We start from the raw sequence: 139,041 nt of genomic DNA, 5'->3' as shown, positions 1-139,041 counted from the left end.
CTAACAATGTTGGATGAGCTTTAAAGATTAATCCCCCACCTCTAAGATATGTGCTATTAAGCCTATTATACATTCATAGTGACATTTATTTCTCTTATATATTATGTATGTTATAATATATAATATATACCATTAAATATACACAATATATTCATCATACATAATTTATTTCTCTTATAACATACATAATCTAGCTAGCAATGAAAACCTTGCTAGATTGCATCTTTTTTTTTTTCCCTTCTTTTCTAGATTTTTTTTTATGGTAATGGTATGGGATGGTATGGTTCTAAATGTTATTTAAATTAATATTTTGAATTTTCTTTTTAAATTGGACATATATTTTAATTACATCTTAATATAAATATTGAAATGCATCATAATCTATTGTCTTTTAATTTTTTTTGTTTGTTAATTTCATCATTATTCTAAAAAAAAATCCGAACATGTTCTAAAAAATATTATGAAAATGTGAAAATTCCGATTTTTTATTCGAAAATTTCAAATGTTTATCCGAAAGTTCCGAAAATGTTATATTCCGAAAAATTCCGAAAATTCCGAGAAATCCGAAAATTCCGAATCGGAATGAGATGTTGAAATTCCGATTTTTTGGAATGGAAATTGGAACATAAATTTCATTCCAAAATTTTTTGGATTGGAATTGGAACACTCTATTTCCGATCCGATCCGGCCGAAACACACCCCTAGGTAAAGATGGTTCCCTTGACACAGGAGAAACCGATGACCGAAGTGAAGCCAGAATATCACTTTATCCCATAACATCACCACTCAATCCCCACTGAGTTTCTTAAAAATTAATTCTTTTATTTCTTTCCATCCAAATCACAGGAGATACAGCTAGTTCGCCACACGTCCACAAGACTTTCGCTTTCCTCCCCCGAGAAGCCTTATGTTTTTTTGAAAAAACTAGGCAAATATATATAGTAATGGAATGGGAGGATGTAAGAGAAGAGTCTCCTTCATCACGGCTTTCAAGTAGTGCATTCCAACCAAATCATCCTCACCTCCTTTTGCATTTTGTTCATGACCCTTGGATGCCTTAAAAGCTCAGACATTGCCCACTCTAGGGCTGTATATGTGTTGTCAGTGCCAGCAATAAACATATCCTACAAGAATTAATATTGACTAACCAAGGTTGATTAAATTAATTAATTGAATGTTCTATGTAATATCAGAGAGAGAGAGAGAGAGAGAAACTGTTTGTAATTTAGAGAGGGAGAGAGAGTCAATTACCAAAATGAGAGCCTTTATAGTAACTCTATCAATAGGAAAACCAAGCAAGTTTTCTTTCTGAATCCCAAGTAAAACTTCAACAAAATTCTTTCCATCATCCTCCTCAATATGAACATGACCATGATGATTTTCACTCTCTGAACTAGTATCCATATGCTCCTGAACTACTCTGTCCATAAAGTTGATAGAATTAGAGCATCCAACCAACCCAAAACCAATTGGCAATGGGTGGAGAGGCCCAAGACTTATAAGCACATATGCTAAGCCTTAGTTTTCCGATGTGGGACATTGCTCCACATTACTCTCAACACGCCCCCGCACGTGTGGCGAGATTTTTGAGCCTTACACGTGAACAAATTGTATTGGATGACGTGGGAGCACGTGTGGCCGTTGGGCCTTACACGCGAATAACCAAGCTCTGATACCATGATAGAATTAGAGCATCCAACCCAAAACCAATTGCAATGGGTGGAGAGGCCCAAGACTTATAAGTACATATGCTAAGCCTTAGTTTTCCGATGTGGGACATTGCTCCACATTACTCTCAACACGCCCCCGCACGTGTGGCGAGATTTTGAGCCTTACACGTAAACAAATTATATTGGGTGACGTGGGAGCACGTGTGGCCGTTTGGCCTTACACTCGGATAACCAAGCTCTGATATCATGATAGAATTAGAGCATCCAACCAACCCAAAACCAATTGGCAATGGGTGGAGAGGCCCAAGACTTATAAGCACATATGCTAAACCTTAGTTTTCCGATGTGGGACATTGCTTCACATTACTCTCAACAAAAGTCGTCAAACTTTTTAGCCATCTTGTCTAATCTAGCATTCAAACCGTTGACATGCATGGCTCAACCAAGCAAGCCATGGGATATAGTCCCCAATAACAACAGCTCCCAATAACTCCATAAAATCCCTCAAAAGCTCCAGAAACAATCTACCATCTTCTTCATCACTGTACTTCTTCCCAATTGCCGCTCTACAGACGACATTATTAGTAAACGTCCCCAAATTTTCGCTTAAAGTCACAACTGATGATGATGTTGATGAGGAGGATGAGGAGGAGGAGGAGGATATGCAAGACTGCATTATCTTGTTGATCATGGATTTCGTTTCCTCTTCTCTCACAGCTTGAAAAGACCGAACCCTTTTGTTGCTCAAAAGATTTAGAACACATATACTTCTCAGCTGCCTCCAATACTCACCGTAAGGTGCAGTTGCGACGTCTTTGTAATTGTAGAGAAGCTTCTTAAAGACAGTCATCTTGAGTCTGTCAGAGAATATGAGGAGATCTTGCCCCACCCATGAGTAAATACTTCGTATTAGCCTCATTAGACCGTACATCTTTCTTGGTATATCCAGATAATAGGTAGGAGCATAAACTGAAACATTCTGGAGCTACAAAGATAGTTATTAAATCGTTAGCACCGCATAAAAACATTCCTCCTAGAGTAGCTGTTAATACGAATAACAGAAACTCTGTTATAGCCATTTCTGTACATTCAATGTACTCTACGGATAGAGGAATACATAGAGTTGAACATAGTAAAATAAGGTCATGGGTTTTCATGATCTCGCGGGCAGCCTCAGCCGACGAGACAATGAGGACTGGCAGGCTTCAGAGATGGAGGAGCATGAAAGGGCCATGGCGTTGAGATAAGGCTTGAAGTGAGCGATGAGGGTACAAGCTTAATTGGTGAAGGTTTCCAATGATAGGGAGCTTTGGTGGAGAAGGGGGTGAGTTTGTTGGAGTAGTGGAGGACCATTTGTATACAAGGATGAGGAAAATTGCCACAAGTAGTAGTGTGAAGGGAAAAGGTTGCGACAAGGAGAAGAATTTTTCACTATTCAGCTCCTTCAGCACTTGCAAGCTGAGATTTAACATTCTCCTTCTTCTTCTCTATGTTTTTGTGTATAATATGTGATTATGGTGGTCCATTGGATCATGATCAGAGCCTGCGTACTTTGCCCCTTGCTCAATATTCGGTCACAATAATACATCTGAAAGGACAAAATTTACACGTGGTTTACACATGAAAATTCTATCTAGCATTTGGACAAAATTTTAATTTTAATTAGATTTCATTGTAACAAAATATAAACGATGAGGATTTTAATTTAAAAAATTATAACAACATAGATGAATTTGAAACTAGGATAATATAAGAAAGGTAATACTGAATTCCACATCCGTAATCCATTAGAGAGTTTTAGGGTACTTAAACAAGTCCTAGAAAATTAGAAATGTAAAAGTCAACTTTAGCTAGCTTTCGATGACATCTAGGGCCATAAATCGGCTCGATTCAGCTCAAGTTCGTATTGACTCATATTTGGCTCGTTTAAGCTCAATTGGCTCGTAAAAGAAATAAGTCAAGCCGAGGTTCGCTCGTTTATGAAACAAGCCAAACTTGAGCTTTGGTATATTAATTCAGCTCGAAGAGCTCGTGAGCAGCTCGTATTTAATTACGAGACAGCTCGTATTTAATTGAATTAATATATTATAATTAATGCTTTTAAGAATAAAATGATTGACAAGAATTAATATCTTTGGAGTAGTTGCTAATAAAATGTTTTAGATAAAATTATATAAATTGGCTCGATATAGCTCAGGCTCGGCTTGAGTTTGATTTTTTTTAGCTCGTTTGAGCTCGGCTCGTATAATAAACAAGTCAAGCCAAGCTCAAGCTCAAGCTCAAGCTCGATAAAGTTTAGACAAGCCAAGCTTGAGCATAATGGTATTGTGCTTGGCTCGGCTCGTTTACACCCCTAATGACATCTTAGGCCTACAAATGAAACAAACACCAATTTCACAATAAAACCCCACTTTTCATTACAGTCTTTAACAGACAAGAGAAGGTGCTCAGTATACATAGGGGTGTGTATGGTTTGAAAAATCGAACCATAAAGGTATAACCGTATCCAAACCAACATTTTCGAAATGGCCAATTTGAGAACCAAAACCAAACCAAGTCTAGTCCAAGACGACTGGTTTAATTTACGCATCTTAGGCCTACAAATGAAACAAACACAACCCCACTTTTCGCTACATAGTCTTTAACATACGACAATATTATTTTACGCATCAATATCATCTCCCAACCCATACCCTTTTCATCCAAAAGTCTTTTTCTTTGCAATCTCTCTCTCTCTAATGTTTTATAATGTTTACAAAGCTGGTCAACTAATTACAGCTAATGTGGCAATTTGTTTAGGATTATCTTCCCATTTGGTATAAGCTTTAAATTAATAGTAAAGTAACTGATCATTTTGAATCTAAGTGCACTATGATTAGTAATTAATATGAAACACAATTTTATTAAACTTTCAAAACTACAAGACAAAGCGGACAAGATATCCACACCAATAATAAGACCAAGCATAAACAATACAAACCCTGTCCAAGCTTAATAATAGAACAAAATAAATTACATCAACAAGAAAAATTCAAAAAGAAAATGGAATAGCAACCGCTTTAAGAGGATACTTTCTTTGTATGTTAATACCAGTGGATTCAGTCATGTCCAAATCCTCTGCTTTTGCTCCATCAGGCAATGACCAATTGAACTTGTGCACCATATTTGCTAAGGCAATCTCATCAACAGCCATGGCAAACTGAATTCCTGGGCAGCCCCTCCTGCCAGCCCCAAATGGAATCAATTCGAAGTCATTCCCTTTATAATCTACACTGCTATTCAAGAACCTCTCTGGCTCGAACTCCTCGGGTTTGTTGTATGACTTGGGATCTCTTCCAATTTGCCACATATTCGTCAAAACTTGTGTGTTGGCTTTAATGTCGTAACCATTTACTTTCACATCTTGAGTCGACATTTTGGGAAGTAGTAATGGAAGTGGAGGATGTAAGCGAAGAGTCTCCTTGATCACTGCCTTCAAGTAGTGCATTCCAACCAAATCATCCTCTGTTATGTCCCTTCCGGTTTCAATTAACCCCCTTACCTCATTCTGCAAATTTTTCATGACTCTTGGATGTCTTAAAAGCTCAGACATTGCCCAATCTAGGACCGTGTACGTCGTATCAGTGCCAGCAACAAACATATCCTACAAGAATATTGAATAGCCAAAGTTGATTAAATATTTGGAGGCTGATTGAAGTTTTCTAATAGATATGTGCGGATATCGATTAATCAACCTTAATTGATATATATAGCTGCCCTTGGTTTATTAACATAGCAGTAGAAAACACACTGTTGAAATTTTCTGATAGATAGATAGAGAGCTATAGGGAGACATATGTGTACATATATTTATATATATATATATATATATAGAGAGAGAGAGAGAGAGAGAGAGAGAGAGAATTAATTACCAAGATGAGAGCCTTTATACCAACTCTATCAAGATGAAATCCAAGCAAGTTTTGTTTCTGAATCCCAAGTAAAACGTCCACAAAATCCTTTTGATCATCCTCTTTCTCAATATGAACATGGCCATCATTTCCACTCTCTAAACTATCCATATGCTCTTGAACCACTCTATCTAAAAAGTCATCAAACTGCTTAGCCACCTTGTCTAATCTAGCATCCAAACCACTGACATGGCTCCACCAAGAAAGCCATGGGATATAGTCCCCAATAACGAGACCTCCCAATAAAGCCGTCAATTCCCTGAAAAGCTCCATAAACACCTTCCCACCACCCCCACCACTGTACTTTCTCCCTAAAGCCACTCTACAAATAACATCATTAGTAAGCATCACAAACATTTCACTTAAATTTGAAACTGATGATGATGTGGAGGAGGAGAATATACAGGACTGTTTTATCTTGTTTATCATGGATTTGGTTTCCTCTTCTCTCACAGCTCTAAAAGACCGAACCCTCTTGTTGCTCAAAAGATTTAAAACACATATACTTTTCACCTGCCTCCAGTACTCGCCATAAGGTGCTGTTGCTACGTCTTTTTGATTGTATACAAGCTTCTTAAAGACGGTCAAGCTAGGTCGGCTGGAGAATGCAATGTCATGGGTTTTCACGATCTCACGGGCAGCCTCAGCCGAGGACACAACAAGGACTGGCGCACTTCCGTAATGGAGGAGCATGAGAGGGCCATGGCATTGAGCTAAGGCTTGAAGTGAGCGATGAGCGCAAGAGCCTATCTGGTGAAGGTTTCCAATGATAGGGAGCTTTGGTGGAGAAGGTGGTGAGTTTGTTGGGGTAGTAGTGGAGGACCATTTGAATACAAGGATGAGGAAAATGGGCACAACTAGTAGTGTGAAGGAAAAAGGTTTCAACAAGGAGAAGAATGTTTCGTTAATATTCAGCTCCTGCAGCATTTGCAAGAGATTTAACATCTTCGATCTTCTTCTTCAACTATCTATGTTTGTGTAAATGTGGGTTATAGATGTGATTATGGCGGTCCATTTATAAGATCAAGATCAGAACTTGGGCTTTGGCACTTGCTCAACATTCAACATTAACAATTCAATCATTGCCCATCCAATGATTGACATCCCATTACACCTCACATTTTAGTTTATTGATTGATTCGGAATCATTTTGATGCCAAACCACTAAACCAGACTTCTTCTTTTTTGGAAGGACACTAAACCAGACTTTTTTTTTTTTGGAAAGGACATTAAACCAAACTTGAACATGAAATTTGATTCAGTTTTTTAATAAATGCTACGCCTGCAGCTTCTGTATACTATTAAACGAGTTGTTTTAAGAGTTAATATTATATTTGAAAATTAGAGCAAAAGGTCACGACATTTACACTATTTTGCAGTTGAGGATGCCACTTTTAATTTGTTTCAATTAAGGACTCCACTTTGTTTTAAGGTGCAATCAAAGATTTTTCGTCACTTCCGTCAGTTATATGTGTACATGCTTGATCTGGAGGGGCATTTTTTACTTTTCCTTTATCAAGTTGATTAATTAATAATAAAAATTAATAAAATCTTTTAAAAATAAAAATAAATGGATTAAATACAAAAATAGTCCATAAATTTTACAATGAATCTCTATTTGGTTTACTAACTATAAAAAGTATCAATTTGGTCCACGAACTTTTCAAGTTGTACCAAAACAGTACAAACGTTAACTTCCAAAGAAAAATTTAACTGAAATTGGTCATGTTCACATCAAGTGACAACATTTTCATGGGCATTTCAGTTTGTTCATCACATTTTCATGTAATCAATTTCGTTAATTTTCGGATGAAAGTTAACGTTTGTACTACTTTGGTACAACTTGCAAAATATCAAATTGACATTTTTTATAGTTAGTTGACCAAATTGAGAAATAGTGTAAAATTCGTGGATCATTTTTGTATTTAACCCTAAATAAATTATTAAAAAAAACAAAAAATGAACAAAAAAATACAAAGCAAAAGTAGCTAGCTGCAGATCGAAACCAACCCTTCTTCCCCACCAACCCCTTCTGCACAACGGCCTCCCCCACTCCCTCCTTCTTCTTCCCCACCAACCCCTTTATAGCAACAAAATGGAGATTGACAATCTAAAATTCTTGTTCCCCCCACATTTTCTTAGCAACAAAATAGAGATTTACAGAAATCAAGATCTGAGAAAGAGTGACTAAACAAAAAGACATAACTTCCTTTGATGTCCTTTGATGCAAATGAATCACAACCCACAAAAATAATTCCGGATATCAAACACAGAAGCTGAAACGAGGCCAATGCTCCCATTTTCTCTCAGTTTCCTCAAAGACAAACAGTACCCAGAAGAACTCATCCACCCATCGCTCAGAAAATAGAAATTAAAGCTTTGGGTTATCAGCCGTCACTCATCTCGACCCCCTGTCGCTGGTGGCCCAACGAGACCCACCTCAGGCCGGCCCAACCCACCCAGAATCCGAAAATCCCAGTCAACCGAGACCCCCCTGCCCTCACGTCGGCGAGGATGGAGGCTCGGGTTGGGTTTTGATCCGAGTTTTTTGGTTGTGTTTCTGGGTAGCAGAGAGACACCGGGAGAGAAAGGGAAGAGATGGTATCACTTTGGTTGGTGGTGATGTTGCCGACATTAGTCGCCGGACAGAGGGGGAGTGACCGGGGTGATGTCGCGGGAGGGAGAGAGTGCAGGGGAGAAAAGAGTGAGGTCGGCCGGGGAGATAGAGTGCAGGGGAGAGAGAGAGAGAGACTGAGAGAGTTTTGTTTTTTGTTCATTTTTTGTTTGTTTTTTTAAATAATTTATTTCTATTTTAAAAAGATTTTATTATTAATTAATCCACATGGCAAAGGAAAAATAAAAAATGCCCGACCAAGTATGTGCAAGTCGCGTGACACAATTAATTGACGAATGTGACGGAAAATTTTTAATTGCACCTTAAAATAAAGTAGAGTTTTTAATTGGAATAAATTGAAAGTAGCATTCTCAACTGTAAAATGGTGTAAATGTCAAATCTTTTTGCTCTAATTTTTCCTATTATATTCATTGGATCAACAAACTTGGTTGACATTAATTAACAAAGAAAGCACAATTTGTTATATACCTATGAATTAACAAAGAATGGGACAATTTTTCTAAGATAAAGTGGAGTTTAAGAAATAAAATTTTGGGTTTTGAAGAAATTTCGACGGAAATTTCAATGGAAATTTCGACTGAAATTTCGAAGATTTTTAAATTTTGACAGAAATTAGACGGAAATAACGGAAATTTTGAATGAAACTTTACCATATGTTTATTTAACATATTATCTACTACATTGATAAAAAACATTGAAGAAACTAAATTATATAGTAAATTTCATGTGATATAATATGAATATAATGTACGCTGAAGGCAAATACTATTAAATAAAATTAGTATAATGAATAAATGAAATTAGTATATTCTTTATATTCTATAATTTATACACTAAATCTTATATACTATATATACTAAATCCTATAAACTCTATAATATATACACATTTTATATACTTTATAATGTGTATTCTATATTCTTTAGGATATGGTATAAGATATTAGAGTTTAGGCTCTTTAAGGTATTTTTAATTATTTTTATACATAAATGTATTAGGATTTATAATTTAAAAACAACTAAATGAAACCCCAAATTTTTTTTTTTCTTTCTAATTGCACAAAGACCCCAAACCTCAACCAATCCTAAACCTTTTTTTTCCTTTTTTTTTTCTTTTCTTTCCTTCCTTCCTTTCTTCTTTCTTCCCATGACTTCATCTTTTCCTTCTCTTTCTTCTTCCCACTGCCCAGCCACCAGACCCACTTCTCTTTCTTCTTTCCCACTGCCCAACCACCAGACCCACGCCCAGAGACCTTCTCTCTCCTCCCTCTTTCTCCTCCCTCCTTCTCTTCCTCCTTTTTCCTTATTTTCCTCCTTCCCCGGTCTCCCTCTCTTCCTCATCTCCCTCCCCGATCTCTTCTTCGTCCCCGATCTCTTCTCTCTCTTCGATCTACTGCCTTCAGCAACGACCGACGACAAGGCCAGCTCGCCTCTTCCTCCCGTTTCTCCCTTTGGTCTCCACTTCCCCGAGCCGAAAATTTCACCGAAATTTCAAGAATTTCGAGAAATTTTCGACGAAATTGTCGAAATTAGGACGAAATTTTTTTAGTTTGGTGTTAAAATTTTCATACCCTTAAAAAACGAAATTTTACTCCCTAGTGGAGTTCTTAATTTGAATAAATTAAAAGTAGCATCCTCAACTGTAAAATGGTGTAAATGTCAAGTCCTTTTGCTCTAATTTTTCCTATTATATTCATGGGATCAACAAACTTGGTTGACATTAATTAACAAAGAAAGCACAATTTGTTATATAACTATGAATTAACAAAGAATGGGACAATTTTTCTAAGATAAACTTCTTTGAAATGTGAAACCTAAACAGCATATGTGGCATATATGTTGCTTCAGATGCTTAATTTCACCGTTTGGTATAATATCTAAATAATTAGTAAATGATCATTCTGAATCTAAGTGCACTACGATGAAACGATCGATAAAATTAAATCATTTTTGTCTCTATAGTTTTGTGGTTATTTTAATTTCGTTCATCTTGTTTCAAGTTTTTCAATTAAGTTCTTTTATTTTACATCTATATAATAAAACATAACGGTTTTTGAATCTTAAAATTTATCTTCGGGTATGAATGGCCGAGATTGTTTCGGTTTAAATTCAATGGTCAGTTATCTATTTTCCAAATTTATTTTCTCACCCATGAGAATTGGTTTGCCGCCTCTCTCTTTTTAATTAATTTTCCATTAATACACTCTCCTTAATTAATTTTTCCTTAATTTTACATATTTAATTTTTTTTTTTTTTGGGTCTTTCATTTGGGTTGAACAACTAGGTTTGTTTGTATTTTTTATTTGAGAATAAAAATAGGAGAAGCCTATTAAACGAATTACGTTTGCCAAAATATTAGTGTTTGCGTAATAGAAATAGCTGCTTCACACTCGCAGGAGAGTCTAGTATTGTTATAATTTCAAAGTTTAAAATAAAAATTTCGTCTAAAATTAGACGGTGAAATCTTTATTTTTATCAATATACATGGGAGTTCAATAATATGAATTTTAGGACCGTTTTGCTCCTTAAACCGTAAAGTCTAACATTACACGTAGTTTTCACATGAAAATTTTATTTAACATTTGAACAAAATTTTAATTTTAAACTTGATTGTAACAAAATATAAACTATGAAAATTAATTTAATTTAAAAAATGGAATATGAAATTGAAACAAGGGTAATATACGAAAGGTACTACTGAATTCCACATCGGTCATCCATTAGAGTTTTTTAGAGTGAACTTAAACAAGGCCTGCAAATGTAAAAGTCAACTTTAGCAAGGTTTGGATGCATGCACCTTAGGCCTACAAATGAAACAAACACAACCCCACTTTTCGCTACATAGTCTTTAACAGACAAGAGTATTATTTTACGCATCAATATCATCTCCCAACCCATACCCTTTTCATCCAAAAGTCTTTTTCTCTGCAATCTCTCTCTCTAATGTTTTATAATGTTTACAAAGCTAGTCAACTAATTACAGCTAATGTGGCAATTTGTTTAGGATTCTCTTCCCATTTGGTATAAGCTTTAAATTAATAGTAAAGTAACTAATCATTTTGAATCTAAGTGCACCATGATTAGTAATATGAAGGGATTGAAGATTTAAATTTTTTTATTTAAATTTCATAGTGTACGCAGAGAGTGAAGTCCCTTCAGCAAAAACTAATAAAACGATCTAAAACCCCAAGGCGCATTGGGACCTTCGGCTGCGGTTGAAGTTAGGATATCTTGCACTTTAGCTGCGGTTAAAGTGAAGATGTGCGCGCATTGCAATTTATATTTCAATATACATCGAGTGTTAATTCGTATAATAGGGCATTCGGGGTCACAGTGGTAAAATGCATGGTATGTGACGTGCAGGCCTATTTGTTCTATTATATGGATAAACTCTTTATCTATATTATAAGGCTAAAATCGAGGAAGTGTAGCACAACATTCATGCATTAATAAGATTATTATATTATATATTATATGCTCCATGTTGTATATTTTCATTGAGCTTCAGTATAATTAATTTTGCATAGATAATGTTGATTGTCCCTACTAAACCATTGGCTAGAGCTTACCCCCTCATAGACTTTGTAGATACTGTAGCGAAAGACAATGCAAAATCAACCGGAAGTAATTAAGGTGATTAAGCATAAACAAAGTCGGAGTTGGTTTTAATTTTGAAACTGAGAAGGATGTAATGTACATAAGTACGACTTATTTTGTAAATTAAGCTTGAATTTAGTAGTGGCACAAGAATAGTACAAAGTTTATCTCCATTTATTTTATTTTCTCCATCACATGCATTCTGGATATAGAAGTTCATTCTATAATTAGAGTGTGATTCACACCTTAATCCGTGATTAATTCCTAATCCCGGATTGGGGTGTGACAACTCGAGCGTCAAATTTTCAAAAATTTAAAAAAGAGGTTAAAAGTCTTTAATTAACTTTAATTTGAGTTAAATTTTCAAATTTCTCTTTATACATACATATGAAACAAAAACTGGTCTATTATTTAAGATAATTAAACTTCTTTGAAATGTGAAACGTAAACAGCATATGTGGAAGAATATTGCTCCAGATGCTTTCCCATTTGGTTTCATATTTAAATAATTAGTAGTGGTTCATTCTAAACCTAAGTGCTCTATGATGAGTCAATGATCATAATCTATTTGGCCTAGTGAATAACACTCAATCTCCCCATAAAATGGGGGGATGTTCAAAGTTCAAATCTTATAAACGTTGATTAAATAAAATAAAAAAGTGCTCTATGATGACCGTAATGGCACACACCTTTTTTTTTTCTTTTTTTGAGGAAACTGCTTCATTCATTGCAAACTAAGTTGGGATTACATCAGAAAAGAGGGTGGGAAGCAGCCAACTCGATCGGCTCCTCCTCAACCCAGGAAACAAACTCATTACAAGTTAGAGAAAACTTGGCAACTGCATGAGCTGCCTTCCATGGGGTTGAGGAAGAACTCCTTCAAGAAGCCAAAGCTTTAAATGGCACACACCTTAAGCGCACACACACACACAAAAAAAAAAAAAAAAAAAAAAAAAAAAAAGAGATGAAACTACAAAATCTTTTCTCTGATGATAGCAAAATTTATTTTCAAAGGTAAATTATGTAAACTAATGAACTGACAAAATGATTTCTTTATTATTAATCTCAATGAATCGTACAAGTCTTAAAAACACCAGAGAATTAAACTAATACAAATTTGACTAATTTAGTTATCCATTAACTAATTAATACAGGTGAGAGTAGCATTCCTCTACAGAAAGTCCATCAAGTATCAGGTGGTCTATCATATATGCATGCCCCCTCAGCATAAAGAGCTCTTGCAGTTACTACTGAAGCTTACAAAAATCAGGCAGATTATGTGTTATTTGCAGAGATGGATCATATGATTCACATCTTGAAGACGCAATAAGGGTGCTGTCACATTTTAATTAGTTTATTGATTGATTTGGAATCATTTTGATGCAAACCAATAAGTTAAACAAGAAGTTATATTAAATTTTAAAAAAATGCTTTGCCTGCAGCTACTGTACTAATTTTGTTATTAGCCTTTTTGTTTTAATAGTTAGTATTGTAATCATGGGATCAACAAACTTAGTTGACATTAACAAAAAAAGCACCCTATGAAAAGTTCATCGCATGAAATTTGTTAATACATACATATGGAACAAAAATGGGACTTTTTTTATGATAAACTTCTTTGAAATGTGAATATGTGGCAGATTGCTTAAGATCTTTTCCCCGTCTGGTATAAGATTTAAATAATTAGTATATGAATGATGATGATTACTATTATTATTAAGCCTAGAGGGACAAAATCTTTCCTTATAGCAGATAGCTGAGTGTAAACTCAAGAGGCTAACACTAAGCTGCAGACACAGAATAACATCAATTAAGTAGCAGGTAGCCACTCATCTCCCATCTCAAAATTAGGAACTAAGCTATTTGCATAACCAAAAAATAATTAATTTAACATTGGTGTATCAGTGTTGACAGTGTCTTTGGATTGATAAAAGATGCACACAAGCATATTGTAGCATGTTTTACACTAGCTCGATCGAGATGTAATGCTACATGTAACACATTCACATTTACTAACGAAACGCATATGGAAGTATCTGGTTTCCATCATCTGCAGTTAGGTCTAATGACTCAATCCAAACATTTCCCAACATGACTGCAGATCAATGTATTCCCTCCTGCCAGCCCCAAATGGAAAACTCTCCCCAGTTGGTATAAGCTTTAAATAGTAAAGTAACTGATCAATCATTTTGAATCTAAGTGCACTATGATTAGTAATATGAAACACAATTTTATTAACTTTCAAAACTACAAGACAAAGCGGACAAGATATCCACACCAATAATAAGGCCAAGCATAAACAATACAAACCCTGTCCAAGCTTAATAATAGAACAAAATAAATTACATCAACAAGAAAAATTCAAAAAGAAAATGGAATAGCAACCGCTTTAAGAGGATACTTTCTTTGTACGGAAATACCAGTGGATTCAGTCATGTCCAAATCCTCTGCTTTTGCTCCATCAGGCAATGACCAATTGAACTTGTGCACCATATTTGCTAAGGCAATCTCATCAACAGCCATGGCAAACTGAATTCCTGGGCAGCCCCTCCTGCCAGCCCCAAATGGAATCAATTCGAAGTCATTCCCTTTATAATCTACACTGCTATTCAAGAACCTCTCTGGCTCGAACTCCTCGGGTTTGTTGTATGACTTGGGATCTCTTCCAATTTGCCACATATTCGTCAAAACTTGTGTGTTGGCTTTAATGTCGTAACCATTTACTTTCACATCTTGAGTCGACATCTTGGGAAATAGTAATGGAAGTGGAGGATGTAAGCGAAGAGTCTCCTTCATCACTGCCTTCAAGTAGTGCATTCCAACCAAATCATCCTCTGTTATGTCCCTTCCGGTTTCAATTAACCCCCTTACCTCGTTCTGCAAATTTTTCATGACTCTTGGATGTCTTAAAAGCTCAGACATTGCCCAATCTAGGACCGTGTACGTCGTATCAGTGCCAGCAGCAAACATATCCTACAAGAATATTGAATAGCCAAAGTTGATTAAATATTTGGAGGCTGATTGAAGTTTTCTAATAGATATGTGCTGATATCGATTAATCAACCTTAATTGATATATATAGCTGCCCTTGGTTTATTAACATAGCAGTAGAAAACACACTGTTGAAGTTTTCTGATAGATAGATAGAGAGATATAGGGAGACATGTGTATATATATATATTTATATATATATATATAGAGAGAGAGAGAGAGAGAGAGAGAGAGAGAGAGAGAGAGAGAGAGAGAGAGAGAGAGAGAGAGAGAGAGAGAGAGAGAGAGAGAATTAATTACCAAGATGACAGCCTTTATACCAACTCTATCAAGAGGAAATCCAAGCAAGTTTTGTTTCTGAATCCCAAGTAAAACGTCCACAAAATCCTTTTGATCATCCTCTTTCTCAATATGAACATGGCCATCATTTCCACTCTCTAAACTATCCATATGCTCTTGAACCACTCTATCTAAAAAGTCATCAAACTGCTTAGCCACCTTGTCTAATCTAGCATCCAAACCACTGACATGGCTCCACCAAGAAAGCCATGGGATATAGTCCCCAATAACGATACCTCCCAATAAAGCCGTAAATTCCCTAAAAAGCTCCATAAACTCCTTCCCACCACCCCCACCACTGTACTTTCTCCCTAAAGCCACTCTACAAATAACATCATTAGTAAGCATCACAAACATTTCACTTAAATTTGAAACTGATGATGATGCGGAGGAGGAGGATATACAGGACTGTTTTATCTTGTTTATCATGGATTTGGTTTCCTCTTCTCTCACAGCACGAAAAGACCGAACCCTTTTGTTGCTCAACAGATTCAAAACACATATACTTTTCACCTGCCTCCAGTACTCGCCATAAGGTGCTGTTGCTACGTCTTTGTAATTGTAGACAAGCTTCTTAAAGACAGTAGACCTAGGTCGGCCGGAGAATGCGTGGTCATGGATTTTCATGATCTCTCGTGCAGCCTCAGCTGATGAAACAACGAGGACTGGTGCACTTCCGAAATGGAGGAGCATGAGGGGGCCATGGCGTTGAGATAAGGCTTGAAGGGAGCGATGAGGGTGCAAGCCTAATTGGTGAAGGTTGCCAATGATAGGGAGCTTTGATGGAGAAGGTGGTGCATTTGTTGGAGTAGTGGAGGACCATTTGTATACAAGGATGAGGAAAATGGGCACAACTAGTAGTGTGAAATAAAAAGGTTGCAACAAGGAGAAGAATGTTTCATAAATATTTAGCTCCTGCAGTATTTGCAAGAGATTTAACATCATCTTCTTCTTCTCTGTGTTTATGTGCATAATGTGTGCTATAAATGTCATTATTGTGGTCCATTTATAAGATCAAGATGAGACCTTGGGCTTTGGCACTTGCTCAACATTCAACATTGCAGCTCAACGTACTGAAAACAACAGCAATCCAATCAGGAGATGCGGAGATGGATCACATCTTAATTGAAGACGCTATAAGGGTGCTGTCACATTTTAGTTTATTGATTGATTTGGAATCATTTTGATGTCAAACCAATAACTTAAACAAGAAGTTATATTAAATTTTTTAAAAATGCTACGCAACTAATTTTTTTTTATTAGCCTATTTGTTCTAATAGTTAGTATTGTAATCATTGGATCAACAAACTTAGTTGACATTAACAAAGAAAGCACCCCATGAAATACATCGCATGAAATTTGTTAATATATACATATGGAACAAAAAATGGGACAATTTTTTTAAGATAAACTTCTTTGAAATGTGAATATGTGGCAGATTGCTTAAGATCCTGTCCCCGTTTGGTATAAGATATAAATAATTATTATTTGAATCTAAGTGCAGTACTACTATATATATATATGACGACTGGAATGCCGCACCTAAAGCACACTAAATCATATATATAATGATGATGATGATGTTTACTATTATTATTAAGCCTAGAGGGACAAAGTCTTTCCTTAGCAGATATTTTAGTGTAACTCAAGAGGCTAACACTAAGCTGCAGACACAGAATAACATCAATTAATTAGTAGCAGGTAGATCTCCCCTCACAGAATTTGGAACTAAGCTATTTGCATAACCAAAAAATAATTAATTTAACATTGGTGTATCAGTGTTGACAGTGTCCTTGGATTGATAAAAGATGCACACAAGCATATTGTAGCATGTTTTCCACTAGCTCGAGATGTAATGCTACATGTAACACATTCACATTTACTAACGATACCCAAATGGAAGAATCTGGTTTCCATCATCTGCAGTCAGGTCTAATGCCTCAATCCAAACATTTCCCAACATGACTGCAGATTAATTAATGTATTCCCTCTTTCTATATTTCAACAAGAACTATAGAAAGAGGGAATAGCAACCACGCTAAGAGGATATTTTCTATGTGTGGCTATACCAGTGGATTCAGTCATGTCTAAATCCTCCAATCTTGCTCCACCAGGCAATGCCCAATTGAAATTGTGCACTATACTTGCTAAAGCAATCTCATCAACAACCATGGAAAACTGAATTCCTGGGCAGCCCCTCCTGCCAGCCCCAAATGGAATGAATTCGAAGTCGTTCCCTCTATAATCTATACGACTATTCATGAATCTCTCTGGCTTGAACTCCTCTGGCTTGTCATATGACTTGGGATCTCTTTGAATTTGCCATGCATTTGTCAAAACTTGTGTGTTGGCTTTAATGTTGTAACCATGTATTTTCACATCTTGGGTTGACGTCCTGGGAAATAGTAATGCATTTGTTCAGTTTGATTCAAAATTGTAAGTTGATGCTTCAAAAGAACTAGAAATCTGCTATTAACCATGTCTATGTTGAGAGTAATGTGAAGTAATGTCCCACATCGGAAAACTAAAGCTTAGCATATGTACTTATAAATCTTGGGCCTCTCCACCACCCATTGCCAATTGGTTTTGGGTTGGATGCTCTAATTCTATCATGGTATCAGAGCTTGGTTATCCGCGTGTAAGGCCCAACGGCCACACGTGCTCCCACGTCACCCAATACAATTTGTTCACGTGTAAGGCTCAAAAATCTCGCCACACGTGCGGGGCGTGTTGAGAGTAATGTGGAGCAATGTCCCACATCGGAAAACTAAAACTTAGCATGTGTGCTTATAAGTCTTGGGCCTCTCCACCCATTGCCAATTAGTTTTGGGTTGAATGCTCTAATTCTATCAGTCTATAGGGCAGGAATTCTGGCATCCACACATGGGTCGTTCACATCTAGTCTGAATGGAATCCTATAAGGGAATCTTTTAAATCTTATACAAAAAACTTGTCCAAACGGAATCCTATATAGGAGTCTGAGATCCTATATGGGATTCCGAGATCCTACATGAAAATCTGAGATCCTATATGGGATTCCGAGATCCTACATGAAAATCTGAGATCCTATATGTGAATAGTGTATCAGTGTTCTTAATTTCTTAATGTTGACAGTGCCATTGGATTGATAACAGATGCACATAAGCATATTGTGGCATGTTTACCACTAGCTCGAGATGTAATGCTACATGTATCACATTCACATTTACACCCAACTGGAAGAATCTGGTTTCCATCATCTGCAGTCAGATCTAATGATTTAATCCAAAGATTTCCCAACATGACTGCAGATCAATGTATTTCCTCTTTCTATATTTCAGCAAGAAAATGGAATAGCAACCGCTTTAAGAGGATATTTTCTATGTGCAGTTATACCAGTTGATTCAGTCATGTCTAAATCCTCCAATCTTGCTCCACCAGGCAATGCCCAATTGAACTTGTGCACTATACTTGCTAAAGCAAGCTCATTAACAGCCATGGCAAACTGAATTCCTGGGCAGCCCCTCCTGCCAGCCCCAAATGGAATCAGTTCAAAGTTATTCCCTTTGTAATCTACACTAGTATTCAAAAACCTTTCTGGCTCGTACTCCTCTGGCTTCTTGTATGACTTGGGATCTCTTTGAATTTGCCATACATTTGTCAAAACTTGTGTGCTGGCTTTAATGTTGTAACCATGTATTTTCACATCTTGGGTCGACTTCCTTGGAAATAGTAATGCAAGTGGGGGATGTAAGCGAAGAGTCTCCTTCATCACTGCCTTCAAGTAGTGCATTCCAACCAAATCATCCTCTGTTATGTCTCTGCCGGTTTCAACTATCCCCCTAACCTCATTCTGCAATTTGTTCATGACCCTTGGATGCCTTAAAAGCTCAGACATTGCCCAGTCTAGGACTGTATATGTGGTATCAGTGCCAGCAGCAAACATATCCTACAAGAATAAGGTTGATTAAATTAATTGTATGTGTTACTTAATGTCACATGTATATATATATATATAGAGAGAGAGAGAGAGAGAGAGAGTTAATTACCAAGATGATAGCCTTTATAGTAACTCTATCAATAGGAAAACCAAACGAGTTTTCTTTTTGAACCCCAAGTAAAACATCCACTAAATCCTTTTGATCATCCTCATTTTCAATATGAACATAACCATCATTTCCACTCTTTGAACTAGTATCCATATGCTCTTGAACCACTTTATCTAAAAAGTCATCAAACTTCTTAGCCGCCTTCTCTAATTTTGCATCTAAACCATTGACACGGCTCAACCAAGCAAGCCATGGTATATAGTCCCCAATAACAGGAGCTCCTAATAACTCTCCATACTCCCCCAAAAGCTCCTTAAGCACACTCTCACCTTCTCCACCACTGTACTTCCTCCCCAGAGCCACTCTACAAACGACATCATTTGTAGTGTGATAAACATCTCGCTTAAATTCATCACAACCGATGAGGACTGCTTTATGTTTCTGATCATGGACTTTGTTTCCTCTTCTCTCACAGCACGAAAGGACCGAACCCTTTTGTTGCTCAACAGATTCAAAACACATATACTTTTCACCTGCCTCCAATACTCACCATAAGGTGCCGTTGCTACGTCTTTGTAATTGCATAGAAGCTTCTTAAAGACGGTCAACTTGGGTCTGTCGGAGAATGCAAGGTCATGCGTTTTCATGATCTCGCGGGCAGCCTCAGCCGAGGAGACCACAAGGACTGGCACGCTCCCAAAATGGAGGAGCATGAGGGGGCCATGGCGTTGAGATAAGGCTTGAAGGGAGCGATAAGGGTGCAAGCCTAATTGGTGAAGGTTGCCAATGATAGGGAGCTTTGGTGGAGAAGGTGGTGCATTTGTTGGAGTAGTGGAGGACCATTTGTATAAAAGGATGAGGAAAATGGCCACAAGTAGTAGTGTGAAGGAAAAAGGTTGAAATTTTGAGAAGAATGTTTCACTATTCAACCCTTGCAGCATTTGCAACGTTATGTGTAAGTATGTATATGTTATCTTCTTGTTCTATGTGTTTATGTGTAAGTATGTATATGTTATATATGTGGTTATGGTGGTCTATTTATAAGATCAAGATCAGAGCTTGGGGTTTAGCACTTATGCTCAACATTCAACGTTAACAATTCTACATACAACCCCAATATCGACGGCATGAACAAGAACAAGAACAAGAACATTTCTATGGTGGTATGGAAATGATTGTTCTAATAATTCCCATGAAAACAATAGCAATCCAATCAGGAATTACGACATCTTGAAGATGTAACATGGCTTCTGTCACATTTTAGTTTAATGATTAAATTTGGAATCATCTTGATGTTGTCAAACCACAAAACAAGAGTTAAACAATAAAACATGAAGTACATGCATGCAATTTTTTACTGCTAGGCCTGCAGCTCTAGGATAAGATATCCATGTATATTACTTTCCCACTGGGGGTGTCGGTTTTCTACCAGTTTTACCGAACCGACCAAAAATGGAGAAATTATTGTGTGCACTGATGGCATGTGGTAAGGTGTTATCAATCTACTTAATTATTACACCGTGTACAATTTTTAATACTAAAATCTTAAATAATACAATTTCAGCATACCACATGATGTTACAATCACACAAAGTAAATTTTTCCCAAATCATCAATTTTGAGTTATTTAAAAATAATAAACTCTAACAATAAGGTAGGTCAATTTTATGTGTCATATGCCACCATTTGGGCTTTAAAAGGTACACAAATTTTAGATACCTAATATTATGAACCTTCGGAAAAATTCTTAAATAGAACTGCCTGTCTACGTGCATAGTACGACAATCCCATATTACAATGCCATGTGTACCATTTACATTAGGAAATGTGGTAAATTTTTCTTAAAACATATAGATATGTTAATATATCATTAGAAGTCGTACAAAACATGTGACATCGTCCTGTTAAAAGATTTCTCGAACCTCTGCATTAACCATGTCTACATGGAGTAAATTTATAGTTGCAGATGGGCTGGCTAGTGTGAGTCTGGATTGTAGTTTGGGCCCTCCTGCTCCTGATCCCCACCTCCCTTTATTTCGAGGCTACTGGCTGAACGTCTTTTGTGTGTGATTAGGCCCAGATCCTGATGTAAGCTTTTATTGTTTGGGCCTTGGGCATACTTCTGCGCCCAAAAAAAAAAAAACCAAAGAGTTCTCAAGTCTCAACACAAAGAAAATAAAGGAGTTAACAAAAGAAAAAGAAAAAGAGAGAAAGAGAAAAATTAAAGAGAAAAGAAAAAGAAAAAGAAAAGAGAGAATCAAGGAGTTGCTTACGAAGCTTCCCAAACAGGGAAAAAACTTAGTACATGTTAACAAAGAAGTTGCTGCTTACGAAGCTTCCCAAACAGGGAAAAAGCTTTGTACGTGATACCATGTGGTATATTGTTTAATGTTTTTTTGAGAGATTATTCAATAAGATAATTTTGTTATGTGCATGTGACATTTAATAATATACTGATATATATGCTTATTTCAAATAAATATTACTGTTTTTAAAATAAACGTGATTGATCATATTATAAACATGGTAAAACAGCCTTACTTAAAATTTCTTATATTTTTTTATTTTACTAATTATATACATATTATAATATGAATGAATTAAATTTTGTACAAAAATTCCTCACGAATAAGGAATTTGAGTACTTTCCCGAATCCCAACTGTTTTTCCTTTTTTCATATAACGCAGCGTCAGCGAAGCGAGCCTTACAAGCCAAGCAATTATAAACCTCCCACTTCAGTTACCAGCTGACTCAGCTCTCTCACTTTCACTGTGCGCTATGAGTGTGAGCTTGTGTTCTTCTCAGCCACTCTTCACCAACTGACAGATATATATATCATCCTTAATTCCCATTTGGAAACCCTGCATTGATTTCATTCATTCATACTCTGTGATTCGGAGTTGGGATTTACTGAGCAAAATCCAAAACCTGAACCGACCCATCAACGATAACAACAAGGAAAGCGATATAGCTATGCTGCCTCTGCCTCCCATTGATCTCAAGGAGGTTCAGCAGAAGCTCGCCACCCATTTCAGGCCTTGGCAACGCTCCGTTCAGTTCTGGGCTCGAGCTGTTGATATCTACACTGGCTACAAGGTCCCCCTCGCAGCCCGCTCACTCTTTTTCTCTTAATGTGTGTGTGTGCATGTAAAAATGTTTAAGAATTGGAGTGCCTGGGCTTATTGATTTGATGGGTTTTGTTGGGTGTCGATAGGTGTTTCAGCTTCGAGTGAGTTTGGCGAAGGATGCGAAGAAACAAGAGGAAATGTGGGAAAGGCAACATGAACTTGCGGCTGAGAAGATATATGCTATGTGTTCAGACCTTGGCGGTTTCTTCCTCAAGGTATTTGAGGAATTTACTGTTTGGTTTCATATGGTACTTCACTCTTTGCTGTTGTGCCTCTGAATTTGAATTTAGGCGAGGGAATTGTGAAATTGACATGGGTTTTGGCCCATTAGTTTATATGTGTTGTTTTGTATTGAATACTTGACCAGAAAAAAAGGTTACAGAAACTGGATTTTTGTTTATGAGTTAAGTAAGCTAAAATATGGGATGGTTAATCAAATGGTTTTGTTATTTTCTTTTTCTCTTTCCACTTTATTCTTTAAAATTATGCTTGGCTTTCATTTTAATTTGCTTTCTAATTGGTTTTCTGTTTTAGGGGGCTATAAGAGAACCTATGAGTTTTAAGGACCTTGGAATTCATCATTGGTGGTTTTTGGTTCTGTAATATTTGAGCTTAATACTTAGTTATCTTGGATGTCGTTTCGATTAGGTTGCCCAAATTATCGGGAAGCCAGACTTGGCCCCAGCTCCATGGGTAAAAAGGCTTGTTACATTGTGTGATCATGCTCCTGCAACCCCATTTGATGATGTTCAACTTGTGCTGGAGATGGAGTTGGGTCGAAGTGTTGGTGAAGTGTTTGAAAGATTCGATATGGATCCTCTTGGCTCTGCTTCAATTGCACAGGTACTTCTATTCATGAGTAATTTGAATATGCAAGTTAATATTCTTAGCTAGTATTATTTCAAGTTTCTAATTAAGAGAGACTTACTGAAAGAAGACACGACTTAAGCAAAGAATTCTGATATTAATTGCTTTTCTTTAAGTATGTAATTTGCATCTCAAACATTAATGTTTTATTGATCTATGGAGATTACCATTAAGGAAGAGTTAGGCACACTTCAGAATGCTTCAATGTTTCAATCTATTTAATCTTTTTCGTTCACATTTAATGCTTTTTAGAGTTAGCTATTCTGTATGGAAGGGAACCGTACTGAAAATGGTATTACAGTGCTTATGAAAGCTTATCATTTGTACCTGATATATGTTTTATTCTCAAACTAGGTTCACCGAGCAAGATTGAGAGGTGATAAGAGTGATGTTGTTGTCAAGGTGAGGAAACTTAGAAAATTCTGTGGCTTCTTATATGATTATATCCTGTGAAATTCTAATTTCATGTGGTTTATAATAGGTGCAACATCCTGGAGTTCAGGATCTAATGATGACGGATATCCGTAACTTGCAAGCCTTCGCTTTATGCATACAGAAGACAGATATCAAATTTGATCTATACTCTGTAACTAAGGAAATGGAGACACAGGTGCACATTATTTCTGTATTGGTTTTCTTTGCAGATTAATGGTATCCTTTATTTCCTGTCATTTTTCTAAAACTGAACTTGATTGCATCAATAAAATAGGGGAATATTGCTAATTCTGGTTTTGTAGAGATTTAAGATACGGTTCTTTTGATGAGGAAGAATTTAATTTAAAATACTGACCAAAATCCACCTCAGATATCCTTCATACTTTCAATGTCATCGTTTTATGGTTTTGCACAAAGCATTGTTCTTTTTCTTTTGACACTATTATTTTCAATTAATTGTTGCTTAATCTTCATATCTCTTTGCCTTATATGCGCAAATTATGGAATCTTTCTCATGTTAGATTACTGTCTGAAATATAATCATCAATATCTTGTAATTACTATCTTTCATTTTTGTAATTCAAGATTGGATACGAATTTGACTTCATGAGGGAGGCTAATGCTATGGAAAAAATTCGACGTTTTTTGTATGAGAATAACAAGAGGACTCCTGTTTTGGTGCCACGAGTGATACGGGATATAGTCACTAGGTATGTGATGCCGCACCTTATTTTCATGTGGTTCTTGCAAACCTGGACTATGAACAACACTAAGTTATCAAGATAACTCAGTGTATAATTCATTATTTATCGTATAAAGAAAACCAAGTATATAATTCATTTTAAAAGGATGTTATGCAACACTCCATTTTAAAAGGATTCATTTGCTGATAAAATTTAAAAAAAAATAATAATAATAAAAAATTTAGTTACCTCATTTCTAGGCAGTTATCAAAACTCCTAGTTGTGCAAGAAATTAAAGTTTTGAACTCATGTTTACTAGCTCAATTCCAGTTTCATAATTTTTGCTTTTCTCACTTTCACTACTGACGAAACATGAACTATTCTTCTGCATTTATCTGACTCTAATTTTTTTCTTTTCCTACTGATATGATGTGTTTGATGGTTTTTCCTTGTCAAATCCTTGCACCATTGTGGGTGTTGTAAGTTCATGTGATGGAACTTTCAGTGATCACGTGTTGTTTGTTTGGTTAGGAGAGTGTTAGTTATGGAATATATTGATGGAATCCCAATCCTGAATCTTGGTGATGAAATTGCGAAAAGAGGCATAAATCCTGGTGGTAAGATTGCGGCAGCGGCAAAGCAGTAAGCTTCTAGTCCGCATGCAGTCCTTTTATCTCCATGTGTGCGTCTTATATAAATTGCATTTAATTTCCAAGAAAGTTCTATTTGTTTATTCTTACCTTTAATTATTTAAGTCATTCATAAAAATTGGAGCCATCTAATGAAATATTCAATTTATTATGAAAAAGTGTGTTGTTCGTTTATGTCAACAAACAACCATGTGAGGTGACTTTTTAGTACATCCTTTTTGCTCCCTTGATAGACTATCTCTTTGTTTCCTCTCTTTTTTTTGTCATTCATTTTCTGAAATTTGTTTCTGACTTGAAGATTTTTATATGAAAGGGCATCTTTCCTCAATTCATTACCTATATGTTTTTACCCCTTTCCTTCTTTTTTCCCTTCAAACTGGTTTCATACTGCTTGATATTACATACAGATCTAAAGATAACTTTCTCTATTCTAGCTCATAGCAAATTTTCTCACTATATTTCTTCTCTCATAAGATATGAAGCATGACAGTTACCAATTTTTCCGAAAATGCAGGAAAATCCTCAAAAATTTGACACTAGCATATGGACAAATGATTCTGAAGACTGGTTTCTTCCATGCAGATCCCCATCCGGGAAATATCTTAATCTGTAAAGGTTCAGAGGTAAGTGATCAGCTAATATTTGTCTCCTTTATATCTTTATGGCTTTACTCAGTTGGTTGAAATCTGCTTACTGTTCTCTTTCTAATTAATAGCTTACATTACAGAGTAAAATTTCCTTTCATTTGCATGGTAAATTGACTTAGAATTGGTGTATTCCTCCAAGTTAGGTTGCCTTGCTGGACTATGGCCAAGTGAAAGATCTCCCAGATGAGTTGAGACTTGGTTATGCTAATCTTGTTCTTGCCATAGCAGATGGTGACCCTATAAGAGCATCAGAGAGCTACAGGTAACTAGCTACAATGGGAAGAGAAACTAAGGCTGAGGTGCTTTTGAGGTTGACAACGTATGCATATCTAATTAATCTATTCCTTTTTCCAGGGAGCTTGGCATAGAAACCTTAAGCACATGTGAAAATGAACAACAGGAAATGCTAAAGTTGGCACAGACGATGTTTGACACGACATTACCCCCTGGAGTGACGATGCTGCAGCCTTTTTCTGAGGAATCTTCGATTAAAAAAATTGCAGTTCAGGTATGCTGAAATTCCAAATTTCGCCGACTACTTAATTTCACTTCACTTCATGTTTGCATGCTTATCAACTAGCGAAGATTTCCACAAAAAATAAAAACTAGTAAAGATGGTATTTTGCTTTTCTATTCCTAACATTTTTTTTCCTGATCTCCCTCGTGAGTTGTGATTGACTACATTTTGTTTCCGTATTGTCCCTGACTTTTGTTTTATAGGCTTTTCCAGAGGAATTGTTTTCTGTACTTCGGACAGTGCATCTGCTGAGAGGACTTAGTGTTGGTCTGGGAATCAACTACTCATGCGCAGAACAATGGAGACCCATTGCAGAAGAAGCTTTGTTTCGTGCTGGGAGATTAAAAGGTGACCCTTTCAAACTCCTAAAGTCCTAAGCCATAGAGAATGGGGGCTCATATATTTAGCAGTAAGCACACATGTATGTGTGCGCATGCGCATGCACGTGTGTGCTCCTGATTAGTATGTTCTTGGAATTGCTTTTATTTCAGTTGTATGTTTGAATACTCCTTGAGCTGCAAGTCTTTTCTAATGTCTTCTCTTAACATCCTGACTACCAGGCAGGGATGCCAGGGCCAGAGGTCATGGACGCAGTTTCTTAAGGTTATTCTGGAGAAGCTGATTGTGTTGTGAGAAGGGATAGCTTTTTAACTAATCAGGAACTTTTTCTTGTTCTTTTTCTAAAATTAGTAGCTTGCTGATATAGTGATGAGTCTTTTCCTATTTGTCTGATTAAATTTGTACATGGAGAAGGAAACTTCAATTCATCCATGGTGTATATTCTGTATTTGGCATCATTTTGTTTCGCCACAAGCTCTTCAAGTGCTGTTTTAAGATGTAAAAAATTCTCTATCGGCTTTTTCGAAATGTTCTCTATGGAGAGTGAATGGACAGGCTACAGCTCTTTGGACATTTTTCTTTCTTGAAAATCAGGCTCTGCCTTCCTGTCTACAGATGAAAATCAGAGCCTAACTTACCTTGAAGAAAAGGAAGAAAGTTTGAACTTAAATTTTAATGCACTTACTTTTGTACTTATCATATTCTTCAAATATTGTAATAACCATTTTACTTATTCTATTTTTAAAACAAAATTCCTCTCCTCCCCTTCCCCTCTCCTTTATGTTCATGGCAGGCTGGCCAGGGTTGCCATCCCATGAGACCATGGCCTGACCGGTTTAGAGTGCAAGCTTTCCTAAAATTCCTGTAAGTTATAAGAAATTCTATATATACTAAAACAGGGTTCGGTCGCCACTGTTCACACTGTTCATAGCCTGTTCATCGTGAAAATTCCGTTTTGCCCTTCTAACAGCCTTAATTTACACGTGCTTCGCCTTTTGAGTTTTCCCCTTTTCTTCGGCCCTTTTTTGTAATTTCGTCCCTGTCTGTTTCTAGCCCATGTTGTTTCGAAATTTTTACATTGTCTGCCATTGCTTTATTTCTCTGCGGTTTCTTCTCACACGCTTTTTTTTTTTTGATCTGTTTGCCATTTTGATAATACCACAAATGCGTCTGTGCTTTATGGTCATTCGTGTTCTCTTGCTTTATCTGGGTTCATGGTTAATGTTTCAACCAGATGAACCATCTGCTGTGGGGGCTTTGATCCCACCTTCATGTATTTCTCCGGTTGTGATTCGAACTGGGTCGCACCTTCATTTATTTGTGTGGTTGTGATTCCGAGTGGATCAACAATCTGCCTTGGTTTATTTTGTCGTTTGATGTGTTGGGCTGGTTCAGTATTTCAAACAGATGATGCGATTAATTCATCGCATCGAAGAGGTCAGCCACAAATTTTTTAGGGTTTTTTTTTTTTTCTTTTATCTTTTGTCAAATCTCACTGACAACTTCACTGTTTCAGCTTCATCTGGCTTTTCGATTGCCGTTCGTTTGTGTTTCGGGTGGTGTGATTCAGATCCGTCCTTTCGTTTCTACCTGCTCCTTATCAGATAAGTTCCATCTCTCTCTTATCTCATTTTTTCATATCATTCTGCTTCTGTTTGCTTGGCTTCTCTTCGCTGCGTCTCTGTTTGCATTTTGTGTATCATTGCTCTGGGTGTGTGCTTGCATTTATTGTTATATCTTTAAATATCCATTTTTGTTTATTTTCTATTAGTTTTTTCCTGTGAGTGTTTCATGTCTGCCTCCTGTTTTTTTCTTTCTATTACGCCGTACTCCTGGGTTCTGTTTAGAAATCTTTACCTTGAAAAAAATTTATACACTCCATGAAAATAATTAGTTTATGCAGTTATTTAATTGTTCTCTTAATATAGTTCTTGCATGATCAACTTTTTTCAGCCATAAAATTAATTAACTATCATTTTTATTGGCTATATAGCTGCCTACACAGGTATCAACTTTCATTAGTATGCATTAGATTATGTTACTGCCTTTTTGTTTTTCGACCTTCCCTTTTTTCTCCTCTCTTTCTCTGTCTGAATTTAACTGGTTCCATTGCTTTGGTTTATATTGGCGCACATCAGAGTCTTTGACTCTTATCAAATATTGCTTTCTACATATCTTCTTAATTTTCTCTCATGCTATACATATTCCCATCAACCATTCTTATTTATCTTCCTTAACATTTTTTCTTATTCTAAATCTATTTTTTTTTTTTCATTTGATAGAATAAAAATATTAAGATTTATGCCGCCACTTCAATTCTTTTTGTTTTTTTTCATGTTTGGCTTTCAAATAAATCAATTTCAATTGCCTCCGTTATACTTTTATGTCTGTACTTTTTTAATCTTTTATTTCTCTTATATCTAAATTTTCCTTTATTTTTATGTCATTGCTTGATTTTTAACATTCATGTGTATATTTTCTAGGTACTGCTCTCTTAGTTGTTTGAGCTTCATCTTGAGGCTGCGTTGTTGTGGCATTTGTTCTTGCTGCGCAAAAAGGTTAGCTTCTGCTACCTGTTTTTTAAATATATTCGATATGCATTTGTTACTTATCATCTTAGACATATTCTGCTCATAAATAAATATGATTTTCCATTGATTGGTTGTTATATATATCTTCTTTTCAATTTGTAATCTATTTATATGTCTGTTTTGTTTTCCTCCACCTATTTATTGATTGCTTCAGGCTTTTTCCTTTCAATCTCATCGATAAAAAATCTCTTTTTGTTTTTTTAAATGTTTGGCTTTCAAATCAATCAGTTTTAATTGGCTCCCTTATACATTTATTTGTATACTTTTAAAATCTTTTATTTGTCCTATATCTAAGTTTTCCTTTATTTTTATGTGATTGCTTCACTTCGAACATTCATATGTATGTTTTGTAGGTACTGTTGTATTAGTTGTTTGAGCTTGATCTTCACGCTGCGTTCTTAAGGCATTTGTTGTTGCTGCGCAAAAAGGTCACTTTCTGCTGCCTGTTTTTTAAATGTGTTTCATATGCATCTGTTATTTATCATCTTAGAATTCTTCTGCTCATAGATAAGTATGAATTTCTTTTCATTGGTTGTTATATATATCTTCTATTAAATTTGCAATTTATTTATATGTCTGTCTTTCTTTTCTTCCAGCTATTTATTGATTGCTTCAGGTTTCTTTCTTCGAATGTGATGAATAAAAAGTCTAGGGTTCGTGCTAGATTTCTCATGTTAGATAAAGATGACTGTCCTCATATTTCAACTGGTGTGCAAGTTGCCCCTGAAAATGTCTGTCATGTTCTTTCTACCGCTGCCTCTGAATCAAATCCTCCAACTCATAGGAAAAAACACAAGTCTATTAGGAATACAACTTTAACGCATACTAATCCAATTCAGCCAACTACAGAACAGGTCCCTTTGGAACAATTGGACTCTGATTCTGATGTTCTATCCTCTGATGTAAATGTTTTACATTCTGAACTTCCACCCCTCAACTCCACATTGAATGAAAACACTGCAAATCACACCTATAGGAGCCAATCATTTTATCAGAAGAAAAGACAAAGTATGTTAAATATTTTATTAAAATTTATTTCAGCATTTCTAAATTATTCTCCTATCAATAATAATATGCATTCATACTCTTTCTTTCTTTTACACTTCTTCTTTCCATAGGAATGATTCACAAATATGTAGATTTTGGAGATAAGGATTATAAGTGCATTTACTGTGGTGCACTTTTTTGGCTGAATGAATCCATTGCTAAAAAATCTATAGACAAACAGCCTTTGTTCACTCTCTGTTGTTTGCAAGGAAAAGTTAAACTTCCAATTACCAAACCAACTCCCAACTTTTTAGACAATTTACTTGATCCGAGCAAAGGCCAAAAAAGCTCAATATTTAGAGACAATATTAGGGCATACAATTCTATGTTTGCATTCACTTCAATGGGAGCCAAAATTGATCATTCGATTAACAATAGGCCGGGTCCTTACATTTTTAAGATTAGTGGGCAGGTTCATCATTTAATGGGATCATTGTTACCACCGGAAGGTGAGTCTCCAAAATTTGCCCAGCTCTATATCTATGATACCTATAATGAAGTTATGAATCGCCTTAATGCAGTTAATTGTAAACAAAATAATACAAATCTTGATCCAAAAGTTGTTGAAGGCCTTATTAAAATGTTTGACCAATCAAATGACTTGGTAAAATTCTTTAGAACAGTCAGGGATAAGTTAGAAAGCACTTCTATTAATGATATGAAAGTCAGAATAATGGGAAAACAATTAGATCATGGCAAACAATATGAAAGCCCAACATCTGATGAAATTGCTGGTCTCATAGTGGGAGATATTGGTCTGTTTGACTCAAATAGAGATATTGTCATAGAAAATCAAAGTGGAGAGTTGAAACGAATAACAAAATTAAACCCAAAATTCATGTCTTTACAATATCCTATTCTATTTCCTCATGGTGAAGATGGTTATAGCCCTGATATTAAATGGAATCATGATTTTAAAGGTCATCAGCCAAAAACAGGAAGGGTGCCTATGAGAGCCTTTATAGCCTATCAAATTCAGGAGAGACAATTTGAATTTAGTACACTGTTGAAAGGTGGTAGATTATTTCAACAATTTTTAGTGGATGCCTATGCAACTCTTGAAGAGGATAGATTAGATTTCATTAGAAAAAATCAAAAAAATCTCAGAAGTGAAGTTTATAAAGGCATTTATGATGCAGTTTCAATGGGTCATACAAATGCCACTGATCTAGGACAGCGGATTATATTGCCAACCTCACACATTGGAAGTGCTAGATATATGATTAATAATTACCAAGATGCTATGGCAATTTGTAGGCATTATGGAAATCCAGATCTTTTTATTACCTTTACTTCCAATGTCAAATGGCCTGAAATTATTAGAGAACTTCTTAGAAAACCTGGCTGCAAACCAGAGGATAGGCCTGATATCATTGCTAGAATATTCAAAATCAAACTAAATGACTTGGTTAGTTACATCAAATCAGGACAACCTTTCGGACCACTTGCAGCAGGTGAATTTCATCAAAGATAATTTATTCTTTGTTGATTTTCTACCTTTTTAAATACAAATTTAATTAATCGTGTCCTTTTTTTCATGTCTGTTGCATCAAACAGAAGTTCATACGATTGAATTTCAAAAAAGAGGCTTGCCTCATTGTCACCTCCTCATTTGGTTAGAACACGATTTCAAGTCATTGTCTGCAGCAGATATTGACTCGATAATCTCAGCTGAATTGCCAGACAAAGCTGTGGATCCAACACTTTATCATATTGTAGATCAGTTCATGATCCATGGTCCATGTGGTCATTTAAATCCTAATTCTCCTTGCATGCGAGCAGGAAAGTGCTCTAAATTTTTCCCAAAGCAATACAAAAGTGAAACTGTTTTTGAAACCAGTGGTTTTCCTACGTATAGGCGTCGCGATAATCCTAATAGATTTGTGCTCAAAAATGGAATTAAACTTGATAACAGCTTTATAGTGCCTTACAATTCAGAGTTACTGCTAAGATATAATGCTCATATAAATGTTGAACTGTGTTGTCAATCAATGCTCATAAAATATTTATTCAAATACATCAACAAAGGTTCGGATAGAGCTAGGGTAATAATTGAAAACAAGCCACATGATGAAATATTATCCTATCTTAATTGTAGATATATATCACCATATGAAGCTGCATGGAGATTATTTCAATTTCCCATTCATTCTAGACAACCTGCTGTTGAACGATTGCCTATACATCTGCCTTTAAACCAAAGTGTTATCTTCGCTGAAGATCAATCACTTGATTCAATTCTTAACCGAGCCACAATTCAAGATACGATGTTAACCAGTTGGTTTCAAGCAAATAAAAACTATCCTCAAGCACGAAACTTATCTTATTCAGAATTTCCTTCTAAATTTGTATGGAATTCTCGCGATAAGATTTGGACACCTAGAAAACAAGGGAAATCTATAGGGAGAATAGCCTATGTACACCCTGCAGCTGGAGAATTATATTACTTGAGAATGCTTTTAAATTCCCATAAAGGTGCCTTTGATTTTGATGATATAAAAACTCTTAATGGCATTAAACACCCATCATATCAGTCTGCATGTAGGTCTTTAGGTCTGTTAGGGGATGATAAGGAATGGATTGAGGCCTTAGAAAATGTTGTTGACGCAGCATCATGCTCTGAATTAAGACAATTATTTGTTACAATCATTTTGTTTTGTGATGTAGCAGATCCTGCATTCATTTTCAATGCTCATTGGCAAAATATGTGTGATGACATGTTATATAATCTTAGAAAAACATTTTGTATGCCTAATCTCATTGTGCCACAATCTGAATTACAAAATTCACTTCTGTATGAGCTTGAGCTATTGTTTAATGCATCATCTAGCAGCTTAAAAGATCATAATCTTCCAATTCCTGATGAGCACAGCATGTTACAAATTAGGAACAAATTGTTAAGGGAAGAATTAAATTATGATCTTCATCACTTAGCCAATCAGCATTCTGTTTTAATCACTCAACTCAACAAAGAACAAAGACACGTGTATGATTCTGTTATCACTGCCATAAATGAAAAAAAATCTGGTTTGTTTTTTGTTTATGGCCATGGGGGAACTGGAAAGACTTTTTTGTGGCACACAATCATTAATAAAATTAGATCTCAGGGTCAAATTGTTCTAGCTGTTGCTTCATCAGGTATTGCATCATTGCTCTTACCTGGAGGCAGAACAGCTCATTCTAGGTTTCAAATTCCCCTCAATCTGACTGATTCTTCCACATGTCAAATAAAAAAACACACTCATCTCGCTAAATTGATTGAAAAAGCTGCCTTAGTTGTTTGGGATGAAGCACCAATGAATCATAAAGACTGCTTTGAAGCACTAGATAAATCATTATGCGATATTTTATCGGATTTAGATAGTTCAGGTCAACCTCTCCCATTTGGTGGGAAACCTTTTTTACTGGGGGGTGATTTTAGGCAAATACTGCCAGTTATTCCAGGTGGAACAAGGGAAGAAATAATACATGCCACTCTTAACAGTTCATACTTATGGCCCTCTTTCAAAATTTTTTGTTTGAAAGAGAATATGAGGCTGTTAAGAGAGGGGTTAAACATTCAGGAGAGAACAAAACTTGCAGACTTTGCTGCTTGGATACTCAAAATTGGTGATGGTGAAATCTGTGATATAAATGATCAAACAGATGAAGAGGTCTCTTGGGTAGAAATTCCTGAAGATTTATTGATTGACTCTTACACAAATCCAGTTGAATCAATTTTTTTAGCAGCATACCCAGATTTTCTTACCAACTTTGACAATTATGCTTACTTAAGAGAAAGAGCCATAGTTACACCTAAGAATTCTACTGTCACTGAGATAAATAACTATGCCATCAATTTATTACCTGCAGAAGCCAGAACTTATTTAAGTTCTGATTGTCTATGCTCCTCATCTGGAAATTTAGAAAATCTTACCATGATGTATCCCACAGAATTCCTTAATCAGCTTGAATTCAATGGCTTACCTCCACATACTCTAACTTTAAAAATAGGCATGCCCATAATGTTATTAAGAAACTTAAATCAATCTTCAGGGCTATGTAATGGAACTAGGTTAGTCATAACCCAAATGACTAATAGGGTTATTGAAGCAAAGGTACTAACTGGTAGCAACATAGGCCATAAATTCTTTATACCTAGAATCATCCTCACAGCAACAGAAAAAAAATGGCCTTTCACTTTTAAAAGGCGTCAATTCCCAATTAGACCAAGCTATGCAATGACCATAAATAAGAGCCAAGGACAATCCCTTAAAACAGTTGGTTTATATCTTCCCCAGCCTGTCTTCACCCATGGACAACTATATGTTGCATTGTCTAGGGTTACATCAAGGGAAGGCCTTAAAATAATTATAGACAACAATGGAGAGATGCCAAATAAATACACTAAAAACATTGTCTATAAAGATGTTCTCCAAAATTTAGTTTCAGGTTTCAACTTCTCTCCGTGCATATCTAAACATCTCTATATAATTTATACCTATACTTATTTAGCAGAATATATTTCTTCCTTTACTTGCACAAAATGTCTTTGTTTTTTCAGCCCACTGATGCAATGGATACAAGTCCAATAAGGAGCTTGCAACCTCATCAAGACAAACTCAGAATTAGAGTTCGGATCTGCAGGACCTGGAGGCCAAAAGTCTTTGGATCTGATCACCAATTTGCTGGTTTAGAATGCATATTGGTTGATGCAATGGTAAATAAACTCTCCCCATTACTTATTCAACTAATGTACTTGTTCCTTTAAACAAATCTATTTTTAAAAAACAGATTATTTTTGCCTAAATGTACATCAGACATACTTTCCCAACCCCATTTTTCAATGTAAAAACATCTTGCAAAACTGTTTTCATCCTAAATAATGTAACTTAAATAGCTAACAATATTTTTTTCCAAACTATTACATATGAAAAATCAAATGTTCAAAAACAATACTCCTCACAACCACTTTATACTACTAACATTATCTAAATATCTCAACAAAATTAAGCTAATACTGCCTACCACCATCTTTTTTAATCAAAATTACAACATATAATTAAAGCATCATTTCAACCTTTTAAATAACAAAACTCATATATAATTACTTCAGATCTTCACACCCACAATTATCTGCTGAAAAAACCTTACACAATCCCTCTACAAATTGTCTCCACATGTGAAATATTGAACTACCTACATTTTGTCTTTAATACTAAATACTAGCTTTATTCAATTATCAAAATTGATATGCTCCACACATACCATGAGTAATGTAACTAAGTTTATATAGCACAGGTATAACTTACTATGCTGTCCACATAACTCATACAAACCAATCAATTCTATGCTCCATTTTCTCATATTTCAATATCATCAATCATTTAGTATTTGCACTTTTAAGATTTATGTATTTTCTTCATTGCTGCAATTCTACCATGATTAATTAACCTTATTTTTCTTCTGAAACAAGGGTGACGCAATTCAAGCAACAGTCAAAGAGATTGACTATGATTGTGTCGCTCCAAAGATACAATCAGGAGCTGCCTATGACATAAGCTGCTTTCACACAATCAAAAGCAGATCAGTCTACAAAGTTGTTCCTCATGCTGCTGCTATCATTTTCAACGAAAGAACCATCTTCAAGAGATTGACAGTTGTTCAACCAAAAATTCCAGCACACCGTTTTCATCTCATGGATTACAATCAACTATCCGCACGGATAAATACAACCACCATTCTAACAGGTGCTGATCAGAACACATTTAATCCCATTATTTTCATTCCCTTTTTTTATTCTCTTACACCACTCAAATTTTAATTGCACACTTCTCTTATACACTTTAAACAACTGACTATCATTTTTTCATGCATTGGAAGATGTGATGGGACACATAACTGCAATACAGCGTTTGGAACAAAAGATGATTGAGAAAACAAGGTTGGAGAGCAAATGTGAAGTGTATATAGAAAACATCAGGTACAACCATTAACCAAGACCTTACAAACTTGACGCTTTTATGATCACCATTCAAACATTTTCTCCTGCATTTATTGTTGCAGCCATCAAACAATTAGAATTACACTATGGAGCGATGCAGCAAAGAATTTTGATCATGCTGCTATAGAACAGTTGCCGCCACCAACTTTTATCGTTTTCACAAGCGTCAAAGTGAAAGAATATCAAGGTAACTGATACCTTTTCTCAACTTCCTATTATTTGCATCTCCAATATTCATTAAAAAAACTCTTTAATCTTTCTTTTAACCATGCACAGGAAAACCTGTTCTTAGCAGCACTAACTCAACCTTGTATTTCATCAATCCACCAATACCAGAACTTGAATCCTACAAGATTGCGTAAGATTTTTATAACTTTTTCAATATACGAGTTCTACTTTTTTAATATAACTCTCTAATTCAATCTTTTTTGCAACAACAATTCAGTTTCAAAGATAATGCAGTGGCTATCAAAGTACTTCCACCTTCAGCAATGGTACACCTTCCTTATCAACAATTAAAAGAGAGTCAAAAGGTGCATATAGCGGAATTGAATATACTTGATCCAGATTTGCACAAGGTAATGCACATTCACAACAAAATCTTATAACCATCTACAATTTTTTTCTTCTTTTGATTATCAGCCACAAACTCTCGATAGTTTCACATTTTTAACACGATTATTATACTATACTCTTTCATAATATCATAACTTACACACTTTTACTGGTTTGGCATCTTTACTGATGTTCACATGTCTGCTTGCCTTTCTGAAATATAAAGTCTCTAAATATTTACTCACTGCCTAACTACATTGCTTTACACTGGTTACCAGCGATGCATATCCATTCTAACCAACTAATTAATCACAGGCACTTGCACAATACAAACTTTCTCAAACTGACTGTCCTATACCTGTACCAAATACACCTTGCTAAACAATGCTTACACAGACCTATCTATACCAATTAACTACAAATATTAATATTAACTAACTGCCACCTGACAACTAAAGTCCTTATAAAATAACTATAACTTACACATTAGCAACATGGACATAAAATACTTATAATCATGTATTATATTCCCACAAAATGAAACATTGAATATAACATCCTTATAATTATGGAACATCAATTTTGACATCAAATGATTACAATTTATTTCTAAACCCTGTTTTCCACAATTAACTATAAAATGCTAACAAATATTCAAAAAATGTTTACACTTATTCAATTTGTTTTTAATGTTTTCACTAATACCAAAAACTTTCTACCCATTGTCCACAAACTCAACCATTTCTACACAACTAAAACCATTAACTTTCGCGCTTCATATAATATGTTAAACAAAAGTTTTATTCAAATTATTCTGCATTTAAACCATTTCTAATCCTGCATATCTGTTGCCTAACATAAACCACCAAAAATCAAAATCTCCTCTCAATTAAACCATTATCAAATTGTCTATTTTTTCTTATACACTTCATATAATTTACTTAAACAGCCTATTTTCCTAATTGCATCATCATTGTCATTTATGCACATCTTTATCAAAACAAATAGGTCAAGCCATACATTTTAAATCTTTCATTTCATGTAAAAATGTTCAATACCCTGATTATGTATTTGCAACAACTTATAGGACAAACTGATTATGTGCCGTGCAACCATTACACGGTTCAACACAAATGCTGGATGGTGGTACAGAGCATGTCCAACTTGCCACAAACAAGTCAAGCCTTCACCTCAGAGTGATGAACTCCTTTGTCCAAGACACGGCACCCTCAGCACACTTCCTATTCCTTGGTAACCAATTTTTTTTTCTTTCTTTTTACCTTTACCAAACAATTATAGACTGTATACTTCATACAATATAATCACTTTGTCTGATTATTAGCTGTACATCAAACGCATTCTTACAAAATACCATGCATACTCCACATTTACAAAACCTATATTTGCCATCTATAACACACATCCATAATCACTATTTTCATCAATAACAAATCCCTTAACACACACCTTACATAATTAAAGTATATATAATCACTTTTCTGCATGCACTTCATAATATTACCAAAATACAATGTTCATAACTTTCAGGCTTATAACATTTCCACAACTACAAACAATCAAATAAAAATTAAACGCATCTATATACCACAGAATAAAATATGTTTAACCTTCTTCTACTTTCTTAACTTGCATTCTTCAATTGAACAATGGCTGCTGCCATTGAAAATACAGGTTCAAGGTCAGCTTCATCAATAACAAATCCCTTAACACACACCTTACATAATTAAAGTATATATAATCACTTTTCTGCATGCACTTCATAATATTACCAAAATACAATGTTCATAACTTTCAGACCTAATAACATTTCCACAACCACAAACAATCAAATAAAAATTAAACACATCTATATACCACACAATAAAATATGTTTAACCTTCTTATACTTTCTTAACTTGCATTCTTCAATTGAACAATGGCTGCTGGCATTCAAAATACAGGTTCAAGGTCAGCTTCGCAATTGCAGATGCAACTAACACAACCAGTGTTATCATAATTGGAGACCCCGCTGAACAACTCTTTGGAATATCATGCTTCAGCTTGGTTGTTGAACAGGGCTTTAGTGACCAGAATCAATTCCCAGATCACATCCTTCGACTTAGAGGCCAAACTAAAAATTTCCAGATCAGGTTTGGCAGCATGAAAAATGATTTCAAAAGAAATGACCTTCTCATCCACGCTGTTTTTGATGATGAACCCCAAGTCCTTGAACAACCCTCTCTTCCCACAGATCAACAGATGGTTATACATGAAGCGGAAGAAATGAACCAAAAAAATCTTCTTTCCACCCCATCTCCTACTTTCAAAAAATTCCCCCCAAAAACACCTTCTGGTTCATCAAGGACTTCCACAAAATACCCCACTCTCCCATCACCCAAAAAAGCTGCAGTCAAAAGGGCTCTTTTCACTTCTCTAATGAATGTGAGGAAAAAATTCAAAAGGTACCCAATCTGTAAAACCTCTAACCCCTCATCCTAATACTATTCAACTTATAACACATTTCTCTGAATTCTAACATGCATTATTTTTTTCCCTGTTGTTCCAAAAACCATCTCCAGCAGAGAAGCAGCAATTAAAGAAATCACTGGCGCAGAGACAGCTACAAATCCAATACCCACAGAGGACATTTCAAGCCCAGATGACATTCCTCTCGTGGCCTTCAAAAAAAAAACAGCAAAATCCACAGCCAGGTATAACCCATGCTCAAATGATGACGTACAATACTCTTGATCACCACTGCATACTTACACAATTTTTGGTGCAATATTATTACATTCAAATAAACCCAACCAAAAGCTACACTTCATAGCCATAAATTGCTTGGTTTAGTTACTAATCTTCTTAATCAGCAACCATTGTTTTTTGCTACTTATGATGCCATGCAGAAATTAGGTTATTTCTTTTCCAACCAATGGTAAATAGTTTTCCAATTCACTGCATGGAGAATACTTGAATTTGAAGGAAAATTTTTTTACAGGACATGGGCAAAAAAAAATGAACTTGGGCTATCTATATATAAAATCAAGTATATACTCTGCATCTTATATTCTCATAACCTTTTCATGGTTGAGACTTGAGAGAGAAAAGTAATGAAAATAAACTTTATCGAGTCCTTCACTGACATATCATGATGTATCAATTTGACCAAACATATATTCTTACCTGCATTATTCATTTTGTTTCATCTTATACATATTGCAGTCAACCATCAATTTTAACATTCATTCTTTCATCCTCATCATTTAATAATCATATATTATTTCTTTTACCTCAAAAACAAATCACACAACAAACAAAAAAGACAATTAATATCTGCTCTTCATTCCTTCTTTCTTAACTTTAACCTAACATCTTCCAATTTCTAACACTTTGTATACTCATCAAAAAATGCAGCACAGCAGAAAAAATCCCCTCAACAGAAGCTAACAGAGAAGACAAAAGCCCCACAGCAAAAGAAGGAAAAACACATGATGAGCATCTCCCCTTGCAACCAACCAACCCTCATCAGAAAGCAAGCGAGGACAAGTCACCAAGCACAATTTGAATCCATTCTCAATCACCATAAATGGCTTTTTTGAACAATCAACCACTGTACATCCCTTTATGTTTTGTTTAACATCACACACATTCCTCACATGTATTGTAATATTTTTTGAATCCTGTTTGCACTTTTAAGATATCATCAATATCTTAAAACAACAAACAGCCATGCCTGGGGATCAAAGGCACTTAAACACAGCCTATGAAAGGCACTTATATTTTGAATGATCTGACACGCAACAACTCATCATATATTTACAATGTTCATAACTCTTTTAACATCTCATCACAACCTTAACAAAGCAAACACATCTCTCTTTAAAACGTTTTATCAATTGTTGTTACCCGCAGCAACGCGCGGGCAAAAATTCTAGTTTCCTCTAAAAAAGAGTTTATAGAAATTTAAAATAATCAAGGATAAAATAAGAAAATCAATGGAACTTCTAGGGGGTAGGGTGTGATGAGCGAGCCAAAAATAAGTAGTGTTTCTTTTTATTCTGTAATAAAAGTAGCGTTAATAGAAGCACTTTGACATGATGATGGACCGATTAAAAAAAAACCACAAATTTAGATTATATCTATAAAGTTGTTTCAATAATATATAATTGAAATTTAGATTATAGCTAAAAGTTCAAATCTAAATTTGCGGGTTTTTTCAGGGAGTTTTTAGTCATTTTCTAATAGGTTAAAATTGTCATTAAACATAAAATCCTCGAATGCATAAATGCAGTTGTAGTGGACAACTGGACCTCTAGGTCGGGCCGACATTGGCCCAGCCCAAAGTGAAAGAGTTTCGAGCACGCTTCCCGCGCTTACTTTCAGTCTTTGCCGCGCCATAACTTCCCTCTTTCTATTCTCAAATTGAGGATCACATTATTCATTTCAGATCTCTGTGTCTGTGTCTGTCTGTGTCTGTGTGTGCGAGAGAGAGAGTCAGAATGTTCGGGAAAATAAGAGCTTCGTCGTGTCCGGCGGAGAGCTTGGAGAGACCGCCTTCCAAGATTCTCAAAGACGATTCTCTCTCCATCTACGGTACTCACTCTTCGCTTCCTTCCTCTTATTATTTATTTATTTTTCTCATTTTTCACTGATTTTTCCTCCAAGTTTTGATCTTTACTGAACAAACTGATCTTGAACGCCGCAACGCTCTTATGGGTGTCTATCTGTTAATTGGAGTCAGTTGCTTAAGTAATTCCCTTTTTGTTTGATGCAGAGGCTACGCTTGTGAAGCTTAAATTGGGTTCTAAGCGCAATTTAAGTCCATGCTCTAATGAGGTAGGGGAGATAGATACAGACACTGGCTCTACTTGGAGCTCTCCCGATTCGGACCCAATGAAGATAGAGGTGAACTGTGCTTCCACAGCCACTTCGCCGGGTTGTCTAGAGGTTCCCAGCTCTCCCCGGGAGGAGGTTATGTCGGTTGATATAGATTGTTCTTCACTGAGCTCAACAAGCTCTAGTGATTGTCATTCTATGGGCACCTGCATCTTGAAACAGCAGCGGAGTGCAAACGTTTCGGTTCTCTACCTCTTTTCTAAATTTAAGAGAGCTCAAGATGGTATTAGTTCATGTTCATCCTCTAGGGATGCAATGGCAATGGAGGATGTTCGTATTTCAACAAGTTCTAGCGGTTGTCAATCTCACAACAGCACAGAACCACAATTGGAACAGGAATGTATCAGCTCTTTACCTGTTAGCCACATAAAGATGTCTAAATGGGGTTGTGCCTAATTTGGCACTTGGGATTTGATGTATCATGTATCTTTATTGAAGAAAATTACAAATAAGACAAGATGATCATGCATGAATGATCAGTTGGAACTGCCAATTTGTACTGTAATTTTATCACCCCAATTATGAGGGAATGCATAATGTATGGGGAAAAATATGTCAGTTTTCTTGGGGTAATCCTGTTGTAAATTTGTAATTCATAAGCAATTTCAGTTCAATGCTCTAATTTAGTTTGTCGAGCTACTTTCTTGTTCTATACATCATTAAGCTTGAGGGCCACAAAAGAAAAATATGAATGTATTTCCATGGTAAAGTTAAATGTGAATGTATCTCCACTGGAGAAACTTGTTAAAATCTAAGCAGTCATTTTCATTAATTAACAATTAATACAGAAAAACAATGACAAAGGAATACAAAGAACAAAAATTTCTTGAAGGGCATTTCAAAATCACAGATATAACATGATAATTCATGTGGGGCTGTTGAATTGTCTAATATCACATACATAAACACTAGAGATACAGGCCCTCAGAAAACTCTTTCAAAATTGAGTCCCTCGCTAGCATTGAGCATTCAGTGAAAATCACTCCCTCAACCACGGTACCTGAGCTGCTGTCCACTGACACAGTTCGCCTTCTTTGAACCAGAGAGCTGCAGAGTGCAAATAGTGTATGAGACACAAAAGTGGGAGGGGTTGGAGAAGAGAAATATCCATCAGAAAAGAGATGGGCATCTTTATCAATTCAAGACACCATCATCACAAAATCACAGTTAAGGCAATAACATCATCTTTTTCCCATTTTCATGATCCATTGAATGTGGAAACTAATTATCTGGTGTAAAACAGCTGAGAATATTTATTTTCATTTAAGAAATTCTTGCTCAATTGGATTCTTGATAAAATACCACTATTAAAACTTTGGAACCACCTGGTCCCTCTTTTGCCACTGAAACAAATGATTGAAGAGTTGGTACTTAACTATAACTAGAATCTTTGGATTATGATCTCATATACCACTGAAACTTCAAGAAAGCAACTCACTACAGTATGGTACAACATGTAAAGAATAGAGATCTGGATTCAAACAGAATCACATAAATGTGAAACTAAACCAATCAATTCTGATAACTGAACTAATTTTTTGTCTTCCTATAAGAAGTATAAAATATGTACATTCACATTGTTTGAAAATTGAGAAAGTAAGACAAAATTGTCTTTCCCCCTCTCATGAGATGATGAGAAGTAACCCAACTGCTCACTAAGGCAATTATATGAGAGAGAGAGAGAGAGAGTCATTCTGAAAAAATGCAACCCTACCTAATTCGCGCTTTCCATTTTCAGGGCTGTCACTCCCATGAACAACATTCCTGCCAAGATTTTCATATAGAAGCTTGTTTCATTAGAATTCAATTTCCATCAAGTCAAAATAAAACAATTATCTGCAACCCAGTGTGACTTAATGTACATGTCATTAGTCAAATCCCAAAGGGTAAAGAGCCCAACCTTCCTGTTTGAACAGCAAGATCCCCTCTTATAGTTCCCGGTTCAGCTTGAAGAGGATCTGTAGACCCTATTAACTTACGTGCTGATGCAACAACGCCAACACCCTCCCATGCCTTGATAACATAGCAGCATGATCAGTATTCTTGTAATAAGTTACATAATTACAGATAAAATAACCTTAGATTCATTGATTTCTGTAGGACACACAGAATAGGGGAAAACAAGGATAAATTATACCATACACACAACTGGGCCAGATACAATGTACTCGATCAATTTAGGGAAGAACTTCTTTGCCTTGAGATCCTTATAATGCTCCTGCAACAACAAAAGTTACACATTAGAGTTACAATTCAAATCATATCAAATTTGAACAATGTAAATGAAATCATTAAATTAGTCTACAGATTGATTGCAAAGGATACATAATATACAGTAAATGAAAGATTGAATCTCATAAGCCATTATGGCTACTCCGGTATACAGCTTTAAGATTTTATCTTTTTAATTGAAATTCTTTCCTCCATGGGCTTTTGAGCAGAATGAATGCTGTTTAGTATGAAATGCTCCGCTTGTTTAATTCATCAAATAGTGAATTAAAAAGTGTGACTACACAGAATTACTAGAATTCTCAAAATGTATGTTTGAAAGCTTAAAGTTAACAAAAACTAAAAAGAAAGTAAGAGCACTGCTAGTCGCTACAAGCCTACAATGACAAACCTCTGCCAATTCTCTGGGGCACTGGAAGAGCTTCAAGCCAGTCAGTTTAAATCCCTTCTTCTCAAACCTTGAGATTATCTCTCCAACCTAAAACAATTCAAAACCATATGGATAAAACTATGAATACCAAGATAAATTATATTGATTAAACAACTAATTAAGGTTCTTCTCCAGCTCAGTCAATTAATTGGGATCACTCAAAATCAAGTTGTTGTCTTTTGTGGTCCCCAAAAGATTGAAAATTTCATACATTTTTCAAGTTTCCAGCAGCCAAGCAACAAAATTGACATAAAACTGTTGAAAATTGAACAAAGAAAAATACAGAAATAGAGAACGGCTTACAAGGCCGCGTTGAACACCGTCAGGCTTCACCATTATGTATGTCTCTTCAACTTGTTCCTGAAAACACACACACGGCCATTAAAATGCCAATAATTTCAACTGGGTTTCCACTAAATGAAGCAAAAACAAAAGGGCTTTCAACAATTCTCAAAAAGAGCGAGAGTGAGAGAGGCAAACCATGGAAGCAACCAAGTGGGGAAGGAAGATGCGAGGTTTGGTGAGGGTTTTAGCATGGTGAGGAAGAGATGGGAAATATGAGAAAAGATGGGACTTAGAAGGGAATGCAGCGAATGCTGGTTGTTGGTGGTGATGGGTGCGTAGGTTACGCTTGTGGTGAGCGTAGGATAATCTGCAACTTCTCTGAGCTGGTGAGCGTTGAAGGGATGAGGAAAAACTTGGACTTGCTCCGCCAAACACTGCTACAGTTTCCATTCTGTCCCTCCCTCTCTATCCCTCTTCTTGTTGCACGTGATTATATATTGCATTTACATGAGGAATTACTTTTTTGTTTGTTTCTCTAGTTATTTTTTCCAAGGAATTTCTCTTATGAATATTCCCATCAAATAATGCCAAGCCTCTGTGATACTAATACACTTTTTGGAACCTTTGTTTGTATATTTTGTAATTTTTTACTTTTGTTTAAAATTTGTTTAATATAATTTTTTTTTAATTTCTAAGTATTGTCACTATTCATTTCAACTTTAATATCTTATGGCCCATTAGTCTTGGTTCAAGGGTTGGTATGGCGAGGTGAGTGATAAATCTGAAGTTCGATTTCTGTTGTAACTTGTAACGAAATGCACACCCATATCTGCCAACTTCTTTTTTTCAATTTTTTATTATATCGGAACAAATCGAACTCTAGACCTAACTCAATACTAACATTTATTCTATCCACCATCACCACTTGAACTAACTCTAAAAACTTATATTTTCCAAGCTTCTTAATTTGGTTAAAAAAAATAAAGTTTCTTAACTTTTTTTCTCATTTACCATCCACACTTTACAATCAAAATTTGTTATTCCACATAATTCACTTGCTCTTCGTTATTTTGGCAAGGCATAGTTTCCAAGCATTCTCCTCATAAGTTCAACAATTCAAGCTTGACTTTATATTTTCTTTCTGTTTTGTGAGAGACAATGTGGAACCTTCATATTTGTCACCTTGCAATTACTAAGCTGCAATTTAGGAGTGAACTATGATTGTCAACTTTGGTCATTAAAGAATCAAAGAAATTTTAGGTTAGATATGTACAATTGAAATCCAGCCTAATATGCACACCACACCACCAAGCCTTCCTATTTATTCCATCTGTTTAATCCACCCAAACAGCTCAAATTGAAACTCAAACTCACTTATTCTAACTCCCAAACACAGAGCTTGTTGCAGCCAATGACACAGACACAAAGTCACCCCAGTCTCCATTCCAAGAATACTGAGATAAATTGTTTTATTGGAATTTAGCTGAACTTGTGAGTTGGGATTTTGGGAACCAAAAGGGTCACTGTCAAACTAGCATTTCCAGCAAGAGGCTGCAACAATGGGCTTTGATTTCCAACCAAGAACCAAGCAACCCTTTTCTTCCATAACTGTGTAACCTTCACAAACCTTGATCTTCCCAAGCCACTGCTTGGCCTGAGCCATCATCTTAATGGGTGCACCCTGAAACCCTGCTCGGCTCATCCTCCTGCGCCACTGGTCAACCCTCTCATGCCTCTCCACCCGGGCCGGTCCCTCACAACTGATTATGTTCTTGATCTCCTCAGCAAAGTAGAATTGTTCCATCTTGGCACGCCTAGTGTCATATTTGGGCAGCATAGCATCTAGGGAGTCAAATATTGCAGAGTAATAATGCAGTGCTTCCATAAACCTCCCAAGAAAAAAGGGTCCATTGTGGCTTGAGTCCTGCTCAACAAGAACTAAGATTTTTGGTGAGAGCTCATGAATCATCTGCAGAACTGAATTGAGAGCTCCTCTGCTTTCTTTGACCACACAGTGCAGCTGGAGAATGCTATTGACAACCAAAACTTCACCCTCAAAAAGTTTGATGTCTTCAGGACGCAGATTTTCCAAGTTGCTTTCCACCACAGAAAACTCCAAATTGATTCCCAAGCTGTCAGCATAAGCCTCAAGCTCCTCTCCAATGATTTGCAATCTGTCAACACAAAGGCCAACACCAGTTATTCGAAGGCGGGTTGGTAGTTGGCCCGCACGAGTGGCCAGGCTCTGGATCAGCCCACGCCACTGGTCGCCATGTGGCAGACCAAGGGTCATCCCCAAGTCTACCACATGAACAAAACTCTCTCCCTCAAAGGCTTCCAATATTGATGAATTGGCCACAAAATGACCAAACTGAATGTGGGGGCAAATTTCATAGACAAGGCGCAATGCCTCTTCCTTCTTGTCCAAGGCAAAGTCCTTATTGTTCATTTTGGAGGCAACAAAACCAACTGCCCCAAGTGGTTGAACCAGGGATAGGCGGTTGGCAAGGCCTTGGACAAAGCAAGAAGCCACACGCTGGAAAGACGAGCCAAAGACCAAAGCATTGGCCCTAAGCTCAGACAGTAAAACGGAGGCATGTGACTTGTCGCGACAAGCAACAGCTTCAGCGCAAGCAATGAGAAGCTGAACAAGCCTCATCCCATCAGCAGTTCCATCTTCGGCGGTGGCTCCACTTTCCTCAGCACTGATCATGGCTGCTGCAGCCTCTTCAACAGCCTCAGCTGCAAGGTACCTTTGTGTATAAGTCCATATATGATCCCGGAAATGAAGCCTTGGCAATGTGTTTAAGCTCCTAGTACTGCTGCTGCGGCTGATGCTGCTATTGCTTCCACCACTATAAAGACTATTATTACTTGACATTGATTCCGTGATACTTATAGTTCGTTTCAGCCTCTTGTGATCTCCACTTTCTTCTGAAAATGGGAGGATCAATGCGGAACCATTGCCCTCCAATAAGGGCAGGTAAGGGTAAGGATAGCAAGCCATGGCTGAGTGACTGATCAGATCAAGCACACTCATCCTATTAGTCCTTTCATGATTGATACACTCCTCTGTCATGAAATCACGGCTAGGAGCCATTTCTTGGTGAGTCTATCACTCTATCCTCCCCTCCAGTCTCTTGCTTTCTCAAAATATATTCAACAAAGCTCTGAAAGACCCTATTACCAAGCAACTAGGACTTATATAGACTAATTCCAGCTCTCCTAGCGATAATACCAAGGCCTATGATTAAGCTCGGACAAAATAGAGATGTCTTCCTGGAGAGAAACACACTAAATCTAAGGCATAGAGAATCCAAGGACAAGGCTGTCTATGTCACCCCTCCAAAAATTTTGGAATATTGCACCTCTTCTTAGACCTAGGTGGTAACAATATTTCTTTTTCCTTGGCCTAGGTTAGAACTATATTAAATTCTATTGCTGTAATTAAAAACCTTTTAGGAATATGTCATTTTCTGCATTGTCCTAACCTCTGCAGCCTGATGCCCTTTTTTACCTCAGATAAGTTTTTCAGAGACATTTGGTGTATCAATCCAGATTCCAGAGTGATTCCAAGTGGCAGCTATATAAACCACTCCAAGTACTATTAAGTACTATGATGTGAGGGAATATAATGCTTTCTCACTACCCTTTTCAGTGACACTTGGGAGGTGATTCCTAGAGCCTGATTAAAACCCAAGTTTCCTTTTCATGGATTGTAAATCGCAACTTTCATCATCTTTATATTCACCAATTAGAATGCATGATTCCCTTTGATATGGGTACATTCTGGATCACCAAAAGTGAAAATTTAGACCAATCTATCAACAATTCTGCTTTCAATGAGATATTTTCAGATGACAGCCACATAAGGACAAGGTCTAATTTGTGAAGCGGACAAAGTGGCATAGTGTTCCCCATGTAGGCATATATGTAAATTCAAGTATTAAATTTTGCAGCATGCATTGCAGACCAACACAACGAATTTTACAATATTGGTAGTGATCTGTTGCCGGCATGCATGCAAACAATGAGAAGGTACAAGCACATACAGATGAAAACTGGAGGTCATGATGTGCACAGAGTCATAGAGACGTCATTTAGACCTATACGCTTCTAAATGTATGTATCTGGATCTATATATTATATTCCAGTTATTGAACAATGATGTAGAGGGTTAATTATTTTTCTAAACAAAGCGTGTTGTTCCCACATCGATATGATCATTGTGGCATGCATATTCTACAAAGCCCGCCATTTAAAAAAAAAATTGAAATCTTAATTCCCATGGAGAGGTCCAATTCCTTATTAATTATCCACACAAGGAATATTTACATTGTTCTCTCCTAGTTTAATGCTCCAAATCTGATTTACCATTGAAATGAATGCTCCAATTATAACTTTTTACTAGAATATATCTCCAAATTTGAGGGGGAAAAAAAGAGCAAATGATTGAAGATGACCTTAGACTTAGAGTTCAATCTTATATATGTCTCCCATTATATTATTGTGTCTCCTTTATTTTCCCTATCTAATTTATTGACATTTGTCCCTAAATATAGGAGGGCTGCAGAAGATTTGAACAACGTACCTAACTGACTTAAACTTAAGAAATTATCATATTGACATTTTATTTTCTTTTTCTGTTTTTGGTTATAAGTTACAGAATGAGAGATTGGCCCCCCCATATACTATTACCCAGATTGGTTTATCCATTCACACTTCAACATGTATATTTTTTGGGTGTTTGAAGAAAATTTAAAACTTGGGTACAACGTCTTTTGCAGTAATTGCCTAATCCCTTTCATATTAATCCATTGCGTACAATTACATACTCTTAATTTATATTATAGTACTCACTTGGATATATATGATTTTCAATAATAATTTGGCTGGTGGAAACACACTTTCGTACGACATACTGGTATGTATTTAATGTGTTTATCTTTATTACCATAAAATTTAATATGTAATGAAAGAGATCCAACAAATATTATACTCGATCAATCATTATATGAAAATTTTACTCGGCTAAAAATACATCATTACATTAATTAATTAATTAATCTTATATCCACATGCATCAGAACTCAGAAGGAGCAAACGCATCATCATCAATAGTGCTAGAATTGGCTGCTGGTTCATGTCCAATCACCTTTATATATATTTATGTGTAATAATGATCAGATGGATATATACTAATACTAGCTATTTATATGTGTTCTTTTATCGAGAGATCGAGAATCAAGAATTCAATACAATGAAGATAAATACTACTAAATTAATAGATAATTGTTAGCTATATTTATATTATTATTAATCGTATATATAATTCATAGAGCTAGCTGCGGCTGCCCCATGTGGTATACATGCAGTATATATAGAACACAATCAACACATGCTGCGCTGATCCCTCGCTAAATTAAAGTACTGCGCTAGCTTGTTAATTAAGCTAATTAAGCTTGCTAAACCCTACAAGCTTAATTAGAGGGTGAAATGAAAAAGTTATATATATGAGAAATTTTACCCAATATACATGCATTTGCATGTTAATTAAGAATTTTCATACATGTACATAAATATATAATCAAATTTCCATAGATAAGACTTGGAGATAGAGCTGCAAATACAAGAAAATAAAATTGGTACTGATCATATTAATTATTACAAAAGATATATATATATTAATGAATAAATAGTAATTAAGAGGAGGATTTAAGCCATAAATATTAAGGACAATTAAGTTACTAGGTATGCTGGGAATTCAGTGGCTAATTAAACATAGCTTAATTTATGTGTTTATGTATATATAACTATATATGCATGTAATTTAGTTAATCTATGGATAAGAGGGAGAGCAGACAACGCAAGCAAGCAAGAGAATGGCAGTGGAAGCAGCATCCTCTTCAAGATTGGAGCTGCTCCTCTTGAATTTGCTAGCCTTTCCTTTGTTGCACTGCATTATTTGCTTCTGCTGCTGCTGTTGCTGCTGCTGTTGTTGCTGTTGCCTCCTCACCTTCATTGCTTCTTCTACTTTAGATACCATCTTGATTGGTGATATTATAATTGAGCAATATGAATTAATAGAGTGAGAGATGGGGGGACAGGGTATTTGCTTAGGGAACATGCACTTCTCAATTTATAGGCCTCATTCTCACAGCTACCCAGCCTTCTGTAAATACCAAAATGCCCTTTGCTTTATATATTCTCATTAATTAATTTTATCATGACTACTACGTACACATGTGGGGTGATGAGGCCATTTATGATTTATGTGTTTAAAGGGGCCATTCCCAACATGTTTCAGTATTGTTTCAATATCTCATCTTAATTTTTATGGGTTTAAGAACCACCACAACCAAAGGCACTTCCCTACATTCAATTCACCTTTGTGGGGCATGCAGCTGTCTATATCAGTATTTGAAGCATTAATTTTATCACTTTACTTGTTTAAAAAAAATATGAATTGGTAAACTAGCTGAGTTGTTGAGGTAAATTTTAATGGAAATCTATAACAGACATACAGTACATCATGTTTTAAACTATAAAGATTAAAGAGAAGTTAAAATATATCAAACCACATGGATGAAAGAGCAGTGCTTTATATCCGATTATTTAGTAAGTACTACAACAATTCTTAAGCTAACAATAAACTTATAAGAACCAGACCAAAAAGATTAGAATTATTTTTTTTGCTGATAAAAAATATAATTATATATTATAAATATCATCTATGATGGGGTCAGTAAATATGAGCATATATTATTCTAAGCAAGCTAAATTCAAAACCATTTTATAATGTGTAGAGTCTGTAGACTGCAAGCAGTATTACACTTTAAATTGTAAATCAATGTGTAATACAAAAATCATTAATATTTAAAAGAAAGCAAAAAATAATTAAGTCCACTTCTTTCTCTTGTTCATCATCCTTAGTAATGTTACAGCTACAATTTGGCAATACGGCACATAGGATTCTCAAAAGTTGGAATAATGTTTAATCATGGATGATCAACTTGTGTAATCCTCTCGATATATTAGCTGTATGAACTAAACTGACTTAATTAGAATCTAGAGTAGTCCTTTTATAAGTATAAAAAGGTTAATGCTCTCTTGCTATACAGTTTGGCAATAGATTATTCATTAGTTTAATTAGTTTGAATTACATATTCAATCTAAGTGCTAGCATAATCAATTATTAAAATTTATAACATGACAGGCTATTTGTCTAACGAGACTCATGATCGTTTAAGTGTATATTATGCCTAGCAAAAAAACACACATTAATTTAATCTAGTCTGAACTAAACATTCAATCAAGTATTAACACAATCAATAATTTAAATTTATAATATGGCAATTTAAATATCTTATATGGACTGTCTGACAAGACTAAAAAAAACATTTAAAGGTATAAAAATATACATGTGTGTATGTATAAGTGATAGAATCTACAATCTGCCTTACATTGTACCTGAAGAAGTAGACCTTCCTATTAGCAGTCAAGATCATCACACAAAAACAGCATATAATTAAAAAGAAAATTATAGAAATTGAGAGAATAAAGGACAATGTAATAATAGTCAACTTCTAACAATCTAACCCCTCTTATAGGGCTTTTCCCAAGTTAGTTTTGTCGTGTTCTATTGAGTGGTATAGCTCTTCATGTGCAAGGCCATGTGATCATGTGTCCATGTTCTCGTCCTCTTTCAAGCTCAGTGGCCTCCATAGGCCCCAAAACGTTTTCTTCAATTATCTAGATAGGGGTAGAGATCTCCTGTTCCCAAATGTCCCTCCTTGTCTCCTCTCACAGATTTTGAGGGCTTTTTCATAATTCTTGTTTTACTTCCAAAAAAAAATATTTTTTTTCAAAATATGTGAGAAGAGACAAAGAGGGACAGGAGATTTGGAGATAGAAGATCTCTACCCGCTAGATAGGGCCTTAAATTTTATGACCCACATGTTAACATCTTTTTCACCCAATTATTATGCCTGATTTTTCTCATTAATCACATATATATGGTCTCCTCTCTTAAGATTTTGTCCTACTAAATATAAGTTGATGTATATTTGAATTTATAATACTGATTTATAATTTAACAACATAACATATCAAATATTTGGCAGAAGATCATTTTAATAACTCACATATCTCATGATTAACAATAGATTTTAGACTATCTTACAATCACGAAACTATAGCTTAGTTTTAACCCATATATCTCATTATATATTCAAATAAGATTAGATAAAATAATCCACAATGATTGTATAGTTTATGATGTTTGATTATATATGTACCAACCTAATAAAAGAAGTTATGTATCACATGAGATTTGCTTTAAAAAATATCTTGGTATTGAGCATTTATAAGCTGCATAGTAGGTTAAATCATTGGTCATATGTCATTCTTCATTCATAATATTTTGCCTTCGAACTTTTTTCTTAACCCACTGGAAATTTTCATGGGACAAAATACAGGGTAGTAACTACAAGCATTACATACCATTCATTTAACACAACGGTCCAAGGGACCAAACTGCACAATAACTAGACGTAGATGTTTGTTTTGAATGGACCAGACAAGCAATAAACAAAGAGATGCGTATGATTCATGAACCCAACATTCTGAGCATGCAGAGGACCGTAGGGGCCATATTTTCAGAAAATGGGATGTTGGGCATTCTGAGAACAGTCCATTTTGGTTGGTTTGACGCCCTTCAGTGTACACATTTTGATCATTAATTAGTATGTGTTTAATTTCTTAGAGGGCACCAAAATGAACAAAATACAATTGGGCAATGGCCACCCATTACAGACTGGATTGGATCTTTGTGTTGCTACATACCTAGGACTGTTCCCTGTTTGTATAAACCAAATTCAGTTGCCCTGATGGCTCTATGATTGGCTATTGTTGGGTATATTTATGTCTTAAATCATTTATTTAGAGAGTTGCTATTTGCACACCTTTTTTTTTCTTTTTTTTTTTCACACACTTTTCTCCTACACACCTCCTACCATCTTTTAAAATGTAAAATTTCTTTTTAACACACCCCTCTCATTACCAAAATACCTTCAATATCATTAATCTTATCAAATTTCTCTTATACACCCCACCCAATCTATTCAAACAATACACACTCACTCAACTCTTTTAGACAGTACACACCTCCACCCCCAACCTCATGCCCACCCGATCCTAGCCAAGAACACACCCCTGTATACCAACATCATCATCGGAGCTATCACCACCGCCGTCAACTCAGCCGTCGAGTCACCGTTAACTCACTACTGTCAATCCGATGTTGGTGGTCTCACCATCTTACTACAACATCATAGCCATTGTTGTCAACCCATAGTTATGCCTTAAGCTAAATTATTTTGATTCATATGCAAATCTAGGTTTTTTTATCAAATTTAAATTGGTTAATCAATCTCAAGACCTTTTTTTTTTGTTCGAGATAATTTAGAGTGCGGTTTTTCTGCGTTTCAAGATTGAAATTTCGGGTTTGGATTATAGGGTTTTGCAAGTCGTTCGACACTGGTCTACCGAACATTTCTATTTCGTTCGATAGTAAGCTACTGAACATTTTGGTTTCGTTCGGTAGTAAGCTGTCGAACCTTTCAGTTTCGTTCGACAGCTTACTACCGAACGAAACCGAAATGTTCAGCAGACCAATGCCGAACGACCTGCGAATTCGAAAATGAATAACTAGAAAATTCACTCTTGCACTCTAAAAAACCTCACTCCAAATCATCGTAAACAGACGAAAAAGGTATTGGGATTGATTAACCAATTGAAATTAGATAGGAAAGCATTAGATTTACATTCAAATCCAAAAATTGTAGGTTAAGGTATGCCTCCAACTTCTAATGGCTATGGTGGAGAGATGATGCATGGCGGCGATGAAGGCGGGTTGACGGCAGGAGGTGAGTGTCGGCAATTTTGGGATGGAGGTGGGGTTATGGGTGGGGTTTGTTTTGGTTGTGGTTGGAGGTGTGGTTGAGGATGGGGTGTGTAAGGAGAGGTTTTTTTTTTTTTTTTTTTTTCAAATGATGTGGGTTGTCCTTTAAAGTAATTTTTTTTTGTGTCAATTAAGTAATTCCACAAAATAAGTTGGTGAGAGTGTGCAAAAAAAAAAAAATGTGTGCAAATAGCAGCACTCTTTATTTAACTTTGACGACTGGGTGTATTTGCAATGAGGCCCCCTGGGTTCTGCATATTTTGATGTCTGGATTGCACACAACAAACCAAGTTAAGAGTTGTCTAAACATTTAGATCAACCACCTTTTCCAATGCAAGTTTTGCAGCCTGCCATTTCTGAATGGAATGGGTGATGCTGAGTTTGCCCATTGTACATTAGGATTTTCTGATTTGGACGCATAAACATACATCAACACTGGGAAAAAGAAAAAACATACAAAGAAAGAAAACATTGGGGAAAAAAATAATGAAATAGATGGCTGTGTGAAACTTTTGCAAGCATATATATAATTTTGATCAATAAATCATCCAGGAATTGGGTCATACTACCGCTAGATCAACTGTTAGTTGAAATTTGTAACTAACTACTTCCATACTTCCATTCCAATCTTTCAAAAGATGAAGTTTAATTACAAAAGCCAGTCAAAGAACTACTATGTCCCTGAGAGATAACGTAGGCTAAAGCACCCCCACCAATAGTTGCCGGAACAACCTTGGAAATACAAAAACACTACCTTCATATTCATCCTAAGCATCAGTGTCCTCGTCCTCCATACTGTTCCTGTTATGTTGAATAGGATAAATCACAAACCAATTCCAGATTAAAAAAATGCATGTTCACTAGAGCAGTCTACAACTAATTAATTAAATACTCCAGGATATGTGTAACTATGAATCCCTCCAAATTTGTGATCAACACACACAAGCAGCATGTATGGATGCACCAATTAGAAACCATATATTGTATCAACATAATTTTGATTCCTCTAGTTCAAGTGATTTTCAACTTAGGAAAGTGATTTTAATTTTGCCAATCATATCCACCTAGTTAATTAACAATCGCAATTAAGATCAAATCAAGATTGTTCAATCACAAGTTATTTACTTATTTTAGGAATTTGGACAATCAAAACAATGTTTATTGACCCAATTCAACTAAGTTTTCTTCCCAAGTTCAGGATTACCATTCTAGTTTTCACTTGCTCTCTTCGTTTTCTCTAGGAGTGACTTTTATGGTGACTTATTCAGTTGATCAAATGAAATTAAGATAAGTTAAAATTCAGGCTTTCCCTAACAGATTGTACATTGCACCCAGAGCCAGGTACAATGCTAGATTATTCAATCCTAGATATTTCAATCTCAAGACTAAATTAGTTTGTTGATTGTGTTGGCATTCTCAACATATTACATATAAAATCCAATAAATTCCATGTGACTAGTCTCATTTATATTATTATGCTAATTAAGCCAGTGTGGTCATGCATGTTTTCTCCAACTGATTGGTTGTGCTTTCAGCAAATTACATATCCACAATCGACAACAACAATCACTAAAACATTGCATAACACAAGTGGCATTAATGCACAATTAACAACTTTATTGTTGTATACTTTACAAGCAAGAAGTGAGGCCATGCAAATACGCAATTAATTTGCAGGTTTCGTTTATCATTCAGACAATTACTGATAAAATACATAAATGTAAATAAACCGATGAGGAAGTTAAAGAAAGGACAATATGTATAAATCAGAAAAACTTACAGCACAAAGGCTTGATGCAGCATATAACTATGGGTCACAGCTGATTCATCTTCAGTATGCTCGGGCGTGTATTCAATTCGGTTAGTATTGAGGATTTTGTACTTGGATTCCAATTCACAGCCCGATTCTGGTTTGGTGATTTCATATTAAAATGTTATGAAAAGAAGAATCCCCTTGTCATTATGCTGTGGAAATTCATCGGAAACAACACCATCGAATTCATATTTATCTTTGCTGAAGAATCTGTTTAAAACAAGGCAGAAATTTCGACCACCAACCCCTAGACGGTCAAGACCAAATTGGTATCTTCGGTAAAATTCACGAGGCAAACGAGGCAGCTCCACAGATTTCAAAGTTTGGATAGAGTCAAATTGATGCGACATGAAGAAGACCGATATAGTATTAGGTTTACCACAACCATACTTAAACATTAGGAAACCACCACATGCATCATCATCAAAAACTGTAACAGGGCCTTCAAAGGGAAGGCCAGCTCCCAAAGAATGAATTGCTTTCCAATTTTGTATTTCAGGTTCGAAGCAGAACACTCCACTCACATCCGGATTGGAGAATAAGATTTTTTGGCCGGCAACTACCATAGAGACAAGTTTGTCTCGTTTCGTGGTCATGGTGGGAGGATCCGGCAGAGAAAGCCATTTATTCTGTGTCTGGTCGAATACCTCCATAAAGCCACCTTTAGCGGTACGTTTGAAACCGTTGAGAGCATAGAGTTTGCCTTGCAGCTCCACCAGCAGGGGGCAATATTTTATATGGTTGAAAGTAGGCATAGAAAAGGGCTTGATGCGCAAGTTGGGTTTCAAATTTTCATCAGCCTCAAACACCCAAATTTCTTCATCCCCATCCCTCGCTTCGTCGAACACGCTAATCATGCCCGCGAAAACAATACTAGACTGGAAGAGGCCGCAACGGACATAGCAAGGACCAAAATCTATGAGGGCAGTACAACCCACTCGCCGTAGTAATTTAGAAGAAATGGAGTTAATAGAATAGGAATCGGTGGAGGAAGTGCGGCGGCGGCCATCAATAGCATCGCTCAAGTTGATGGATTTAACAACGAAATACATGCGACCATCATCCATGACCTGAGAGAAAGCTAAGTATAGGGACTTACCCTTCATGCTTCCTTCAATCGCTATGGCTTTCTTCTCCTCCGCATCGGACCCATGTTTTCCTCCAAACTTCGCGGATCTACTTCCTCCAAACTTCTCGATTGTTTCCGCTACACTGGAAATGTTCTTCTCCTCAATCGCCATAGCGAACCTACCTTCAGACCAGAAAAGAGAACAACAAAGAAAAAGCTATCTAGGGTTTCCGATTTCTTAAAGCTTAAGCTTCACACTTTGCATTCGCACCTAGGCTTATACTAGATATATATAGTGGGTCTTTCTCTAGAGTGGACTTTGTTCGTGGGTACCCATTTAGCCTAGGAGAAGGTGTGCCCACTGCCATTTCTCATGGGCTTTGGCTCAACATCCCTGACTACGATACTCCAATCAAGCCTCTTCAGCACAACACCAGGTTACAATATTATTAACCCATTTAATTTATTTAATTAAATCCCATATATTTTATAACAATATTATCAAGCTTTTAATTACTTTTTGGGTACGGCCTATTGGCCTAAAGTAATTAATTGAGGATTGAGTGTTTTTTAGTTCATGTAGGTATGTGGATGCTGCTATGACAATCCCAAAAGGCACCATTTTCTCAATGTGTGGGATGAACCTGACTTTTAACAGGGAGTTTATGGGTGATGGTCAGCCCATTGGTAGATATGAAACATGTGGGCTGCTTGGTGTGCCAAGGTAATCCAATCCCCATCTCATTTTATTCTCTTTATTTTTATTTTGAATATTGTTAGGAATATACCAAATATGTGTACCAATTTTTGAATAACAAAATTATATGACTTTGTTTCATTGATTCATATATAGTTTCACTTGGGAGGTCATTTATTTACAAGTAAATTAAATACTACGGATTCACAGTTTTATATTTGGCCAATTTGGACAATGATATATTTTTCAGGTGATCTGTGACCATTTGGCTCTAGTATGAATGTGACTGGAGCTTCATGCTTCACATAAACCAACCCTAAATTGGAAAATGAACTCTATTGTATGAATGAAAGCTAATTGGAAAAAACATTCATTCCATGAACTGTTGTACATTTTTATTACAACATCAAATATGACCGTATTATATCTTTTTTGGTCGAACCATATTATATCAACTCACAAAGCTCACTACACTACCACCAACAGTTCACAATCACATGCAGTTTAAGATCATTATACCAAACCTCAGTCAAATTAATTCAGTTGCAAAGTTGTGTTATGTGGCAGCATAAGCAAGAAAGATAGACAGTCAGCTAAAACACGGAAGGGGGGGGGGGGAAAAGAACATAAGTCGAAAAAGCTAAGAACAAAACCAGCACCATGGCAAAGTAAAAACTATTTGGGTCAGTCGAAACCAAAAGACAATTGACAATATATTATTATGCCAATTTCGATGTAAAATTAGCATACCAAAGTACATAGAGCGAAAAATAAATTAGCTACATTTGCAATCCCTAAAGTTTGGATGAAATTTCTTTTGATATTTAAAAAGACTAATTATGCAAAAGGAGCCTTATTTTTCTCATTAATCAGATATTTCTCATTAATCAAATATTTGATGTATATTTGAATTTATGATACTGATTCACAATTTAACATATCAAATATTTGGCAAAAGATCATTTTAATAGCTCACATATCTCATGATTAACAATAGATTTTAGACTATCTTACAATCACCAAACTATAGCTTAGTTTTAACCCAAATATATATATCTCATTATATATTCAAATAAGATTAGATACAATAATCCAAGTGATTGTATAGATTATGAAGTTTGATTATATATGTAACAACCTAATAAAAGAAGTTATGTATCACATGAGATTTGCTTTAAAAAATATAGCTTTTATAAGCATATTAGGTTAAATCATTGGTCATATGTCTTAATTTCTTCATTCATAATATTTTGTCTTCGACTTTTTTCTTAACCCACTAGAAATTTTCAAGGGACAAAATACAAGATAGTAACTACAAGCATTACCATTCATTTAACACAATGCATTATTACCTCACGTAATTTTCATCATCTACAGTGTACTACATTTCACTTCATTCCGGTTCAACTGGCCTCCCCTCAATTCTTCTAATACTGGATTTTGGTAATAAAATGTCCCTCTTTCGGCGTTGCAATCATATACCGCTTAGGGTTTAAGTGGCAGGAAAGTATTAGAGAGGTAATAGCTGATTTTACTTGGAGAAAGAATCACAATATTACTTTTGGTAGTCTTGCACTTGAACAAAGTTTGATTAGAGATAACAAAGTGATGTTACCTCCAGTGGAAGACCAAGATCCCCAATTTGATTACTTTAGTCAATTTCGGCTAAATTTCATTATTGCTAAGTTTCAGGGTCAATTATCTTGAGTTTTAGAACTCCGATTTGAATGATCTTTATATAGTTGTAAGACGAGAAGCATAGCTTTAAAACAAGTATATATTTGTTGAATTTAACTAAGATTTGATAGGGTAAAAAGCGGGACAAATTTGAGACAACAAATCTGGACCTTTATTGAACAAATGGAACAATTAGTAGACTAAAATTGAATTTAAAAAAGATCATAGACCAAAATTGAACTAGCTATAAAATAAGTTGACCAAATCTGTAATTATTTCTACATTTTAAATTATAAATCAATGTGTAATACAAAAATCATTAATATTTAAAAGAAAACAAAAAATAAGTCCACTTCTTTTTCTTGTTCATCATCCTTAGTAATGTTACGGCTACAATTTGGCAATACGGCACGTAGGATTCTTGAAAATTGGAATAATGTTTAATCATGGATGATCAACTAGTGTAATTCTCTCGATATATTAGCTGTATGAACTATGAACTAAACTGACTTAATTAGAATCTAGAGTAGTCCTTTTATAAGTATAAAAAGGGTAATGCTTTCTTGCTATACAGTTTGGCAATAGAATATTCATTCAGTTTAATTAGTTTGAATTACATATTCAATATAAGTGCTAGCATATATAATCAATTATTCAAATTTATAACATGACAGGTTATTCGTCTGTCTAACGAGACTCATGATCGTTTAAGTGAATATTATGCCTAGCAAAAAAACACACATTAATTTAATCTAGTCTAAACTAAACATTCAATCAAGTATTAACACAATCAATAATTTAAATTTATAATATGGCAATTTAAATATCTTATATGGACTGTCTGACAAGACTAAAAAAATATTTAAAAGGTATAAAAATATACATGTGTGTATGTATAAGTGATAGAATCTACAATCTGCCTTACATTGTACCTGAAGAAGTAGACCTTCCTATTAGCAGTCAAGATCATCACACAAAAACAGCATATAATTAAAAAGAAAATTATAGAAATTGAAAGAATAAAGGACAATGTAATAATAATCAACTTCTAACAATGTAATTATAGGGCTTTTCCCAAGTTAGTTTTTGTCGTGTTCTATTGAGTGGTATAGCTCTTCATGTGCAAGGCCATGTGTCCATGTTCTCGTCCTCTTCCAGGCTCAGTGGCCTCCATAGGCCCCAAAACGTTTTCTTCAATTATCTATATAGTTAGATAAGAGTAGAAATCTCATGTCCCCAAATGTCATGTCTCTCTCTGTCCCCTCTCACATATTTTGATGACGTTTTCATAATTCTTGTTTTATTTAAAAAAAAAAAATTTCAAAATATATGAGAGGGGACGGGAAGGGACATGAGATCTCTACCCGCTAGATAGGGCCTTAAGTTTTTTGACCCACATGTTAACATCTTTTTCACCCAATTATTATACCTTATTTTTCTCATTAAGCAGATATATATGGTCTACTCTCTTAAGATTTTGTCCTACTAAATATAAGTTGATGTATATTTGAATTTATAATACTGATTCATAATTAACAACATAACATATCAAATATTTGGCCGAAGATCATTTTAATAACTCACATATCTCATGATTAACAATAGATTTTAGATTATCTTACAATCACCAAACTATAGCTTAGTTTTAACCCATATATCTCATTATATATTCAAATAAGAATAGATACAATAATCCACAATGATTGTATAGTTTATGATGTTTGATTATATATGTAACAACCTAATAAAAGAAGTTATGTATCACATGAGATTAGCCTTAAAAAATATCTTGGTATTGAGCATTTATAAGCTGCATATTAGGTTAAATCATTGGTCATATGTCTTAATTTCTTCATTCATAATATTTTGTCTTCCGAATTTTTTCTTAACCCACTGGAAATTTTCATGGGACAAAATACAGGTTAGTAACTACAAGCATTACCGGACCATTCATTTAACACAACGGTCCAAGGGACCAAACTGCACAATAACTAGACGTAGATGTTTGTTTTGGATGAACGTAGCAGACAAGCAATAAACAAAGAGATGGGTATGATTCATGAACCCAACATTCTGAGCATGCAGAGGACTGTAGGGGCCATATTTTCAGAAAATGGGATGTTGGGCATTCTGGGAACAGACCATTTTGGTTGGTTTGACGCCCTTCAATATACACATTTTAATCTTTAATTAGTACGTGTCTAATTTCTTAAAGGGCACCAAAATGAACAAAATACAATTGGGCAATGGCCACCCATTACAGACTGGATTGGATCATTGTTTTGCTACATACCTAGGACTGTTCCCTGTTTGTATAAACCAAATTCAGTTGCCCTGCCGGCTATATGATTGGCTATTGTTTGGTATATTTATGTCTTAATTCATATATTTAACTTTGACGACTGGATGTATTTGCAATGAGGACCCCTGGGTTTTGCATATTTGGATGTCTTGATTGCACACAACAAACCAAGTTCAGAGTTGTCTAGACATTTAGACCAACCACATTTTCCAATGCAAGTTTTGCAGCATGCCCTTTCTGAATGGAATGGGTGATGCTAAGTTTGCCCATTTCACATTAGGATTTTCTGATTTGGACGCATAAACATACATCAGCACTGGGAAAAAAAAAACAAACAAAGACGGAAAACATTGGGAAAAAAATAATGAAATAGATGGTTGTGTGAAAATTTTGCAAGCATATATAATTTTGATCAATAACTCATCCAGGAATTGGGTCATATATATTATATAGTACCACTTGATTAACTGTTAGTTGAAATTTGTAACTAGCTACTTCCAGGGAGTAAAATTTCGTTTTTTAGGGGTATGAAAATTTTAATATCATACCAAAATTATTTTGAAAAATTTCAAAAAATTTCGCCGAAATTTCACCAAAATTTTCCAAAATCCTCGAAATTTTGGCGAAATTTTCGATGTAGAGACCGGAGAGAGAGAGAGGGGAGGCAGAGACCGTCGCCGGAGAGGGAGTTGCAGATCAAGGCGCACCATCGTCGGAGGGAGAGGAGATCCGGGGAGGGAGAAGGAAGAAAGAGATGAGGAAGGGAGGAGGGAGAGGGAAGAGAGATTATGAAGGGAGGAGAAAAAATGGTGAAGGGAGAAGAAAAAAAACAGGAGAAAAAAAAAGAGAAAGGCTGAAGTGCTGAACTAGAAGAAGACGAAGCGCAGGAGAAGAGTGGAAGACCACTGGGGAAGAAGAGGAAAAGTAAAGAAAAAAAAGAGGAAGTCAGGTGGGAAGAAGAGGAAAAGGAAAGAAAAAAAAAAGAAGAGAAAAAAAAAAAAATTTTTTAAGGTAGATTGAGATTTGGAATCTTTAGGCAATTATAAAGAAAAAAAAGGTTTGAGATTTTATTTGGGGTTTGATTTGGTCATTTTGGTATTTCGTTTAGTTGTAAACATAAATTATGAAAAACAAATTTATCCCTTATCATGAAGTTTCATTTCCTTAATGTTTGGTTTTCCAATTACGATAATTTGTAAAATTGAAATTTTAGGTAAACCGTTGTCACCGCTGCTGCCATTGGATTGGTTCTATTTTAACCCAATTCGGCTTAATTTAACTATCAAAGACCATTTCCAAGTCCCTTTGAATAAGTTTGCTACTTTCCGTTGCCACATTGGTGATTTAATCGTGTAATTTTATTATGTAATTATTAAGTAGTGAAGTATTTTTTTAATAGTATTATCTCCGACGCGCATTATATTCATCACATATCACATGAAATCTACTATATTATTTGATTTCTTCAATGTTTTTTATCAATGTAGTAGATAATATGTTAAATAAACATATGGTCAAGTTTCATTCAAAATTTCCATATTTTAATAGCAATTTTCATCGTTTTTGTCCAATTTTATCGAAATCGAAATTTTAATCGAAATTTCCGCAAAAATTTCCATCGAAAATTTCCTCGAAACCGAAATTTTACTCCTTGGCTACTTCCATACTTCCATTCAAATCTTTCAAAAGCTGAAATTTACAACAGCCAAGTCAAAGAACTACTATGTGCCTGAGAGATAACGTAGGCTAAAGCTCCCCCACCAATAGCTGCCGGGAACAACCTTGGAAATACAAAAACGCTACCTTCATTCATCATAAGCATCAGTGTCCTCGTCCTCCATACTGTTCCTGTTATGTTGAATAGGATAAATCACAAACCGATTCCAAATAATAAAAAATACATGTTCACTAGAGCAGTCTAAAACTAATTAATTAAATACTCCAGGATTTGTTTAACTATGAATCAATCCCTTCAAATTTGTGAGCACACAGAAGCAGCATGTATGGATGCACCAATTAGAAACCATATATTGTATCTTTTGATTCCTCCAGTTCAAGTCATTTTCAACTTAGGAAAGTGATTTTAATTTTGCCAATCATATCCACCTAGTTAATTAACAATCGCAATTAAGGCCAAATCAAGATTTTTCAATCACAAGTTATTTTAGGAATTTGGACAATGAAAACAATGTTTACAGACCCTATTCAACTACATTTTCTTCTCAAGGTCAGGATTATCATTCTAGTTTTCACTTGTTTCCTTCGTTTTCTCTACGAGTGAATTTTATGGTGACTTATTCAGTTGATCAAATGAAATTAAGATAAGTTAAAATTCAGGCTTTCCCGATTGTGCATTGCACCCAGAGCCAGGTACAATGCTAGATTATTCAATCCTAGATATTTCAATCTCAAGACTAAAGTAGTTTGTTGATTGTGTTGGGGTTCTCCGTTCTCAACACATTACATATAAAATCCAATAAATTCCATATGAATAGTCTCATTTATATTATTATAAGCCAGTGTGGTCGATCATGCATGTTTTCTCCAACTGATTGGTTGCTTTCAGCGAATTACATATCAACAATCGACAACAACAATCACTAGCTAAGACATTGCATAACACAAGTGGCATTAATGCACAATTACCAACTTTATTGTTGTATACTTTACAAGCAAGAAGTGAGGCCATGCAAATAAGCAACTAACTTGCAGGTTTAGTTTATCATGCAGACAATTACTGATAAAATACATAAATGTAAATAAACCGATGAGGAAGTTAAAGAAAGGACATATATGTATGAATCAGGAAAACTTACAGCACAAAGGCTTGATGCAGACAATAATCCAGGGTGACAGCTGATTCATCTTCAGTATGCTCGGGTGTGTATTCAATTTGGTTGGTATTGAGGATTTTGTACTTGGATTCCAATTTGGAGCCCGATTCTGATTTGGTGGTTTCATATTCAAATGTTATGAAAAGAAGAATCCCCTTGTTATTGTGCTCCGGAAAATCATCGTAAACAACACCATCAAATGTATATTTCTGTTTGCTGAAGAATCTGTTTAAAACAAGGCAGAACTTTCGACCACCAACCCCTACACGGACCAGACCACATTGGTAGGCTTTGAGAAATTCAGGAGGCAAACGAGGCAGGTCCACAGATTTCAAAGTTTGGACAGAGTCAAATTGATGCGACATGAAGAAGACTGATATAGTATCAGGTTGACCAAAACCATAGTTAAACTTAAACATTAGGAAACCACCACATGCATCATCATCAAAAGCTGTAGCAAGGCCTTCAAAGGGAAGGGCAGCTCCCAAAGAATGTACTGCTTTCCAATTTTGTATTTCAGGTTCGAAGCAGAACACTCCTTTCACATCCGGATTGGAGAGTAAGATATTTTGGCCGGCAACTACAATAGACAAATGTTCGTCTCCATTACCGGTCATGAAGGGAGGATCTGGCAGAGAAAGCCATTTACTCAGTGTCTGGTCGAATACCTCCATATAGCAAGCGGTAATGTTGAAACCGTTGAGAGCATAGAGTTTGCCTTGCAGCTCCACCAGCAGGGGGGAAAATTTTATATGGTTGAAATTATGCATTGAAAAGGGCTTGATGCGCGAGTTGGGTTTCAAATTTTCATCAGCCTCAAACACCCAAATTTCATTTTCACCCTCCCAATCCCTGTTGTATTGGTTAAGCAGGCCCCCGAAAACAATACTAGACTGGTAGAGGCCGCAATTGGGAAACAAAGGACCAAAATTCATGGGGGGAGTATAACCCACTCCCCGTAGTAATTTAGAAGAAATGGAGTTAATAGAATAGGAATTGGTGGAGGAGGAGTAGGAATTGGTGGAATACCTACGCCTTTTTCCAAAAGTAGGGCGGCGGCCAGCAATAGCATCGCTCAAATTGATGGATTTAACAACGAAATAAAGGTGACCATCATGCATGGTCTGAGAGAAAGCTAAGTATAGGGACTTACCCTCCATGCTTCCTTCAATCGCAGCATCCGCTACTGATTCTAGGGCTTTCTTCTCCTCCGCATCTGACCCATGTTTTCCTCCAAACTTCGCGACTGTTTCCGCTACACTAGAAATGTTCTTCTCCTCAATCGCCATAGCGAACCTACCTTCAGACCAGACCAGAAAAGAGAACAACAAAGAAAAAGCAATCTAGAGTTTCCGATTTCCTTTTTTATTTGGCCAAATAGGGTTTCCGATTTCGTAAGGCTTAAGCTTCACACTTTGCATTCGCACCTAGGCTTTATAATAGATATATATAGTGGGTCTTTCTCTAGAGTGGACTTTGTTCGTGGGTACCCATTTAGCCTAAGAGAAGGTGTGCCCACTGCCATTTCTCATGGACTTTGGCTCAACATCCCCGACTACTATGCTCCAACTCAGCTGGTCAAGCCTCTTGAGCGCAACATCATGTTACAATATTATTAACCTATTTAATTTATTTAATTGAATCCCATATATTTTATAACAATATTAGCAAGTTTTTAATTACTTTTTGGGTACGGCCTATTGGCCTAAAGTAATTGAGAATTGAGTGTTTTTTAGTTCATGTAGGAATGTGGATGCTGTGATGACAATTCCAAAAGGCACCATTTTCCCAATGTGTGGGATGAACCTGGCTTTGCTTTTAACAGGGAGCTTATAGGCCCAGCCATGTATTTTGGGCTCATTGGTAGATATGATGACATGTGGGCTGCTTGGTGTGCTAAGGTAATCCAATCCCCATATCATTTTATTCTCTTTATTTTTATTTTAAATATTGTTAGGAATGCCAAATATGTGTACCAAGTTTTGAATAACAAAACTATATGACTTTGTTTCATTGATTCAGATATAGTTCCATTTGGGTCATAGTTTTATATTTGGCCAATTTGGACAATGATATATTTTTCAGGTGATCTGTGACCATTTGGGTCTAGGTGTTAAGACAGGGCTGCCAAACATATGGCATAGCAAGGCAAGAAACCCATTTGTGAATCTGAAGAAAGATTACAAAGGCATATACTGGCAAGATGATATCATCTCATTTTTCCTGTCCATTGTGCTCCCAAAAGAGTGCACAAGTGTCTCTGAATGCTACACTGAGCTTGCCAACAAGGTCAAGGAAAAGATTGGCCCTCTTGATCCTTACTTTCACAACCTTGGGGATGCCATGGTTACTTGGATTGAAGCCTGGAATGAGCTAAACCCACCACCACAAACAGCAGCTATATATGGCTCAACCAAATGGTGTTATGCAGTAGACAATTATGAACGGCCTTTTTATGGTTGTGATCAGATATCATTCTCCTGTAGTCTTATTTTTAGTTTCTTTTGGTGTTCTCCTATCACTTTTTGCCTGTATGCTCTTAATCAATGCTTATCAGAGAATTGTTATTTTACCTCAATTGAAATGGTAGTGAATTTCATTGAAGAATAATTTAAGAAGTGGGTACTTGGTTTTCTATAATTATATCCCAATCTTAAAAGACTGCTTTTTGACACCAGATCTAAAAACTTTTCCTTTGGGAACAAGAAACCCGTTGAAATGTGACTACCTTGCATATGAAAAAGTGGGTTGGTGAAGGTGTTTTAGATTGGTCTAAACTTTGGACTCATGTCAAAATTTCTCTCACTTTTTCATCAGAGAAGGAATCTTTGCTTTACTTCTTAGTTAAGAGCAATGACATTCTCTTTAGAATTGCCCAAAATTCTCACACACCATGGAATTTTAGCTTTACATATCATTTCAAAACAAATTGAATCTAACTTCTACTTGGTCTCGATCTATACAAGATGACTATTCATTTTCCTTATAGTCATTAGGATAAAGAGAGTCATTAATTAACTTAGTTGAAAAATATTAACCATCTTTTTTACGATATCTTCATACTAAACCAAATTTCGTACACATTTTTCGAAGTAGGATTTTAAATAAATTTCTAAGTATGTTTATTTGATTTTTGCTGTGTACTTTATTCTCTGATCCAACCCATTTTTCATTAATTAAAAGGCTTAACTCGTCACAAGAAATTTGGAATAGTAATTTCAGAGAATAAACATACTTAGAAATTTATTCAAATAAACATACTAAACCAACAAGGGATTTATCATTTACAGGAAGAATATGGGATGTGAATATGGGATGCAAGTTGGGACAGCCCTAGCCCGCCCGAATCTAATTTGGTGTTTGAACCCGTGTGAGAGGGTTTGAACAAGTCAAATTCCGCCCGAATCCAAATCCAACCTCAATCCAAATTTTTTGGGTTGGGTTTGGATAGAAGTCATGCCCGTTCAAACCGAACCCGAATCCCAGTCCGATTTGTATTAGTATTATTTTATAATTTATATTTTAGTTTAAATTAGTAATATAATATATAGTTCATATATTATTCATTTATATATTGTTACTAAAGAGAAACTTGAGATTATAAATGAGGTCGAAATATGTATCTATCATATATATTTTTATATATTTTAGTGTGGAATAAAACTTAAATTATGGTGTTTGGTAGCAACATGATTGTGATGTTGTTATTATTATTCTTTCTTCATGTTGAAGCCTTGAAGGTATTGCTTTCTTTTATTTGAAATTGGTTGATATTAAAGTTTTGGACTATGGTGCTTAATTAATTGAGGTAATTATATTATACTTTTATTAAGTTTTGTTTTTTCACAGGTTTTGCCCAACCCGTTTCTTAATTGTTTTGGATTCACTTATTTGCAATCTGCCAAAACCCAAATCCAAACTCAAAAAATGAAGCATAAGTTTAGCTTGGATTGACCTTTTAACCCACCCGAGTTGCTCCCCTAGATGTGAGACATCATATATTCCATGGTTGCTCTAAATTAATGTTCATAGAACTCGTTAACTTGGTTTGCCTCAACAATCAGGACATGCAAATATCATTGCAAATACATTTAATCATTAAAGTTAATCAACAACCCCACATTAGCATAATGCAAATATCCATTTGACGATATCAATTACAAATACTGCTCATTGTTGTTAACGCCTGTATTCATTAATAACCACCAGAGCTCAATGATCATTAACAGCTCAACCCCACGTTGGGTTAATGAAAAACATCCATTGCAAATCTATCACTGTGAGCTCAGGGAGATTAATGGAGGAAAAAAAGTAAAATAAAATTGCAAAAAGCATTCGATTGATAGAAACAGATGCATAGTTTCAAACTGCAAAACTACTCAACCAAATACATCCATGGTTCCATTCAAACCATGCCAAAGCTGAAGTTTAGAAGTTTACAATAGTCCAGTCCAAAACTACTCAACCAAATACATAAAGACCTCAGATGAGAAGTTCCAAGCCAACAAAATACACCAACAATTCAAGCAAGATGATGTTACGGCATCACTACAAATCTGCAACAAGAACAAAACAGAAAATCTACTATGTTAGTCAATGCAGAGTCTTTGAGTTCACATCAGTAGTGTCATGAAAACTTTTCCTGTTACTTCCTCAGAAGTATGAATGTGACTGGAGCTTCATGCTTTCACATAAACCAACCCTAAATTGGAAAATGAACTCTATTGTATGAATGAAAGCTAATTGGAAAAACATTCATTCCATGAACTGTTGTACATTTTTATTACAACATCAAATATGACCATATTATATCAACTCACAAACCTCACTACACTACCACCAACAGTTCACAATCACAGTTTAAGATCATTATACCAAACCTCAGTCAAATTCAGTTGCAAAGTTGTGTTATGTGGCAGCATAAGCAAGAAAGATAGACAGTCAGCTAAAACACGGAGGGGGGAAGAACATAAGTCGAAAAAGCTAAGAACAAAACCAGCACCATGGCAAAGTAAAAACTATTTGGGTCAGTCGAAACCAGAAGACAATAATGATAACTGACAATATATTATTATGCCAATTTCGATGTGAAATTAGCATACCAAAGTACATAGAGCGAAAAATAAATTAGCCACATTTCCAATCCCTAAAGTTTGGATGAAATTTCTTTTGATATGTAAAAAGATTAATTATGCAAAAGGAGCCTTATTTTTCATTAATCAGATATGGTCTACTGCTCTAAGATTTTGTCCTACTAAATATAAGTTGATGTATATTTGAATTTATGATACTGATTCACAATTTAACATATCAAATATTTGGCAGAAGATCATTTTAATAGCTCACATATCTCATGATTAACAATAGATTTTAGACTATCTTACAATCACCAAACTATAGCTTAGTTTTAACCCATATATCTCATTATATATTCAAATAAGATTAGATACAATAATCCAAGTGATTGTATAGTTTATGATGTTTGATTATATATGTAACAACCTAATAAAAGAAGTTATGTATCACATGAGATTAGCTTTAAAAAATATGTTGGTATTGAGCTTTTATAAGCTGCATATTAGGTTAAATCATTGGTCATATGTCTTAATTCATAATATTTTGTCTTCGACTTTTTTCTTAACCCACTGGAAATTTTCATAGGACAAAATACAGGATAGTAACTACAAGCATTACCATTCATTTAACACAATGCATTATTAGCTCACGTAATTTTCATCATCTACAGTGTACTACATTTCACTTCATTCTGGTTCAACTGGCCTCCCCTCAATTCTTCTAATACTGGATTTTGGTAATAAAATGCCCCTCTTTCGGCGGTGCAAACATATACCGCTTAGGGTTTAAGTGGCAAGAAAGTATCAAAGAGGTAATAGCTGATGCTACTTGGAGAAAGAATCACAATATTTATTTTGGTAGTCTTGCACTTGAGCAAATTTTGATCAGAGATAACAAAGTGATGTTACCTCCAATGGAAGACCAAGATCTCCATATTGATTACTTTAGCCAATTTCAATTAAATTTCATTGTTGCTAAATTCCGAGGCTGGGAACAAAATACTCTTGAATATAGAGATTTTAGGAGCAAAGTAAGTATTGTAGCTACTATCGAGGATATAGAGCACATTTTCTCACATCCTCTCCTTCTAGAAGGAGAGAATTGCCTTGCCACTTCTAGGTTTATGTAAATTGCATTAGGTTCGGGAAGTTCCATTATATGGAACTACGGTAATGGTGCCATGGGGATTCCAATACAGCCAAATGGCTTATAACTTTCGTCATACGCAAGCTAATGTGATTGGCAACATGTACCAGCAATTTGATGTGCTGCGGCAATTTGAGAATTACGCATTCAGACAAGCACAACCCCTATTGCACAGGGTTTACAGTAATAGTAAAACCAAATATACCAAAAATCCCCTGGGTGAGATCAAATTTGTTTGAAATTACATTACTCACGCTTCTGAAGAATGGACAAACTTGAGAACTAGTCTTCTAGATCAGCTGCAACAAGAGAACACTAACCGGATAGGTCTGTAACAAGACCATCTGATGTTATCACACATTCTTCACATGCAGCAAATGAGAATGCCAATGCGGCAGATAATACACCAGATGGGTCATTTGCTGCTGCATTATCTGCTGCATTGGCATTCTCATCTGTTGCATGTGAAGAATGAGTGATAGCATCAGATGGTCTTGTTCTAGACCCATCCAATTAGTGTTCTCTTGTTGCAGCTAATCTAGAAGACTAGTTCTCAAGTTTGTCCATTCTTCAAAAGCGTGAGTAATGTAATTTCAAACAAACTTGATCTCACCCAGGGGATTTTTAATATATTTGGTTTTACTATTACTGTAAACCATGTGCAATAGGGGATGTGCTTGTTCGAAAGCGTAATTCTCAAATTGCCGCAACACATTAAATTGCTGGTACACGTTGCCAATCGCATTAGCTTGTGTATGACGAAAGTTATAAGCCATTTGGCTGTATTGGGATCCCCATGGCACCATTAACGTAGTTCCATATAATGGAACTTCCCGAACGAAATGCAATTTACATAAACCTAGAAGTGGCAAGGCAATTCTCTCCTTCTAGAAGGAGAGGATGTGAGAAAATGTGCTTCATATCTTCGATAGTAGCTACAATACTTACTTTGCTCCTAAAATCTCTATATTCAAGAGTATTTTGTTCCCAGCCCTAGAATTTAGCAACAATGAAATTTAACTGAAATTGGCTAAAGTAATCAATATGGAGATCCTGGTCTTCCACTGGAAGTAACATCACTTTGTTATCTCTAATCAAAATTTGCTCAAGTGCAAGACTAACAAAATAAATATTGTGAATTTGTGATTCTTTCTCCAAGTAGCATCAGCTATTACCTCTCTGATACTTTCCTGCCACTTAAACCCTAAGCAGTATATGTTTGCACCGTCGACATTGACATTAGCCCATTAAGCAAATCTTCCATCTGTCAATCAGCTCACTGAAAAAAGAACACCACCGTCAATGTCACTGCCCAAAAAGATAACAGTTTACAATGTACTAAAATCGATGAGATATTCACTACAAGAAACACCAAACACAAAGAAAATTATCGATATTGAACAACAATTGGCATTACACACTTTATTGTGTACAACATACAAAACTCATACACAGAAACAATACCCAAAAACAAGGGATTACAATAAAGAATGAACACTCTAATTGGATAAAAACAACTGTCTATATATCCTATGCATAAGCAACTGTGTATTCCATTCTCCAAATTCAATTTACAAAGCCCCAGCAAGCATAAACATCCCTTCATTAAAAAACCCATGCATTAATGGCAGGAAACTTCAAGGCAGCAGGTGAGTGATACAGAATTCCAAAAAGAAGGGGATGGATGTAAGAAAAGTCTCAAGGCCATATAATGGGAATGCAACAGATTTAAGATACACATTTAATGTCAAGTACTAGCACTGATTTAAATGTTAATTAAGCCTAACCTGTCAACACATCAAGAATTTATGTCCCCCAAACAACACTAGACACCACGACATGTGAAAAGGAAAATGATCTTACACATACAGGATTTATACAACCACCTAAATACAAACCAATCCCCAAGGACCCAAACACACATGAAACAGCAAAAGGATAAGTCATAAGTCATAACTAATATAAGACTTCAACTATTTATAACGACATTAAATCAATAAAGCAATCAAGGACATTGATGCAAAAAAATGAGAACAGGTGCTTACAGGATGCCTAAAAGCACAGGTCGGATTAAGACAATTCCCAGATAACCAGTACCAGCAGTCCCTAATGGCAGAGTGTTTGACTGTATATTGGGGTTTGGTGAGATTGGTGAGATTCGTGGTGATGGAGCTCGTGGAGGTGGTCCAGGTGGAGATCGATGGTGGTGGAGTACTGGAGGTGGTGCTGGAGGTCGTACTGGAGGCAGGGACGGATCCATACAAAGGTGGGGGGTCGGGCGACCCCCCGGCGGCCAGCCGAGAAGCCCACAACACCCCATCTCTCTGGACAGCGACCCCCCGAGTGTCTGGACGGCGACCCTTACGGCCTCACTTCTCTCAGCCTGGGGTGGTGATGATTTGGATGCCTGCTGAGTCATGAGAGAGAGTGAGAGCTGAGAGTTGAGGGAGTGAGAGAACAGAGACCAAGAGGCTTTTTTTCCCCTTCACCCGTGACCCCCTTTCTCTTTCTAAACCAATCGCCTTAGCGTCGATCGGCCGTTCTCCGACGAATTAAGGCGGCAGACTACTGGGTTTTCTTCCCCAGGCCACAGTGAGTCCATTAGCGCCCTCAGCTTGTTCATCCGATCAACGACGAGGGAAAATCAAGGGGTTTTCGGCGGCGTTGACTTTTTTCCGGCTGGGTCTCGACCATCAACCACCCCAGACGCCGAGAGAGAGAGAAGGAAGGACGCTGGAGAAAATGAAAATGAGAGAGAGAGGCTGAGGTCGCGAGAAGAAGAAGAAAAAAAAAAGAAAAGGGCTGCTGTTGCGAGAAGAAGAAAAAAAAAGAAAGAGAAAGGGGTTCACGGGTGAAGGGGTGAAGGGGAAAAAAAGTAATAAAAAAATATTTTTTTTTATTTTTTAATCTAAGCCATTCATTAGATCTAACGGCTAAAATTTTACACCCTTATTCATCCGTAAATTTTTCCATCCGCAATAGAGCCGCTCCCATTGTTAATATTACTAAACCCTTACTCCTTAGGTTCGGCTCTAGGTAAATTTTTTTTTTTTTTTTTACACTGATTGACATTGTTAAGAGCATTTAATAAATGACATATAAATATCAATTTAAGAAAAAAAGAAAAAAACAAAATGGCCAAATGGTTGCAACGCCTCACCTGCTCAATATTTTTGAGAATTTTTCCGAGACAAAAAAATCTTCAGAATTTACTAACTTGTGTGTGTATGCAGTGTGCTTCTTACTCATCACTCTCATTCTCTCCCTTAATTAAATTTCCCAAAACCCACACCACACAGATTCAACCCACTAACCTAACCTCCACTACTGAAGCCAGTCACCTGCCCAGTCCTTAAAAAAGAGAAAGGGAAAAGGAGGGGGGTCACGGGTGAGGGGAAAAAAAAAAAAGTAATTTTTTTTTCTTTAATCTATGTCATTCATTATATCTAAATCTCTAATCTAAGTATCTAACTATCTAAGGGCCAAAACTTTACAACCGCATTCATCTTTCATGTGCAAGAGAGCCTGGCCCTCTAAATAACATTAAATAATTATAACCATCCAATATGAAATTCATTCAAATAAATCCCCAAAATGTTTTTAAATAAAAATAATAATAATAATAAATTAAAAAAAAAATCCCAACTCCTAAATAAAATTCAAGGATAATTAAAAAAAATTTCAAGACCCCACAATGATATGATGATACTAAAGACAATGAAAATTTTGAACTTGCTAAAAACTCTATGTAATATTGAATACTTATTTAATTTTCAATTTAATATTGTAATTTAAATAAATTTGAGGTGTTATTTATATAATTACTAATTAGTTATCCATTTTTTTAACAGTATTTACCTCCAACGCGCATTATATTTATCTTATATCACATGAAACCTACTATATAATTTGGTTTCTTCAATATTTTTTATCCATGTAGTAGATAATATGTTAAATAAACATACGGTCAAGTTTCATTCAAAATTTTCGTCGTTTTTGTCTAAGTTTGTCAAAATTGAAATTTTAATCGAAATTTCCGCGAAAATTTCCTCGAAACCGAAATTAAACTTCTTGGTTATCTATATAATAAAACAGAAAAGTTTTGAATCATAAAATTTATCTCCGGGTCCGAATGACTGAGATCGTTTCGGGTTAAACTCAATGACCAGTTATTTATTTCCCAAATTTACTTTCTCGCTCATGAAAATTGGTTTGACGCATCTTTCTCCTTAATTAATTTTTCCAAATTTACTTTATGTTATCTATTAAATTAACTAATTACGCTTACCAAAATATCGTTGTTTGCACAATAGAAAGAGTCGTTTCGCACTCGTAAGAGCGAATGTGGAGAAGCTAGTAACTTTATAAGTTATAACTACAAATTAAAAACCTAAAAACTTCACCCCAAAAAAAAAAAAATCCTAAAAACTTAAATAAAAAAAATATAATTTTATATATTAAATAAGAATAATGCTATACTTACCACATTTCTTATACCACATTCTTATACCATCTCACGTGTCATTACTTTATTGGACAGAGTTTTTCTTTTTCTTTTTGGGTTTTTCTTTTTATTTTTGAGTATCCAATGTATGAATGCCATGTAAGTTGCCACATAAGATGGTATGAAATTATGGTATAAAAATGTGGTATATCTAGCACTACTGATTAAATAATAAACAGGCCGGTCGGTTTCGATACGGGCTGTGGAGGCCCAAAACATAGTAGCAAAAAAATGAATGCCTGGCGCAACACGTGCGTGCTTAAAGCATAACAGCTCCGTCATTCAAATAATCCTTAATTTTCGTTCTATCCGCCAATCTTCCCCTCCACCCTCTTTAAACCTCTCTCCCTCTCACTCTCTCACATCACTTTCTCAGCTACTCCTCGTGAGCTCCCTCCCTCCCTCTCTCTCTCTCTCTCTACAATCTTCTCTCTCTATATCTAACTCCGTCATTTTCTACGAAAATGTTCAAATTTCTACCATTGAAAACCTAGTCTTCACCTTCCGTGTATAAATCAATTATCAATCTATCTATCTATTTGAATATTTATTATTTTATATATAATATATATTTGCACATCTTTGTTTTGTTCATTTTCTATCAGAAATGGCGACCGCGGCGTTCAAATCAACCACCAAGCGGACTCCAATCGGATCATCCACGGCTCCGGCTGACGACTCCGCGTCGTCTAATCGGACTCCGTCTCACCGGCGCTCCCGGAGCCTGAGCTGCTTCTCTCGGCGCCTGTCGGAGCCGCCGGCCGATGAATTCGACTGCAATCCAGCTCCCAGAGGAAGGTTCGTGAACACGGTGAGAGGCTCTGGCTTCCCGGAGATCAGCCTCGACGACCTCGCCATCGATCTCTTTGACTCCGGCGGCGACGGAGGCCGCTCGGCGGCTTTGAAGAGTTCCGAAACTACCCCTGCCGGTGCGTCGCAGAGGCGAGGGAGGTCGGTGTCGAGGCACGGCTCGAGAGTAGGTGGTGGAGGTGATGCCAGGGGCAGTGCTTGTAATAATTCTGGTGGGGGAAGGGTAGTTTCGGAAAGCAAGGGAAATTCGAGACCAAGGCGATCAGTTTCAGTTGCTCGTTATCAGATGAGCGATTCCGAGGTGAGCTATTGTGTCTTTCTCCTTTCGTTGCCTTTTGAATTTTGATTTATTTGATTTAGTTCTCATTAAAAAAAGTACTTACATTACTATTGCATTGTGCGCTTAGTTAGATACTATTGCAAATTTGAATTTAAACTAGTTAATTTGTTCTTTTGCTGTTATTTGATTGATGACATTGATATAATCTGTTTAATCCTGGACTGTAAAATTGAACGTTTCTTGTTAAGCTATATCGGCTTGGATAATTTATCCAACTTATTTATTTGTGGCTTTCTTTATCTTTTGAATGACAGAGTGATCTTGATCATACTCAGAATCGTAGTACTGCTAAGTCGAAGGGCTTCGGTGGTGGAAACAACCAGACCCCCTTGTCCTGTAAGTCAACAGATTCAAATTATAGACAAGGACTGAGAAGATCTCTCAGCCAGAAAGATTTGAAGGTCCATGATGGTTACTCTGTAAGCCTTTCACCATTTGTTGTGGACTATGTTGTTAGATTTTTTGCCTATTATTGTTTATATGGGTAATACTGAGTTGAAATTTGGTACAAAAGAATCTCCCAGACAGACCACTTTGGTGGTTGGATTAGACCCTCAAAATTTGAATACCTTACTTAACTTTTGAATTTTGATATTGCCTTTCGTGTCATTTAAAGTTTTTCCATCAGAACTGTTCGGCGAAGTGAACTATGTTTTGAGATGATTTCTTTGGGTCTTTCAGAGCCAGTCTTCGATCCTGACTGATGATGAAGGGATGGATGCTTACACGTATGAAAATGGGGTTGAGAAGACTATACGAACTGTTTATGCAGAGAAGAAGGTTTACTTGATGTGTAGAGCATCTTATGTTTATGAGAACCACCTCAGTTTAGATCTTTTATCTTACTCATTTCTTTTTTGTTTTCTTGTTACCCTTTAGGCAGAGCACCCCACTGGTAATGATATGAAAAGTGGATTTTATGAAGCAATGCGGAAAGAACTTAGACATGCTGTGGAAGAGATCAAGACAGAACTTGAACTAGTCTGTATCATAGTGTTCCTTAGAGATTTTTGCCAATAATTATATTCTCTGTCTTTTGCTTGTAGAATTTGCTGCTTCTTTCTTTGGCTTCCTAAACTTGGTTCCTTTTAACTTGTTCAGGAAAAGGGGAAAACAAAATCCACTGTTTCTGCAACTGGTGATCGCTTGCAGTCAAACAGTTCAGATGTACTTCAGGCTGTTTCTTCGATCAAGAAGAATTACTCTGCCAAATTGGAACAGGTACCATTTTTACTCTATATTTCTCCTGTAATAATTTCTGATTTTTGAAGATGTTTTTGCACTTGTGCAGAACACCGTGCATCATGTGAAATCTCTTTCATTCCTATAATAGCTGATTTAGGACATTTTGAGTGTTTTTCTTACATATTGCTAGCCTGTGGATTGTCCACCAGTCAGCCTCAACTAGGCTTTTAGGAGGCTGTTCATGAAGAACTCTTAAAATGTTTTTTAATTAAAATTTTGGGAATGAGGGGGGAGGAGGGGCTTATATAGGCTCAGTTTAGTTGAGTCAAGAGATATAGCTTTTGATGTATGGATATTGAGGGCAGATTAGTTGTTGTCTATTTCATTGAAGTTGGTAAACTGAGATTGGCATGTCTATTTTTATGGAGTTAGTTGGGAATGTTCAAAGCAACCCACTATGCATTTGGATATGCCATTTTAAAGAAGTTTGGCTCTTGATGGATCAACTTTTTTTTTTTTTTTATTGACAGTCAGAAAAACGTAAACAAGATTTATTAGCTGAAATAGTACTGGAGGAGCAACATAGTAGGGAGCTCTCTAAGATTGTAAAAGAATTGCTTCCTGAACCAAAGAACATTGCTCGTGCAGACAAACCGTTACGAACTAGAAGGGTACCCATTCTATCTGATACACTCTACAGAATTTGAATTTTACTTGTTTATCTTTGTATTTTTATCTTTCTGAGGAATTGTTAAGAAATTTCTGTGACTTTGTAATTAATGTATGTGTATTTCACTTTGCAGAGGAGTAATGACAAAGGTAGAATGTCTAAGCGACTGACTGAGGAGGCAGAGAGATATATTGAGGACTTCATTTCAAATGTTGAAGACACAGATATATCATCACTTGATGGAGAAAGGAGTGATACAAGTTCGAGTATAGGAGGAATAACAAAGTCCGAAATTTTTCAGGGTCCAGCTGTGTCTACTCCTCTTCCTGTTGAAATGGAGGTTGCACTGCCTTGGTTGCAGTGGGAGACTAGTAATGATGCTACTCCTATAGGATGCAAGAATAAGACTGAGCCGCCAGTGACCCCAAAAACTAATTCCTGGGATATTGTTCGGGTAATATACGGGAGTTCTCCATGCTTGTTCCTATTATACAGTCTAGCATATGGACAGAGTTGACGTGCAATTCTCATCCGTTCAACCTGTTTTGATCTATATAGCAGGGCTTAGCAACATTCATAACCTTACAATTGGCATCGTCATTCCTTTTTTTTTTTTTTCTTTTCTGGATCTCATCCTCATAATTAATTTTCTTAAAATTCTCTCACAGGGATTGACCAGTGCACAAGATCGTAATCAATCTGCTAGCAGCCGCGGCAGTTGGAGCCCTGGAATAATGGATGCTCTGTCAATTAATATCATGGACGATGCAGGAAGTAAACTTAAAGAATCTGATAGTTACCAGTGCCAATCATACTTGGGCGGGTCAAAAGATTTGCAGCGCGTTGACATGGACAAGTATCTCAAGCTTAAAGATAATGAAGATTTTCTCTTTGAAACATTGAGGCAACGGCAGAGAATTAGTTCTGGTGGTCTCCTGCTATGTGATCGAATGTTTATGTAGCCAGAATTTGTTTTTTTTTTAGGTTGTTTTTCACTCCATTGTAAACAAAAGTGATCACTTTGTATAGGTTCTTCATTTTGTTTTATTTAGCTTTGTAGGTAGGTATTGACTAATATCTCAGAGAAGCTCATACCACAGCTAATGTATTTTCCTATTCCTTTTCCAACTTCGTTCAGGTTTGTTGTGTGCTTCTGCTGTAAGAGTGCTACCATGTTAACCAATACGATGTGACAGTTTTTTTCGTACAGTCTTTTATTGTTCCATTTTCCGTAAGGACCCTGATTGATCCCATGTCAATCTGGACTTAAAATTCCCAAATTTTCAGCTCTGGATGCTTAAGGAGCCCTTAATTGATGTATGTGGGTCCCATTATAGGTTTTACATAAATCAATGGTTCACAGTCGCTGGCGCGTGGCTGACGTTCGGATTCTCGGATTCATGACTATCAGTGAGAGGCACACTTGCAACAAACATTGAACTCATGCATCCCATCCTCTAAAACAGTTTCGTTTCCGTTTCCCCTATTCTATGACTTGATCCATTTGGCTCCCTTTTTATTTCCTTGGATTAGAATGATGGGGAGGTTTTTACCTAACATTTTGGTTATGCAAAAAAAAAAAAAAAAGATTAGGTACAAAATTTAAAGAATATTATAGTACACGCACTTTACAGCAGTCCCTAGATCATAAGGATAGAGGTTTTAGAAGGGAATTTCGGTTGTACAATGAGTCCATGAGATTTTCATGGGTTTCAAACTTCCAAGTGTACAAAAAATCTAACTGATTCTGATGAAGAGTTATAGTATGTATATATCTTACTCTAAAAATCAAATGGGAAAAGTCAGAACTTTCCGAAATATTTGATGAATCAGATGGCTAAAATTGATTCAATCTACTAGATAAACTCTTTGATTTATTAGATGGACAAACCTATATAATATCGAATTGTAGTTCAATAATACCACTCTACTCTACTTATCCAACTATTTAACGACTTATATCCGAAAAAGGATCATAATCTGTTATGCTTAATTTGCTGATTACTGAGGACTGACACTGAGCTTTTGAGAGTTGTGAACCGAAAGAAAGATGAAGATGGAGGGTGAAGAAAGTAGTGAACAGCAGAAGATAAAAGATCTGAATGACTGGCTTCCCATCACAAAATCCAGGAATGCAAACTGGTGGTATTCTGCTTTCCACAATGTCACTGCCATGGTTGGTGCTGGTGTGCTCGGTCTCCCCTATGCCATGTCTCAACTTGGATGGTAATTAGCCTTACTTGTAATATAATTTCACTCTATATTTGGTATTCAATTCAAAAACTCTGATTTTTTTTTTTTAAATATGAATTTTCGAAATCAGTTTTTATAATATAAAAATCGAGCTCTTTGGTTCAATAGAAAGAGCCTCTATATAATAGTTTTAATTAACATGATATATGCATTATATACAGACACAATTATATATCATAGTTTGGAGCCGTTTACTGAATATGGGTTTGGTGTATTAGGGGCCCTGGAGTAGCTGTAATAACTCTGTCATGGATTATTACCCTATACACACTATGGCAGATGGTAGAGATGCATGAGCTGGTGCCTGGGAAGAGGTTTGATAGGTACCATGAGTTGGGTCAGCATGCCTTTGGCGAAAAGCTTGGGCTTTGGATTGTGGTGCCCCAACAACTAATGGTTGATTGTGGGGTGGACATAGTGTATATGATTACAGGTGGCAACTCTCTGAAGAAGATCCATGATACTGTGTGCCCAGATTGCAAGCCTATCAAAACCACCTACTTCATCATGATCTTTGCCTCTGTTCACTTTGTTCTCTCTCACCTCCCTAGCTTCAATTCCATAGCTGGTATGTCTCTTGCTGCTGCTGTCATGTCCTTGAGGTATGTATTTCCTAATTTTGTTTTTCTTAATAAGAGATATACCACTGCTTGTGTTTTTTGCTTTTGTTTTTCTTAATGTGCTATAGTTTTATATTTAAAGTGAACATTAATTTCATTAAGGGCTTGTTCACTTGTATTTTATTTATTTAAACCAAATTGCTTCTTGCATATTCGCCTAAGTCTTTTGGGAGTGTTTGTGTTTTGATAAAGTCACTCCCAAACATGCCTTAAGATTGATCAAGCAGAGCTTGTTTAAAGAGTGTAGGAGTATGCAATATTTACAAAAGCTTGTTTAAGTTGGTCAAGCTTGTTTTAATCAATTGTAACTTGTTCCACAGCTACTCTACTATTGCTTGGGTGGCTTCTCTGCACAAAGGGGTTGAGCCAAATGTGCAGTATTGCCCCAGGGCTTCAACCTCTACAGGAAATGTGTTCAACTTCTTCAGTGCTTTGGGGGATGTAGCTTTTGCTTTTGCTGGGCACAATGTGGTTTTGGAGATTCAAGCAACAATTCCTTCCACACCTGAAAAGCCCTCCACCAAACCAATGTGGAAGGGGGTGATGGTTGCTTATATTGTGGTGGCCTTGTGCTATTTCCCAGTTGCTCTCATTGGTTATTGGGTTTTTGGAAACAGTGTGGAGGATAACATTCTCATATCATTGCAGAGGCCTCGTTGGCTTATAGTTGTTGCTAATGCCTTTGTTGTTATTCATGTCATTGGAAGCTATCAGGTACACTACTTTGCTACTTCATTATTATGATCATGATCTGCATAAAATTAAATTTGATGAGATAATCGTTAATTTGAATAAAACTATTTGGATCATCTCAACTGACTATTTTATGTACCATCTCTTTAATGGAAGTTGGACTTACATACGTGGGTTACACCTCTTTTAAAAAGACGACATAAAAGATGAAACAATAGTACTCTTTAAATCTTCTCTTCTTTCCTATGTATAACTAGTTTGGGCTATGTAGGTTTTTGCAATGCCAGTGCTTGACATGATAGAAGCATTTCTAGTGAAAAAGATGAACTTCAACCCATCCAGGTTGCTTCGCTTCATAACGCGAAATGCATATGTTGGTAATTAGCATTTTCTCATCTCTACTTATTCACGTTAACTTTACACATTGCACTCAAGAAATGTTCATCAATGTAGTCGGTATATATGGTATAAATAGCTTTATTCATTTAATATTGACACGTATATGATAACTCGGATGCAGCATTCACCATGTTCGTTGCAATTACATTCCCTTTCTTTGGTGGGCTTCTCAGTTTCTTTGGAGGATTTGCTTTTGCTCCCACATCATACTATGTAAGCAATAGTTTCTCATATTGCAACACATCCTGCAATGCCAATCAAGTAGAACGACTGATTTTTTTTTTTTTTAATCATATTGCAGCTCCCTTGCATCATATGGCTTATCATATACAAACCCAAGAAGTTTGGCATATCTTGGTTCACTAATTGGGTAAGTAAGATTGCAAGAAATTGAAGTTGAAGTACATTAAATAATATGTATTTTTCTTTCATTTTTGAAACTACTAATTTGAGGCTTGTTTCTTGCAATGTTAGATCTGCATCATAGTTGGAGTGACATTGATGGTTTTGGCTCCTATTGGTGCATTGAGGAATATCATACTTCAAGCCAGGGACTTCAAATTCTACTCTTGACAGTTGCAATTGGAGATTGAGAACTTCCATATTGACCTAACAATAACAAATTGTAGTGCTTATTGCTAATGTGATCGTATATAGGCTATAGCCATGACTATCCATTAATTTTTGGTTAATTATTTTCTTTTTTACTTCTCTTTAATAATAGGACCTACTTTGTTTATTCAGCATGTCTTCATAGCTTGTTTGCTGGATATGGCAGAGCAATTCAATCCAAGACTTCTCTTACTATTAATGGGAAAAAAAAAAATTATGGTGATCATTAATGGGAAAATTTTACATAGACCAACTGATATGCATGCAATGCATAATTAGTGTCTTATTTGTTCAAAATTAGTTTCACTTTAAACCTTTTTGTCAAAAAAAAGTTTCACTTCAAACCTTATTTACCTAATAAATTAAACATTGTTATGTAATTAGATTACATGATGAATTATAAATGCCTGCATGAATTAATGATGAAGGGATCCCAAATCCAACACAAAGCTGAGAGATACATAGAAGTTTTATATGTCAGCGAATCAGCAGATAGAAACCCACAGCAATTATTATTTTTAAATAAAAATAAAAAAGAAACTACTTTATCCACTCACTAAATTCAAAAGAGCACACTTTCACTTTGAGCTTCAACTCTCACTCACTCTCACTCTCACAGACTCACAGTAATGCAATGCAAGTCCTCCAAACCCCTCATCAATTCTTCACCTTCCCTAAAACCCTAAACCCTCACTCCAAACCCCATTACAAGCAGCACCAGCACCACCATCTCCAATGGCGTCCCCTCTTCTCCCAAACCCAATCCCCTCCCAACAACAACTCCTTCTTCAAACCCAACAAGGCCTTCAGCTCCGACGAGTTTCCCGTCGACGAGACTTTCCTCGAGAACTTCGGCCCGAAAGACAAAGAAACCGAAGACGAAGCCCGAAAGCGCAACTGGGTCGAGCGCGGGTGGGCCCCCTGGGAAGAGGTCCTCTCTCCCGAGGCCGATTTCGCGCGTAAAAGCTTGAACGAGGGCGAGGAGGTCGCTCTCCAATCCCCGGAGGCCATCGAAGCCTTCAAGATGCTCCGACCCAGTTACCGCAAGAAGAAGATGGAGGAAATGGGTCTGACAGAAGACGACTACTATCGTAAACAGTTCGAGATTAAAGGGGAGATTCCGGAGCCGTTGAAGACGGTTTGGGCTGGGCCGTTGGTGGTGAGACACGTGCCGCCGAGGGATTGGCCGCCGAGGGGGTGGGAGGTTGATAAGGAGGAGCTGGAGTATATAAGAGGAGCTCATAAGTTGCAGGCAGTGAGAGTTGGATTGGAGGAGATGGAGAGAGAAGCGAGGACTGAGACTGATAATATGTGTTTGGATAGGTATAAGGTATTCTTGAAGCAGTATAAGGAGTGGGTCACCGCGAATAAGGATCTTTTGGAAGAGGAATCGTATAAGGTGTGCAAAGATTGAAGCTTTTCTCTCATTGCGTTTATGGGTATTGTTAACTTTTCAAGTTATAGTGTCAAGCAAATTTGACTCTAAAGATTGGAAATTTGGGTAAAAGGGTCATAATTGGATTGGAATTAGTTCATTAAATTCAATGTTTTCTTTAATGGGTTGAATTTGGACATACAGTATGACCAAGATTACCATCCGGGTAGGAGGAAGAGAGGCAAGGACTACGAAGAGGGCATGGTATGATGGATTGTGATTTTTTGTTCTTTCCTCATTTTTTTTATTTAAATTACCCAAATATGTTGACTTTGGTCTCCATTTTTCTATGCAGTACGAACTTCCATTTTATTATCCTGGACAAGTAAGTTCTTATGCTTATTTTTTATACCTTGTTTGTTGTTGTGCTTCTGGAAATGAGCTTTTAAATCTCACCCAAAGAATGCTGAGATTGTCATCCTCACAGAGTCGCAGCATAGTTTATGTTCATTTGAGAGGAACATGCTATGCTGTATAATAAACTGATTTAGTGGGCATGCCGTTGTTAAGTTGTCCATGATTCTTAGATGATTTGAGTGGACCATGACCAATATCAGATCCATTTGTCCCGAATTAGTGAAAGAAAAAACTGTAAATGATGCGTCTTTGGTAGCAAGCAATATAGTGGTTGATGTTACGATGGAAAATGTCTAATTCAGATTTGTGAAGGGAAAGTGACAGCTTTACATCTGTATCAAGGAGCATTTGTGGACATTGGAGGTGTATATGATGGGTAATTATCATTCCCTATGCTTGTATTATTTCTTTAGTGTTACCGAAGGTTTAGTAACTGTCAGTGTTTTGTTCATTGCTGGAATTCTTATCTTCATTTCTGAAGGGGACAAATTGACTGATTTGTAATAGTGCAATATGATACATGTGATCGTGGGTAGGTTCAACTTCAATTAGTAAGCTAATATGCAGTGAGTCGTGACAACAAAAAATCAAGTTTTTCAAGTGTACAGGATTTTGGAACTGACATGTGTATTTTCAATGCAAAATATCCTGCTAGATTCATGTTTATTGATGCCTGTCAGGTTGGTCCCTATAAAGGATAATGATTGGTACTGGATCCGCCATCACATAAAAGTTGGTATGCATGTCCTTGTTGAAATTCTGGTGAGTGCTGTGCTTCAATTCTTTCTTTCATTCTTTTATTTATTGACTTTGTATTATTTTTCTCATGGCATGGTTGCTACTTACTATTCATCGGGCATTTCATGTTTCTTGTGGGTTTATTCTTACTAAATTTTTCTTTTGCAGGCAAAGCGAGATCCTTACCGCTTCCGATTTCCTATTGAAATGCGTTTTGTCTATCCTAATATAGACCACCTGATGTAAGTCTCCCCATACTCACAGACTTACAACTATCCTCCACCCCTTCAATTCAATTTTAGTATAATCTTAGGGTCAAATTCTGTTTACTTTTATTTGCTTCTGAATCTCAAATTTGCATCCACGCTTCCAGTTTTAACAGATTTGACTTTCCGCCAATATTTCATCGTGATGAGGATACTAATCCAGATGAATTACGGGTGTGTGCTTTTCCTTCTTTAGCGTTTCACTTTTTCACCTTTCCCCCGGGTGGTCCTATTATGCCCATCATTAGTTTTTGGTTGCAGCTGGGCAAGTGTAATTTCAGTGACAGCTATAACTTTAATTTCTTACCTTAAGTAATTACAGTTTAGTTCTCTATGAAGCATTTAGTTCTTAATATTTAATATCTGCACATGCTTATGCTTTGGTCTGGTGTGTTTCACTTTTCAGCGTGATTGTGGAAGGCCTCCTGTTCCCAGGAAGGATCCAAAAGACAAACCAGTAGAGGAACCTTTATTGTCAAATCACGCTTACGTTGAGAAGGTAAATCTTTGATATCTGAAATTTCATAATCTTTGGTTTATGTGCATGGAAATACTCTGTTTCTTTTATTCTTGAATTTTATTTGACTTGCACTGTTTGCATTATGATAATGGACTTGCACTGTTGTCTGTTATGCAGTTGTGGCAGATACATGTTGCTGAGCAGATGATTTTGAATGATTTGGACGCTAATCCTGAAAAATACAAAGACAAAAAATTATCAGAGTTAACTGATACTGAAGACTTCAATGAAGAAAACAGCGTTGAATATACAAAAGCCTATTATAAGAAAACCTTACTACCAAAAGTGATTCTGGTGAGTACTTCTCGTGTGACATTGTATTGTGTTCTATGCTGTGGTGTTTACTTTCTGTTTTTCATATTTGTTTGCAGAAAACAAGTGTTAAAGAACTTGACTTGGAGGCTGCCTTTGCTGAGCGTGAGGTCAGTTGTTCCCTTGCCTGTTAGACTTATATTCTTGAGTAGACAAGTTCCCTTGCCTGTTAGATCTTTATGCTTAAGCGCTGTTTCAGATTTTTCTTTTGTCTTGTTTTTTAAAATTTTTTGTTTTTCCAGTTTTTACTTTGGTGGTTCATGCGAAGAACGCACTCTGTTGTGTCTTTTTTGATTAATCATTGCCCTGCTAGTGGGTTATGTCAAACATAACTTCACTTTATTGTTCTAGGCCAAATTTTGGACTTATTCATTTGATGTTTAATTTTTCAAAATGTTCCTTGAGGGTATGAATAATTATAACCTGCAAAGTCTAATAGTCAGGAATCAGAGCATGTCTTCCTTACATTATGGGTTGTACAAGCTGGCAATATGTAGCTCTGCCTTAATCCATCCTGTTGTCATGCACAGTCTTGCTTCGTCTCTCTCTTTCTTTTTGATACCTATGTGACTATGTGTCTTATCCATTTTCCATCTATTAAAACACATGTTTTGTGAATATTGTTTCTTATATGCTATTATTTGATCCAACTTAACATGAAATAACCTGGCTACTAAGCAGCTCCTTTAGTTTCATCACTGTTGATGGGTTAAAAAAAAAATGTGTGGAGGTTTTGGTTTAATAATTTAGTTGGCCGATGTTAAAATGGTTATGGCCAGCCAGAGCAATTTAAGTGCCTCGGATCTACAAGTACAACCTTCCTGTGCATGTATTTGCTCTGACCATAATAAATTTAGCATTTCCCTTTGTTTATTTGTAGTAATTTTTTTTCACGTACAGCTACGTAATACGCTAAAAAGGGAAGCAGAAGAGAGAGGAGAGGAATACAAAGTTACCAATATGAGACGCAATGTTGAAATGGACGAGTATGACTTTTTACATTGGCGTCGATCATTGGAGGAAAGGGAAGCTTTGATCAGAGACATTAGCTGGTACGGCCATCAGTGTTATGTTTTTCACTCTATATAAGAAGTTTTACAATCAGTTCAGTCTATTAATATTTACATCCTTGTAGAAAGAATCTTTATAACCTAACATCTTATGAAAAGTCTTCGTATTTGTAAATTAATATTTCTTCTTTTACATATATTCAGTGATTGGATTCCATTCCCTGTTCTGCCATGGAACACAGTATAATCTCCCAATAAATAGTAGATGGGCTTTGAACTTTTGATTGAAGGTGTTGTCATTTTGGTTTACATTCTGGACCAATGCAATTAGACTGGAAATCTTGCAATGTGGTTTGACATGCATGCACACATTCAAGCTATACCCAATAACTTGTATCATTCTTTTTTCTTTTCTACAGCCGTAAAGCTCTTGGTCTACCACTTGAAGAGCCTGGAAGGTATGTGGAAGCCAGTTACTTTGGGAAGGATCAGTATGACCCCGACAACCCTCTATATCGCTATGACTACTGGGGAGAACCAAAGAACTCAGAGAAGAGCAAGCAAGAGCGGATGACGGATGCTCACAACAAAGCGATTGTGGGAAAGAGTAACGTTTGGTACGAAATGTCATATGATGATTGCATCAAACAACGGATGGAAAGAGAAGCTAAGGGAATAAAACCAAGAGTGATCGAAGAGGAAGATACAAGTGGAGATGAAGATGAAGATTCTGATGACGATGACTTTGATTTCAGCTTCTTAACTGACTCCAACGTAGATTTGTCGAACCAGCCTCATGTCAATGGGACTGAATCCCCTAGAATTTCGGATGAGGGTATGTTTGAGGATTAAGGTCTGAAAGTGGTGCATGGCTCAAGTGAAACAATGTTATATTGTTATCTTATCTGTACAGTAATTGATATAAAAGAGAGGAGCAAAATTGCGAACGGCATAATCCCATTTTTGTTGCTAGGACTAGGAGATATATATAGCATATATAGTTTCTCTTTCATTTGAGGAATTAGGATGGGGTCTTTTTGGACGAACATCCAGATGCTTTCCATTCCTTATAACCCAAATTGTGAAAGTAAATGTAACAAAATAACAGAAATTTTATTTTGTCATGAATTACTAATTTTACTATATTTCCTCTTTCCTTCTAGATAAATTGATGGATTCTTCAGTAATTATATGTCATGTGGATGTGGTTGGATGCAAGCATGTGGATGTACAAATACACATGGAATATCTAACCCCATGGAAGAGGGGTGAGGATAAATACACAGGCTGAGCTGATGTATCATCTGGTTGAAAACCACTATACAAATAATATCTATTAAGTTCTTTTCTCTTAAATCAGTTCATAACTTGTTAGAGATAATATTTTTAACAGCCCTTGTTTAAAAAGAGAAAAAAGAGTAATCTTTCTACTTCTGTATTCAGTTACTGGTCGAAACTAGAAGCTGTCTAGAATGGAATTTAAAGAAAAGCCCGAAGATTTGAAACTCTGTGAAAGATGAAGTTAGTTGGGGTGTGGGACTCAGCCTCTCACATCACCATTCCTCCATCAATGGTCAAGACCTGCAACAGATCAGTAGAAAAACTTGATATCTCAACGACTGAGTGCCACTTTCCTATTTGTAGAAGGAAAAATATTAATTTTCAAACATTTACCTGTCCTGTAATATAACTGGCAGCAGGATTAAGAGCTAAGAATTCCACCAGTCCAGCTACTTCTTCAGGTTGACCATATCGCCCTGAAAGAATTGTAAATTGATAAGTATTTGATCTAATTTATATGTGATGTAGTCTTCAAATTTCAAGGATTTCAGTTCAGGTAAACAAGTGAAAAAGAATTAGGGGAATCAGTCCAATTTCAAACATCTTGAAGGAGCTTGCTACAGAAGTACAATCAGTGAAAAACCGAGCTGAACCCATAATGAAAATGGCCGGCTGATACTGAAATACAATCCGAACAAATGGTACAAATCTACAAAGATTGGACTTTATTTCCATGCAGAAAACAGAACCAGTCCTATGACTCAATAACATTTATATTTCTAATTTAACTAATGAAAATATTTAATTTCTCATAATACTGCACAGCAACTACAATAGGCTTGATAGTAATGCTTAATAGTCAACTGACTGATCTCACCTAAGGGGATGGACCCCAGAATTTTCTTTTCTATGTCTTCTCCAAGCTTGGCAGTCATATCAGATGCAATAAAACCAGGAGCAACAGCATTGACCTATTGAAAAGGAAAGCTTTAGTTAGTTGATTCAGGCCCACCATGTAAGACTGGAAATTTAAAATCTGTCTGCTTGCATAATTAATGTCTTGAAACTTGAACCCCATAACCACTGCTAAGTTTGCTGTGGTGGTATTACTGGTACGGACTTGTTTCTATGCCATAGCTACACTCAAGGCGCTACAATCTTGCCTAGCAGACACCCCCCCCCCCCCCAAAAAAAAAAAAAATTGAAGAAGAAAAAGAACTTGTATCACATATACATACATTAATGTTCCTGCTTGAATATTCCTTTGCAACACTCTTTGTAAAGCCAATTACCCCAGCTTTTGCAGCACTGTAGTTGGCTTGTCCAACATTGCCAACAAGACCAACAACAGATGCTATATTGATTATTCTTCCCTGCAATATGATGAACAGAATAAGAGGATACATTGAAAAACAAATAGAAAAAGATAAAGAAAAGAGATAACTGCGATTACCTTTCTCTGTTTCATCATAATTTTGGCTGCAGCCTGCAAAAGGCACAAATAACCTTGCTCAAAAATCAGACAATTGTAAGCTTGAACAACAACAGTAACTAGATGAGCAAATTCCCCAAAATACACACCTGTGTGCATAGAAACACACCCGTAAGGTTCAAATCAATAACCTCCTGCCATTGGGATTTTTTCATTCTCATCAATAAGCCATCCCGTGTTATTCCTGAAAAAGATTGTAGATAAGTCAGTTGAAATAGAAAGGAATAACAATTAACAAGACAAGACGCCATGATACAACAAGTAATTTGGTGCTGACCTGCATTATTGACCAAGACATCAACTGTTCCCCATGCATCAACCACCTGTAATTGTTTGATAAAATGATGTTCTGCTGAATTTCAACCACAAACAAAGCAGTTAAACAAACAAAGTGCATTTGCTCACCGTTTTAATCATTGCTGCTACATCTTCTTCCTTCGAAACATCACCCCCGAAAGTTAGAGCTTGGCCACCAGATGCCTCAATCTACAGAATAAGACATGCAAGTTTAAAGTTTTCACAATAAAGTGTCCAATTCAAGACCAGCAGAAAAGATGTTAAAAATGCAACATTCAATCAAACATTTCAAGTATGAAGTGGTCAATATATACTCAAAGTCATAAAAAATATGAACACAATTATTAAAAGTCACCTCCTTAGAAACTTGTTCGGCTTCCTTAGATGACTTTGCGTAATTTACGAGCACCTGTAACAGTGAAATTGCAGTATAGGCTCGTCAGAGAATGCGATTGAATCAGAATAGACTCAATAATCATTATGATGATAAGAAACCTTGCAACCAGATTTTCCGAGAGCGAGTGCAACAGCCTTTCCGATTCCTCTAGAAGCTCCGGTGACGATAACCACCGGAGCCTCTAAGCTCCGATTCTGAGCTGTAGCAGAGCTCGATTGCTTAACCGCCGCCACCTGAGCTCTGATGCCTGCTATTTTCATCCCATTTCCCTTTAAACAACACCAAATTGGACGAATACAAGCTTCAATACACAGTAAAATCAAAATGTGATTCATTTTTACCAGAAGAGCCGGGGGAGGAAGATGTGAAGGAGCTCGAATATCGCGTAGGGACGATGTGACGAAGTCGGAGCCCGCCAAGAAGTGGATAGGGGCTCCGAGGGCGAGAGAATTGGAGGGAGAGTCGCGCCGGAGCTCCGACGGTGTTGAAAGCGATCGTGGCTGCCATTGAGAATCTGAGAATGGCCGGGGCCAAAGAAGAAGAAGAGAGAGAGGCGAGTAAAGTCGCCTGAAGAAGGTGAGAGTAGTTTCTCTCTCAGCGGCTTGGCGTTTCAGTGAGTAATGCGAGTGGATGATTTGTAGAGGACGACCACATACGACGTGTCGTTTCTTGTTTAAGTATATAATCATCCTCCTAGTCCTACTGTTTCCAACAAGAACCATACTCCAAACGACACGGAATTCATTTGCAAATCAATTCTCCCTTCACATTCAGCCTTTGGAATTGGATTGGGTCATGATTCTGTTGTTAGATTCCAATTTTAAAAGTTCAATATCAAACCAAATAAATTTCACTCTAATATTCATAATGTTCTAATTAACTGACTTGGTAATTTGAATTGAATGTAGCATTCTTTAGTGTAATTACTATATCAAAATACTTTAGGTTTTCTTATTTCCAAAATAAAATTAAAAAATAATAAATTAAGATTAAAATAAGTTGATAATTCATATGCGAATTGTGCAATCAATCAAGAAGTTAAATCCTTTGTAGGTTAAATCATCAAGTTAAATCCTTTGTAGGTCCCTTGGCCAAAAACGAAAAAAAGAAATCTTTTGTAGGTTAAAACTTTTATGTAATGGTATACAGAATTTTATTTAGGTGCGCGACAACGGTGTGTGAACGCGCCACTGAATGCTCGATAGCATGTTTTTTAGTGGCGCTCAATAGCATTTTTTTACAACGGCCGAGCACTCAGTAATATGTTCACACGGTGCAAAACATTCGCAGTTAAATAGGCCTGACAGTATATATACCCTATATATATTTATCTTTCCCATTATGTGTAAAGTTAAACATAAAGTGTATATTCCTACCAGTACAAAACTTTTAACTTGAAATTATAAAAGATAAGAATTGAAATGCTTAAAGGTTGAGAAATTCATTTGCACTGTGAAATGTAAAACACATGAAGAGAAGGGAAAAAACAATGCAAAACCCCAAACCTCCATCCTTTCTCTAATTTCCAACCTGCCAGTTATCCCTAAAACTCTAATAATGGAAGACATCTTTGTTTCCCTGAGAAAAATGGATAGAATGCCATAATAGTCTGAGGACTGATTTTTTACAATTCTAAGCCGACCACCTGCCTAAAATTAACACATAACTCTATATAAACTTTTCTTTTTACAGACAAAAATTGGATTTTCCTGATTAATACTCTCTTCTTTTTCTTTTCATCAAAAACCCACAGCACATCCTCCATGGGCAAAATTGATTGAATGGCTTTACGTACCAAATTCCAACTCCATATCCCAAATCAAAATCAAAAAATCATTTCAACGAACACAACCCCACACCCAATCCATAACTCATTGTTGCTGACAAAGCTTCTCCTGCTATTCCACCTTTCTCTCTTTTTCAGGCTAACAGCTCAACGTTCAATCAGGAAAGAGATTATATTCTGCTCCACAAAGCCAATAAAAGGATCCCAAGACACTGACCAGTGCACTCAAGCTCATCTTTTTTTTCCATTTTTGCTTCTCAATTGGTACAAGAACATGAAGAAAAAACCAGACCAATCAATCAATTTCTCCTTCTTCAACATCATTTGATGGTTCTGGCACAGTCGGGGAAGGTTCTGGAACAGCCGGAGGAGGTTCAATTTCTTCTTCCTCTATATCATCATCCGTCTTCATGAATAAACCAAGTTGCTCCAAGGGATTACAACTTCCCTGTAGTTTGAAACTACCCAGTTCATTTGGGGAATGCTCTGGGCTGGTCTCCTCAATGAAATTTGGTATATGTTCATCATTAGCCGCCCTAAACATTTCTAGATCTTCCATGAATTGACTATTCTCATTAATATCGACAGTCTTTTCCATCTGCATGAAGCCAGATTTTTATCAGCTGCAGTTCAATCAAGAGAAGGTTGTAGAATGCTTACACTACATAACCATCTATCCACCTTACCATTTGCAATGCCTGACGTGCAGCTTCTCTCTCTAATTCCCTCTGCCTTTTAACTTCAGCTGCAGCTTCTGCTTCAGCTTTCTTTCGAGCCTCTTCTGCAGCTTTGGCCTCAGCTTGTAAACGTGCTTTCTCTAATTACACAAAGTAAAGTTCAATATTCGAAAGAACTACGAAATTGATGACCATTAACTATTAGCACACAAAACTCACATCTCATCTCATATAACTAAAAGTTTAGAAAGCCAAACCTTCTTTTTGACGCCTTTCAAGTTCCTCTCTCTCAAGTCGCAGTTTTTCGGGATCCAATTTTTCACCCTGAACAAAATATCAGATGAGAATTGTCAACATCTAAAATGCATGGTAAGTTGCACAGTGTGATAAGTGGTAACCTACCTTTTCAAGTGCCTTCTCTCGGGCTTTCAGTATTGTGTCAGCAAATCGATTCCTCAATAAAGCTGCACGGTAAAGCTTTTCGGGGGAGACTTGCCTCTCAGATGGAGCACTCTCCCCTAAGATGTTACAGCATGAGTTGTAAGATGATGCCCCAAAATTAAGAGCAGACAATTTTTCTTGATGATTTTTCATGCTTACCCTCTCGGATTCCACCCTCCTCTCGGCGTCCACCCTCCTCAACAGCATATGGTTTAGACCGGTTGTCCTGCTCAACTGGGGCCACCTCATTTACTGAATCTACTCAATATGACAGCAGTTTTATAGGGATAAATTAGCCTGAACTAAACATTCCAATAAAGAAGCACAATCAACATAAATGCTCGACTCACGATTGCCAACTTCTGAATCAACAAGGTCACTCCTTTTTGGATCACCATTTGCTCCAGAACCCAACTTTTCCTGCCAGGGGAAGATGTAAGAACAAGTCTTCACAACTGATAAAACAGAGGGAGAGTGGGGATAAAGGGTGAGGGGAGATATATACACATGAAAATTCTCCAGTGCAGGCCCGTAAAAATGCACTGAGCGTTTGAATGCTCAGCGTTTTTATGTGTCTGCACTTGCAGATAGATAGATAGATGAATGTATGGATGAGAGAGAGAGAGAGAGAGAGAGAGAGAGAGAGAGAGATTCCAACCCGAACAAAAAACAATATCCCTGATCTAACTTTTCAAAACATTACTACATACCTTTCCTGCTCCAAAAGAAGCTGGAGCTTTTACAGCATCTGATTCACTTTCGGAAGAACTGCCAGAGTCGGAATCTGTGAAGAAATAAGTCACATTAGAAACAAACACCATAATTGTTCGAATGGGGATGATTCTCTCAGGAACAAAGAGCAAAAACATTTATGACCACAATTATGCTAACACACGCATCTTATAGTTCAATATGGAACCAAATAGGTATTATCCTGCTCCTTGTCAAAGCAAACCAGCTAGGAAGATCACCAATAACACCTTATATGTTGATTCAGACATTAAAAATGCCAAAAGCCTTGGAAAGCAACTTCATATCTTGTGTTTAGTAGGTTTGAACCTTTAGTGACTGTGTATGCACCCTCATGCAAATGAGTGATAAGTATGTTACATGTGGCCTGGCCCCAAGGCATGCAGGGAAAGATCACCAATAACACATTATATATTGAGTCAGACTTTAGAAATACCATTAACCTTGGAAAGCGACTTCATATATTGTGTTTATTAGGTTCGAACCATGTGACTGTGTATGAACCACCCTCATGCAAATAAGTGATAAGTACGTTAACATGTGGCCTGGCCCCATAGCATGCAGGGAAGACATCAAATTGAAATCACATATCAGAGTCTCTTCGTATGATAACTACAAACATTTATGCATGTTTCATTTTTGTAATATCACGGAATTCCAAGAAATAAACTTATGGAAGAAACTCATAAGAAACCCTGCCACAAATCCTCCCCATCAAATGCCATGAAGCAAGAAATTTATGTTCACAATCATTGTAGAACTAGTCCAAAAAAAAAATCATTATAGAACTTTTAACATAGTGTATATTGCAAAATTTACAGTATTGGCACTCTTATATGGCAAACATAGACATTTCACTTGACATATCTTATGAATTCTTTAAACGGCTCTCTTATACATTTGTACCAACAGTATTTCTGTATTACAGCTTAAAGAAATTGTTGAGTGACATCCACAAAGGCCACTAAGGTCACTAAACGAGGTCAACTGTACACTCAAACAAAGTAGGATACACCTATTTCTTCATCAGCAATATAATGTGTTACCATTTGGCATTTTCTTCATATTATAGCAAGGACTAATAATAATTCCCAACATTCCAACCAATTGGAAAAAGAAACATAACACCAGTATTCTAAATTCAATGGTCCACACTTTGTCCAAACAATAAGTCCACATTATAAGATTAATTGACAAAAATGAGAACGTTTTGTTAAGGAAAAATTTCAATACTAACACTCACTTCAAAATAACAAAAGTGGCTTTGAAATTACACTTACTGCTACATATGTTCAGAATGATTAAAATGCCACCTTTTCATAAGAAAATATCAAGATGCCATCTATTTTCCTCAAAAAGACACACCACCCAACAATGTCCATTCATTGTCCAGAAGCTCAATTACCAGTTCTTCCATGTCCTGCTCATGTTTTTTTCAAGGTGATAAAGTTTTGCAACGAAATATATGAATTGTGTCTTAGGTCCATAATGCACCAGCTAAGCATCAGCAGCCAAAAATATATCACTCATGAATGGAAAAATCATCAAACATCCTAACAAATGATCAAAACCCTCTTTTACAAATTTCTCATACATTCATTGGCCAGTACTTTCACTAAATTTTCTAAGCAATTTATTCTACCACTACCACTCCCATAAAAAGCCAAAAGAAGAATACCCTGACACAGAACCACAGTCACCAAAACCAATACACACAAGAGGCCCAATCAGAGCTAGTCAGCCTGGCACCATACAAGGAAGGTTTCAATACATTAATAACCACCTCATCCAACAAAAATGGGTTCCCAAGGTTCCCACCCTACCTCTACTAAATTCTATTCAAAGTTCTAAGTAGGAGAAAAGAATCTTTTCGTCCTTTTGCGGGGTGGGGGTTCCTACCCTACCTCTACTAAATTCTATTCAAGGTATAAGCAGGAGAAAAGAATTTTGTCTTCCTTTTGTGGGGAGGGGGATGTAAAACTTAGTGGACGGTCAAGGGAGATCAGGGTAACAACATAATTTCAATGTTATTCACACACTGCACTTCACACTCATGATAGAGAGAGAGAGAGAGAGAGAGCATTTAGTAATATAGTTATTTGTCAAGGACAAAATATGTTTTCCCCATTATGTCTCTTAAATGACTTCAGATCTAAAACAAAAATGCATGAAAAGTCTCATCCTTACAAGCTCCAAAATTAAAATGTCGAAAATTGTATTTGAGACAGCCACACATATGAAAAGTATGCAGAAACACAAACCACTGGATGAAGAGCCTGAATCACTACTAGAGCCACTTGAGCTACTGGATTTACTGTTTCTGTGAGCCACGTCTTTCTCTATTTCTACTGGAGGGAAACTTGAAATAGGAGCATCGTTCCCACCAACAATATCCACATCCTCATCAACTGGGTCATTGCCTGGGTACATGCATGTAATGAGATTTCTGTTGTTAGAAATAATCTCCTTACATAACACATTTTGAACAGTTGAATAAAGGAGTATTTGCAGAGCAGTTATTGAGGGAAAAAAAAAACAAAAGAAAAACCTTTACATGGTTGCATTGATGAGTTGCTCAATCCAGACTCATTACGAATCTGCAGCAATAAAGGCAGTACGCCAATAAAAAAACCATTCAAACATTTAGTTGAAAAAATATACAGAACAGATATCACATGCAAACATGAACATACCTCCATTTCACAAGGTTCCGCTTTCGCTTGCCTTTTCTGTTTCTCCAGCAGATAGTCATTTAAAAGCTTCTGTAAAGTGAACAGGGTCTCATCACTGAGAGCATCAATGTCAATCTCAATCTCCTCCTCACTTGTTTGCCCTTCACTAAGACTATGCTCTTTTAAGAAATCAACAATACTTTCAGGCAATTCACCCAGCAAAGCCTCCAATTCCATGCTCAATTTATGCTTCTCCTCATCAGTCATGATTTGTTTACGAGCTTCAGGCTTCACACTACTGTCATTTGGAGTACTTTTCTTCTTTTTTGAGGGTGGCATAGGTGCAGCAGTTTCGGTTTCCATATGATGAGCCACTCTTGAAGGCAAAGGCTGCATATCAGTCGTTACTGGAAGCTTCTTCTCTATGGCTTTCCATCTCTGTTCAAAATACTTACTGAGTGTCTCAGCCATAAAGCGTACATCATTCCCACGTGGGTTGTAAGTCATTGCATTTGAGAAAGTAAGCCGCACATCAGCAGCAAAACCTAAGGGACATGAATATCCGCCAGAAGACATCTTGCTCTTCACAGTGCCCAAATCCATTGGATGCTTAATGACAGTAAAATAGTCCGGTATATTCAACTTCACCACATCGACAGGAGTATTGAAAACCCAACCAAACTGATGAGACATCAAGCGGTTTAGCAACATCTCACACTGTTTCATCAGCATAGAATTTGAAGTGGTTGCTGGTGCTGCTGGTGCCACTGCCTTCACCGACTCGACAGGCCCAGACATGCTTCTTTTTGGGCGGGAACCATTACGCCCAGGAGGGGCTCGTTTCTTACCCTGTGGAACAGATGCCTCGGACGACCTATGATAACTATCAAGTGGAGGTCTCTTTTTCCCATCACTGCAACTCCGGATATCACTAGATGGCGATAAGACAACAGCATGTGAACCCATAGTAGCAATTTTCTTCTGAAGGACCCGGACTTGTTCGAGTTCCAATTTCAGCCTCAATTCCAAATCCTTCATTTCCGACCGTGACATTCGTGACAACGGCAACACTTGCATAGGCACCCCAAAACTATCATAACCATCCACATTCAAACTAATACATTTCCTTTTAGGCGCACATGAATCCTCTGAAGCTGTCATTTCTGTGTCAAGCCGTCCTGAGCTTCCAAACCCCTCCGATTCACCCATGGTCTCGACAGCATGCCTATAATCCGGAACAAAACCAGATAAATGTCCTTTGGAGTACTTGCGCGACTTTCCCATCATCTGTAAAAAACACTTCGTCGATTCTTTCTGTCCAGTGAAGTCTATTGGAAGAGTTGGTGCCATAAGATAAACTCCCACTTACTGCACATATCAACTGTGGCAATTAGGATTAGTCCCTTAACGTTAATTTTAATGAGACCCAGAATACGAAATGGACAAATTTACGCCAACCAGTTCACAAAACCCGAAACCCCAATATGTCCAGCATCACCCAATTGTTGATATGCTACTCTTTTGTTCCAAAATGATCTAAAATATATACTTCATCCCTAGCTCAACACCACCACCTGTTTACTCTCCAAACGTTCGGGTTCAAGGAATACGTTAAAGTGCAAAATTTTCAGTATAGTAAAATCCTTATTTATCGCCAGCAATGCCCAAACTCAAAATTCGCAGTTGTCTAAGTCGCCAATATGCACATCTACAAAAAATTCTGATAATAATTTAAAAGAGGAACAAGAAATGATCAAATTCCTCGACTCAATCTAAGAAATGTGAATCCCTAAACACCAGGATTCAACCACTAACCCTAAAGAAAGTAGCTTTTCGAATTGTTCAATCTCTCAATACCCACCTAGATCGAAAGCTTGTCCAAATTAGACAGCCCAGAAAAATGCGAAGAAGGAAAAAGAATTCAAAAACTTACACGAGCAAAACCTAAACTTGGTCTCTCTCTCTCTCTATATATAAACCCCCGAGTTGAAAACCCTAGATCGCGATGGATAGGCCAAAATCCCAAGCTAAAATTGAATGGCGCGCGCGACACGACCAAGACAATGCGCTTGAGAGAGAAAAGCAAAACCCTAGCATTGCTTCGCAGGAACCCAATTCAAAACCTGGATCTCGTTGTGAGCCGTTGAAACGCGCCTCAGAAACCCTAGGAAGCTCTTTTCGCTTCGTCGAATAGAGAGAGAGAGAGAGAGAGAGAGAGGGGAAGAGAGAGAGAGAGAGAGAGAGAGCGAGAAGCCTATGATGACTATGGGCTTCCCTTCACGCCTCTACTTATAGGCCCGCGAGGCCTCAAAGCCCGCCTCTATAAAGGGAATCTTAGCCGTTCATCTGCGACTTGAAGGATCTAAGGGTTCTAATTCGAACATATTAGCACACGCAAGATTCAGATCTGACGGCTTAGTGCTACCGATTAGATCGTGTTGATTAAATTAAACTTGGAGTCCAGAAGCTCATTATAAAATCGAATTATTGAGAATCCAAGACGACCACACTCTCGCGCGTATAGATAATGTAAACACTCACTTTGGCTTAGCACTACGTGTCCACGCGGCCTTACGCGAAAGCGTGGCCGTGTTAGGGAGCGAGTATTATTTTATCTCGTAGCGTTGAGAAAACTGCTTCCGAGAATTCATTAGTTACTGACGGTGTCAACCACGTGTTGTATTTGACTTTTACCACCACATGACGTGGTAAGTGATCTACTGCGTTCACACGGGGTACATTTGGACCTGCCAGCTCAGCATATCTTTTTTTTTAGCTTTTTCTAGATTACTGCGGTGAATGCAATGATTAATGACTTCCGTAGCGTACGTCTTGGAGTTGGACTCCATTTGGATCGATCTCTAAGATGGGCTACACGCATGCCATTCAGCCCACAATTCTTTTCAGGCCCCTTGACAGTAAATTAATGGTAAGGGTTATAACTCAACGAATGATTTGGGCTGGGCTGATTCAAAGCAAATGGAGTATCTTTATATGGACCACAAAGTATTGAAACAAACTGCTGATGCACTTAGATGGGCCTTTTAGCATGCTTTAGCATATCCGATTTCCTTATTGTGTCTTTAGTAATGGTATAACCGGTAAGCGAAGAGTTCGTTGTCTTGAGGGTATCTCATGTTGGGAATGTAAAATATCGTCTTTCAATCTTGGGCCTTTCAATCTATTGTTAGTTGGTTTTGAGTTTGATATTATAACTTATATATTGCATCAGAGCTGTCAATCAATACGTGTTAGACTCAACAGCTATACATGCTCGTATATCACGCAATATAAATTTGTTCATGTGTTGACATATCTCACATTGAGAACGTAAACATTGGCCTTACTATTGTGGATGAATACCTCGGTTGTCATTGATTGGCAACTCATCCTACATAAGAGATTCGTGCAAGTGAAGCTTTTTAGTAGTAGGTATCCATTTATTTAAATATTTAATCAAATTTAACAAGAAACCAACAATACCATCATACTTTGATATTTTCTTATAAAAAAATGGGTCTTGTTCGTAGTTATCTCCTTTTTCTCAAACCTAATTATCTTTGAAGAATAGAGATAGTATGACGATGTAAGACACAATCATCTACATACAAATAAATGATTTAAGATCATTGATTGGAGTAGCTTTACTAATGAATGGCTCGAAATCGCCCTAGTATGCGTGCGGCCATCACGGCTCTTCTTAGCATTTTGCAAACGTAGATGTTACTCTAAATAGCATAAAGATGGTAAGATTTTCAAAGATGATCATAGTTTCATAGATCTCTTGGTGCCCTAAAGAGGCATGCAATTAATGTATTAGCTCTTTCTTGGATTAGGTAATAAAATTAAGTTCCTGTACCCGAAACATGCATAGCATATATAGCAGATCAGCTCGACCCAAAGACCAAAGCCGTAGCAGTCCTCTGTGGTTGGTACCACATCAAGACGTGTCACAACTCTACACTAGTTTCCGGCATAGGCCATGCCCACATGATTTAGGTCATTGAGAATAGGTCTTTATAAATAGTAGCTTTCAATTTTCACCAATATTTAATTTGTGAAAGTTGTAGGCAGTCGGATTCATGTGTTGAAACCTCATTGGATTATGTTGCTGAAATCATGGCTGCCGGCCAACTAAGCTGTTAATTAACAAGAACTGCATGTGTTTTTGTGTCTTGTTCCCTTTAATTAAATAGAGGGCTAGGGGACATCAATGTCATCAGCAGCCTTATCTGTACATGTATTAGTTTTTAATTGTGGAGGCCAGCCTCATTATCGAAAGGAAACATGACACATGTGCAGTGTGGCAGATTCATACATTTTTCTTCACATTGATGGAATAATACAACAAAATGCATACTTAAACTTCTTTTATGCATTTCATCAAGCATGGATCGCATGGTATCCTTAAGGTATATATTATATTCATAAACTAAATTGTTAAGACAAATTAATTAATGAAATAACTTTTGTGGAGACAATAGATCCAACTCATAGATTTGTGCATTTAAGATTGTCTAAAACCTTTTACTATATTTATGAAAGTACATATATTTTTTCCAATATAAATTTATGTTTAGCGTAACTTTAAATTACAAAAATAACTTTATTTTAAATATAAGCACAATATTCATGTATAAACATGAACATTCTTGTATTTCTAGCTAGTTTACCCCATAACCATCAATTACTTTTTTCAAGTAATTATAAGTAAGCAGTTGTTGGATAACTCAATTAGAATGGTCGTGAAATTGCCCACTCTATATCTAAATTCGATCTCTCCTCTTTCCAACTTAAAAAAAAAAAAAAAGTAATTATAAGTAAGGTTAATAAGAGATAACTTTAATTAATTAACCTGTAGGCATTTACAATAAAAACGATTGGCCTTCAACATATCCAACCAAAAATTATTGATTAACATTTAACAAGACCAAAAGCTTGCCATGCAGGTAGAAAGTAGACTGCAGACATGATCGATTTGTTATTTAATCAATTATACAAAGGCACCATGAATAAAGTCATAGATCCATGTAGTAAATTATGCATAAAATCTCATGACCAGTACACATTGTTTATACTTCATAGCATATATAGCCACTAATCTGTAGATTGCGTGAAGAATTAGATACCGATATTGCCATTTTGAAAGGCCACCTTAATTAAAAGTCCATATATAAGCATTGCCAACATTACCTAACTCTGTGCTAAGTACGCAAGTTTTCTAAAAGAATAGAGACAACAAAAAGATGTCGATCATGACATTAATCGTCTGCTTTGAAAACTGGAACAAGTCATAATCACTTTATTAATTAAATGATCTACCCATAAATTCGATAATCTAGCTAGTCGATCAATATATCATTCTCATAGCTCAATCACCACAAACTAGCTATAGAAATAGGAAAAGATTTACTAATAATATGAATAGAGGCTGACTTTACATCTCATGAGATAGATTTTATCTTAAAATTAAAAAAAAAAAATTTATATAATAAAATATAAGAGCATATATATTATTATGTTACTGGATTAAAATATCAAATTAATCATATTTCTGTTATAGTTATATTACAAGGAAGTTTCTCTCATAAAAATATATAATGACATGCCTTACAAGGAAAATCAACATAACCTAATCAATACACATCCATACGTAATCTTGTGGGGCTTGTAAATTTGTAATTAAGTTTAGTGGTTAAAAATATATATTATCTCTAAATTTAAACTTATGAGTTTAAATCTATTTAATTTTATGTGTTAGTTATATAACCACGTATTATTATGAAAGGAACATTAATTTTTGTTGAGAGAGTAAATAAACTTAAACACTCATGCATGCTAACTAGTATGTTATAAACATCGGTATCATAACCATAATTAACTAAGCACAATGAAATACTTAATTGCCCTTCCATATCTAAAATCACGAAAACTTGAAATATTCAATAATATCTTTATAGCTAGCGGGGAGGAACTGCTATAAGTCATTTTCATCAGATTAATTAATATATAATAAGCTATAGCCGATCTTATTCCTCTTTTTTTCTTTCTCCCTTGCTGCCTAAAAACATATATCCATTAATTATAAACATTAATGTTCTTTTGCTTTTCAAACTATTATATTTGTGTCAATTTGTCCTCAAACTTTTAAATTAAAAAATTAATGACTCTAACTATTTCAATTTTGCCAATTAAGATTATTCCGTCAATTTACACATTTTTCATGCAAATTTCCGTTTGTATAGCACCATACGCAAATCACATAGGGTAATTTTTTAAGGTAAAATGGTCCATTTCATTTAGATCTTACTTTTTTCTCCCTCATGCACCATTTTTTTCTCTTTCATTTTCTGCTAAATTTGGGTTGATCATCCCTCCATAAATGGAGCTTTGGATAAAAAATATAGAAATTAACAGAATAACCTCAATTGACAAAATTAAAAAAATTTAATTTTTAAATTTTTTAAATTAAAAATCTAAAAAATAAATTAATATAAATATAATAATTTGATGAATAAAATGACATTAATTCCTTATTATATGTGCTAATTCAGCACATATAAATGGTTCCCAAGTAAGGGTTTAAATTTCGATTTTGAGGGGGTCCGAAATTTTAACACTGATTCGACAAAAATTCGAAATGTTTCGGCGAAATATTCGAAATTTCGGGCGAAATTTTGAACATCCTAACAGCCCAAATTTTTTGAATTTCGTCGAAATTTAGCGAAATTTCGACACTTGCACAGCAACCCAATAACCCAGCTAACAAACTTACCTCACCTGCACAGTCGAGGGAGAAAGAAGGGGTGGCGGGGGGCGGCAGGGCAGCAGCAGCGACAGGGTAGCGGCAGCGGCAGGGGGGAGATCGAAGGAGAAAGAGGCGATGGCAGGGGGCGACGGCAGGGGGGCGACGGTAGGGGGCTACTGCAGGGGGGCGACGGCGGGGGGGCTACGGCAGGGGGGCGACGGCAGGGGGGATGGCAGGAGGGGGAGGGGGAGAGAGAGAGAGAGAGAGAGAGAGAGAGAGAAAAAAACAAAAAAAAAAACAATGGAGCTGAAGCTGCTGAACTCGGGGGGAGAAGAAAGGAAAGGAAGGAAAAAGAAGAAAAAAAAAAGAGAAAAGGAAGGAAAGAAAAAGAAGAAAAAAAAAAAGAAAAAAAAAGAAAAAAAAAAAGGAAAAAAGGAAAAATAAAATAAAAAAGAGAAAAAAATTAAAATGTTTAGGATTGATTAGGGATTGAGATCTTTGGGCAATTGTAAAGAAAAAAAAATAGTTTGAAGTTTCGTTTGACCATTTTGGAGTTTCATTTAATTGTTTTTAAATCCTAAACTAGTAAACTATAATATATTTCTATATAAAAAATAATTTAAAATACCCTAAATGGCCTAAACTCTAATATCATATACCATATCATAAACAATATAAAATATAGATTATAAAATACATAGGGTTTAGTGTATAGATTATATAGTATAAATAATATACTAATTTTATTTAACAGTATTTGTCTCAAGCGTGCATTATATTCATCTTATATTACATAAAACCTACTATATAATTTGGTTTCTTCAATTTTTTTTATCAATTTAGTAGATAATATGTTAAATAAACATATGGTAAAGTTTCATTCAAAATTTTCATATTTTGATAGCAATTTCTGTCATTTCCGTCTAATTTTTGTCGAAATTTAAAAATCTTCGAAATTTCCGTCGAAATTTCCATCAAAATTTCCTCGAAACCCGAAATTTTATTCCTTGTTCCCAAGCACTCATACATATTATTGAAAATTGATTTGATATTTATAAATGTGATTTGTGTGTAGACATGTTCCCCATCTAGCCTACTCATGACGTTGATATATACACATATACCTCAATTAGGAAATACATCACTATCAATCGATTCAATCTATCATATACTCACACTGTGTGACCTATCGGTCTTCTTTTGGAGACAATATCTATATATCATGAATCATGATCTCATGCATCATATATGCATATGCATGTCCTTCTCTCATTCTCTGATATTTCCCTCTAACTCTTCACACCCTACCAACTAACAGATACTGCCCTAGGGTCCAAGTAATTAAATGTGTCTATGCACCACACAGATCTAGAATTTTTGTAATATAATAATTCATCCATAATACATTGTTCATAATTAATTTATCCGTAATAAAATTTTTGGACATGCATATATATATATATATGTAATGATTGTACTATATATGTGAGAATTAATTAATCATACATTATTCTAGAAATTAAATTATTAGATATCATGATTAGACAAATAAGAAAATGTATATACAGATGATAAATTATTGTGTGTAACTGTAATACCATGTGGCATAATGACATGATATTAATTAACTTAAATTATAACACATATATAATTATTAATTTTTAAAACTCTAAAAGTTGTTTATATCCTTAAAATTGTACACGTGTTATAATTTTAATAAATTAATAACATTACGTCATTATATCATATAATATTAAGGTCAAATATTATATATATATGAAACATGGTGAGTGTTTGTCATCACCTTCCCATAGCTAGGATTGAAGTCTTAATAATTAAACAAGAAAATCATCCAATCGTGTTTTAATTAGAGACTAAATAAGCTAGTAGCTTACACATAATTAGGAATTAATTAAAAGCCATTAAACACAAAATATATGAAAAAGATGGACTTGTAAATATTCTATTTGTGCACGCATAAATGACTGGCACTGGCAAAGGCAAAATTCTTTTAACAAATCATAAAATCTAACCCGCCCGAGAAACTGCTCTATCTCCCAAATCTCACCATTGTATTCAATTCTAAGTTTCTAACTCACAACATTGTGGACCCTACTAATTAACATGCATTTGGATAAGATGAATCAATCATTAACCAATAACCATCATGATATATTATTTTTCAGATAATTTCAATGAGGATAGTGTTAGAGAGATCATATTTTTGCACTAATGATTTTTTTAAACATTTTTCTTTAAATAATGTAAAACTTGCCGAAATTATTGAGCGATTTGTCTCTCTTTGGATCCTTATACTTGAAAGACTCAGTGACCCATATAAGTGACTGATAAGTCTGAGCCAAATCATGAAAGCTGGTTTTGGTTATTTTCATGATTCCAATGGGCCAAGTGTCCCCTACAGCCCTCGGACATGTGGCTTGTTATAAATAGAGGCCTAATTTTGTGCCTATCGATAGTCATAAATAATTGACATGACATGGCCCTAACTATATTTGGTTGGTTGGTCTACAATGAGAATGAGAGGGAATCTTTCTTTCCGAATCTAGCTGGCTTGCCAAGCGCTAAATTGGTCCCAATTCCCCATGCTCCTTGGACATATATGATTTTAATTCTTTCGTTTAAAATTTTGTATCATAGACTTTTCATTTTTGTGAGATAATTTGATTTATTATATTGATAATGTAATCAAAGAATATATAGTTTATAATTTAACAATTTAACGTGTTAAATATTTAATAAGAAATCATTACCTCTATTACATAAGTGCCTTAAAAAAAAAGTTTAAAAGGGTGCCCATATAGTGATTTGGTGGGGATAGATTGCACTTCTAACAAGATTATTAGATTATATATTGCAATTATCGATCAAAGAGAAAGCATTAGTGTTTCCTTTGAATGTTGTGGACCTTTGCTTGGAAAAGCTATATATAGATCAAATATTAGGAACACATGCAAATGCTCTAATGATGCTATGCATACCAATTATATGTGTTTTTTTTTTCTCTTGGAATAGATGATTATTGATATACTAATTGTGTGTTTTCTTCTGCTAAGTGGAAGGTTTATATACTTCACCTTCATCTATGGGTTGCAATTAAGTAATTAAATAAAAATTAAAAGAGAGGCATTATTCGTACCACAAAGTTTTTGTATGGTCTAACTCATAAGAAAAAAGTGGACTTTTATTCTCTTCCTTCTTTAAAACAAACATTAGATAGTGCCATAGTCAGAGTTATAAATCTTTAAACTTTATTAATTATTTATATCTAATACCTACCCAACCTTACTCATGTTCTTCCTTTCATTCATAAAGCAGCAAATGAAAAAATAAGATACGAATTTAGAGTCAACATGTTGTTCATTAGTCATCTCAAGAGTGAATAATATGATGGATAGATTAGTGGTTCACATATGTTTGGGTTAGGTACGATAATTCAGTCAGTCACTAGCAATGCCATCTCATTTGTACAAATCAAATGAGAAATTCCCCATTTTGCCCTTATTTCTCCTGAAAACAACATATGCACTATCATGTTCGATTCTTTCTTATATTTTTCTTGTTGTCTTTGTTAGATTGGTTACTGATCTGATGGATCTCATAAGCTTAAACCAACCCGCAAGTAGCAAACGATAAGGCCTTGTTGCTCTTTCCAAAAACAGCCCGACAAGATCCAAAACATATTCGCATAACACAAGGGTATTTAGGTAAAATCTGAAAAACGTTAGTCCGCTAATAGCCATTAAACCTTATCGTTTCTCCAATCACGGAGACAAATAAGAATAACCATATCGGACGGCTATTGTTCACCCATAGATCGTCGTCCTCATCTGACCGTCCACCTTGCATGCCATGATGCCAATTACGGAAACCCGAAGCGTTTGGCAATCGTGTCCACCTTCTTCTGGAAGCCATATTTCATTCACAAAAACCGTACACAATTCATGAGAGCAACTGAGCCTACGTGTCTTCCTCAGTTCTGCCTTACACGCCTCGCTCTCTTATTGGTCCGCGTATGGGGCCCAATCACGACCCTCCAAGGTCACGTGGGTCCCGCTCGTTCGCTACGCCACGTATCCCATTCCAGCCAATCACGTCCCTGCGCTGTTGCAGCAACTGTTGACACACGTGTCTGCTCCCACACGTGTCGCACTTGCTCTCCGTATAAATCCAAACCCTCTCATCAGCATTTAGCTCCGGAACTGAAACAAACTGAGTCTGTGAACGGATCGAGAGAGAGAGAGAGAGAGAGATGGATGGGAGAGGTGGTTGTTGTATAGCGAGGTACGCACATGGTGATGCGTATGATATGTCCAAGGTGAATATGATAATGCTAAGATTCCGACCGATAGCTCCGAAGCCCGTGAACGGAGGATCGGTCTCCGGTGGATCTATGCCGGAGAATATGACCGAAGTCTTGGTCAGAGGTGGTGGAAGAAGGAAGAGAAGGTATGCGAGAGACAATAATAATAGCGTGAAGCGGTGCAATAACAGAAAGAGAAAGGCTTCGCCGGAGCAAAAGAAACGCGGTGTCTCCAGCGAGACTGTGGTTACTCTGCCTCTGTTGCCGGAGAGTCCCGAACCGAAGGACTCGCCGGACGGAAGAAACCCCGCCACGGGGCTGAGTTTTGAGAATTTCGCTGGGAACAATAATATTGGTGAGTATCACTGTAATGACAAGGTGCGTGAGGTGATGCCACGTGGCAGGACGGTGAGGGTGGTGGGGTCGTGTGTGACGGTGGACTGCGTGACGGACACTTGGGTGGATGGAGACGGGCTGGGGTGTACGGACGTGGAGAGGAGGATGAATCTGGAGAGGGACACGTGTCCGGGGTTCGTATCGGACGGCGTGGGGAGGGTGGTGTGGACGAATGGAGCGTACAGAAACATGGTGGGCCAGGGTGGGGGTGATGAGATGATGGCCGTGTTGTTGGTGATGAAGGAGATGAGGGGGGCGGATCTGGTGCCGGCAGCGTTCACGTGCAGAGTGAGGGTGCAGTACTACAACGCGTGCAGCAGCGGAACGACGTCGTTGAAGTCGAAGGATAGTTGGAGCTCGTTGACGCTGCCGTGTGACGTGTGGAGAATGGAGGGTGGTGGGTTCGCGTGGAGGTTGGACGTGAAGGCCGCTCTTTGTTTGGGTCGGTATGGTACAAAAGCCGTTTGAACGTTCAAGTACTACGAGTGCGCTACTTAATTAACATCCATAGAGCCTTAATTAGACTAATTAATTGCCTTTAGAATTGTTAATATCTTGGTGTTTGATACTGTTAATCTTAAGCCCACGTTGGAGAAGAATTTACTTGCAATAGGAATGTTGTCGTGGCATGCATCTCAACATAAGAGAAGGAGGAGTTGAAACAATAAATTGTAGGATATTTTCTTCTCTCATGTTGAGATATCATGTCACTGTTTCCTTCCGTTAAGTTTTTCTCTGCACGTCGCAATCTACTTTCTTTGCTTAATCGATGTTAATCAAGTCCTTTTTGTCTCTGTGCGAATGTTTTTAATTAGTTATGTATATATATAACACGTGTTGAGATTAATTAAGCGAATTTACATATTTCAATTTCATGTATTGTTTTGTTTGATGTGGAAATGATGGCTATATTTTGGTGGTTTACATGTGATACGGTACCGTATGATTGATTTTATGTATATATTAATTGTTGGGGTTTAGAGCTATTTGGAGACTTGCAGTTCTTATACACAGAATATTGTTTTCTAAAAGATGATGACTGTTCATGCACAGAATATGAAGGGTAAAAAACTAGAAAAAAGGTTTGAGTAATGTTCTAGGAGACTATAAATGATAGTATATGAAAGGAAAGTGAAGGATTTTGGAGTACGTGTTAGAGAGAGAGAGTGGTGTTGGAGCAAATTAAAGCTGTAATTTAAAGGGACAAGTGGGCTGGGGACAGGTGGATGAGTTTGAGTAGGATGTGGTTAAAGATCTGAAAGCTTTGAGCTAGACATATCTTTTCTTTTGGAGTGAAACTTAGCTGCCCCCGGATACCACTAGGCGGTATCCCCATCATCTCTTTTCTCTCTCCTCTCTCCTCTATTTTTTTCTCTCTTTCTTTCTCCCTCCCTAGCGACACCACACAGGTGGCATCCAGGGATAGGTAAGTTTTGTTCTTTCTTTTGTGTTAGGTGAAAGTGCGGGTTCATGTTCATCCTCAGCTCTCTCTCTTCATTGCACCACGTACCTTGCTTCTTTCTCTGCATGCACAGTACAGTACAGCACAGCACACCGGGTTGCTTTTCATATTTTATTTCATAAATATCTAGATATTCCTTATTTCTTCTTTTCCATACTTTTTTTTTGTTTAATTTGTTTATTTTAAGCAAAAAGAAAAGAAATCAAGAAAATATAAGAGAAACATGTTTTAGTCTACCTGGTTGATTTTAATTTATTTTTTATATTGGAAGTAATTGAACCTTAGATCTAGCTAGCCTATGGCCCTATACCATAAAAATAAAAATTGTATAAAAATTAATATTGGACCTAGCCGGCCTGTTATATATTTCTTTTCTATGATGAATATTGTATAAAGGTTAATTAATTATATATTTCACATTATCTCGTACAGTCATACCTTCAAAACTGAACAGAATTTTGACACATCTGCAAGCAAAAAAAGGTGGAAATTAATAAAAAATAATATAATAATAACGTTGAATATTCCATTAATGGCAGGTTACAAAATTACATATACTGTAGCTACTCTTGCAAAGGGGGTGAGGTTCCTCTTTTGGGACCATTGGATTGCATCCACGGTACCCCCAATACAGATCGATCCAACGATCCTCCATTAATAATAACCAAAGTCAAGTTATATATTGGAGAGACACTGTTATTGATTTGGTAATAGTAGAGGTACTAGTGGTAGTAACAGACAGACACTAGTGATTTGAAAAGAAGATGATGCATGCATGTGAATTTAGAGCCTGGATGACCCCTTTGGGTGGTGAATGACGATATGATTATAAGCATCCAGAGTCAGAAAATCATCAAGTGTTTGGGCAGTGCATTGTCTGGTGAAGATCTTGCAAGCTTCCTTATACATTCCCTTCTTGAACTTCTCCTTCCCAACCTCTCTTTCAATCCTACCCATCTCTTCCTCCACAACTCTCCCAAACAGCTCCTTCCCAACTCTAACTCCAAGCCCATCTCCATCCAATTCCACTCCATACTTGATCCACTGCCAGTTCTGAACCCTGCTTATCTCAGCTGTGGCAGCATCTTCCATGAGGTTGTAGAGAGGCACTGACCCTGCACCAGTCAGCCATGCTGCCAAGTACTGAATCCCAACCCGGGTATTCAGCCGGAGACCGTCCATGGTTCGGGCTCCTCTGGGCCTCTGCAAGAGGTCTTCCTCAGTTATGTTGGCTGCATCTTCTCTCCTCATGCTTTGGATTTGGTTGGGGGCATTGCCCATGTTGTTGGTGAAGATTTCCATGCAGGCTGGGATTAGTCCTGGATGTGCTGCCCATGTTCCATCATGTCCTGCTTTCACCTCTCTTAGCTTGTCCTTCCTCACCAAATCCAATGCTGCTTCATTTGCAACTGGGTCATCTCTAATTGGAATCTGAGCTGCCTGTCCTCAAATTCAAAAATTACCCAAATGAATTTCATTTATATTCAACATTGCTACCAATTGCTAGTTCGTCACTACCATATCAGTCAATTATCCGAAAAAAGAACTTGGACCAATATGTGTGCACGAGATGCACATAGCTTGTCCTATGTGACAGAAATTAATGCTTAAATGAACAACAATTACATACCATGCCTCCCATGGCATGCACACCACGCCTATGGCATGTCCTTATAAGGCGTTCAGAGTAACTCTTCATGAAGTGTTGAGCCATGCCAACCTGAACCCGGTCGGGCAATAGGCGGTCCGGGTGAGCCTGGAAGGTTTTGACATAGCTGAAAATGTAATCCCATCTTCCACAGTTCAAGCCAACAGAGTGATCCCTCAGCTCATACAGAATTTCATCCATTTGAAACACAGCTGGAAGTGTTTCAATCAGAACAGTGGCCCTGATGCTTCCTCTTTCTATCCCTGCCATCTTCTCTGCCTTCTCAAACACACAGTTCCATATTTTAGCTTCCCTGCCAAAATACTCTTGCCAATTAATATTCATATTCTTGAAATAGAAAAGATAAGGAGAAAAATAAATTCGAAGGGTACCCTTTTCAAGTTTTCCTCATAGGAAATTCATGAGCGACATCCACAATGTTCAAATTGCATAATGACATGAAATTCGAATACTATATCTGTAAACTATGACACAATTTATTTGGTGACACTACTATTATTGTTGTATTATGTCGTCCCAAAAACGATTAAATATATTGAAGCAAATAACTTTAATTAGCTTGTTTGATCAAAGGTGATTAGTCCTCACCTTGAATGCTCCATTTTAGGGAGATAGAAGAAAGGTCCAAACCCTGCACCTTGGGTTTGGCGGAAAGCTGCATAGTTGTGGTAAAAGTAAAGGCCAAAGTCCACAAGGCAACCAGTTGCAGGCTCACCATCAATGAGAATGTGAGCCTCAGGCAAGTGCCAACCTCTTGGACGCACAAAAAGCTTGGCTCTGTTGTGCTCATTCAGCTTGTAAACCCTCTTCCTGGCCTTGTCATGGAAGGTTATGCTCCCATCAACAGCATCTTTGAGATTCACTTGGCCTCTTATCAGGTTCTCCCAGCTTGGTGACAGTGCATCTTCAAAGTCAGCCTACAAATTCGAAATTAACTTGGTCCCTTAATTACTTTTGTTGGATTTAAACGTACGTGTTACTAACTGTTTAGTACACCGTCCTAGACTGAACTATATATACTTGGTAGACTAAAATTGTACCATATGGAGGCATGAATTTAAGAAATTATATGATGCTTAAGTAGTGGTAAAGACCTCTAAAACCTTCAATCAATAAATACAGTCTAATTCATTACAATTTAACACAATTTAGTGTAGCCCAGTTAATTTAATCTAATTCAACATAACAAAAAGGTAGAAATGTACCACATACATAAAACTCACTCATATTGACAAATAATTACATAAGACTCACTTATATAAATGAATGTTACGTGTTTTATCACATATTTTTAATGTGAACACTATATGTTATACAAATATATTTAAAGCATTTTTACCTAATAGTAAAAAGTGATCCCTTAACATATAATTAACTAATTAAGAGTAAAAAATTACCTGCATGTCTACATTATACAATTTTTCTTTATGACATGTGATGTTGGTAGAATTTTCTTTCAAGAAAGATTTGATCTCTAAATACGATGCAAGTTAGACCCGCTATAATTTATAAAAGCATATGGTAAGTAAATATAGGTGGACATGTTGAAGCAGGTAGGACCCACTATAAAATATATGCAACTATGCAAGTTGCAGATAACCTTAGTGATGAAAGTAGTCAACATACCATGAAAACTTTTGCTCCAGAATTGAGGGCATTGATGACCATCTTCCTCTCCACAGGTCCTATAATCTCCACCTTCCGATCAACCACTGCTTGTGGGACAGGCGCACACACCCAATCCCCTTCCCTTATGAACTTGGTAGCCGGGTCAAACCCAGGCAAACCCCCCTCATTGTACCTCCTCTTAGCCTCCTTCCTACATTCCAAGGCATACTTGACACGGTTCCTAAACTCCCTCTGCAACTCCACCACGAATTGCAAGGCCTCCTTGGTCAAAATCTTTGCAAATTCTTCGTCATACCGTCCCCGAATCTCCATTCCTTGGGGGACATCATAGCCCGCACCAGTACCCTTCACGAGTACTGGTGCGTGGTAACCATTTTGTGTCCCAAGACCCATCATTTTTTTCCTTCTCTCCTAACAAAACTATGCTATGCTTTTGTGGGATTTTGAGGATAAGGAAAGGTATAGCCATAGATATATATATAAGGAAAGGTGTTTGATACTGTTAATCTTAAGTCCACGTTGGAGAAGAATTTACTTGCAATAGGAATGTTGTCGTGGCATGCATCTCAACATAAGAGAAGGAAGAGTTGAAACAATAAATTGTAGGATATTTTCTTCTCTCATGTTGAGATATCATGTCACTATTTCCTTCCGTTAAGTTTTTCTCTGCACGTCGCAATCTACTCTCTTTGCTTAATCGATGTTAATCAAGTCCTTTTTGTCTCTGTGCGAATGTTTTTAATTAGTTATTTATATATATAACACGTGTTGAGAATTAATTAAGCGAATTTATATATTTCAATTTCATGTATTGTTTTGTTTGATGTGGAAATGATGGCTATATTTGGTGGTTTACATGTGATACGGTACCGTATGATTGATTTTATGTATATATTAATTGTTGGGGTTTAGAGCTATCTGGAGACTTGCAGTTCTTATACACAGAATATTGTTTTCTAAAAGATGATGACTGTTCATGCACAGAATATGAAGGGTAAAAAACTAGAAAAAAGGTTTGAGTAATGTTATAGGAGAACTATAAATGATAGTATATGAAAAGAAAGTGAAGGATTTTGGAGTACGTGTTAGAGAGAAAGAGTGGTGTTGGAGCAAATTAAAGCTGTAATTTAAAGGGACATGTGGGCTGGGGACAGGTGGATGAGTTTGAGTAGGATGTGGTTAAAGATCTGAAAGCTTTGAGCTAGACATATCTTTTCTTTTGGAGTGAAACTTAGCTGCCCCCGGATGCCCTAGTGGTATCCCCATCATCTCTTTTCTCTCTCCTCTCTCCTCTCTCCTCTCTCCTTTTTTTTTTTTTTCTCTCTTTCTTTCTCCCTCCCTAGCGACACCACACAGGTGGCATCGCGGGGATAGGTAAGTTTTGTTCTTTCTTTTGTGTTAGGTGAAAGTGCAGGTTCATGTTCATCCTCAGCTCTCTCTCTTCATTGCACCACGTACCTTGCTTCTTTCTCTGCATGCACAGTACAGTACAGCACAGCACACCGGGTTGCTTTTCATATTTTATTTCATAAATATCTAGATATTCCTTATTTCTTCTTTTCCATACTTTTTTTTTGTTTAATTTGTTTATTTTAAGCAAAAAGAAAAGAAATCAAGAAAATATAAGAGAAACATGTTTTAGTCTACCTGGTTCATTTTAATTTATTTTTGAGTAAATTATAATTTAGTACCTCAATTATACATTGATTTTCAACTTAGTACCCCAACTTTCAAAATATGCAAAAAAAACCCTCAACTTTCATTTCGTGTCAAATACATACCTCTGTTACATTGTCCGTCAGTCAGGCCGTTAACCGCCTACGTGTCGCTGACGTGGGCCACGCAGACAGCTACCCTGGCGCAAACGTGGCTGCAAGAGGTTGGTTTTCGCCTAAAATGGCCATGTCAGCCCTGCCACATCTGGTAAAATAATAAAAAAATAATTTAAAACTCAAAATTGATTTGAAAGAAGATGCCGTTGCAGGTCTCTCTGTACCTCTCTTTCTCTATCTTCCTTGAAACCATGTGCCATTATTAAAAGGTTAACCTCCAGATCTAGCTTCTTCACTCCCCAGAAAAAGTGAAGTCAAGATAACCCTTCCTCTTCCTGCTTCATCTTTCTTTGTTTGGTATTAGATTGGTTTTTTTTTTTTTTCCAGTTCTTGCCTCAAATGGACTGGGTATCATGTCGGTGTGGTAATCGAGCTTTACTCTTCACCTCGTGGACGGATTTGAATCCAGGAAGGAGATTCATTCGATGTCCCAGATATGGAGTTAATAGAGCTTTAATTTGATGAAGTATAGTTTTATGCTTTGATGGTTTGTTGTTTGTAAAGTGACCATTTTTTTTTTTACTGGTTGTGCATTTGCAGCAAAGAGGGTGTCAATTCTGGGAGTGGGTAGACCCCCCCATGTGCGAACGTTCGAAGAACATCATACCAGGTCTGTTGAAGAGGATTGAAGTGGCTGAAGATGAATTGAGAAGGGTTCGAAAGAAGGATAAAGTATTTTGGGTTATAATGGTGTTGGGTTGGATTTTTTTTATTGTGTTGTATGCTAAAAGCAAAAATGACTAAGTGGTTAAGGTGTTAAGGGGTTTGGGATGTTCCCTTCGTATGTCTTTGCTTTTTATATTTTATGGCTATTTTGTTAAAGGGTTTATGAGTTAAGGGCTAAGCTTTTTGGCATATGTTGTTCTAAACCTACCGAAGGTTTTATGTGATTTTCCCTGTGTATGATACTCTTTGTGCAATTTGATAATTTTTGTGATTATGTTGCAGCTTTGAAAAAATGTGTGTGCATAATTAAATTGAACATTTTGAAATTTATCATTTTGCATCTGAGTACATAATTAAATTGAGGTAGCCTAAATGTTAGCCTGCAATTAGTGATCCACAAATATGTACAAGGGTTTTGAGCAAAAATATAAAGCATAAATAAGCATTGCCATTAACTAAAATTCTAAAAAGATCCAAGATATGCAATACTGCATAGGTTCAAATTATAATTAAAATCCATAATTCACCACCAATGCCAACTATACCAAAATTGATCAAAACAACAAAATCTGTCCAAAAGCACTGCCATTAACTAAAATTCTAATAAGTTCCAAGATATGCAATACTGCATAGGTTCAAATTACAATTAAAATCCATAATTCACCACCAATGCCAACTATACCAAATTTCACAAAAACAACAAAATCTGCCCACAAAATCCATCCAAAATCTGTCCAAAACCATCCAAAAACTATTCAAAAGACCATTCAAAAACTATTCAAAAGCTGTCCAAACCCATTGATAGACGTATTCAATCACTACTTGGCATTGGTTGACCTCATTCATCACTGTGATGGTTGTGTTGCTGGTGGTGTATTACATGTAGCATCTTGGGAAGATCTAGCCTGATAGGATGATCTGGTGCTAGTAGAAGATCTTCTTGCCTTCATTTTGTCAATAAGAAATTAAGGTTAAACATACTAAAAGTAAAATACTAATTTCTACATGCAACATCTCAAGTAAGACACTAATTTCTACTTGCAAAAATGAAGCTAACGTAGTTTCAACAATGTGAAATTACCCTTGTGTTCACTCTCCTTGCTTGTGGTTCTTGAGATATGCTTGGAGTGGCAGATGTACATGCCTGCAATGGTATTGTTCAACCATAATTAGTATCCCTTAATAGTTAACAATAAAGTTATAAAATTCAAATTTGTAAAATACCTGAGAATTGGATCGCTTTCTTGGCCTTTGAGCTGGTCTCTCCTTAGGCGGCCTATGCCTATGACATGTTCTAACATTATGACCAGTGGCATTGCAGTGACTACACCTTACAGTGGCTTGTTCTTTCCTACCTAGGTTAGTGAGCTCACTTAGTGCTGCTGTTGAAATCACTTCATTCTGTGACTTTCTCCTTTTCATTCGGGGCCTCCCTGGTTGCCTATTGTACTGAGGGGGGGTTAGTTGAGGATTGTCATTTGCATCCCAAAGTTTCATTCCATTCACAGGATTGATTAAGCACTGATATGACTCCAAATATGTGGCCTTCATATAACATTGGTTCACAAAAGCCTCAGGTTTATACTTCATGTAGTTCATTGCAGCCACTGCATGGATGCATGGGATACCAGTTAATTGAAATCTCATACACTTGCATGTATGATTTCCCAAGTCCACAGTATATTGATGGCCACCTCCTGCATCAACTTGGTACTGAGTACCTCCCCCCCCATGTAACCAAACATATCTGAGACCCAACCTTGTTGTCTTCTAGCTTTTTTTTTATTTTAGGGCATATGTCACCACCATCAAAAGCCACCATTTTGTCTCTTCTGACTTGTATCCTTTTCATTAACATTGTTCTTATCATTTCCAACATCGTTATAATGGGCTTGTTCCTTGCTTTCAGAATAACTGAATTGAAGCTTTCACATAGATTATTTAACAACATGTCACATCTAGGAAAGCCACTAAAGTGTGACCTGCTCCAGTGTTGAGCTGGTCTGTCCTTCAACCACCCATATGCACCAGCATCAAGTCTTTTAACATCCTCCATTGCCTTGTTGAAATGAGCAATTGTTGTTGCCTTGTTGAAATGAGCAATTGTTGTTGCTCTTGCACAATTCCACATTGCTCAGAATGAGTTCCTTCGATGATTTTTTTGGCTGCCCTCAAAGCCCTATATGCTTGCGTTTTGGTAACCCTACATCCCCACTCAGATTCAACAGTATGCATGAATGATTCAGCAGGCCATGTTGGATTATTTTTTATCTTCTCAACATATTTCTCAGTGATCCATCTACTGAACACATTCCTATTTTGATGCATCCTATTGCAAGTATGATGTTTGTTGAATTTTTTGATTTGCAATGTAGAGTCTCTATACATCTTTCCGACCCTCATCTTCCAAGGACACCCAGTAGTGCACTTCACATGGAGTTTAAACAACTCATTTCTGGTAAATTTGATTGCGCCCAACCCATGCTTTATACTGTATTCTCTCACTGCTGCCCTAAACATTTCAGCATCCCTGAATAATTGACCAAGAATAAATTTTGGGTCTGCCATATCGGTCTTGGGATTGAACTCAGGCCATCTTCTGTACTGAGGACCCTCATCATCAGAGCCATGCACACTTTGCAATTCATCTGTGTTATAATCTTCAGGATTGTCATCAATCTCACCAACATCTAAATCCCTTTGTACCCTGTCAATATTGGGAGTATATCTGGTACTACTTCTTTGGGTGGACCGCCTTGTATTTTGTTGAACCTCAACACCTTCTGTACTCCCTGCATTTTGCTCAATGTCAACATCTTCAGCTCTAACAATATTTTGTGGAGCATCACTTCTTGTTGGTGCATCTTGTGCTTCACAAGTTTCATCAACAAATCTCCTCATTATTCTGTGATCATCATCTGGCCCATAGTCTACATCAATAAAATCAGTTGGAAGATCAGTGGTTGCATCATTCTCACGTGTAGGTGCTTCCTCATTCTCACATGTAGGTGTTTCATCATTCTCATTTGCAGGTGCTTCATCATTCTCTACTGCAGGTGGTTGTCCAATCTCATCAATTAGTGCCGATTCATGACCAACTTCAAGTGCTATATCAACATATGGGGCTCTGTCACCCACTTCATCCCCTATATCATTTGCATCCTCTTGTTTAGCCTTTTGGTCATCTATACCATCTGATGAATTGTTACTTTTATCATCTTTTGGTGGTGCATCATCATCATCATCATCTAAGATTTCAATCCTAACAGTACTAGGATGTCTGTCTATCTCATCCACATATGTCTTATGCCTTACATATGCCTCATCTGGTGTTAGGTGCTCAAAGTACATGTCTATTATATTAACCTCTTCTGTCACATAACCACACATGGTCACCACATCTCGTTCCCATTCCAGCCACCTTAACCCTTCCTCAAATGATAGCTCTGGTACTTTGTAGTGGTACAACACAAATGTCTCCCTATAACCTAACTTTTCAGCCATATCATCAATCCTTACGAATGACATTAGGTCTACATCACAATGATCAACCCAGATAACTTGTCCCCCTTCATAATTAGTTGGTGTCAATATCCCACCATGATGCAAACGTATAGAAAATCTCTCTGGAATGTCTGCACACCACACATGAACAAAAAAAGCAACACTTTACAGGTTAGAGCACAGTGTAAAGTAACTCACTTTTAACACACACACATGCACACACAAATCACACTTTGTGTTGTAAAATCCCTAGTTTGACCACACACTTGCACTTTAATGTTTTACCTTGCCATTACAACCACTCTTTTATTGTGTTCTCAGGGGGCATATAGGACCACAAGGGAAAAAAGCCATTAAAGTGTTTCTTGGACCACCTACTAGTCAAAACCCATTCTTTATTACTCCAACAACAAGCAGCCAAGCAACTCACACTAAAGTAATACACTACCAGACAAGCTAACATGAGAATATTCAAACTCAAGCACATGACACGCACTCATCCCCACACACAACATTCATACATATATATAAACCTCACAAAACCTTTGTAAATTACAAAAAATGGAAACTCTGCAAGAGTTGCTTACCATATATTGGAATATCATAGTCATTGACTGAGCGAAAAACCCAACGCATATTGCACAATTGGACGTCTTCTTCCTCAGATCGGTACGAAATTTTCACTGTCTGTGAGCAAGAGCCAGCGATTCCTGCGACTATCTGAGGAAATATAAGGTTTCCATTTTAGTTCTTAGATTTTTATGGGCTTCGACTTTTCAAGATTGAGGGATCTCGATGTTAGAAGTCCTGGGTTTTCCAAATCTCTGGATAGGAATGTGTTTGCTTTTTTTAGGAGATAAGGGTCTGAATTCTTGTGCTTTTAATGTTGATTATTTCTTTTCTTTTTTTTATGTTTTTATTTGTTTGTTTAATTATTTTTTTAATTTTTAATTTTGTTTACTCATGGTTTCAATACAGGTGTCGGGACATGGCAGTTCATTTTTTAAGGGTCAGGGCTGACGTGGTCATTTTAGGCGGGAACCAACCTCTTGCAGCCACGTTTGCGCCAGGGTAGCTGTCTGTGTGGCCCACGTCAGCGACACATAGGCGGTTAACGGCCTGACTGACGGGCAATGTAACGGAGGTATGTATTTGACACGAAATGAAAGTTGAGGGTTTTTTTTGCATATTTTGAAAGTTGGGGTACTAAGTTGAAAATCAATGTATAATTGAGGTACTAAATTATAATTTACTCTTTATTTTTTATATTGGAAGTAATTGAACCTTAGATCTAGCTAGCCTATGGCCCTATACCATAAAAATAAAAATTGTATAAAAATTAATATTGGACCTAGCCGGCCTGTTATATATTTCTTTTCTATGATGAATATTGTATAAAGGTTAATTAATTATATATTTCACATTATCTCGTACAGTCATACCTTCAAAACTGAACAGAATTTTGACACATCTGCAAGCAAAAAAAGGTGGAAATTAATAAAAAATAATATAATAATAACGTTGAATATTCCATTAATGGCAGGTTACAAAATTACATATACTGTAGCTACTCTTGCAAAGGGGGTGAGGTTCCTCTTTTGGGACCATTGGATTGCATCCACGGTACCCCCAATACAGATCGATCCAACGATCCTCCATTAATAATAACCAAAGTCCAGTTATATATTGGAGAGACACTGTTATTGATTTGGTAATAGTAGAGGTACTAGTGGTAGTAACAGACAGACACTAGTGATTTGAAAAGAAGATGATGCATGCATGTGAATTTAGAGCCTGGATGACCCCTTTGGGTGGTGAATGACGATATGATTATAAGCATCCAGAGTCAGAAAATCATCAAGTGTTTGGGCAGTGCATTGTCTGGTGAAGATCTTGCAAGCTTCCTTATACATTCCCTTCTTGAACTTCTCCTTCCCAACCTCTCTTTCAATCCTACCCATCTCTTCCTCCACAACTCTCCCAAACAGCTCCTTCCCAACTCTAACTCCAAGCCCATCTCCATCCAATTCCACTCCATACTTGATCCACTGCCAGTTCTGAACCCTGCTTATCTCAGCTGTGGCAGCATCTTCCATGAGGTTGTAGAGAGGCACTGACCCTGCACCAGTCAGCCATGCTGCCAAGTACTGAATCCCAACCCGGGTATTCAGCCGGAGACCGTCCATGGTTCGGGCTCCTCTGGGCCTCTGCAAGAGGTCTTCCTCAGTTATGTTGGCTGCATCTTCTCTCCTCATGCTTTGGATTTGGTTGGGGGCATTGCCCATGTTGTTGGTGAAGATTTCCATGCAGGCTGGGATTAGTCCTGGATGTGCTGCCCATGTTCCATCATGTCCTGCTTTCACCTCTCTTAGCTTGTCCTTCCTCACCAAATCCAATGCTGCTTCATTTGCAACTGGGTCATCTCTAATTGGAATCTGAGCTGCCTGTCCTCAAATTCAAAAATTACCCAAATGAATTTCATTTATATTCAACATTGCTACCAATTGCTAGTTTGTCATTACCATATCAGTCAATTATCCGAAAAAAGAACTTGGACCAATATGTGTGCACGAGATGCACATAGCTTGTCCTATGTGACAGAAATTAATGCTTAAATGAACAACAATTACATACCATGCCTCCCATGGCATGCACACCACGCCTATGGCATGTCCTGATAAGGCGTTCAGAGTAACTCTTCATGAAGTGTTGAGCCATGCCAACCTGAACCCGGTCGGGCAATAGGCGGTCCGGGTGAGCCTGGAAGGTTTTGACATAGCTGAAAATGTAATCCCATCTTCCACAGTTCAAGCCAACAGAGTGATCCCTCAGCTCATACAGAATTTCATCCATTTGAAACACAGCTGGAAGTGTTTCAATCAGAACAGTGGCCCTGATGCTTCCTCTTTCTATCCCTGCCATCTTCTCTGCCTTCTCAAACACACAGTTCCATATTTTAGCTTCCCTGCCAAAATACTCTTGCCAATTAATATTCATATTCTTGAAATAGAAAAGATAAGGAGAAAAATAAATTCGAAGGGTACCCTTTTCAAGTTTTCCTCATAGGAAATTCATGAGCGACATCCACAATGTTCAAATTGCATAATGACATGAAATTCGAATACTATATCTGTAAACTATGACACAATTTATTTGGTGACACTACTATTATTGTTGTATTATGTCGTCCCAAAAACGATTAAATATATTGAAGCAAATAACTTTAATTAGCTTGTTTGATCAAAGGTGATTAGTCCTCACCTTGAATGCTCCATTTTAGGGAGATAGAAGAAAGGTCCAAACCCTGCACCTTGGGTTTGGCGGAAAGCTGCATAGTTGTGGTAAAAGTAAAGGCCAAAGTCCACAAGGCAACCAGTTGCAGGCTCACCATCAATGAGAATGTGAGCCTCAGGCAAGTGCCAACCTCTTGGACGCACAAAAAGCTTGGCTCTGTTGTGCTCATTCAGCTTGTAAACCCTCTTCCTGGCCTTGTCATGGAAGGTTATGCTCCCATCAACAGCATCTTTGAGATTCACTTGGCCTCTTATCAGGTTCTCCCAGCTTGGTGACAGTGCATCTTCAAAGTCAGCCTACAAATTCGAAATTAACTTGGTCCCTTAATTACTTTTGTTGGATTTAAACGTACGTGTTACTAACTGTTTAGTACACCGTCCTAGACTGAACTATATATACTTGGTAGACTAAAATTGTACCATATGGAGGCATGAATTTAAGAAATTATATGATGCTTAAGTAGTGGTAAAGACCTCTAAAACCTTCAATCAATAAATACAGTCTAATTCATTACAATTTAACACAATTTAGTGTAGCCCAGTTAATTTAATCTAATTCAACATAACAAAAAGGTAGAATTGTACCACATACATAAAACTCACTCATACTGACAAATAATTACATGAGACTCACTTATATAAATGAATGTTACCTGTTTTATCACATATCTTTAATGTGAACACTATATATTATACAAATATATTTAATGCATCTTTACCTAATAGTAAAAAGTGGTCCCTTAACATATAATTAACTAATTAAGTAAAGAATTATCTGCATGTCTACATTATACAATTTTTCTTTATGACATGTGATGTTGGTAGAATTTTCTTTCAAGAAAGATTTGATCTCTAAATATGATGCAAGTTGGACCCGCTATAATTTATAAAAGCATATGGTAAGTAAATATAGGTGGACATGTTGAAGCAGGTAGGACCCACTATAAAATATATGCAAGTTGCAGATAACCTTAGTGATGAAAGTAGTCAACATACCATGAAAACTTTTGCTCCAGAATTGAGGGCATTGATGACCATCTTCCTCTCCACAGGTCCTGTAATCTCCACCTTCCGATCAGCCACTGCTTGTGGGACAGGCGCACACACCCAATCCCCTTCCCTTATGAACTTGGTAGCCGGGTCAAACCCAGGCAAACCCCCCTCATTGTACCTCCTCTTAGCCTCCTTCCTACATTCCAAGGCATACTTGACACGGTTCCTAAACTCCCTCTGCAACTCCACCACGAATTGCAAGGCCTCCTTGGTCAAAATCTTTGCAAATTCTTCGTCATACCGTCCCCGAATCTCCATTCCTTCGGGGACATCATAGTTCGCACCAGTACCCTTCACGAATACTGGTGCGTGGTAACCATTTTGTGTCCCAAGACCCATCATTTTTTTCCTTCTCTCCTAACAAAACTATGCTATGCTTTTGTGGGATTTTGAGTATAAGGAAAGGTATAGCCATAGATATATATATACACAGAGAGAGAGGGTAGCCTGAAATGTAAAGGAGTGGATAGGTCCGTAGAGGGTTATCGAGATGGGGTCAAAGGAGACGGTGCATGGCATTATGTGCGTAAGGCGAGCAGGTTATGATGCACAATGCAAGTTATTGATGATGAAGAGGAGGAGGATAAGGAGGGTGGTGCTTTGAATTTTGTGCCTGCCTTGGGGGTAGAGTCGATTAGAATATAGAGGAGGATTGGTGGGACTTGTATGCATAGATGCCACGCTTTTACAATGTCATTTATGCCATCAGCGTTTTGTTTTTTGGGTACAACTGTACAAGTACCAGTGCTATGATGTGTACATGAGCAATTGTATTTGGTATTTCTGGCCCTCTCTGCGCTTCACTCCAACTTGAGCTTAACTCAAATTTGATTGGGTCACTAATTTCTCTATCTAAGTTCAACTTGTGGAATTTCTCCACCTATAAATTATGGTACATGCATAATCATTGAGAATAAGGGTTTCAAGTCATCCACCAATATTAATTGCTTACTCAAATTTTTGAGTAGGTTAAAATTGATTCGGATTCAATTGTTCAAATTACATCAATAAAAATTTAAAATAGTAAGGGCCTGTTTGGATTAAAGATTTGGATTTGGATTTGGATTTCAAATTCATGTATTTCAAATCCTTAGATTTCAAATCCTATTATTTGGATAAAAACAACGAAATATGAGCATTTCAATTTAAGAATTTTTAATTTTTATATATACTGCAAAATATGATGAATATATATTGGCCGGAAAAGTGACCGGAGGAGGTCGCTAGAAAGTGGCCAGAGGGGTCGTCGGAAAAGTTGGCCACCGGGGTCGCCGAAAAAATTGGCCGGCGGTGGTTGCCAGAAAAGTTGGCCGGAGGGGTTGCCGAAAAAGTTTGTCGAAGGGTTGCCTAAAAAGTTGAAATCTATGGACTGGGCCTTTAAATCCGACCATGGATTTGGGCCAAATCCAAATTCATTTCTTAAATTGAATCCAAACATGAAGATTTGAATTTGAGGATTCCAAATCCAAATCCACCCCATGAAATCCAGGTTTCCAAACGGGCCATAAGTATTTTCAATTTTTAGCTTAATTTCATTTATTCCTCATCTTTTCTTTGTCTCTCTTTTTGCTATTGACCTGTATTATCGCTCTTATGTTTGTCTCTCTTCCTTCTCTCTGCTCAGGAAAACATGAACAAAAACCTTATTAAAACAAGGGATTCATATATATCTTCTAGACTTCTACCAATATTTTTTTGGTAGACCTCTACCAATATTTGTGGTATTGATGACCCAATGCTTATGTTTAAAACTACAACACGTACGTTACCCTTGAAAAAATAGACTACACTATTATATATTTTTAATTATGTATAATTGTCTTTTTGATATAAGTCATATATAAATGCTAAATCTTAAATTCTATCTATATTACAAAACAAAACGGTTTTTGAATTATTTTCAAATCCGAATGGCTAAAATTGTTTCGGCTTAAATTCAATGGTCGGTTATCTATTTTCTAAATTTACTTTCCCACTCATGAGAATTAGTTTGCCGCCTCTCTTTTCTTAATTAATTTTTTCAAATTTATTTTCCGTTATCTATTAAACTGATTGCGCTTGCCAACATATCAGTGTTTACACAATAAAAAAAAGTCGTTTTACACTCATGAGAATGAGTGTGGAGAGGCTAATAAAAATATAAAACAACTTGGAGTAGCAAAAACAGGATGAACTAGAATCCTCCTTCTAAATCGGGTTAGTGTATACATTTGGTCACAGAACATGTTATAAATCGTCTTGTAGAAAAGGCCTAAAAAGCCCATATGGGTTTGTTAAAAAATAGGCCCAAAAGTCCATTAAGACTAGGCCTCCATGGCTCGTGTCCATAAGATGTCTAAAGAGGCTTTATTGGACTTTGGACAAACCAAAACCAAAATAGCAAAACTAAAATGGAAGGCAAAATAAAATAGAGGGGGCTATTTAGACCACTCAAAACCATTAAGTTGACCACCTCCACAATTTTTTGCCCATTTTGCCCCTGCATTAAAAAAAAAAAACTCATTTCTCCAATTTTGGTTGGCCATCCCTCCCCGCTGCTGGCGCAACCCTACCCCCTCCCTACTGCCGGTGCGACCCCACCCCTCCCCATCGCCATCGCGACCCACCCACCCGGATCTCCTTTCTCTCTCTGCCTTCTTCCCTCTCTTTCCCCTCTCTTTGCCTCCCTCCCTCACCAGACCACCATGGGTGGCCGGCACAACCCCACCCTTCCCAGCCATCGACGTGACCCCACCCCTCCCATCGCCGGTCAACCCTACCCCTCCCCATCGCCGGCGCGACTCACCTACCCCTGATCTCCCTTCCCTCTCTCTCTGACTTCTGACTTCTGACTTCTTCCTTTTCTCTCCCCTTTCTTTGCCTCCCTCCTTCACCGGACCACCATAGATGGCCGGCGCGACCCCATAGACCTCCAGATTGGTGGTCGCGCCGGCCACCCACCCATGGTGGTCCGGTGAGGGAGGGAGGGAGGCAGAGAGAGGGGAGAGAAAGGGAAGAGAGAGAGAGAATAGAGATCGGGGTGGGTGGGTAGCGTCGGCAATGAGGAGGGGTGGGGTCGACTAGCGAAGGGGAAGGGTGGGGTGAGTTGCGCCGGTGGCGGGGAGGGGTGGCTGGCCAAAATTAGAGAAATGAGTTTTTTTTTTTTAATGTAGGGGCAAAATGGGCAAAAAATTATGGAATGATCAATTTAGTGGTTTTGAGTGGTTGAATAGCCCTACGAGATACACCGCACCACACGTTTCCAAAGCGACACCAAGTTGCTATTTATATTCCAAGCAGAGTCGTCGGCCAGACCTAGCCACCATAACAACGCGTAAAGCGAAGACCAAGAACTTCGAAGCTGCTCGTTTCGATCTTGATCGCTCTAAGCGTTCCTCATCGCTGCGCTCATATTCCAGTCTCTTATCAATCTGTGTTTCTCTTCCCGGTAAGGCCTTCCGATACCTGTGAATTTCTCACGGGTCTCACACAATCGAGGTCTAGGGTTTTGTGCGCGATCTGTCTGTGATATTGTAATTGAATGTTTGATACTCTGTATTGTCTGTATTCTTTGCTGATTGATTCTGGGATTGCAAGAAAAAAAGATTGAATTCTTTGATTTTGGGGTTAGGTTTGGCTAGGGTTTAAAAAACTTAATTAAAAAAAGTCAACGTAACTTGAAATTTTGATTTTGGGGGTTCAGGGTTTTGAAATTTGTTAGGATTGATTGTGGGGGTTTGTGTTTTGTTTATAATTCTTGAGTTTGATCATTGATTAAGAAGAGCTGTGGTTGTTAATCATATGGCGACAGGGCGAGTTGATGTTTTGAGAAGGGATTCTCATAAATACTCTAAAAGAGAATTCGAGTATCATAGGAAGGGGTTTTCTGGTGTTGATGTGAGTCGTGGTTGCGATGATGGTGTCAAACATAGGAATGGGTTTCCTTTCTCATCAGAAGGGCGCAAGTCACGAGGGTGGGAAGGGTTGCCAAATGCCTCTGAATCGTGGTTTAAGAACGGCAAAATCCCAAGTCGTGAAATTGAGGTTCAGTTACCTCCCCAGAAGAAGAGGAAGTATTCTCCTATTATATGGGACAAAGAAGAGAAGGAAGTGAGGATCTCATCAAAGAATAGAGTTGCTCCAGTTATTCCTCTGTCCTCTCCTCCTCCGGCTCTACCAAGATCATCTGGTGAGGTTCCGGATGCTGTTTCCAATGGGGGTGCTTCAAAGTCTCCAGTTTCAGAGATTCAGTCTCAGGGTGTTGAGGTTTCTGAAGTTAAACCATCCATGGCAGATGCGTTGGTGGGGAATTCTCAATTGGAAGCTCCAGCTGGTGTGTATACACCACTGCAGTCTGAGAAGCTTGGGGATGATGACCAGGCACAAAATAAGATGGATGACCAAGAGATTTTCCATGCACCGAACATCTCATTGTCGAGATGGGCATCTGAGAGTGATTCTCCAAGGGATATTTCTGATGACAGGTGCAGCTCGACTCCTGAAAGTGGGGAGATCCTAAGAGTAGCCTCAGTGGGGAGTAGGAGCAGAACTTCTAGCTCTGACGAAGAAGGGTTCTCTGTGAGGCCTGGCAATGGAGATAAATATTATGGAGAAGAGTTTCATGATGGTTATATGGAAGCTGATGAACATGGTGGGCATGCTGTCGTTCACCAGTTATACTCTGATTCAGAGGATGATGTTGATCTTTCACAAATTGAGGATTCTCCAGTGCCTAGGCAAGGAAGTATAAACATGCTTCAGGGTTGCAGAAGTGTGTTTGAGTATGAAAAACTCAACAAAATTAATGAAGGCACTTATGGTGTTGTCTATAGAGCCAAAGATAAAAAAACAGGGGAAATTGTAGCCTTAAAGAAGGTGAAGATGGATGTAGATAAGGGTGGTGATGGTTTCCCTATGACGGCACTGAGAGAAATAAACATTCTTTTGGCTTCTAATCACCCTTCCATTGTCGGTGTTAAGGAAGTTGTCGTGGACGATCTTGATGGTGTTTTTATGGTTATGGAGTATATGGAACATGACCTCAAGGGGCTAATGGAGTCGATGAAGCACCCATTTAGTATAAGCGAAGCTAAATTCTTGATGCTACAACTTTTGGGAGGTGTGAAGTATCTTCATGACAATTGGGTTCTTCACAGAGATCTGAAAACATCAAATCTTCTTTTGAGCAAGGATGGTGAGTTGAAAATATGTGACTTTGGGTTGTCACGCCAGTATGGGAGTCCACTGAAGCCATATACTCCTTTGGTTGTCACTTTGTGGTACAGGTGAGCTGCACTCCATTTAGTGTTTTAATGTTCAACCTAGTATTCTTGTTCCGTTAGTATTTTTTACATAAGAACTACACGTTTGTTGAGAAACTTGAAGTGATTTTGTAATGTTCTACTTTGCAGGGCACCTGAAATTCTATTAGGTACTAAACAGTACTCAACAGCAATTGACATGTGGTCAGTTGGATGCATAATGGCTGAATTGTTGGCCAAGGACGCACTTTTTAAAGGGAAAAGTGAAGTTGATCAGCTTGATAAGGTTAGTTTTGCCTCATATTACTTCAGATATTTAATTTTTAATTTTCCTTGCCCATTTCATGATGTGCATCTCTAAAATGTTTGCAGATTTTCAGAACTCTTGGCACACCAAATGAGACAGGTTGGCCTGGGTTAAGCAAATTGCCAGGCTTCAAAGCTAATTATGTTAAACAACCGTGAGTTTTCCCCCCTTTAATTTATTTACTACGACTGTAGGACTTTTGTTCTCCTTTTTACCAGCTATTATGAAATTATCATTGTAATAGTTTCTGAATCTGTTTCAGGTACAACCTTTTGCGCAAGAAATTTCCTGCCGCATCTTTCACAGGATCCCCAGTGCTCTCTGATTCGGGGTTTGATTTGTTGAGCAAACTCTTAACATATGACCCTGAGAAGGTAAATATTTATTATGTTGGGACTTCTAGTTTTGAATTTAGTTCCATTGTTTTTATTTTTTATTTTTACTTTTCGGCTCATGAGATTTATAAAGGTCTTCTTTTGGTTTTGCAGCGAATAACAGTGGACGCTGCTCTTAGCCATGGCTGGTTTCGTGAGTTCCCTCTACCCAGATTTGATTACAAGCCAACTCCCTCTTCCAGATAGGTACCTCAGCAGCAGGCAGCGTGAGAAAATCTTATAGCCCTTTAGAATAGCTACAGGAAGGGAGAGTCGTTAGGCACTGCTGGTTTATCCTGTGTATATATGTTATCAGGACCAACTCATTATAGGTGATGAAATTTGGTGTACATAATTGGAATTGTATTGTTTTCATTCTCATCTTCTTTATGCGTTTAATTTGAAACCCTCTGTTTCCTCTTTATTCATGTTTATACTTTGTTTGCAAGTGATTTCGTGCCTTAAAAGAAAGGGAGGATGCATTATTGGCATTTCACACTTGGGGCAGGAAGTTTTACAATTGTAAGTTACTTTACTGCACATGATAGTTTTGAGGTGTATTCAATGTATTGTCGGTTCATGTAATGAGGTGGATCCAGTCTTTAATGTTTTGTTAGTTCATGCTGCTCAACCTCCATTTCTAATTTGTGCTGCTATGTTAAGTCATTGTCTTGTTTATACGCCGTGCTAGAAATATTCAATTAACTAAGTCGAAAGATCTTGTTTAACTTCTCTTCAATTTCATGGTCAAAAGAATCATATTAGTTTATTAGCCAAATGCAAGTCTGATTCTAGACCGCTTCCAATAAATAAAGAATAAGACAGGCTTATCTAGTTTATGAATATGTAATTAATGTATTTGACCAGCTGTAGAGGATTTGTTTTTTGACCATTCGAATCCTCCCAATATGAAGTTTGATTCTGTGTGTATTTCCTCACTAGTGCATGGATGCACTATATGTCTAATGTATTATGATACTTTTACAAAATAGTGCTGGTCAATTTCACTTGATTTTTCCTGTCTTTATGGTGTTGTTTTTTCTAGGTGTTCAAGTTCTAATAATACATGCAGTGAAATTCAGTTGTTTTTTTTTTCAGTTCCCCCTTGGGTTTGATTGCTTGTGCATTCTGTGGTTGCTTTTTGTTTCTGAATACCAGTGGCTGCATTGTGAATCTGAATGTATATTATGCTTTTCTGTGTCGTTGATTATTTTTCGTCTTTTCTTCCCTTTCATTTCCTTTTAATTTTTATTTTTGACCTCTTTCTTCCAATGTTCATTCTTGAGGTAGGAATTACCTTGATATGGCAACAAAGAGTTTTGCTTGCCTGCAGATAGACCACTTGGCTGGTAAGGTTGATGGTTTTTGTAATTTTGTTTACTAATTTGTAAATCTAATGGCATATTCCATTTTACTTTTTCAGAGTATTTATAATTTTATAATATTTGTTAGGTATCAGATATGGGTAAGGTATCAATTTGGATATTGTAAGAGCATTCGGGTTTGTCCTCTCTTCAACCTCTTGTAATCCCATAACTTTACCTACATGATTGTTGGATATCACAGCATGTCTCGTTGTGTGATCTTGCGAATGGTTAAAATGTGCATACAGTTTGCCCATTTTCCCCCAGAAAAAAAACTTGTTTTATCTGATTTCTGAAAAGAGAATGCTCGGGTAAAAAATCATAGTGAAAGCTGAAATTGATTCAGGAAAAAAGAAAAGAAAAGAGAGAGATCTGTGATGTAAATCAAGATGTTTTGTGCGCTGTTCATTTCTACCTTTCAATTTTGAAGCCCTCTAGTCAAAAGTTGTATGGGTTGAATCAGACTAACCAGTGCATTATGGATGAGTCTGTATTTTTTTAGTTTTCGCTGTATGAGCTTAATGTTGTATGTTAGTTGTGTAAAATCTGCATGCCAGGCCGCTTCATAGCCAGCATGAACAGCCATGATTTCAAGTTCTTAGATGTGAGGAGGTGGTAAAGACCTCAGATATTACAAAGGTTTCTATCAAGAGAGACCTAGAATCACGTAATGTTGCTTTTTAAAGTGGTGTTTCTTATATTCAGAGGATTCGACATCCAATTTGATTATTCATGTTATCTTTTTCGTCAACTCCTTTGATGCAGGATGCGTATTTAGCCTTTATGCTACAAATTTTGAAAGGAAATCCTCTGTAATTCTCTGCATGTGTGAAGTCACATGAAGATTTTATGGAAGGAAATATGAAAATTCCCCGAATTCCTCATTCCAACAGCTTGGTAGTAAACATCTTGACATACATTTATGTTATCTGTATTTAATATTTAGTAATGATAAAGCATCAGTAACTTGTAGTGTGTCCCAACACTACAATCTTCAAGACCAATATTTAGTCTTGAATATTTGATCAATGAAAATATTTGATTGTGGTTCTTCAATGTTCTCTGGCTTTTTATGCCCCTACTCTTCCCGTTCTCCTTTCCAGTTTTTAGTGGTTGCCGTGATTAAAGCAAAGTGTTTAAGTTGTCCTTCTTGTCCTTGTTGCCCCTGACTACGACAAGCACATTATGTTTTAGAGCATAATGTCAGATCATAATGAACAATGCTTGCCAAGAGCATCTCTCTTTACAAGTTAATCGAGTAGGGATGTTCATATAGTAGGGACCAAAAATAAATGAAATGAGCACTAGTCAAATTGTGATTGTGAAGAATGGTTTCGTACATGTAAGCTGTGTTGGATTTCATGAGCTACTTGGTGTAGTTTTGGCCATGGCCAACACTTCCCATCGTTGCAAAATGAAAAAGAGAACGAATCCTTATGGCCAAAATGACAATTTCATCTGTACATGGTCCTCTTTAACAAGATCTGGACCTTAATGGTTTTAGTAGATATTTGAGCAGATAAGAATGTTTTCTAATGCGGACAGAAATGGAGGATTTATGGATGGGAGTGAGTGTTTGACGCTTGACAATGTGCATATCCAACACGCATAAGAGATGGCCAAAAACAGAAAAACTCTTCATTGAATGCTGAACTCATAGCCTGCAGACAACATGTGGGTAAATGTGTGTTTGATATCATTGATCTGAAGCAAATGAAAACCCCAGGCTTAACCAAAAAGAGAAAAGAAAAAAGAAAACCCCAGTTATGAACGCTATTACAGGTGTATTGCACGTGTTACTCCTGCCCCTAAAATACAGCAGAAGTCGTGAGGTACCCTTAAACCCAATGAGTGTGTCTAAATCATTTAGTGGTGAACGTTATTGTCTTCCCAAGCACAAAGAGAACCAGTGAGAGCTCCACAAAGAAGATAGTATTGATGAGTGCTCGATCAACCGTCCATCCGTATATGGTAGCCCCACCAGGGTTGGACTGCATGTACGTCACTGAAAAAGGCAGGAAACCAACCTTGTAAAACTCAAATCATCCACAAAAGCTAACAATATCAATGCATCATGTATGTGAGTAATCAGAGCATTCCAGTCATATTTGTGCAGATTGGTTGGCCAAGCTCAGCCTTTATCATCATGTGCGTCTCTAAGCAGCCCTAAACCCTAAACCCCATGAAGCTCGGCCTTATTTGCATTGTTATGTGAGGATAAACCATCCTTTATCAAATACAATGTGGGAACTCCCAAAACATATACATAAACCGAAAAACTCAACAATCAGACATTGTTACTATTTGGTTGTTCTTGTTTTGAACATGAGAAGAAGTCCTAGTCAGCAGGATATTGACTATAGGGGTTGCCCATCTGTAAGCTTCTGCTTTGGTTTTGTTGATTGCATAAACCACTCCAACAGGGAACTCAAATTTAGATAAAACAAAATTGATTTATAACTATTTAATAATGAGAATGGAATCAACTTAAAGTCATCGTTCTCTCTCGGTTTCTTTCTGCAATGAGATACCTCTCAATTGCATTAATGCAGGAAGTAGTTAGTGGACATACCAAAAGCTTGTCTTTTGTGATACAAGGACATGTATGAAGCTAATTGTGTATTTGTAGGCACTGGCACATAATCAACGGACTCTAGATCACTTTCTGAGTAGCTTATGGGTATTGAACCAGCTGGATAAGCAGTCTCCACGCTCCCATTATCAATTCCCAGTTCAGAAGCATCATTTGAGCTGCATGTGACCAAAGCATGCCATCTGCTAGTCACTGATGCAAGACCTTGAGCTCTATGTGAAATCTTTGCAGCTGCTTGCAGGCATATAATTATGCCAACTAGCTCAACAATAGAGGAGACCTGCCATAGTCATGATCAAGTAATATAAGTTTAGCTTGAGAATGTTTGAATTGACATGAGACAAGTTTATATGGCCAACAACTAGTTTCTTTATGATTCATGTGAACCATGTTTGAAGAATATTGTTCTGAACTTACAGCAAAATCTCCTCCATTGATGAGATTGATGATTTTGCGGTTACCTGTTGTCTGCAGTAGAGCCACAAACTGGCTAGCTGTGACAACTAAAAGTTCGAGAAGAAGATAGATTCGGAACCTGTGGCTAATCTTGGATAGATAATGTGTTAGACGAATGTGCTCCTCAATATATGCAGAAACATCCAAATCCCTTTCTAAAAGCTTCCCATAGTTCTCAAAGTGTATCACTTGCAAATTGCACACCAAATTGAACAAAGCACTGCCTGATAGGAAAATTATATTTGAATACGTCCATGATACAAGCAAAGCAAATAATACAGCAACAGATTTCCACCATGAATCTTGAGGAATATAAAAAACACGAGTGACTTCACGAGCAGTCTTCAGAAGGAAGCAGGGTAATACCCACACTGCCAGCAAGCGGAAGAAATCCTGAGGAAGTGGGATACACAACATTATGATCCCCTGCTGTATATCTATAATACACAATGGAAACAAGATATTCCCAATAATCAATTTGTGTGAGACAACCAAAAGAATAGACAAATTTTCCTACCAAAGTGATTCATAGCACATCAAGAGAGATGTCAATTCAATTTGTGACAATTCAATTTGTGCCAACTTAGGAATCTTGAAGAATTCTTAAATTGTTTAAGAGCTAAAACTCCACCCAAGTGCAAGATATACAGTTAAAAGGAGAAAAAGACAGTAAATTCTAGTAAAAGTATGTGTTAACTTTAGTTTTAGGTTCTGTTTTCAGCTAAATTCCTAAGCAACTAAACAAACAATCCCCCAATTATATAAGTGTATTAAGGGAAAATTGATTTTTAAATCACATAACTATCCTATACATACAGTATAACCATTTTGTAGCAACACATACTGTTCTTTGTTTTCCCTCCTCCCCTCACTATACCAAATTTGTATTTAGCACCCAACAATACAATAACTTATGCAGCAACAGAACATTCACAAACATAAAACAGAAAAGAAAGAAATTGGTAAGGCAGTTCTGGGTATGGTCAAACTCACCTTGATCTTTTGTATATATTCATCACGGAACTGAACCATGTGACCATGATGCCTATCCACAAACAAGAACCTCCTTACACCATACTTGCGGAGGTTGTAAGAAATGCAGAGAAGAGAAATGGCAGCTGCTACAGATTCAGAAACCAGAATCTCAAGCTCGAAACTTTTGATCTGATACTTTGCACAATTGGGGCAATAAGTGATTTCAATAAGTAGCACTGGAAGTGCTACACCTACAAGAAGGAAAGCCAGCCATGAGAGGCTGAAGCTCAAAAGAGAGTACTGGCAGAAGCCAAAGAGCCTGAGAAAGGCTTCAAGTAGATAGAGTGAGTGGTTGAGTTGGGCATCATCTTGTGGGTGTGTTTGTGTTTGTAATGTGTCGATCAGTGGGGTTTGGGTTGTTTGTGAGTCAGGGACTGCCATAGAGTGAAGGAAAAGTGAGCAACAAACAGTTTCAATGGTGGGTCTGGTTCTATTGCATGAGTTCTGATGTTGGAGTGAATTTGAAGTGGAGGGTTCGGTTCAAATGAGAAGGAGAAATGGAATCTGAATTGGGTTTGTTTTATAATTTCGATGTAAGCATGTAAAAGAGGTTAAAGAGTGTTGAGGTTAAAGACTCTTCCATAATGGGGCATGAACATGGAAGTGTTGAAGTTGCTTTTTGTAGTTACAAGTCAAAGAAAGTCCACAAACAGCAAGACAATGAAGTTAATGTGGGACCCATCTCATGTGAGAGATGCCCATTGAGGCATGCCTCATGCAAGATTTAGCCGTGTTGAGGTTGCCTTTTGTAGCTGCAAGTCACAGAAAGTAGACAAATCAGTGCATCAAAAAATTCTTTAGGCCACTTTACTGATTATGGTAATGGAGATTGGAGACTAGATTTTTTTTATTTTCAACATGGTTTCCAAATATTATGGGACCTCCAAGGGTCAAGGAGCTTCACCAAATTCATATTTCTCCCAAGTTCCTAACCAAGCGTCTCTTTCTCTCACATTAGTTTGTTTTATTAGTATTTTATAGCTTTAAAGGAAATTTAAGTGTATTTTAATGAATGGCCTTCTTAGCCATTTAATTTTCGAGAATTTATAAGATACTTCTATTTTGATGAAAACAATCTAATATTAGTATTTTCTTCTTTATTTGAACTTGGGACTTATAATAAGGAAAACCATATTGTTAACTCAACAATAAATTAGTTATATCATTTTTTTATGTATGACATATAAATTTGTACACGTTAAATCTTTTTGTATTTGTTTACATATCAGTATATCACACCGCCATACTTAAAATTTTGTAATCTGTTACACCTTTTTTTTTTCTTAATCTATTTATATATCACGAACTCAACCAGAAATGCTTCTGAAGGTAGTTGGGAAATGACAATCGACTTGGACTGCATCAATCCACGGACGCTACAAATTGACAGAAACCTGTCGGTCAAATTTAGCATTTGGAGATCAAACCAATTAAGCCACCTTTTCCAGAAAGAGCTACAACTATCTCATCTTTTGGGATCGAATGGCTAAGAATGCATCTTTATAAATCCGTTAAAATTTTGATTTAGTTTAGTTTACAAACCAGCATACAATTTTTTATGTGATACGTCCCACAAAGCTTTTTTAGCCAACTACAATATCTTACCACAACTTTTCATTTCATATCATTTTGTAATCAAATTATACAACTCTGTATGCCTTTAAGAACATTCGATTTCAGTGGGTTAATATAACTTCGAGTGGTTGACTAGTTGGACCGAAGAATCATCAACCAACCTAACGGTCTGTGGAGTTGGGACTTCAAGTCTTAAGCTAATTATTAGCGTGGCCAGAAAGAGAAAGAGGTTCTTTGGTATAGTGTATGTATGATATACAAACAAATCTAATAATAGAGAATCTAGATTTTAGTAGTGAAAATGTAAACTTGTTTATGTTTAAGAATTAAAAGTGTGAGTGGCCAAATAAAAATTAAAAGTGTGACTTTATAACATGTGATGGCTGTATGCAATGATAGAGTTTTCCGAAAGAGAAACACCTTGGAAAGCAAAACAAGACTTGTGTGCATCCTATGCATCGAGTCGGACTTTCACAAAAGTGGTAGTGAGACCCAATTTTTTCAATCAGCTCCATTGTATTATGTCATATCAAGAGATGAATAGCTTGTCTATTCAAACAGAAACAACAGCTAGAGATGGGAGAAAAGAAAGACCTACAAAAAGAGTCTTCAATTATGAATTTCAAAGTATTTCACAGAATAATGTTTGGATATACAATTGCACCAACATGCATATAAAGTTATTTATAAGGCTTACATGCTCGAACTCTGATCAGCAACTCACCAACTGTGACTTCCAAGATCTCATACATGCTGAAGAGCATGAATAAGTTGTTCTGTCTAATTGAATGCCGGTCTCTAGTTCAAGTCCTGGATGGCCCGGAAATACTCAGCAAGCTCTCTTCCTTTGAATAATAAATCATAATTTAGATAAACCACTTGATAGAGAAAGATTAACCAGCTCCCTCCTCAAGATCTTTCCTGCTGCAGATTTTGGAATAGAATTGATAAATGCTACACGTCGAATCTTCTTGTAGGGTGCAACCTGCAATGCGAAATACACCAACTCTCAGTGTCAAGGCCTATAAAATACAACTTTTTAGTTTTGTGGGAGCAGGAAGAAATTTGCTATTCAAATATGCAGTGGAACCATAGATGCATCATAATGTGAATCATTCTCTTTTGTCATATATATGATGCTATGTAAAGACACCTATTGAATGACATGTGAAACATTGTAAAAAACATCAAACATCAATTTCTCATTTCTGTGCACCATAAGGCATATATATGAGAGAATATGATGTAGCGCGTGACCAATAAATTGCAGGCTATGAAGACAACTGGTATATGCATCTTAATTATGGAAATAATGAAATTAGATAATTTCACAAGTATTCAGGAGCGTACTTGTTTTGCGACAAAGTCCATAACTAGAGCCTCAGTGATATTGCTTTCAGGCTTTCTAACCACATAGGCCATGGGAATCTGCCCTGCTTCTTCATCCAGATACCTGCTTCCGAAACACAAATGGGCAGAAATAAGAACTAGTAAAGACCTTTGGGGAAAATAAAACATGAAAACTACTGTAAATTCTTTTGGAAAATGGTGCTTCTCATCTTTTCTTTTTTCAATGATTTGGTAAGTTCTTAAACTTTTTGTTTTTAATAACAACTTAATTTTAAACTCCAAGAAATAGCATTTCAAAAGAAGCAAATAAGAGATTACAGTCAGCAATTGCTAGATTAATGCCATAAAGCATGAAAAGAAACTAGCTCCTCCACAAGCAAAGAATGTCATAGTACTAGATATACATACGGAATCACAGCAGCATCAGCAATGTCAGGATGGGATTGAAGTATATTTTCCAACTCAGCTGGGGGTACCTGCAGTTTGTTCCAGACATAGAGAGACAAACAATAACACATTACTCAAATCATCAAATGAACTGACCAAATGGCATTTACAACCATCATTTGTTATGAGTAAACCCTCAAAGG

General features: G+C 36.7%; 22 protein-coding genes, 1 long non-coding RNA gene and 3 pseudogenes across 31 annotated transcripts in view; 11 read left to right on the top strand and 15 right to left on the bottom strand.

Annotated features, from left to right (window-relative positions):
- Positions 1–924: 924 nt before the first annotated feature.
- LOC147274615 (cytochrome P450 736A117-like) lies at positions 925–3,142 on the bottom strand (annotated as a pseudogene).
- A 1,559-nt stretch (positions 3,143–4,701) lies between these two features.
- LOC147274614 (cytochrome P450 736A117-like) lies at positions 4,702–6,565 on the bottom strand. The gene is made up of 2 exons (XM_086257185.1): positions 5,582–6,565; positions 4,702–5,313 (listed from the first exon to the last, which is right to left on the bottom strand). The coding sequence occupies exons 1-2, from the start codon at positions 6,563–6,565 to the stop codon at positions 4,702–4,704; spliced, it is 1,596 nt and encodes a 531-aa protein (XP_086113311.1).
- A 7,647-nt stretch (positions 6,566–14,212) lies between these two features.
- LOC147274613 (cytochrome P450 736A117-like) lies at positions 14,213–16,126 on the bottom strand. Its single transcript, XM_086255916.1, has 2 exons — positions 15,143–16,126; positions 14,213–14,824 (listed from the first exon to the last, which is right to left on the bottom strand). Exons 1-2 carry the CDS (start codon positions 16,124–16,126, stop codon positions 14,213–14,215), a joined length of 1,596 nt encoding a protein of 531 aa, XP_086112042.1.
- Positions 16,127–18,497: 2,371 nt separating this feature from the next.
- On the bottom strand, positions 18,498–20,454 carry LOC147274612 (cytochrome P450 736A117-like; annotated as a pseudogene).
- Positions 20,455–21,929: 1,475 nt separating this feature from the next.
- LOC147274611 (Protein kinase superfamily protein) lies at positions 21,930–27,240 on the top strand. Of its 3 annotated transcripts, XM_086256969.1 has the most exons (12): positions 21,930–22,306; positions 22,425–22,553; positions 22,987–23,181; positions 23,560–23,607; positions 23,687–23,815; positions 24,226–24,350; positions 24,855–24,965; positions 25,488–25,596; positions 25,764–25,882; positions 25,975–26,128; positions 26,341–26,485; positions 26,698–27,240. In XM_086256969.1, exons 1-12 carry the CDS (start codon positions 22,184–22,186, stop codon positions 26,757–26,759), a joined length of 1,449 nt encoding a protein of 482 aa, XP_086113095.1. In that variant the 5' UTR covers positions 21,930–22,183; the 3' UTR covers positions 26,760–27,240. The 3 variants fall into 3 exon arrangements, 2 of the variants coding, with proteins under 2 accessions (XP_086113095.1, XP_086113096.1); XR_015124224.1 differs by lacking the exons at positions 26,341–26,485; positions 26,698–27,240 and having other exon boundaries at positions 25,760–25,882; positions 25,975–26,112; XM_086256970.1 differs by lacking the exons at positions 25,975–26,128; positions 26,341–26,485; positions 26,698–27,240 and having other exon boundaries at positions 25,764–25,886.
- Positions 27,241–28,274: 1,034 nt separating this feature from the next.
- LOC147274608 (uncharacterized) lies at positions 28,275–40,456 on the top strand. Of its 3 annotated transcripts, none has more exons than XM_086227752.1 (12): positions 28,275–29,034; positions 29,421–29,495; positions 34,658–34,813; positions 35,570–35,843; positions 35,977–36,076; positions 36,160–36,284; positions 36,374–36,455; positions 36,543–36,675; positions 37,740–37,903; positions 38,614–39,114; positions 39,235–39,363; positions 40,067–40,456. In XM_086227752.1, exons 3-12 carry the CDS (start codon positions 34,670–34,672, stop codon positions 40,215–40,217), a joined length of 1,803 nt encoding a protein of 600 aa, XP_086083878.1. In that variant the 5' UTR covers positions 28,275–29,034; positions 29,421–29,495; positions 34,658–34,669; the 3' UTR covers positions 40,218–40,456. The 3 variants fall into 3 exon arrangements, with proteins under 3 accessions (XP_086083878.1, XP_086083876.1, XP_086083877.1); XM_086227750.1 differs by having other exon boundaries at positions 39,232–39,363; XM_086227751.1 differs by lacking the exon at positions 29,421–29,495 and having other exon boundaries at positions 39,232–39,363.
- On the top strand, positions 30,198–31,634 carry LOC147274610 (uncharacterized). The gene has a single exon (XM_086227791.1). The coding sequence runs from the start codon at positions 30,440–30,442 to the stop codon at positions 31,586–31,588; it is 1,149 nt and encodes a 382-aa protein (XP_086083917.1). The 5' UTR covers positions 30,198–30,439; the 3' UTR covers positions 31,589–31,634.
- Positions 31,810–34,159, top strand: LOC147274609 (uncharacterized). Its single transcript, XM_086228349.1, has 2 exons — positions 31,810–34,036; positions 34,150–34,159. Exons 1-2 carry the CDS (start codon positions 31,842–31,844, stop codon positions 34,157–34,159), a joined length of 2,205 nt encoding a protein of 734 aa, XP_086084475.1. The 5' UTR covers positions 31,810–31,841.
- A 695-nt stretch (positions 40,457–41,151) lies between the features above and the next one.
- On the top strand, positions 41,152–42,168 carry LOC147274607 (uncharacterized). Its single transcript, XM_086228122.1, has 2 exons — positions 41,152–41,245; positions 41,427–42,168. The coding sequence occupies exons 1-2, from the start codon at positions 41,152–41,154 to the stop codon at positions 41,942–41,944; spliced, it is 612 nt and encodes a 203-aa protein (XP_086084248.1). The 3' UTR covers positions 41,945–42,168.
- A 187-nt stretch (positions 42,169–42,355) lies between these two features.
- Positions 42,356–44,953, bottom strand: NDPK2 (nucleoside diphosphate kinase 2). Its single transcript, XM_086256572.1, has 7 exons — positions 44,688–44,953; positions 44,511–44,567; positions 44,169–44,255; positions 43,686–43,766; positions 43,449–43,561; positions 43,263–43,312; positions 42,356–42,595 (listed from the first exon to the last, which is right to left on the bottom strand). Exons 1-7 carry the CDS (start codon positions 44,940–44,942, stop codon positions 42,528–42,530), a joined length of 711 nt encoding a protein of 236 aa, XP_086112698.1. The 5' UTR covers positions 44,943–44,953; the 3' UTR covers positions 42,356–42,527.
- A 1,070-nt stretch (positions 44,954–46,023) lies between these two features.
- LOC147274605 (GRAS family protein RAD1-like) lies at positions 46,024–47,592 on the bottom strand. The gene has a single exon (XM_086228128.1). The coding sequence runs from the start codon at positions 47,590–47,592 to the stop codon at positions 46,024–46,026; it is 1,569 nt and encodes a 522-aa protein (XP_086084254.1).
- A 2,496-nt stretch (positions 47,593–50,088) lies between these two features.
- LOC147274604 (uncharacterized) lies at positions 50,089–50,588 on the bottom strand. Its single transcript, XM_086228458.1, has one exon. The coding sequence runs from the start codon at positions 50,536–50,538 to the stop codon at positions 50,332–50,334; it is 207 nt and encodes a 68-aa protein (XP_086084584.1). The 5' UTR covers positions 50,539–50,588; the 3' UTR covers positions 50,089–50,331.
- Positions 50,589–55,116: 4,528 nt separating this feature from the next.
- Positions 55,117–57,571, bottom strand: LOC147274603 (uncharacterized). Its single transcript, XM_086228053.1, has 2 exons — positions 56,234–57,571; positions 55,117–55,254 (listed from the first exon to the last, which is right to left on the bottom strand). Exon 1 carries the CDS (start codon positions 57,505–57,507, stop codon positions 56,380–56,382), a length of 1,128 nt encoding a protein of 375 aa, XP_086084179.1. The 5' UTR covers positions 57,508–57,571; the 3' UTR covers positions 55,117–55,254; positions 56,234–56,379.
- Positions 57,572–64,832: 7,261 nt separating this feature from the next.
- Positions 64,833–75,806, top strand: LOC147274601 (putative UDP-arabinopyranose mutase 2; annotated as a pseudogene).
- On the bottom strand, positions 69,158–73,860 carry LOC147274602 (uncharacterized). Of its 2 annotated transcripts, XR_015119671.1 has the most exons (3): positions 73,113–73,860; positions 70,540–72,346; positions 69,158–69,401 (listed from the first exon to the last, which is right to left on the bottom strand). It is a non-coding gene; the product is annotated as an uncharacterized LOC147274602 (long non-coding RNA). The 2 variants fall into 2 exon arrangements; XR_015119670.1 differs by having other exon boundaries at positions 69,158–72,346.
- A 104-nt stretch (positions 75,807–75,910) lies between the features above and the next one.
- LOC147274600 (uncharacterized) lies at positions 75,911–79,704 on the top strand. Of its 2 annotated transcripts, none has more exons than XM_086228074.1 (9): positions 75,911–75,956; positions 76,177–76,682; positions 76,976–77,140; positions 77,403–77,501; positions 77,601–77,702; positions 77,823–77,942; positions 78,437–78,577; positions 78,710–79,030; positions 79,245–79,704. In XM_086228074.1, the coding sequence occupies exons 2-9, from the start codon at positions 76,179–76,181 to the stop codon at positions 79,536–79,538; spliced, it is 1,746 nt and encodes a 581-aa protein (XP_086084200.1). In that variant the 5' UTR covers positions 75,911–75,956; positions 76,177–76,178; the 3' UTR covers positions 79,539–79,704. The 2 variants fall into 2 exon arrangements, with proteins under 2 accessions (XP_086084200.1, XP_086084201.1); XM_086228075.1 differs by lacking the exon at positions 75,911–75,956 and adding an exon at positions 75,991–76,079.
- A 1,030-nt stretch (positions 79,705–80,734) lies between these two features.
- Positions 80,735–83,114, top strand: LOC147274599 (lysine histidine transporter 1-like). Its single transcript, XM_086228076.1, has 7 exons — positions 80,735–80,802; positions 81,048–81,431; positions 81,770–82,163; positions 82,414–82,519; positions 82,663–82,754; positions 82,843–82,911; positions 83,016–83,114. Exons 1-7 carry the CDS (start codon positions 80,750–80,752, stop codon positions 83,112–83,114), a joined length of 1,197 nt encoding a protein of 398 aa, XP_086084202.1. The 5' UTR covers positions 80,735–80,749.
- A 626-nt stretch (positions 83,115–83,740) lies between these two features.
- On the top strand, positions 83,741–88,746 carry PDE312 (Nucleic acid-binding, OB-fold-like protein). The gene is made up of 12 exons (XM_086227618.1): positions 83,741–84,552; positions 84,733–84,792; positions 84,884–84,913; positions 85,248–85,321; positions 85,626–85,707; positions 85,852–85,925; positions 86,057–86,123; positions 86,356–86,448; positions 86,587–86,763; positions 86,841–86,891; positions 87,682–87,833; positions 88,211–88,746. The coding sequence occupies exons 1-12, from the start codon at positions 83,788–83,790 to the stop codon at positions 88,641–88,643; spliced, it is 2,058 nt and encodes a 685-aa protein (XP_086083744.1). The 5' UTR covers positions 83,741–83,787; the 3' UTR covers positions 88,644–88,746.
- A 353-nt stretch (positions 88,747–89,099) lies between these two features.
- On the bottom strand, positions 89,100–92,099 carry LOC147274597 (3-oxoacyl-[acyl-carrier-protein] reductase 4-like). 2 transcript variants are annotated; one of them, XM_086227619.1, is made up of 11 exons: positions 91,600–92,099; positions 91,357–91,508; positions 91,217–91,270; positions 90,970–91,050; positions 90,842–90,887; positions 90,654–90,748; positions 90,526–90,558; positions 90,311–90,445; positions 89,950–90,043; positions 89,466–89,548; positions 89,100–89,372 (listed from the first exon to the last, which is right to left on the bottom strand). In XM_086227619.1, exons 1-11 carry the CDS (start codon positions 91,763–91,765, stop codon positions 89,340–89,342), a joined length of 972 nt encoding a protein of 323 aa, XP_086083745.1. In that variant the 5' UTR covers positions 91,766–92,099; the 3' UTR covers positions 89,100–89,339. The 2 variants fall into 2 exon arrangements, with proteins under 2 accessions (XP_086083745.1, XP_086083746.1); XM_086227620.1 differs by having other exon boundaries at positions 91,357–91,505; positions 91,600–92,098.
- A 581-nt stretch (positions 92,100–92,680) lies between these two features.
- LOC147274596 (transcription factor GTE10-like) lies at positions 92,681–99,820 on the bottom strand. 2 transcript variants are annotated; one of them, XM_086227615.1, is made up of 10 exons: positions 97,606–99,820; positions 97,461–97,509; positions 97,174–97,332; positions 94,873–94,946; positions 94,513–94,582; positions 94,322–94,420; positions 94,124–94,239; positions 93,979–94,045; positions 93,731–93,861; positions 92,681–93,642 (listed from the first exon to the last, which is right to left on the bottom strand). In XM_086227615.1, the coding sequence occupies exons 1-10, from the start codon at positions 98,932–98,934 to the stop codon at positions 93,340–93,342; spliced, it is 2,397 nt and encodes a 798-aa protein (XP_086083741.1). In that variant the 5' UTR covers positions 98,935–99,820; the 3' UTR covers positions 92,681–93,339. The 2 variants fall into 2 exon arrangements, with proteins under 2 accessions (XP_086083741.1, XP_086083743.1); XM_086227617.1 differs by having other exon boundaries at positions 97,467–97,509; positions 97,606–99,819.
- An 8,782-nt stretch (positions 99,821–108,602) lies between these two features.
- LOC147274595 (uncharacterized) lies at positions 108,603–109,630 on the top strand. Its single transcript, XM_086228099.1, has one exon. It carries the CDS (start codon positions 108,603–108,605, stop codon positions 109,515–109,517), a length of 915 nt encoding a protein of 304 aa, XP_086084225.1. The 3' UTR covers positions 109,518–109,630.
- Positions 109,631–111,294: 1,664 nt separating this feature from the next.
- On the bottom strand, positions 111,295–114,205 carry LOC147274594 (malate synthase, glyoxysomal-like). Its single transcript, XM_086227865.1, has 4 exons — positions 113,807–114,205; positions 112,769–113,097; positions 112,142–112,472; positions 111,295–111,951 (listed from the first exon to the last, which is right to left on the bottom strand). The coding sequence occupies exons 1-4, from the start codon at positions 114,203–114,205 to the stop codon at positions 111,295–111,297; spliced, it is 1,716 nt and encodes a 571-aa protein (XP_086083991.1).
- A 7,393-nt stretch (positions 114,206–121,598) lies between these two features.
- LOC147274593 (malate synthase, glyoxysomal) lies at positions 121,599–124,499 on the bottom strand. The gene is made up of 4 exons (XM_086227863.1): positions 124,101–124,499; positions 123,073–123,401; positions 122,446–122,776; positions 121,599–122,255 (listed from the first exon to the last, which is right to left on the bottom strand). Exons 1-4 carry the CDS (start codon positions 124,497–124,499, stop codon positions 121,599–121,601), a joined length of 1,716 nt encoding a protein of 571 aa, XP_086083989.1.
- Positions 124,500–127,465: 2,966 nt separating this feature from the next.
- On the top strand, positions 127,466–130,502 carry LOC147274592 (cyclin-dependent kinase G-2-like). Its single transcript, XM_086228430.1, is given in 6 exon segments — positions 127,466–129,421; positions 129,548–129,683; positions 129,770–129,858; positions 129,967–130,078; positions 130,193–130,272; positions 130,274–130,502. Coding segments are annotated over 6 exon segments (1,950 nt in total). The 5' UTR covers positions 127,466–127,937; the 3' UTR covers positions 130,323–130,502.
- A 658-nt stretch (positions 130,503–131,160) lies between these two features.
- LOC147274591 (uncharacterized) lies at positions 131,161–137,579 on the bottom strand. The gene is made up of 5 exons (XM_086228432.1): positions 137,522–137,579; positions 135,485–136,278; positions 134,453–134,884; positions 134,015–134,315; positions 131,161–133,447 (listed from the first exon to the last, which is right to left on the bottom strand). Exons 2-5 carry the CDS (start codon positions 135,905–135,907, stop codon positions 133,305–133,307), a joined length of 1,299 nt encoding a protein of 432 aa, XP_086084558.1. The 5' UTR covers positions 135,908–136,278; positions 137,522–137,579; the 3' UTR covers positions 131,161–133,304.
- Positions 137,580–137,678: 99 nt separating this feature from the next.
- The window catches only part of LOC147274590 (AMP-dependent synthetase and ligase family protein), a 3,870-nt gene continuing 2,507 nt past the window's right edge, over positions 137,679–139,041 (bottom strand). Inside the window, exons 4-6 of the mRNA XM_086228431.1 lie at positions 138,860–138,927; positions 138,452–138,554; positions 137,679–138,086 (exon numbers count right to left, since the gene is read on the bottom strand). Of these exons, the coding sequence (XP_086084557.1) occupies positions 137,961–138,086; positions 138,452–138,554; positions 138,860–138,927 (297 nt within the window). The 3' untranslated portion in view covers positions 137,679–137,960. The remainder of the gene's footprint in view (positions 138,087–138,451; positions 138,555–138,859; positions 138,928–139,041) is intronic.

This window comes from Dryas octopetala, chromosome 9, assembly GCF_963921425.1.
Source record: "Dryas octopetala chromosome 9, drDryOcto1.1, whole genome shotgun sequence".
NCBI classification, from domain to species: Eukaryota; Viridiplantae; Streptophyta; class Magnoliopsida; order Rosales; family Rosaceae; genus Dryas; species Dryas octopetala.
The sequence above is the reverse complement of the archived record's forward strand: the minus strand, read 5'-3'. Positions and strand labels throughout refer to the sequence as shown.

Coding starts and splice junctions, on each gene's coding strand:
- LOC147274614 (XM_086257185.1), bottom strand. CDS start 6,565: ATGTTAAATCTCTTGCAAATGCTGCAGGAGCTGAATATTAACGAAACA. Junction 5,314..5,581: donor GTATAAAGGCTCTCATCTTG/GTAATTAATTCT, acceptor ATATTCTTGTAG/GATATGTTTGTTGCTGGCAC.
- LOC147274613 (XM_086255916.1), bottom strand. CDS start 16,126: ATGATGTTAAATCTCTTGCAAATACTGCAGGAGCTAAATATTTATGAA. Junction 14,825..15,142: donor GTATAAAGGCTGTCATCTTG/GTAATTAATTCT, acceptor ATATTCTTGTAG/GATATGTTTGCTGCTGGCAC.
- LOC147274611 (XM_086256969.1), top strand. CDS start 22,184: ATGCTGCCTCTGCCTCCCATTGATCTCAAGGAGGTTCAGCAGAAGCTC. Junction 22,307..22,424: donor ATATCTACACTGGCTACAAG/GTCCCCCTCGCA, acceptor GGGTGTCGATAG/GTGTTTCAGCTTCGAGTGAG. Junction 23,816..24,225: donor CTAAGGAAATGGAGACACAG/GTGCACATTATT, acceptor TTGTAATTCAAG/ATTGGATACGAATTTGACTT.
- LOC147274610 (XM_086227791.1), top strand. CDS start 30,440: ATGTTTGCATTCACTTCAATGGGAGCCAAAATTGATCATTCGATTAAC.
- LOC147274609 (XM_086228349.1), top strand. CDS start 31,842: ATGATCCATGGTCCATGTGGTCATTTAAATCCTAATTCTCCTTGCATG.
- LOC147274608 (XM_086227751.1), top strand. CDS start 34,670: ATGGATACAAGTCCAATAAGGAGCTTGCAACCTCATCAAGACAAACTC. Junction 37,904..38,613: donor AGCACACTTCCTATTCCTTG/GTAACCAATTTT, acceptor TTCAAAATACAG/GTTCAAGGTCAGCTTCGCAA. Junction 39,364..40,066: donor ACAGCAAAATCCACAGCCAG/GTATAACCCATG, acceptor CAAAAAATGCAG/CACAGCAGAAAAAATCCCCT.
- LOC147274607 (XM_086228122.1), top strand. CDS start 41,152: ATGTTCGGGAAAATAAGAGCTTCGTCGTGTCCGGCGGAGAGCTTGGAG. Junction 41,246..41,426: donor CGATTCTCTCTCCATCTACG/GTACTCACTCTT, acceptor TGTTTGATGCAG/AGGCTACGCTTGTGAAGCTT.
- NDPK2 (XM_086256572.1), bottom strand. CDS start 44,942: ATGGAAACTGTAGCAGTGTTTGGCGGAGCAAGTCCAAGTTTTTCCTCA. Junction 44,256..44,510: donor ACGGTGTTCAACGCGGCCTT/GTAAGCCGTTCT, acceptor GAATTGTTTTAG/GTTGGAGAGATAATCTCAAG. Junction 43,562..43,685: donor CTGGCCCAGTTGTGTGTATG/GTATAATTTATC, acceptor TATGTTATCAAG/GCATGGGAGGGTGTTGGCGT.
- LOC147274605 (XM_086228128.1), bottom strand. CDS start 47,592: ATGGCTCCTAGCCGTGATTTCATGACAGAGGAGTGTATCAATCATGAA.
- LOC147274604 (XM_086228458.1), bottom strand. CDS start 50,538: ATGGTATCTAAAGTAGAAGAAGCAATGAAGGTGAGGAGGCAACAGCAA.
- LOC147274603 (XM_086228053.1), bottom strand. CDS start 57,507: ATGGCGATTGAGGAGAAGAACATTTCCAGTGTAGCGGAAACAATCGAG.
- LOC147274600 (XM_086228074.1), top strand. CDS start 76,179: ATGGCGACCGCGGCGTTCAAATCAACCACCAAGCGGACTCCAATCGGA. Junction 77,141..77,402: donor AGGTCCATGATGGTTACTCT/GTAAGCCTTTCA, acceptor TGGGTCTTTCAG/AGCCAGTCTTCGATCCTGAC. Junction 77,502..77,600: donor CTGTTTATGCAGAGAAGAAG/GTTTACTTGATG, acceptor GTTACCCTTTAG/GCAGAGCACCCCACTGGTAA.
- LOC147274599 (XM_086228076.1), top strand. CDS start 80,750: ATGGTTGGTGCTGGTGTGCTCGGTCTCCCCTATGCCATGTCTCAACTT. Junction 80,803..81,047: donor GCCATGTCTCAACTTGGATG/GTAATTAGCCTT, acceptor TTGGTGTATTAG/GGGCCCTGGAGTAGCTGTAA. Junction 82,164..82,413: donor ATGTCATTGGAAGCTATCAG/GTACACTACTTT, acceptor TGGGCTATGTAG/GTTTTTGCAATGCCAGTGCT.
- PDE312 (XM_086227618.1), top strand. CDS start 83,788: ATGCAAGTCCTCCAAACCCCTCATCAATTCTTCACCTTCCCTAAAACC. Junction 84,793..84,883: donor AGGACTACGAAGAGGGCATG/GTATGATGGATT, acceptor TTTTCTATGCAG/TACGAACTTCCATTTTATTA. Junction 85,926..86,056: donor CCTAATATAGACCACCTGAT/GTAAGTCTCCCC, acceptor CCACGCTTCCAG/TTTTAACAGATTTGACTTTC.
- LOC147274597 (XM_086227619.1), bottom strand. CDS start 91,765: ATGGCAGCCACGATCGCTTTCAACACCGTCGGAGCTCCGGCGCGACTC. Junction 91,051..91,216: donor CCGAACAAGTTTCTAAGGAG/GTGACTTTTAAT, acceptor CTTATTCTGTAG/ATTGAGGCATCTGGTGGCCA. Junction 90,888..90,969: donor TAGCAGCAATGATTAAAACG/GTGAGCAAATGC, acceptor AAACAATTACAG/GTGGTTGATGCATGGGGAAC.
- LOC147274596 (XM_086227615.1), bottom strand. CDS start 98,934: ATGGCACCAACTCTTCCAATAGACTTCACTGGACAGAAAGAATCGACG. Junction 94,046..94,123: donor GAGAGAAGGCACTTGAAAAG/GTAGGTTACCAC, acceptor TATTTTGTTCAG/GGTGAAAAATTGGATCCCGA. Junction 93,862..93,978: donor TGAAAGGCGTCAAAAAGAAG/GTTTGGCTTTCT, acceptor TTGTGTAATTAG/AGAAAGCACGTTTACAAGCT.
- LOC147274595 (XM_086228099.1), top strand. CDS start 108,603: ATGGATGGGAGAGGTGGTTGTTGTATAGCGAGGTACGCACATGGTGAT.
- LOC147274594 (XM_086227865.1), bottom strand. CDS start 114,205: ATGATGGGTCTTGGGACACAAAATGGTTACCACGCACCAGTACTCGTG. Junction 112,473..112,768: donor CCTAAAATGGAGCATTCAAG/GTGAGGACTAAT, acceptor GTATTTTGGCAG/GGAAGCTAAAATATGGAACT. Junction 111,952..112,141: donor TGCATGCCATGGGAGGCATG/GTATGTAATTGT, acceptor ATTTGAGGACAG/GCAGCTCAGATTCCAATTAG.
- LOC147274593 (XM_086227863.1), bottom strand. CDS start 124,499: ATGATGGGTCTTGGGACACAAAATGGTTACCACGCACCAGTATTCGTG. Junction 123,402..124,100: donor CTGGAGCAAAAGTTTTCATG/GTATGTTGACTA, acceptor TCGAATTTGTAG/GCTGACTTTGAAGATGCACT. Junction 122,256..122,445: donor TGCATGCCATGGGAGGCATG/GTATGTAATTGT, acceptor ATTTGAGGACAG/GCAGCTCAGATTCCAATTAG.
- LOC147274591 (XM_086228432.1), bottom strand. CDS start 135,907: ATGGCAGTCCCTGACTCACAAACAACCCAAACCCCACTGATCGACACA. Junction 134,885..135,484: donor AATATATACAAAAGATCAAG/GTGAGTTTGACC, acceptor CCACTTCCTCAG/GATTTCTTCCGCTTGCTGGC. Junction 133,448..134,014: donor TCACAAAAGACAAGCTTTTG/GTATGTCCACTA, acceptor TGCCTTTTTCAG/TGACGTACATGCAGTCCAAC.